Raw genomic sequence first — 124,956 nt, 5'->3', positions numbered from 1 at the left:
ACCCCTTCTCTCACTCACCACCTTGGCCCTTTGCCAACACCAGGCATCATATGGACAGGAACCCAGGATGGAGGACACAGGAAGTGCTGCTTGCATACCATCCTTCACAACCCCTTTAGAGCAAGGAGCACCCCCAACATGAAGGGAAGGTAAGATGTGCAAGTGACTCCGCCCGACCTCTCTCCCTGAAATGGCAATTCTGGGGCTTTGACCCCCGACCCCGAGTTGAACCTATCTGTGTCCCCCGAATCCTCTCCATTGCCCCGAGCAGTGAACATCATGAAGGGTGCTGGCTGCCTGAGCACTCACCTCCAAAATTCCCTTTGGAGGTGAAGGAGCCAGGTTCACGCTTCTGTAGACTTCTTGTAAATGGTGCCATCATGAGGTTATGCCAGCACCCGCTGAATATCGGGCGAGGGAGGACATTCCAGAGAGAATGCTCTCTCGTGACATGCTAATGTATTCAAATGTACTTTTGCAGTCCTGCAGTGTGTCTCACACCATTCTACCAGCAGGGGCCAGTAAGATCAGAACTCGGAGACTCATTGGCGCGAATCGCGCTCTCTAGATCTTGAGTAAGCGCTGTCACTCCCTTAGTGTTGCACCAGTACCTGAGTGCTAAATCTGGAGATGTTGCTTTTAGCTCCTGCAGGCACATTTCTATCAAGATAATCATCAATTAAACCAGAAATGCATGTTCTTTTTCCAAAAATACATTTCATTCATAAAATAGCTTAAAGAACATTCCAAAACATTCCAAAACGGTCATTACAGAAAGCGCAATATTTAAATTTTCCACATAAAAAAAGTAGTATATTCTCATGTTGCACTCTGAGCTGCTTTAATACGATTGTGATACATTTAATGTATACGGGGAATATTACATGTGAGTCACAGCTCAAGGTGGTCTATACAATTTCCAGCCCCTTGGTGGACTAAGGTTGAAAGGTCTTAGACAATGACCGTTCCCCATTGCACCTCTGCAGTGACTGCCCCAAGCTTTAGTGCATCCTCAGCATGGAGTCCTGGACCTTGGAATGTGCCAGTCTGCAACACAAGAGTACAACTCTTTGCTCTGGAAGACCAACATATTTTGGGTAGACCAAAGAGCGTCTTTCACCGAGTTGATGATCCTCCAGCTGTGGCTGATGTTTGTCTCGATGTGCATTCCTGGGAAAAGCTCATAGTGCCAAGTGCTGAATCACAGACTGCTCAACAAAAGCATAGAAACATAGAAGCAGGAGTAGGCCATTCAGCCCTTCGAGCCTGCTCTGCCATTCATCTTGATCATGGCTGATCATCGAATTCAATATGCTGATCCCCCCTTCCTCCCATATCCCTTGATCCCTTTAGACCCAAGAGCTAGATCTAATTTCTTCTTGAAGTCACACAAAGTTTTGACCTCAATTACAAGGTGAGTTATTTGCCACAGAATTTCCAGCATGCTAAACCTACACTTGCAAACAGGCATTTCTTATTTAGCACAGCACCTACCAAGTGCCTGTTTTCATTAGCTAAATTAACCCTCCTTTTACGAACTAAGAGGTCAGTCAAGGTCTATTTTAAAGCCAAAGTGATCACCAATACCTCTCAGTATTGGAATTTCGGAGATTCCTGACTGTAGTTATTAAAAGTCAGATTTAATGCAATTCCTCCCCAACCCAGATTCTTCTTCAGATTGTCCTGAAACTGCCTGAAAGCTGCTTTATAATCATAGCTGTTATGTGAAATAATGTATTCTTATTCCCTTATAAAGCTGCATGTCATTTGTCCAAGTCCAGCGAGGTGCAAATTATAAGTGCTGAAGTTTGATGACCCCGAGCCATTGCTGGATTTTATCAAAGGGGTTCACTGTAGAGTTTCCGATTACAGAACACTCATGAACTTCTGTAACTTCTTCCAGGGTGAAACATAGAAAATAGGTGCAGGACTAGGCCATTCAGCCCTTCGAACCTATACCACCATTCAATTTGATCATGGCTGATCACGTACTTTCAGTATCCCACTCCCACTTTCTCTCCCTTTGATCCCTTTAGCCGCAAGGGCCAAAGGTGGTGGTGGAGCTGCATTATTTTTAAAGATTTCGACATATTTTTAAAATTTCTTGAGATTGCAATTTGGTAATATATTGCATCAGTTGCTAAACAGGGTATTGATAATGCTCACCCCATCTAAAAGTAAAAAATAAATCTTTAACATGCCTAGTTGAACAGTAGAACCTGAAGCCCTTTGCTAAAAGTAACAGGCCTTCTCAAAATGAAATTAATAAATTGGAATGACTTCCAGATTAGGATATTTTACCTAAATTATTTTTGAATGTGACTAAGACTGTTCCCCCCCCCCCCCCACTCCTTTTTCTGTCTGATATGCACTTGTTCCAGTGTCCTATTATCAGCTCCAGTCAAAAGTGTTCGAGTGGAATCCACCAAACATTTCAAAACTGTACAGAAAATGAAACTATTTTTCTCAAATATGTGCGTTGCCCTGATGGATTCTAAAATTTGTTCCTTATGCTCCCAGTTTTAGGAGCAAGGCTATGCAATCACAAAAGCATATTCAGGTCTTGTGCGCACATTTCGTTATACTGAATTAGCAGTGAAACAGGAATATCTAACAGTTGTTTTCATGAACAGTGTATTCACAGGCGAAATAATTCATTGTTGTTAAAGATATTAATTTATCCCATGTCTGTCCTCCGATCCAGAATCGGCATTGTGCAGTGTGGTTTTCTTTCAATCATTCATAGGATGTGGGCATTGCTGACAAAACTGGCATCTATTGCTCATCCCTAACTGCCATTGAAAAGGTAATGGTGAGCTGCCTTCTTGAACTACTGCTGCGCACACAGTGCAGGTACACACAGGGTAGGTACAACAGTGAAGGATTGGGGCAATATAGTTCCAAATCAGGATGATGCGTGGCTGTGTGAGAAACCTGCAGGTGGTAGTGCTCTAATGCTTCTGTTACCTTTGTCCTTGTAGGTGGTTTGGAGGGTGCTGTTGAAAGAGACTCGGCAAGTTGCTACAGTGCATCTTGGATATGGTATGCATTGCTATCACGGTGAGTGGTTGGGGGGAGTGAATATTTAGGGTAGCAGATAGATGTGAATCAAACGGACTGCTTTGGCTTGGATGGTGTCGAGTTTCTTTAGTATTGTTGGAGCTGCACTCATCCGTGCAACTGGGGGTATCCCATCACATTCCTAACTTGTACCTTGCAGATGGTGAAGAGGCTTTGGTATTCTGGAGGTGAGTTATTCGCCACAGAATTTCCAGCTTACTGGTCTTGCAGCCAGAGTATTTATGTGGCTGCTCCAGTTGTTTCTGGTCAATGGTGAGCCCTCCCACACCCCAGAATGTTGATGATGAGGGTCTCATCAACAGTAAAGCTATTGAAAATCATGGGGAGATTGTTGGTGATGGTCTTTGCCTGGCACTTGTGTGGCAAAAATGTCACTTGCCCCTTGTTGGTCCAAGCCTGAAAGTTGTCCAGGTCTTGCTGCCTGTGGCCAAGGACTGCTTCATGAGCTAAGGAGCTGCAAATGGGACTGAATACCACAATCATCAGCAAACATCCCTATTTCTGAACTTCTGAGAGGGGCATAATTTCTGGTGGTTCTTGTCAGGATTGCCAGATCGTGAAGCAGCAAACCATCACAAATCTGGACACCTCAACAGAGTATTGCAGGGCACCTCCAGATAGGTCAAGGCATCTATACCTCTGCTTCAGGAGCCCAATGCTGTTAAATGATATTCCTAGTGGCTCTCAATGAATGCTCAGTTAGCACCTGGGATTTCTCAGAGGCATCATACGCCATGGCCACAGAAGGTATCTGTTAACATGCATTCCAAGCAACTAAGTGACATGTTAGGACTAAAAATTTATAAGCACAACATGGCAGCTCTCTGGATAGCAGGCATTTGCCTGTATAATGCACTGCCAACATTATGCACTGCAAAGAAAATGAAATCTTTTCCTGTTTCTGAACATCTCCAATTTTAAATGAGGAGCTTGCATTGGCTCACAAGTTGGAGAGAAATTTCTTCACGCGTTGGGCTGTGAAGCATTGGAATCCATTATCGCAGAGGGTTATGGATGTTCAGTTGTTGAGTACATTGCAAGACTGAGAGTGATAGTGTACCTTCTAAGGGAATCAAGATATGAAAATAAGGCAAGAAAGGAAATTAAAGATAATCTACAATCTAATTAAAGAGTGGAGCAAGCTTGAGGAGCCATATGATCAACACTTGCTCCTATTGTGTCCACATCCATTGAACTGAGACTGTCCTAAGCTCATCTTGTTTAGAACTCCTACTGGTTCAAATTTATACACGCAAGTTAATGTTATTTGAACTCTCAAGTAAATTACACTCTGTAACGTATTCCTAGATAACCTGTATTATTGATGTAAACTGTGCACACAGTTAGGGATTTTAATATTCAGGGTTCAAAACGTTTTGTTTTGTCTTGGGCACATTCAACTGCACTCCTTTCCTCTTCCTTGATTACTCACTAACGCGTAGGATTGTCCACCTAAGAAACTCCATGTCACCGGTCATGGGTTCTTTGGGTCTTTGGATGGCTGATGAGCCTGATCCTAGAGCCACATCGCCGACCGCAAACCTGGCAGATGTTTCTGGGAGACGGAATTGGTCCTTGGAGTCAAAATCACTGGTATTCCCTTCTCAGGTTCGTATTCCGGACCTCCTCTTGTTTTCGGGTGTTCTCGAAGAATTGTGTCCCTTCAATCAGAGGTTCACCCGGATAGGCTTCTTCGAAGCAAGGTTCTTCCAAACATTGGTGTCTATGTTGCATTTCTTGAGGTAAACCTTCAGTGTGTCTTTGAAGCACTTCCTTTGTCCTCCTCTTGTTCAGGTGCCGTCCTTGAATTGGGCAAAGAAGATTTGCTTTGGCAGTCGGGTCTCTGACATCCAACTCAACTGTGGTACAGTTGGCACCAAGTAACTGTTTAATTTTCGTTCATTTTTCACACTAGAACACTAAGATTTAAAACTAATGTATAAAATCAGACTCTCAGAAGGAAAATAAAGCTAATTCATTAGTCTAAGTTTTAAAAAGTTGCATAAGTTTTAGTTTATTCTTTGCAGTTTACAAAAATACATTGGCCCATAATTTGCAGTGAGATGTGGGAGGACTAGTTCCCCGACTCTACAACGACCATGGAAATTAAATGTGTCACTGTAAAGGGTCTGTACAGCAGTCAGGTCCACCAGACACACCTCCACATTATGTTCTGTCTTTGCCACATCAACTGCTCGCTCCACCACATACTCATTTTGTAACTGGGACAGGCTGCATGTTGAATATACAATTGATCCGCCAGGCTTTGTGGCAAGAATGCCAGAACTGGGGAAGAAAACCAAAGAGAAATGAACGAACAACTCAAAGACAGGACAAACTCTACTGGAAGAAAGACAATTTGGTAAAACCTGAGGATTTCATAGAAAATGCATGGTGAATCAATCATCAAATCGTAATGAAGCAAAGTTTTATATAAGCAGAGTAGATTCTTAAATCTGCACTGCCAAAGATCGGCAGCAAGTGCAAATATGCCCATAATTCCCAAAGCAGCAAGTTGAATGAATGCTCTTGGAGCATTAAAGGTAGCTTAAGAACGAAAACAGGCATTAAAAAAAACAGAAAATGCTGGAAATAATCAGCATGTCAGATAGTTACTGTGGAGGGACGGACAAGACTTTTCAGGTATGGATTCTTACTCAACTGGAAGATACTACAGATGAACAGCATATAACAAGGAACAGAAGTGGGGCTGGAAGGAAAAAGTACAAATACAATCAAAAACGCAGGGAAAAAAACCTGCAAAATACTTAAGTGGTAAAAGGAACCCATTAATTGACAGGATTGATATTGGCACAAAAACGGGCGTTTGAAGCCATGGGTAGAAGGGATTCTGAGTTGGGGAAGCCTGGTACCTGATATTCGAACGATATGACCAACCCAACTAAACTGGCAATGGATGATCTCAATGGTTGACTGGTTGTGGGAGAACAGTGCCAATGGTGTGTCCTCACACTCACTGTGCAAGATCTTCTGCAAGCAGCGTTGATGGTATGACTCCAGTGCCTTGAGGTGCCTCCTCTACGTTGTCCATGTTTCAGCCTCGTGCAGTGAGATAGGGATCAGAATCACATGGTGGACCATGACCTTGGTTTCAGTTTTGATGATGTGAATATTAACGAACATTCTAGCCAATGCCATTAACTAATGTCACTTGATCATCTCACAGGCACTTTCCACTGGGAGTTACTGAATAACAATCAGGAATAGAAACTCTGTGTGATGTTTTTTCCTCTCCCTAGATACAGAATCTACTTGCATTGCTTCTGCTGTTGAGCCAGCAATGACCAGTAAACTCAGTACAGGACACATTGGATCTTGAATGATTTGTCTTGCATTATTTGTGTTGATCCTGTATATCAAACACTCATTTGAATATATAGTTGGTATAGAGTACACAGCTTGCAAAAAGGGACAATGGACTTGTATCAAATACTACATGGAAAATGTCTCTCTCTTCTCTTCTGGGTTTGTAATCAATATAGACAGGGGGAATTGTGTGATCATCACAGCCACGGAGTCCATATTTCATCTGCCCAGGATCTCAGAATTGCAATGGCTAAAATAATAGCATACACCAGAAAATCAGACTATTGAGATACTGGGCAATTAGGTGGTGAAGAGAGTAGGGGGCGCAGAGCAAAATAATAGAAATACTTACACCAATAGCTGGGTTTGTAATAAAGGAAGCCTTTGCCGCTCTTTGAGACGTAGTCGACTAAAGATATTGTTGTCCTCCTCAAGTACCGAATGCCTGTCAGTTGTACAAGGAACATCAACTAACACCTGCAGGTACAATCAAAATCAACAACTTTATTACAGAAAGACCTTTCAGAAAAGTTGTCAGTGACCAAAATTTCCCAAATGTGGAAGGACGTAAATAAACATGTGCATTCCCCCCCCCCCCCAGTCGAATCCTTCACTGTCCAACATATGACCAGGGCATCACTCCAGTCTCTGCAATCAGACACTTTGAGGCGAGTGAAAGTGGCCCACTGGAACTAACTGCCTGATGGCATCAACTTGGCACCTCCCCAAGATTTAGGATTTTTTCACACAGAATTGAGTTCTATCATTTCATTCGGCAGCATACAATTAAAGTTTGCATTTCATGACCTCAAAACATCGCAAAACACTCTGCGAACAAGAAATTATAGCTGACAAATTTATTAGAATTCTTTGAGGTAGATTGGGGCCACAATTATTTACAATATATATTAAGTCTTGGATGAAGGGGAGTGAATGTACTATTGCCCAGTTTGTGGATGACATGAAAATAGGTGAGAAGGCAAGTGGTGAGGATGGCACAAAGAGTCTACAGAGGGATATAAACTGGATGAGTGGGCAAAAAATTTGGCAGATGGAATATAATGCAGGAAAGTGTGAAATAATGCATTTCAGTAGGAAGGCAAATAGAATGTTGGCCTTTATTTCAAAGGGAATGGAGCATAAAAATAGGGAAGTCTTGCTAAAACTATACAAGGCACAAAAGTTACTGTGGACAATTTTGGTCCCTTATCTAAGGAAAGGTATACTGGCATTGGAGGCAATCCAGCGAAGGTTCACTCGGTTGATCCTGGGAATTGAGCAATTTTCTTAGGAAGAGAGGTTGAACCTGTACTCATTGAAGTTTAGAGGAATGAGAGGTGGCCTTATTGAGATGTATAGGATTCTCAGGAAGCTTGACAGGGTAGATGCTGAAAGCTGTTTCCCCTTGTGGGGACCAGAGGGCATAATCTCAGTAGAAGACAGAGATAAGGAGGAATTTCTCTGAGGGCAGTGAATCAGTGGAATTATTTTCCTCAGAGGGCTGCAGAGGTTGGATCATTAAGTATATTCAAGGCTGAAGCAGATTTTTAATCAGTAAGGGAATCAAGGCTTATGGGATAAGGCACGAGGGTGGAGTTAAGGATTATTATATCAAATCAGTCATGAGCTCATTGAATGGCAGAACTTTCTGGGCCAAGTAGCCTATTTCTGCTCCTACATCCTATGGTCAAAGTTATGATCAAACATGGTATGGTCAAACATAGAAAAAGTGGTAGCCAATTTGCACACAGCAAGTTTCTACAAACAGCAATGCAATAATGACCAGATAATCTGCGTGTTCCTTTCCCCAGCTCTTCAAAATAATGCAATGGACATCTTGCGTACACCTGAGAGGGTAGTCGGAGCCTCCATTTGCCCATTTCAACTGACAGCTAGCAGCTCCAACAGCACCCCTCTGCTTCTGTTCTGCAACGGGGTGCCAACCAAGATGATAGAATATACACAGGCAACTATTGACTGATTGTGTTATCAAGCCTAATACCACTTTCCAGCTCTTCGTCCATAGCCTTGTAGTATGGGACTTCAGATGGATATCTAAGTGCTTTTTAAATGTGGACAATGCTTCTGCCTGTACAGCTTTTTCAGGCAGTGGGTTCCAGACCCCCACCATCCTCTGAGTGAAAGATTTTTCAACTCCTCCCTAAACCTTCTCCCAGTTAATTCAAGTCTATGCCCCAGGTTAGTGACCTGTCTGATCAAGGAAACTGGTCCGTGCTATCCACGCTAGATCGCTCAGAATTTTATACATCCGAATTAAATCTCCTTCAGCCTCCTATGTTCCAATGATTATTTACTCCACACTTCTTTCTGGGAGGGTTCCCTGCAATTACTCGGTACCAAATCCCCTATCCTGACTTCTGAAGGACAGTCTTGGTTAGTACTATCGCTGCGTAATGTTTTTATTCGCACGTCAACAGAAATAACATATTAGCAAGTCAATTAGCAAAAAAAAAAAATAGAAGCCCAAACAGTAACAGATTACATGGACCACCCTGGGATCCGCAACCTTGGTTTGAAAACCCATGCTGCGTATTGTGGGAGAACCTGAATATTTTGACACTGGCTGATACTTTCAATCTAACTGCTCCCTTGCATGGTATCCAAATGTTTTATTTTCCTCTCCAGGCATTTTTTTTTTTACTTTGCAATGACACATTCTCTAATTTGTACACTCTCTGCTTCACTGAATAGAAAAAGTTTATTTTCTCCAACACGGTCATTTTTTTCTCCCCTTTTCAAGCTACTCACTGCCAAACCTTCCAGGTGGGAGGGCAGGAATGGCTACACTGTACTCGTGCCCCTAGCATCTGTGGAGGACACTTGTTAACAGGTTAAATAGGTGGAGTGACTTAAATGTGTACTTGTTTTTTTAGTCTGCACTGCTCCCAGTTAAAGATGATAAATCTCACCTTTTGCAGTGCATAGTCAAGGAGGCTGGCAAAACTCACACAAATAAAATAAAATTGAGCCAGAGATATACCTGGAATTAAACCTCTTGGAAGTCAAATAGGCAGCTGTTTAGGGTCGCCACTGCCAAATTTTAAAAAGACAGTCAGAAATTCAGTTAAGAAGCCTTTTAAAACAACTTAATCCTGGATGAGGTGTATTTGTGTACAAAAATCACACTAACATTCGTTGCACAATTTACCCACCCGATCAAAGGTGTTCCTCTCTATCTTTCCCCAGTGTCTGCCATCGAATGACGTGATGCGCAGCCTGTCCTCTGTACGCACATTCTTTGGGACATAACTATGAAGAATTTTACGCAACCTGTTTAGTCGAGATGAGGATATATCATTGACAGCGAGATGTCCTGTCCAAACAGAAAAGAACAAAGGCAACATTTCTCACTCCTCAGCATTACTGAACAATTTGGTGTTGTCTGTTACTAACATTTCCTCCACTTCTTATCTCCCAATGCATTTTTTTTTTAAAAAGCCTTGCCTTTATACAACACCTCTCACTACCTCATGAAGCACCAAAGCATTTTACAATTAGTGAGGTACTATTCGAAACATAGTTAAAAGGTTGGTACATTTTTAATTGTCATTGAGATGAGGAAAGGTAGGGATGTTAAATGGAACACATTCCCAGTATAGTGTTTACATTTACTTTATTAGTGTCACAGTAGGCTTACGTTAACACTGCAATGAAGTTACTGTGAAACTCCCCTAGTCGCCACACGCTGTTGCCTGTTCGGGTACACTGAGGGAGATTTAGCATGGCCAATGCACCTAACCAGCACGTCTTTCGGACAGTGGGAGGAAACCGGAGCACCCGGAGGAAACCCACGCAGACACAGGGAGAACGCGCAGACTCCGCACAGACAGTGACTCAAGCCGGGAATCGAACCAGGGTCCCTGGCGCTGTGAGGCAACAGTGCTAACTACTGTGCCGCCGTCAAACAGGCTTCGCACATTACAGGAATGGTAGAGAAAAGCTGTGTGAACTCTGTCTCCACAACGTGGGTTAACTCCAGCCTCAGAAGAGCAGCTCACTTACAGACATTTCTATTTCTTACAAAACCCATTAATGCCCCTTCTGAGTGAGATTATCAAATTATGAGTAGTTTTGTGAAGCAGTTTTTCACCCACTGAAAGTAGGATAAAATGATCCAAACCTATTTCATGCTAGACCCTTACAATTAACAGAATGGAGATTTTTGATCTGATCAGTCTTGGCTACAATAGACAACGTTCCAACTCCAGCCCAACCTCCTTATACATTTTACCCTCAAAGCGACAGAGCAACCTCTTAATCAGGTCAATGCTGGGCTACAAGGTAATATTTTATAGCTGATCCCACTAAAACCAGCAGCTGTAAATCATAAGACACAATGAAAGTAACTGCAGGTACATTCTATAAATAACTTCTTTCCCAATACAATACAGTCCTTTAGAAAAAGATCTACTTTGAATATTTATTTAGCTAAAGAGAAACCTATTGAATTGAACATTCAAATTGAACCCATTAATTTAAACTTATGTTTGGTGAAAACTGATTTTAACTGCTTCACATTTGGAAGTTAATCTCCAACTTTTAAGCCTTCGAGCTGTCCATAGCAGCATTGCTTGCAGGTCTCTATGAAAGTTGGACAAGATTCAGTTTTTAGAAAGAATTGATTTTTCCTACTTTGGGAAACACACGGACCTCTCTCTCTTTCAGAAATGGTGCACTATTTTGTCATACTGTCATCAGGATTTTGCAATTTTAACATGCAATTAAGTATCCCACTAAAAATAACCCACTCACTTACGACAGCATTCCGTCTGCAGCAGCGCCAGAGACTTTCCACCAGGTGCTGCGCAGAGGTCAAGGACTGTGTGCCCCGGCTGAACATCCAGGATGAGTACTGGGAGGAGTGATGCAGCATCCATCAGATAATATTCCAACAATCTTAAACTGTCTGGTCTGAGATAGGGCAAAAAAATAATGCATCAGAATATATTATGACAAAAGTAGAAGCTCAAAAATTCCCAACATCTGAGACGAGACTTCCATAACTTCAGAAAATATCTATGTCTCGTTTTTGGAGCTAGTGGCTAATTTGAAGCGGAATCACTTTTTCTCCTGTATTTATCTTCCTTCTCTTTCTAGCCGGGTTCAAACACACGGGGATGACGGGCAAATTTTCCCTGGAAACCTCACAAATTGCCCACAGAGGCACAATGACAAAGGCACGAAATTCAAGAAAGGTCGCCCCTTGCATTTTAATCGGAGAAGTGAGCGCAGAATCAGATTAAAATTTCACTCCCAAAATTCAAAAAGGTAGCCTTCGAGGAAGTCTCAAGAGTCCGTGAAAAAAAACATTTTGACCTGTTTTCTAGATATCCCAGTACTGCCCACCATTTCCTAATCCCATTTTTGCTCCTGATTATCAATACTTTAAAAACAATTAAAGCATTTTAAAACATGATAAAATTTGATCTGAGGTTGACAGAGTAATTTACTGACATAAGTTAGTTTTTACTGAAGAAGAGTGACATTTACCAGAACAGGGGTTTTGACATGGAGAAAAGGAAGGTCTGCAACTGCAAAGTCAGACAGGCTACAGAAAATTAGCTTTAATTAACAGAGTAACACAGAAGAATATATTAATGCCATGGTCCCTGGGGTGGACAGAGAGAGGATATGTCCCCTTTTCTTCTTGTTTTGCTCACGTCCAACCCTTGTTGCCCCTTGTGATGCCCTGCCCTTGTATTGTGGCTTGTTGTCTTATCTCTTGGACTTTTAAAAAAATTACTCATGTTAGTCTTTTCTTGTGCGGGGTGGTGGACTATTCATGTCAGGCTTAGGAATTCAGTTACAGGTGCATGTAGATGCAGGATATCCAAACTCTGCTAAGTATCTGATGTGCCACGTGTACTGGATAACTGTGTTGCTCAAGAAGAGGTTTTGCAATATAAAGAGAATGAACGAAATGGAGAGAATGAATTGGATGACATTACACAGGAAGAATCAATACAGAAAAACTGCGTCTGAATTTGTCCAGTAGCTAAACAATGGAAAGTGTGTTTTTTATTTTAAAATATTGTAGAATTAGAGTGATAGTGGTATGTTGCCTCCTAGGTATCATGAGATACAAATGAAAACAAACCCAACCCAATACATGCTTCACGTGGGAACGACTTATCAATTTCCCATTATAATCAACCACCGATAGATGGGCGGCATGGTGCCACAATGGATAGCACTGTTGCCTCACAGCTCCAGAAACTCGGGTTCAATTCCCGGCTTAGGTCACTGTCTGTGTGGAGTTTGCAAGTTCTCCCAGTGTCTGCGTGGTTTTCCTCCGGCTGCTCCGGTTTCCTCCCACAGTCCAAATATGAGAGAATTAGGTGCATTGGCCAAGTTAAATTGACCCATGTGTCGGGGGTGGGGAGGAGATAGCTAGGGTAAATGCATGGGCATAGGAGCTGGGTGGGATTGTTGTCGGTGCAGGCTCAATGCGTCGAATGCTTCCTTTCTGCACTGTAGAGATTCTATGATTGTAAAAAAGTCCTGGTGATTTTCCCCATTTCGCACCCTGTAGCTGGCTTAAACCTGACACCGTCCAATAACAGAGCTGAAATCTGCAATCCACCCAAAAGCAAACTGTGAATGGTCCCGTTCAACGATCAAGCATCAGAGGCGCAGCAGATACACAAGTCAATGAAGTACCTTGCGGGCTCAAACCGTGTGATGTCTCCCCTGGGAAAGGTGAAACACTTGAGGTTTGGGCTGATGGGGACGGAGTGCTTCACCTGCCGGGTGGATGGTGATTCTGGTGCGGGCTCAGGGCCGGGGGACTCCTGCCCGGCTGCCACTGGAGAGGGTGGTGTCCAGTCCGGCCCCGGAGCTGCCTTCTCCCCGCGGCCCTCGTACACAAAGTCTCTGGCCCGCCGCCGCTCCATCTCCCGGATCGTCCTGGCCACGTCGCCGAAGGAGTTGAGCAGAGCCGCGTATTTCTGCTCGCAGAGTAAAGCCAAGCGGATGGAGGGCCAGAGCTCGGCGAACTGCAGGCTGTAGCTCATGTCCATGTTGTGTAAAGCCAGCCGGGTGCTGGGGACCCGGGGCTGCGAGGAAGCCTGGGGAGGAGAAAGCAGGGTTACTGAGGGCGGTCAGCGGGCCCGGCTCCCGTTACCGCGCACATTTCACCCCCTCACTCACCCATTTCTTCTTGTAAATGTTCCGCCGTTCCAGCCTCCGCCATTCTCGCAACCTCTCCGTTAATAGCTTCAACCGGCAACCCGCTGCTCCCAGCGCCGCCATCCCCCGTCCGCTCCCTTCACCGCTCCCACCAGAAACTCAGGCCGCGACACAAAGGTTCCGCCTCCTTTCAGTTTGATTTGATTTATTATTGTCACATGTATTGGGACACAGTGAAAAGTATTGTTTCTTGAGCCAGACGCAACATACTGTTCATAGAGTACATAGGGGAGAAGGAAAGGAGAGGGTGCAGAATGTAGTTTTACAGTCATAACTAGCATGTTAGAGAAAGATCACCTTAATATAAGGTAGGTCTATTCAAAAGTCTGATGGCAGCAGGGAAGAAGCTGTTCTTGAGTCAGTTGTGAAGTGACTTCAGACTTTTGTATCTTTTTCCCAATGGAAGAAGGTAGAAGAGAGTATGTCCGGGGTGCGTGGAGTCCTTGAATATACTGGCTGCCTTTCCAAGCCAACAGGGAGTGTAGATGGAGTCAATGGATGGAAGGCTGGTTTGTGTAACAGACTGGGCTTCATTCATGACCCTTTGTGGTTTCTTGTCCCTCTCTCTCCACACTTGCTGCCTGACCTATTGAATGCTTCCAATATTTTCTGCTTTTCTTTCAGATTTCCAGCACAAGCCTACTTCTTTTGCTTTCGATATAGTTGACTTTATTCCAAATTCTTAGATTAAGGAAATAACTGTAGTTAGAAATGTAAAAAAAGGCCTGAACTGTACAGTCACCATTTCTGAAGAGAGAAATCAGTTCAGGTTCGACATGTGTACTGATGGCACCCAGCTCTGCAGTGCAACTCTTTCCAACCCTCTTTCCATATCGCCTTTGTGCTGCTTCTTCAATCACCAGTTCTGGATGAGCTGAAATTTAATCCAATTAAACATTGCAAAAGAATCATCATAGAATCCTAGTGTGCAAAAAGAGGCCATTTGGCCCATCGAGTCCGCACCGATCACAATCTCACCCAGCCCTAACCCCATTACCCCACTTTTACTTTAAACCTATTTACCCTGCTAACTCCCTGACACTAAGGGGCAATTTTAGCATAGCCAAGCAACCTAATCCGCACATTTTTGGATTGTGGGAGGAAACCGGAGCACCCGGAGGAGACCCACGCAGACACGAGGAGAATGTGCAAAGTCCACACAGATAGTGATCCAAGCCAGAAATCGAACCCAGGTCCCTGGCGCTGAGGCAGCAATACTAACCACTGCCCCAAGAAGGTGGCAGCATCTTCAACCTCACTTCCATTCCATTCCCAGACTAATGCCTCATGTAGAAACAAACTATTCAAAATCAAGGTGAGCTTCGAACACCATATCCTCCATCCTAAAGCCTACCTATTTATACCTCTGTAATTTTACCCATTTCTACCTTGTTGCTGCTGAAACCCTCATCTTCGGGTTTTGTTACCTCCAGACTTGACTACTCCAATGCTCCCCTGGTGTGCCTCTCTGTAAATCTCAGCTCATCTAACTCCCTACTGCCTGTATCCTAACTGGCACCATGCTATTGTCCCTGTGCTTACTGGCCTACATTAGCTCCAGGTTAACCAACACCTCCATTTTAAAATTCAGATCCATATGCTTGTGGCCCTCCACAGTCTGCTTCCCAGCTGTACCACCTTCCTGGTGTAGGTACAGCCGCAGCGCTGTTAGAAAGGGGGTTCCAGGATTTTATCACAGCAACAGTGAAGGAACGGTAATAATAGTTCCAAGTCAGGATGGTGTATTACTTGAAGGGGAACCTCCAGATGGTGGTGTTCCCATGCATCTGCTGATCTTGTCCTCTCGGTTTAAGGTTGTGCATTTGGGATCAAGGCAGTATTTGACCTAGTGTGGCATCAAAGAACCTTAGCAAAATCAAAGTCAGTGGAAATTAAGGGAAAACTCTTCACTGGTTAGAGTAGTTCCTAGCACAAAGGAAGATGGTAGTTGTTGGAGGCCAGTCATAGAGGTATACAGCACATCAAAGGGCTCTTCGGCTGGTGAAAGAAAAACCACCTATTTAATCCCATTATCCAGCATTTGGCCCATAGCTTTGTATGCCTTGGCACCTCAAGTGCACATCTAAATACTTAAATGTTGATGTGGAGATGCCAGCATTGGACTGGGGTGGGCACAGTAAGAAGTCTCACAACACCAGGTTAAAGTCCAACAGGTTTATTTGGTAGCACGAGCTTTCAGAGCACTGCATCAGGTGAGTGGAGTTGGGTTCACAAACAGGGCATGTATAGACAGACTCAATTGCAAGATAATGGTTGGAATATGAGTCTTAACAGGTAATCAAGTCTTTACAGGTACAGGCAATGCGGGTGGAGAGAGGGTTAAGCACAGGTTAGAGGTGTGAATTGTCTCAAGCCAGGACAGTTAGTAAGATTTTGCAAGCCCAGGCAAATCATGGGGGGGTTTACAGGTAGTGTGACATGAACCCAAGATCCCGGTTGAGGCCATTCTCGTGTGCGCGGAACTTGGCTACCAGTTTCTGCTCGGCGATTCTGCATTGTCGTGTCTTAAAGGCCGCCTTGGAGAACGCTTAGCCGAAGATCGGAGGTTGAATGCCCTTGACTGCTGAAGTGTTCCCCGACAGGAAGGGAACATTCCTGCCTGGTGATTGTCGAGCGGTGTCCATTCATCCGACCTGGTGTTGTGAGACTTCTTTCTGTACTTAAATGTTATGAGGTTCTCTGCTTCCATCATCCTTTCAGACAATGAGTTCCAAACTCCCACCACCCTTTGGGTGAAAACGTTTTTCCTGACATCCCCTCTAAACCTCCTGTCCCTCATCTTAAATCTATGCCCCTAGTCATGGGTTCCTCCACCAAGGGGAAAAGTTTCTTCCTGTCTACTCTGTGCCACCTACAACTTTATACTTCTCAATCATGACCCTCCCTAATCTCCTCTGCTCCAAGGAAAACAACCCCAGTCTATCCAATCTCTCTCCATAACTAAAACTCTCCAGCCCAAGCAACATCCTGGGAAATAGTCATCTCAGCCAAAAGGACATTGTTGCAGGAGTCTAAGTGTCCTAGGCCCAACTATCTTCAGCTTCATCAATTACCTTCCCTCCATTGTGAGGTCTGAAGTGGGGATGTTCACTGATGATTGCAGTGTTCAGTAACATTCTCAACTTCTCAGATAGTGAAGCAGTTGGTCTTTGTATACAGCAAGACCTAAACAATGTTCAGGCTTCGATTGATAAATGGCAAGTAACATTCACACCATAGCAGTACAGGTAGGGACCTTCTCCAACAAGAAATTCAAACCATTTTATCTACATTTGTCTTGGAGTGTGATAAAGGCTTGTTACATTGATCTCTTAAATCCATTGTCCCAGAACCAATGACTAATTAGACCTATGAAAAGTGATCTCATTTCGACACCCAACATTCTTGAGGATTTGATGGTACATATGCAGGGCAGCCATTTCTCCTGGCAGGAGTTGAGAACCAGGGCAGTGATGGGCAACCTAGACTCACGAGTGAGCGGCCCTCCTCCATCTTAGTGGGCGCAAGACTAAAATCAGGCTTGCTCACTGACCATGAAGATTTAATACATGCCCAATATTTCTAAAGTTATAGAAAATGCATAATCTTTTATATGTTAATAGAACTATCAGCTTCAAATGGTAAAAAAAAGAAATATTTACCCTTGGACACAGAGGGAGCCCAGGGCTCTCACTCAAATGTTGTGTACAATCAGCATTCACCTCGTTTCACTTGCCCTTGCTTTACATGTCACTTTAGTCATAGTCGTACCAGTGGAAAAAAAACCACATGGACAGAAATCAGAATATGGTCAACAAAATGTCTTGTGTGCCGCACTCTGAACCCAGATGGGCTGCATGTGCCCCTAGGCTGCAGGTTGCCCACTACTGAACTAGGAGTCGCACCTCATAAGTGTTAGCCATTTATGAATGAGTGGGAAGAAATTTCTTCACTCAAAAAAAGTGCATCTTTGGAATTTTTTTTTAAAAACTGTACAGTGCTCTGGACATTCAGTCATTGATCATTTTCGGAGATCAACTGATCTTTGGATAGCAAGGGAAATCATAGGATCTGGGAATAGTGCAGGTAGATGGAGCTGAGATTAAAGATCAGCTATGTTCTTATTGAAGGGTAGAATCATAGAACTATAGAATCCCTACAGTGCAGAAAGAGGCCATTCAGCCCATGGAGTTTGCACCAACTCTCCGACAGAGTATCTTACCCAGACCCACATCCTGCCCCATTCCCTTAACCCCACACATTTACCCCACTAATCCCCCTATACATCTTGGGACACTAAAGGGCAATTTAGCATGGCCAATCCACCCTGCCAGCACATCTTTGGACTGTGGGAGGAAACCAGAGCACCCAGACACAGGGAGAATATGCAAATTCCATACAGACGGTCACTCAAGGCTGGAAGCGAACCAGAGTCCCAGGCACTGTGAGGCAGCAGTGCTAACCACTGTGCTGCCCAGTTGAGTAGATTCAAGGGGTTGAATGGCCTACTCCTGCTCATAATTCTCATGTTCTGGGTAGAAATTATTTCCCACAGAACAAAACAGCAGGAACACTGAATGACAACTGTTGCAGTGTCTGTACCAGGAAAGCACATTGCAGCCCCTCACCATTAAGGACATCTTTTAGCACCCCACCATTAAGGACAACTGATAGTCATTCAACTCCTTATGATTGATCAATTTAACTATTTGCACACCTCGTTTAACAGATTGCCAAACTCAAACCACTTTTACCTCACCTGAAGTTAAAGAAAAGATCTAGGACTGAAGCAGGTAAATGGAGTTGAGATCCAGATCAACCACGTGTTTACTATAGCTGAGGCAGCATTACAAGTGGGGAAGGATACGAAGAAATCAATTTGAACAGAAAAGAGGACACACCTATCATTTCAGTGCAATGGTTCAACTCTAAACCATCAGCCTAAACAAAACTAAGAATGAAATCAGGCAACCACGATTTGGAAGTCAATAAATTTATTTATAACAGCAAGTATAACTAGACAATTTCTGGCTCCAAACTCAATCACAAACACAGTAAACCCTTGACAAAGGCAATGCCTGAACCATCGTGCAATGCACCACAAAGATTCATTTCCCAAAGAGAGTTAGAAATCAGTGAATAACTGAGTTCCCCACAACTGCTATGCCTTCTGGTACAGCGGAGTTCCTCAGGTACTGGATTTCATTTTAATTTACTGAAGATATTTTCAGACACCTGGAACAAAAAAAAAATAGTTTTATATTGGGTGAGAACACAGTGAATGAGAGAGAGAGAGCAGAGTGGAAACAGTTATGCATCAATATCCTACAAGTGAATTGGGCGGCACGGTAGCACAGTGGTTAGCACTGCTGCTTCACAGCTCCAGGGTCCCGAGTTCGATTCCCGACTTGGGTCACTGTCTGTGTGGAGTTTGCACATTCTCCTCGTGTTTGCGTGGGTTTCCTCCGGGTGCTCCGGTTTCCTCCCACAGTCCAAAGATGTGTGGGTTAGGTTGATTGGCCAGGTTTAAATTGCCCCTGAGATGCATAGGTTCGAGGGATTAGCGGGTAAATATGTGGGGGTAGGGCCTGGGTGGGATTGTGGTCGGTGCAGACTCGATGGGCCGAATGACCTCCTTCTGCACTGTAGGGGTTCTATGATTTCTATGAAATTTATAACAAGTGCGTGCGTCAAAAATAAATATGCAGTTACAGCAATTTAGACTAATGGAATGCTGTCCTTATGAGGGGAATTGAACACAAAAGTTAGGATGCAATGCATCAGTTATGCAGGGCATTGGTGAGACCACATCTCAAACGGTGTGCAGTTTTCATCTTATTTAAGGAAGGCTGTAAATACATTGGAGGCAGTTCAGAAGAGATTCCTTGCCTTCATCAACCTGACTAAGGCATTTTATTCTTTAAATGTGAAGCGCTTCAGACTATCCTCCAAAGCATGGTTGCCTGTTAACATTTGTCACCACCTGAGACTCCTGCATGACAATATGACCACGACCGCCTTGCGTAGATCAAAAGTAACACCTTTCACATCCGGACGGGGTTAAACAAGGTTGCATGTTCACTATTTCCTGACCCATCATCGTCCACTTCATCTGAGATTATCTTGGTGTCAGCTTTCAGTATCGTCTGGATTGGAAGCTTTTCAATTTTGGTCACTTCCAGTCAAAAGCAAAATTGACCACCATGTACATCCATGACTTTCAGTTTGCAAGTGACTGCTGCAGTGATGACTCACTCTGTACAGGACATGCAAAGGACACTTGACAACTTCAACACCTTCCAAGAGAGGCTTAGCATATCTTTAAACATTGCCAAGACAAGCGTCATTCACTAACTTTCTCCAAGCCAGATGAACTTCCCCATGCCATCCATGTAGATGGGGGGGGGGTGGCTTTGTTGTATGTGCAGCACTTCCCAAATCTCAGCAGCCATCCCTCCCAAGGGACTAACACCAAGTCAACTGTGCCAGCGCAGCCTTCCTCAACCTGCGCCAGCGTGCCTTTGACAACTGGCACTTTTGGAAGTCAACAAGGATCCTGGTTTATAAGGCCACTCTAAGATCTTTGAGACCTTCCATCAATGGTGCTTGTGTCCTGGGGATCAAATAGGAGGACCACCCTACCAATGCTGGCATCCTCCATGAAGCTGTCTCTACCAGCATCTACCTCCCCTCCGCTCCCCGAAGCTGTCTCTACCAGCATCTACCTCCCCTCCGCTCCCCGAAGCTGTCTCTAGCAGCATCTAACCTCCCCCCCCAACTGAGGACAATGCAGCTCGCTTGGTTGCTACCCCTTCCACAAACATTCAATCCTTCCACCATCGATGAGGGTGCCAGCAGTGTATACCATTGACAAGATGCAGTGCAGAAACTCACCCAGGTCCCTAAGGCAGCATCTTCCAAACCCATCTCCAGTACCGTCGAGAAGGACAAGAGAAGCAGATACCTGGGAACACCACTACCTGGAGGTTTCCTTCCACCTCACTCACCATCCTGACTTGGAAACATATTGCACCGTCCCTTCACTGTTGCTGGATTCAAATACTGGAATTCCCTTCTTAACAGGACTGTGGGGTACCTACAATTCAGGGACTGAAGAAGGCAGCTCACCATCATCTTCTCAAGGGCAACTAGGGATGAGCAATAAATGCTGGTCAAGTCAGTGACGCTCACATCCCATAAAAAATGAAAACAACTCGAGGCCGCCCTAAAGCTCAGAGGCATTAACACCACTGACTGGGAATAGAAAGCTCTGGATTATTCAGCATGGCTCCACCTGGTCCATCAAGGCACAAGCTGCCTTTGAGGCTCAGAATCTTGACAGTCAGACAGAACAGCAGCAGCAGCAAATGAATGAGAGGGAAGCCAATCTGGGGCTGTGAATTCGACTCCCCGCACAACATGGCCCCACTGCAGAAAAACAAATGGATCCAGAGTTGGGTTCCTCAGTCATTTAAAGACTCACCAAGACTGACAGATGTCACCCTCGATTTTGAGGGTCTACCAACGATGCAGTTGATAGGTGGAATGAGTGGGTTGTCTTACAAGGTGGAAGAGATGAGGGTCATTGAATGTTTTTAAAACAGAGGTAAATAGGTAGTTGTTAGGTAAGGGAAAGGATATCAGGAATAGATGGGAACTTAAGAGTTCGCCACACAAGCAAATCAAGGAAAGGATCAAGACTGGGAATATCTGGATTGCTCTTTTACCACAAGCATGATGGTCTGAGGAGACCTCTTTCTGTAACACATCATTTGATAATTCTAGAACTAAAGTAGTTCAAATTTCAATCATAATTATAACTTAAGAACCATCTTACCTTCCAATGATCAATTCCAAATACAAAAATTAATAGCGTTTTCAGCATTATTTAATAAATCCTTGACGTGATAACACATCAAATAAACAACCAGGCATTTATAATAACAATTTCAATTTCTCCAATAGATATGGGAGAAAAATTTCTGTACGAGACATTATGGTGGTACCGTGGGCAGGAACATTAGTATTGCATGCCATGAAGACACTTTACAAAACAAGAGAGAACAACACTCATAAGGAAAATTGGAATCAAAACAATAATATAGATACCTATATATTACACAAGTAGGAACTTACACAGTGGTCCCGGGCATGCAAGAAGTCAAACAGCTCCTCAGTACAGGTTTCTGCGGTTTGCGATCGAGAACTCACTCGCTCTGTACAGGTGTCCAGTATTTCTCGCAGTTTCACACAAGTTTCAAGCTGCTCGCATTGCTCCCTGATGTTTGTTAAGGGATCCTGCACAAGGGCAACAGAATGTTTCAAACAAATCACATTGCTGAAGCTACTAGGTAAATTTATTTTGTGTTTAAATACTAAGCATTTGCTATTTAAATTCTTGCTTTCCAGAAAAAGTATATTTTTAGAACTATCAAATCAGATTTAATTCTCAAGTTCTACTCGACCGGTTTTTGAAATGTTAACCTTTTGTGTTCGTGGGATCTCGGAAATTAAGGACACCAGAGTGGAACTCAGCGGAGGGATAGTAACAGGTTTCAGGCTGACTGGCTCCACATTGGTAAACTTTTAATCCCAGCCTTGCTTCTGTGGGGATTAAATAGCGTAAATGGATGGGGCAACACCAGTCTTAGCTTGAATACTAACCTGCACTGATTATAGCTAATCTTTCTTCACCACAACAAAACTTAATGTTTCCTCAATGCAAAAGCCATTACAGGTCAGCAGCATGTGGCTTCACTGACCACCTGAATGGAGAGACTTTCAATTTGGAGCAAATAATCCAAACAACAAAAAGAGGCAAACAAACAGGGGTCAACAAAATGAGCTTAAAACTAGCAAAGTAAAACCTTCTTGTTAAATCATTAAATCAGATTGCAATGTCAGCAGAAATCTACATTTTCCTCTTGCTCATTGGTAACTATTATATTTGATTCAAAATCTTGTTTGCAGCATTGATTTAGTCCCAGGTTGCTATCTGCTGTTACATTTTTTTTTTGCCGATTTCAGGAAACAGAATGAATAAAAAAGAAACAAGAAATTAAAAATGAAAAAGACAAAATTTGCAAGATAAATTTGTCCTCAACTTTTAAATAGTAAGTAGTCTCACAACACCAGGTTAAAGTCCAACAGGTTTATTTGGTAGCACCAGCTTTTGGAGCGTTGCTCCTTCATCAGGCACTCACCTGGCGAAGGAGCAGTGCTCTGAAAGCTCGTGCTACCAAATAAACCTGTTGGACTTTAACCTGGTGTTGTGAAGCTACTTACTGTGCCTACCCCAGTCCAATGCCAGCAGCTCCACATCATAACTTTTAAACAGTCTCACGTTATATCTACAGAATATAGATTTCAACGGTCTTACATATTTTATTGAAAATTGTTCTTGGAATGTGAACATCACTGGCAAGACCAGCATTTGTTGCCCATTCAACTGCCCTGAGAAGATGGTGGTGAGCCACCTTTTTGAATCACTGCAATCCGCGGTGGCGTAGGTGCACCCAAAATACTGTTAGGGAGCTCCAAAATTTTGACAGTGAAGGAACTGAGATATTTGTCTGTCACCTCCAGTGCCTAGATTGATGGGCAGCACTTGCACAGCAATTTGATACAACAGAGTTGTTTGCTGGGACATTTTAGAGAGCAGCTGAGAGTTAAACACATTGCTGCGGGTCTGAAATCACACAGGCTAGAACAGATAATGATGGCAAATTTTCATCCTGATAAACATTAGTGAACCAGACAGGTTTTTACAATCATAGCTTCATGACTATTATTAATGAGACTCGCATTTTATTCCATATTGATTATTACACTTAAATACCCCAGCTGTCATGGTGGGATATGAACTTGCACCCGTGAACCATGTCCAGGCCTCTTGATCCAGTAACATTACAACTATGTTACCACCTCCCACAAGAGTTGATAATTAGACACTAAAGAGGCACTTGCAGTTTCGTCACTGACGAGATCAATATTTTTATTTGCAGCTTTAACCTTCAACGACACAAGCAGCACAATCAAGGCCAGTCCTTACTATCAACATCTTTGGGTCACCACTGACCAGAAGTGAACCAGCTATACTAGTACCACAGCAGGATCTGGATACTCCGTAATGAGTGGTTCACCACCTGACTCAAAACTCAAGGCTCAGGTTGCGAGTGATAGGTACAGTCCCCTGACAGATGCAACTGCAATAATTTGAAGCTTAACAGCATCCACAACCCATTATATTGGATATAAAGAGAATGTTCCCTCCCGTGGGGAAGAGCATTTAAAAGGAAACAAGAGAAGCACAAGGGAGATGGGAACAGCTGGTCATGAGGGTATATTTAGAAGAAAAGATTGAAGCAACAGCAGAACAAACTGGTTGGGCCAAATGGCCTGCTTGTGTCTCATAACCTGTAATATATCATCAGACTCCATATCCAGCCCTTACATCGCATCTACCTACAGTGTAGCAACACACCAAGATCACCTCAATAACACCCTCTTTCCTGTGACGACTCCTCCATCGCATTTGAACATTCACACGGACAAAAAAGTAGGCTATAGGGGAGGCGATAGCCTAGTGGTATTATCACTAGATTATTAATCCAGAAACTCAGCTAATGTTCTGGACACTCGGGTTCAAATCCCGCCATGGCAGATTGTGGAATTTGAATTCAAAAAAAAAATCTGGAAATAAGAGTACACTGATGACCACAAAACCATTGTCAATTGTCGGAAAAACCCATCTGGTTCATTAAAGTCCTTTAGGGAAGGAAATCTGCCGTCCTTACCTGGTCTGGCCTACATGTGACTCCAGAGCCACAGCAATGTTGACTCTCAACTGCCCTCTGAAATTACCTAGCAAGCCACTCAGTTGAACCAATTACTACAAAGTCTCAACAAAAATGAAACCGGACGGACCACCTGGCATCGACCTCGGCACCAAAAAGACAACACAAAACAAACAGTCCTGTCGACTTTGCAAAGTCCTCCTTACTAACATCTGGGGGCTAGTGCCAAAATTGGAAGAGCTGTCTCACAGACTAGTCAAGCAACAGCCTGACATAGTCGTTCTCATGGAATCATATCTTACAGATAACCCCCCCCAGACACCACCATTACCATCCCTGAATATATCCTGTCCCAGAAGACATAGGGGCAGAATTAGGCCACTCAGCCCATCAAGTCTGTTCTGCCATTGAATCATGGCTGATATTTTTCTCATCCCCATTCTCCTGCCTTTTCCCATAACCCCTGAACCCCTTATTAATCAAGAACCTATCTATCTCCGTCTTAAAGACACTCAATGACCTGGCCACCACAGCCTTCTGCGGCAAAGAGTTCCACAGATTCACCACTTTCTGGCTGAAGAAATTCCTCCTCATCTCTGTTTTAAAGGATCGTCCCTTTAGCCTGAGGTTGTGCCCTCTGGTTCTAGTTTTTCCTACTAATGGAAACATCCTCTCCACGTCCACTCTATCCAGCCCTCGCAGTATCCTGTAAGTTTCAATAAGATGCCGCCGATCCTTCTAAACTCCAACAAGTACAGACCCAGAGTCCTCAACCGTTCTTCATGCGACAAGCTCTTCATTCCAGAGATCATTCTTGTGAACCTCCATTGGAACCTTTCCAAGGCCAGCACATTCTTCTTTAGGTACAGGACCCAAAACTGCTCACAATACTCCAAATGGGGTCTGATCAGATCCTTATACAGCCTCAGAAGTACACCCACGCTCTTGTATTCTAGCCCTCTCAACATGAATGCTAACATTGCATTTGTCTTCCCAACTGCCGAATGAACATGCACGTTAACCTTAAGAGAATCTTGAACAAGGACTCCCAAGACCCTTTGTGCTTCTGATTCCCAAAGCATTTCCTCATTTAGAAATTAGTCTATGTCTCCATTCCTTCTTCCAAAGTGCATAACCGCACACTTTTGCACATTGAATTCCATCTGCCCACTCTCCTAGCCTTTCCAAGTCCTTCTGCAGCCCCCCCTGCCTCCTCAATACTACCTGCCCCTCTACATATCTTTGTATCATCTGCAAACTTAGTAACAGTGCCTTCAGTTCCTTCTTCCAAATCGTTAATGTATATTGTGAAAAGTTGTGGTCCCAGCACTGACCCCTGAGGCACAGCACTAGTCACCGGCTGCCATCCTGAAAAGGACCCCTTTATCCCCACTCTCTGCCTTCTGCCAGTCAGCCAATCCTCTATCCATGCCAGGATCTTACCCTTAACACTACGGGCTTTTAACGTATTTAACAGTCTCCTATGCAGCACCTTGTCAAAAGCCTTCCGGAAATCTAAATAAATCACGTCCACTGGTTCTCCTTTATCCAACTTCCTTGTTACCTCATCAAAGAACTCTAACAGATTTGTCAGACATGACCTCCCCTTGACGAAGCCGTGCTGACTCAGTCCTATTTTATCATGCATTTCCAAGTACTCTGCGATCTCATCTTTAATAATGGACTCTAAAATCTTGCCAATGATCGAAGTCAGGCTAACCGGCCTATAATTTCCCGTCTGCTGCCTCCCTCCCCTCTTAAACAGTAGTGTTACATTAGCTACTTTCCAGTCCCCTGCCTCCAGTGATTCCTGAAAGATCATCACCAATGCCTCCACAATTTCCTCAGCTATCTCTTTTAGAACCCTGGGGTGTAGTCCATCCGGTCCAGGTGATTGATCCACCTTCAGACCTTTCAGTTTCCCCAGAACCTTCTCCTTAGTGATGGCCACTACACTCACCTGTGCCCCCCGACTCTCCTGGAGTTCTGACATCCCACTGGTGTCTTCCACTGTGAAGACTGATGCAAAGTAACTATTCAGTTCCTCTGCCATTGCTTTGTTTCCTATTATTACTTCTCCAGCCTCATTTTTCAGTGGTTCAATGGCTATTTTTGCCTCTCTTACCTTTTATATATTGAAAAAAACTCTCCCTATCTTCTTTTATATTACTAGCTAGCTTATACTCATATTTCATCTTCTCCCCCCTTATTGCTTTTCTAGTCATCCTCTGCTCGCTTTTAAAGACTTCCCAATCCTCTGGCTTCCCACTAATCCTCGCCACTTTGTATGCTTTTTCTTTTGCTTTTATGCTGTCCTTGACTTCCCTCGTCAGCCATGGATGCCTCGTCCTCCCCTTAGCATGTTTCCTCCTCCTTGGGGTGCCGCCCGAATAACCTCCAAAAACTCCTGCCATTGCTGTTCCACTGTCTTCCCTGCTGGGCTCCCTTTCCAATCAACTCTGGCCAGCTCCTCCCTCATGTCTTTGTAGTTACCTTTATTTAATTGTAATACCGTTACATCTGATTCCAGCTTCTCCCTCTCAAACTTCAGGGTAAATTCTATCATATTGTGTTCACTGTTCCCTAAGGGTTCCTTCACCTTAAGTTCCCTAATCAAGTCTGCCTCATTACACATCACCAAATCCAGAATTGCCTGTTCCCTGGTAAGTTCTGTCACAAGCTGCTCCAAAAAACCATCTCTTAGGCATTCCCACCGGCAGGACCAACCCAGCAGAGGTGTCGGCACTGTGGCATACAGTTGGGAAGGAGTTACCCCAGGAGTCCTCAACATCGAATCCGGACCCCATGAAGTTCATCGCTTCAGGCTAAACATGGGCAAGAAACCTTTTACTGGTTACCATATACCATCCTCCTTCAGCTGATGAATCAGTACCTCTCCATGTTGATTAACACTTGGGGGAAGCACTGAGGGTGGCACGGGCGCAAAATGTACTGGGGGGGGGGATTTCAATATCCACCACAAACAGTGGCTCAGCAGCAGCACCACTGATTGGGCTGGTCGGGCCTCAAAGGATATAACTGCGAGACTAGATCTGCAGCAGGTGGTGAAGGAACCAATGGAGAAAAACATACTTGGCCTCATCCTTACCAATCTGCCGGCTGCAGATGCATCTGTCCATGACAGTATCGGTAAGACTGACCACCACAGTCCTTGTGGAGACAAAGACCCGCCTTCACATTGAGAATAACCTCCATCGTGTTGTGTGGCACCATCACAGTGCTAAATGGGACAACTTCGATCTGATCTAGCAATTCAAGATTGGGCATTCATGGGGCACTGTGGGCCATCAACAGCATCTGAATTGTACTCCGGCACAATCTGCAACCTCATGGCCCAGCACATCCCCCACTCAACCATTACCATCAAGCCAGGGGATCAACCGTGGTTCAATGGAGTGTGCAGGAGGGCATGCCAGAAGCAGCACCAGGCATACCTAAAAATGAGGTGTCAACCTGGTGAAGCTACCAAACAGGACTACTTACATGCCAAACAGCATATACAGCAAGTCATAGACAGAGGTAAGCAATCCCACAACAGACGGATCAGATTGGAGCTCTGCAGTCCTGCCATATCCTGTTGTGAATGGTGGTGGACAATTAAACACACTGGAAGAGGAGGCTCCACAACTATCCCCACCCTCAGTGCAAAAGTTAAGGTTGAAGTATTCGCAGCAATCTTCAGCCAGAAGTGCCGTGTGCATGATCCATCACGGCCTCTTCCAGTGGTCCCCAGCATCTCAGATGCCAGTCTTCAGGCAATTCGATTCACTCCATGTGATATCAAGAATGGTTGGAGGCACTGGATACTGCAAAGACAATGGGCCCTGATAACAGTCTGGCAATAGTACTGAAGACTTGTGCTCCAGAACTTGCCGCTCCGTTAGCCAAGCTCTTCCAGTACAGCCACAACACAGGCATCTACCTGACAACATGGACAGTTGTCCTGGTATATCCTGTACACAAAAAGTAGGACAAATCCAACCCGGCCAATTACCGCCAAATATACTCTTGATCATCAGTAACGCGATGGAACGGGTCATCAACAGTGCTATCAAGCAGCACCTGCTCAGCAATAACCTGCTCAGTGATGCCCAGTTTAGGTTTCATTGGGGTCACTCAGCTCCTGGCCTCATTACAGCCTTGGTTCAAACATGGACAAAAGAGCTGAATTCCAGAGGTGAGGCGAGAGCCCTTGACATCAAGGCTGCATTGGACTGTGTGTGGCATCAAGAAGCCCGAGCAAAACTGGAATCAATGGGTATCGGGGGCGAACTCTTCGCTGTTTGGAGTAATACTTGGCATAGGAAGATGGTTGTGAAGGATCAGTCATCTCAGATCCAGGATATCCCTGCAGGAGTCACTCAGGATAGTGTCCTAGGCCCAACAATCTTCAGCTGCTTCATCAATGACCTTTCCTCTGTCATAAGGTCGGAAGTGGGGATGTTCGCCGATGATTGCATAATGTTCAGCACCATTCGCGACTCCTCAGATACCGAAGCAGTCCATGTTCAAATGCAACAAGATCAGAAAAAAATCCAGGCTTGGGCTGACAGGTGGCAAGTAACAATTGCGCCACACAAATGTCAGGCAATGATCATCACCAATAAGAGACACTCTATCCACCACCCCATGATATTCAATGGTGTAACCATCACTGAATCCCTCACTGTCAACATCCTCGGGGTTATCATTGACCAGAAGCTCAACTGGACTGGCCACGTAAACACAGCGGCAACAAGAACAGGTCAGAGGCTAGGAATACTGCAGCAAGTAACTCACCTCCTGACTCCCCAAAGCCTGTCCACAATCTACATGGCGCAAGTCAGGATTCTGATGGCATACTCCCCACTTGCCTGGATGGGTGCAGCTCCAACAACCCTTAAGAAGCTTGACACCATCCAGAACAAAGCAGTCCCACTTGATTGGCGCATCTGCAAACATTCAATCCCTCCACCATCAACACTCAGTAGCAGCAGTGTGTACTGTCTACAAGATGCACTGCAGCAATTCACCAAAGATCCTTAGACAGCACCTTCCAAACCCACGACCACTTCCATCTAGAAGGACATGGGGAGCAAATACATGGAAACACCACTACCTGCAAGTTCCCCTCCAAGCCACTCACCATCTTGACTTGGAAATATATCGCCGTTCCTTCGCAATCACTGGTTCAAAATCCTAGAATTTCCTTCCTAACGGCACTGGGGGTCAACCTATGGCATGTGAGCTACAGCAACTCAAGGCGGCAGCCACCACCTTCTCAAGGGCAACTAGGGATGGGCAATAAATGCTGGCCAGCCAGCGACGCCCATGTCCCAGGAATGAATTTTTTTAATTGTCCCCTCGAGCCTGCTCTGCCATTCAACAAGATCATGGCTGATTTGTTTTGTGCTTTGAGTTCTACATTCCCATGTACCCATGATTTTCTTGTCCATCAAGAATCCATCTACTTCTGCCTTAAAAACATTTGGTGACTCTGCTTCCACTGCCTAAGGCAGAGAATTCCACACTTGGGAAAAAAAATCTTCTCATCTGTCCTGTAAGGACAACCCTGAATTTTAAGATAGTGCCCCCTAGTTATAGATTCACCCATAACAAGATATATTGTTTGCACATCTACCATGTCCATCAGGACCATTCAGAATCATACATACTTCAATCAAGTCACGCCTTACTTTTCTAAATTCCAGTGGAAACAAGCCCAACCTCTCCAATTTATCCTGAGACAACCCACTCATTCCACCTATCCTTCTAGTAAAGCTTTACATCCTTCATTAAACAAGAAAGCCAAAGCTGTACACAGTATTTGAGATGCAGTCTTACCAATGTCATCAGAAGGACAAGAACAGCAATGTTGTGGAAACACTTATCCTCCCATTCTTCAATAAATATTGCTGTTCTTTCATTGTCATTGGGCGATTATCCTGGAATACCCTATTTAACATTGTTTTGAGAATACAAGGGACTGCAGCAAGTGAAGGAAAAATTCCATCAACATTTTCTTGGGGTAATATGGACAGACAATAAATATGACCTTGCCCACATCCCAAGCACAAGTAACAAAAATCGAATGAGAACTTCCAGATATCTAAGATTTACACAGAAGATCTTTGTTCACTTACCACCAATTCTTCTTCCTCCTCTTCTTCATCCTAAGGAGAAACAACTTGATTAGTATTAAATCGGAAGTGACAAATGACAGGTTGATCCATTTAGATAATTTTTCACAAACACAAAAGGAGGTTTTATGGAGGGTCCTGAGAGAGGGGAAATGGGGGAGGGGAGCAGAAGGATAGGTGATGAACAAAATGGAGTCGAGGTACAGAGCCACCATAGCATTATAGAATGATGGAACAGGCTTGAGAAGCCAGTGGTCTCCTCCTGTTTATATGTTCCTGTAAGTCGTTGTAGGTTGGCATGCTTAGGCAAATAGACAAGCAGGGTGCTGCATGATAGCTGAAGCTGCTGAGATGGCAGACAGCAAAGCACTGAACTGGTCAAGTCTGAAGGTGACAAGGACACAGGTGAGGATTTCAGGACAAATAGACTAAAGGAGAGGGAGAAGTGAAGGTCTTTGCAATTACATTTAGATCCAGATTTAATAAGTCATTGAGGACCAACAAACACAGTGACATCAAACAGGAGATGGGATCTGTAGTGAGTTGAGTTTATGACGAGGGGCAGCCAAGATGATGTCTTCAATCTCAGCTGGTGAAAATATGACAGTACAAGACGTAACAAACGGGTTGAGCGGTGAAACTGTAGGTCATCCACATACATAGGCATGCTGATGGGATTGCCAAAGGGCAAAAGGAAATTAAGAAATGGGGTGGCCAAAGATTAATCTATTAATGTATTGGTGGCACCACAGGGAGAGAAGCTCTTGTTACGTGTGATCTGACTGATTCGTTAGGCAAGAGTAAAATCAAGTTAAAAAGTTGCACTGATAATGGATGAAGCATTGAAGAGGATGATTCTGACCATGACGATCCTGGCCACTGTCTCACACTGAAACAGACTGACCACAAACCTCATCCACGCCTTCTGTCACCTCCAGACTCATCTATTCCAATACTCACCTGACTGGCCTCCAATCATCTCCCTGGAACATACTTCAGTTCACTCAGAGCTCTGCTGGCCCTATGCTCACCCATCCTTCCTAAGCCATGAGCACATCCATTCCACAGCCTCCTATTTGAACCACTTCAAGCCCACAGCCTCTCCACATTTTTAACTTCCTGCAGCCTTTAACTTCTTCCCAACAATTTCTCCATTCCTTCAACACAGCCCTTCTGTTAATCTATGCCCCTTCACCCCAGTAAGACCCCACACTGTCAGTCACCTAGGTTCCACACACAGATTTTGCTCCCTCAGTCTTTCATCCTTTATGACACCCCTTAAAATCCACTTCATTTAGACACCCCTTTGGCCCAGTCCATTTTCGTTTCATTATGCTTCTGTGAAATACTTCAGAATATTTATCAAGCAACATAAAAAGTACTAGATAAATATCTTATCATTGCAGCAAGATAGATTAATTTCCACATTTTAAATAGTATATTATTCAAGACATTTTCCTACACAATGGTTAGCACTGCTGCCTCACAGCTCTTTACCCGGGTTCAATTCCGGCCTCGGATGACTGTGCGCGCAAAGTTTGCACGTACTCCCCATGTCTGCGTAGGTTTCTTCCTGGATGCTCTGGTTTCCTCCCACAGTCCAAAGATGTGCAGGTTAGGTGGATTGGCCACGGTAAAATTGCCCCTTAGTGTCCCAAAAAGTGTAGGTTAAATCAATTCGCAGGGTAAATGTGTGGGCAGGGTTAGGTCCTCTGACATAGCATCAGTAGACTCGATGAGCCAAATGGCCTCTTTCTGCACTGTAAGAATTCGGCCTTTTGGCTAAGATCAAGTGTAGTATGGATTGGATGCTGCACTTGGTTGAGGTCATTGGGTTACATTGAAGCTTCATATGTTTCATATGAAGCAATTTTTAAAAGCTGCATCCCGGCCTTTTGGCTAAGATGCAAATGAGCTCAAGTCTTGGAGGAGGTGTTGCTTTGCTCCTCCAATCAACTTGGCTCATGTAGATCAGGCCCAGGACAGGGTGATTTGGTCGCTCGCCCTGTCTTGTCAGCCTGGATCTGAAATGTCTCAACTTGTTGAGACTCTGAATTGGATTTGATTGAATTGGAAAAGTATTTTAAAAATTTTTTAAAAGAATTCTATGATTCTATAAAATTCTCAGAAAAACTCAGTTTTCATTGAAGCATTTACTAGGAAATCGAAGGGAGATCAGGAAGGGGGTGGGGGGGTGGAAATCACATTTTTTAAAAAGTGACCTATAAAGTGCTAAAGTGGAAAGGAGGAGATGGTATGTGGGCATCATCGTCTTTTGTTCCATTTGTTTTTAAACACTTTTAATCTGTAACAAGTTTAGTTTACAGGTCCCAATGGGAATGCTAACGTTTGCTCCACAGACACTGCCACGGGTTCAGCCTTTCGAGCATTTGATTTAAATTTCAAGCATCCAGTGCTTTTTATGTTACGTTAAAAATGTGACATCTGCCTGACTTATAAGATCAATGTCTTCCCACAACCATTTTGGCAAGCAGAGTAATGTTGGGGCACAGATTATAGACGTGGATTAAGTTTCTAGGTTTCTCTGCCTTGCTCACTGCAGGGCACCAAACTGCAATTGAAAGTAAGTCATGATTTAATAATCAAATTACTGGCCCGGGGGGCGGGCATTCCCAGTAGCTGGAGAAAGCGGGTAGATCAATGAAGAAGTTGAACTAAAGACACCACTGCAGGAAACAGGAACTGAAAAGTGCTGCAAATGCAGGTGGGTCAGTATCACTGGGGGAAAATCAGCAGTGGCTGTGCACATTTAGTGTCCTAAATCCGAGGCGAACTAACCCCCCTCCCCCTCTCAGCCCGTGTCTCCTCACAGCTCGCCGGCCGCCTCTTGTCCTTGGGCTCACCCCGAGCGGCCCGGGCTTGTCCTTGGCTTCGCGCCCCGGGCCTCACGCAACTTTCCGAGCCCGGCCTCAAATTACAGATGGCTTCGCCCTACCCTCCCCCAACTCCCCTCTGTGGTCCCACTTCCCCCTCGCCGGGCCTTACCTCCGGTCCCCCGGTTAACATCAGCTCATCCTCCATCCCCATGGCGCCGACCTTGCACTTCAAACCCCGGCAAGGAGAACTGCGCATGCTCGACCGACCAGTAATGACGTCAGCCGCCAAGGACCCGGATGCTCCGCACAAAGGGATAGACTGTATTCAGCAGCCGGAAGTGGTTTGACAATATCTACTTCCGGGGCATGTCTCCATTCATTTCAGTTCCTGCCCACGGAAACAAGCTTTGCTAATAATGTACTTTTTTTTAATGAAAAAAAAGTGATAAATCATATCCGCCGCTGTAGCAGTAAATTATACTTCGGTTCATTATTACTGAGTGTGACATTTAACCAACATCGAGACAGGGTCATCTTTTGCATAAAGGCAAATTACTGCGGATGCTGGGATCTGAAACAAAAACAGAGAATGCTGGAAAATCTCAGCACGTCTGATATCATCTGTGTAGAGATAATGAAACAATCTCCATAAATACTGGACAACAGCTCTGACCCAATTCTTCACACCCTATATCCCATAAGCACTCCATCCCTTTCTCTCAGCTTCTTCCCCTCTGTCACATTTGTACTGATGCTGCCACTTTCCAAAGTGGTTCTTCTAATATGTGCTCCTTCTTCCTCAACCGTGGTTTCCCACTAACAGTTATCGACAGGGCTCTCAACAACGTGCGGTCCATCTCCCGCGCCAGGACCCTAACTCCCTCCCCTCCCAGAACAAGGATAGAGTCCCCCTTGTTCTCACATTTCACAACACCAACCTCTACAAACAAAGCATAATCCTCTGCCATTTTCACCAACTCCAGTGTGATGCCACCACCAAACACATCTTCCCTTCACTCCCTCTGTCAACATTCCACAGAGACTGTTCCCTCTGGGTTAACCTAGTCCACTCCTCTACTATACCCAACACCTCTCCCATCACCCATGGCACCCCTCCCATTCAATCACAGAAGGTGTACCACCTGTCCCTTTACCTCTTCCATACTTACCATCAAGGGTCCAAAACACTCATTCCAGGTTAAGCAGCATTTCACTTGCACCTCTTTCAATTTGGTCTACTGCAATTCGCTGCTCCCAATGTGGTCTCCTCTATATCAGAGAGACCAAACGTAGATTGGGTGATTGCTTTGCTGAGCACCTCCGGATTGTGCGCAATCAGGACCCTGACCTTCCTGTTGCTTGCCATTTTAACACACGATCCTTCTCCCATGCACACACGTCTGTCCTTGGCCTGCTACAATGTTCTAGTGAAGCTCAACGCAAACTGGGGGAACAGCACCTCATCTTCTGGCTAGACACATTATAGTCTTCTGGTCTCAACATCGAATTCAACAACTTCAGATAATTAGCTCTACCCCAACTCGACCCCTTTGTTTTCATTTCATTTCATTTTTAACTGTTCTCTACCTTTTATTTCTTTATTGTCTTTCTTTATTTTTCTTCCCCCCACTCTTCCCCCTTTTCCTTAGCTTTTCTCCCCCTTTGCTTCCCCTTTTTCTCCATCTTATCTCTCTCCCACCCATCACCCCTCCTCCCCCCCCCCACCCCCCATCTTCATCTGTCACAGCTTACCCTCTGATTTCAGCTTCTCTGACGTTCAGCCATTCACAACTTTTATTCTCTCTATGGGCTGACAATAGTAGCTTTTCCCCTTGTTTTTGTGGTTATGACTCACCTTTCATTCCCTCACCCTGCAGTATAAATATCTCCCACTTTCTATGTCTTTTAGCTTTGACAACGGGTCATCTGGACTCGAATCATCAGCTCATTTCTCTCCTTTCAGATGCTGTCAGACCTGCTGAGATTTTGCAGCATTTTCTCTTTTGGCTCCATAGATACTGTCAGACCTGCTGAGTTCCCATAGCATTTCCATCTTTTGCATACAATGTTTATTCGACAAGTATGCCCATACATGATTTCTGTCTTGAACAACTCTTTGGGCTAGAGAATTACAATGATTCACCACCTTCAGTGCAGACTTTCCTCCTCATTTCTGTCTTAAATGACCTGTCCCCTGTTCTGAGAATGTGCCCTCCCGGTTCCCCAGCCTGGGGAAACACCCTATCTACATTTACCCTGTCATGCTCTGTTGGGAATTTTGTAAGATTCAATGAGATTGCCTCCCATTCTTTGTAACTCCAGAGAATACAGAGCCAGTTTCCTCTATCTTGCTTCATAAGACAACCCACCATCCCGGGGATTAGTCTAATGATCGTTTGTTGCACTCCTGTCAAGGCAAGTGCAGCCTTCCTTAATTAAGGAGACCAAAGCTGTATGCAATCTCACCAAGGAGCAATACAATTACAGCAAGACATCTTTACTCCTATACTCAAATCCCCTTGTGGTGAAGGCCAACGTATCACTTACCTTCCTATTCATTTGTCGCACCAAGATGCTAAATTTAAGTGACTCATAATCAAGGATACCCAGGTCTCTTTGGGCATCACCATGTTCCAAATTCTTACCATTTAAGAAATATGCTGCTTTTTTGTTTTTTTCTACCAAATTGGATAACTTGCCTTCATTCACATTATTTTCCATCCGCCATGTCCTTGCCCATTCACTTAGACCCCTTGAAGCCTTCTTGCATTCTCTTTGCATTCCCACCCAGTTTGATGTCATCAGCAAATTTGGAAATATTACAACTGGTCCACATAAACAAATCTTTTATATAGTCTATGAACAGCTGTGGTCCCAGCACTTAACCTTGTGGTACCCCACTAATAACAGTCTGGCATCTTGAGAATGACCCATTCTGTTTTCCATCTGTTGACCAATTCTCAATCCAAAGCAGTATATTACCCCCAATCCCATGTGCTCTAATTTTGTTTACTCCTGTGTAAATTGGAACTAATAGAGATAGATTAACAGTCAAGAATTATATCTTGTCATGTTTGAGTATTTCAATTGATAAAAGTTACACTAATTCATTTGTTCTAGCTAAACTGTATTAGAACATAGAAAGCCACAGCACAAACAGGCCCTTCGGCCCACAAGTTGCGCCGATCACATCCCCACCTCTAGGCCTATCTATAGCCCTCAATCCCATTAAATCCCATGTACTCATCCAGAAGTCTCTTAAAAGACCCCAACGAGTTTGCCTCCACCACCACCGACGTCAGCCGATTCCACTCACCCACCACCCTCTGAGTGAAAAACTTACCCCTGACATCCCCCCTGTACCTACCCCCCAGCACCTTAAACCTGTGTCCTCTCGTAGCAACCATTTCAGCCCTTGGAAATAGCCTCTGAGAGTCCACCCTATCCAGACCCCTCAACATCTTGTAAACCTCTATCAGGTCACCTCTCATCCTTCGTCTCTCCAGGGAGAAGAGACCAAGCTCCCTCAACCTATCCTCATAAGGCATGCCCCCCAATCCAGGCAACATCCTTGTAAATCTCCTCTGCACCCTTTCAATGGCTTCAACATCTTTCCTGTAATGAGGTGACCAGAACTGCGCGCAGTACTCCAAGTGGGGTCTAACCAGGGTCCTATAAAGCTGCAGCATTATCTCCCGACTCCTAAACTCAATCCCTCGATTAATGAAGGCTAGTACGCCATACGCCTTCTTGACCGCATCCTCCACCTGCGAGGCCGATTTAAGAGTCCTATGGACCCGGACCCCAAGGTCCTTCTGATCCTCTACACTGCTAAGAATAAGAACATAAGAACATAAGAAATAGGAGCAGGAGTAGGCCATCTAGCCCTTCGAGCCTGCCCCGCCATTCAATAAGATCATGGCTGATCTGACGTGGATCAGTACCACTTACCCGCCTGATCCCCATAACCCTTAATTCCCTTACCGATCAGGAATCCATCCATCCGCGCTTTAAACATATTCAGCGAGGTAGCCTCCACCACCTCAGTGGGCAGAGAATTCCAGAGATTCACCACCCTCTGGGAGAAGAAGTTCCTCCTCAACTCTGTCTTAAACCGACCCCCCTTTATTTTGAGGCTGTGTCCTCTAGTTTTAACTTCCTTACTAAGTGGAAAGAATCTCTCCGCCTCCACCCTATCCAGCCCCCGCATTATCTTATAAGTCTCCATAAGATCCCCCCTCATCCTTCTAAACTCCAACGAGTACAAACCCAATCTCCTCAGCCTCTCCTCATAATCCAAACCCCTCATCTCCGGTATCAACCTGGTGAACCTTCTCTGCACTCCCTCCAATGCCAATATATCCTTCCTCATATAAGGGGACCAATACTGCACACAGTATTCCAGCTGCGGCCTCACCAATGCCCTGTACAGGTGCATCAAGACATCCCTGCTTTTATATTCTATCCCCTTCGCAATATAGGCCAACATCCCATTTGCCTTCTTGATCACCTGTTGTACCTGCAGACTGGGCTTTTGCGTCTCATGCACAAGGACCCCCAGGTCCCTTTGCACGGTAGCATGTTTTAATTTGTTTCCATTGAGATAGTAATCCCATTTGTTATTATTTCCTCCAAAGTGTATAACCTCGCATTTCTCAACGTTATACTCCATTTGCCATATCCTCGCCCACTCACTCAGCCTGTCCAAATCTCTCTGCAGATCTTCTCCGTCCTCCACACGATTCACTTTTCCACTTATCTTTGTGTCGTCTGCAAACTTCGTTACCCTACACTCCGTCCCCTCCTCCAGATCATCTATATAAATGGTAAATAGTTGCGGCCCGAGTACCGATCCCTGCGGCACGCCACTAGTTACCTTCCTCCAACCGGAAAAACACCCATTTATTCCGACTCTTTGCTTCCTGTCGGATAGCCAGTCCCCAATCCACTTTAACACACTACCCCCAACTCCGTGTGCCCTAATCTTCTTCAGTAGCCTTTTATGGGGCACCTTATCAAACGCCTTTTGGAAATCCAAAAACACCGCATCCACCGGTTCTCCTCCATCAACCGCCCTAGTCACATCTTCATAAAAATCCAACATGTTCGTCAAGCACGACTTTCCCCTCATGAATCCATGCTGCGTCTGATTGATCGAACCATTTCTATCCAGATGCCCTGCTATCTCCTCTTTAATAATGGATTCCAGCATTTTCCCTACTACAGACGTTAAGCTGACCGGCCTATAGTTACCCGCCTTTTGTCTCCTTCCTTTTTTAAACAGCGGCGTAACATTAGCCGTTTTCCAATCAACCGGCACTACCCCAGAATGCAACGAGTTTTGATAAATAATCACTAACGCATCCACTATTACCTCTGACATTTCTTTCAATACCCTGGGATGCATTCCATCCGGACCCGGGGACTTGTCCACCTTCAGTCCCATTAGTCTACCCAGCACTGCCTCTCTGGTTACATTAATTGTATTAAGTATTTCTCCTGCTGCCAACCCTCTATCGTTAATATTTGGCAAACTATTTGTGTCCTCCACCGTGAAGACCGACACAAAAAACTTATTTAAAGACTCAGCCATATCCTCATTTCCCACTATTAACTCCCCCCTCTCGTCCTCCAAGGGTCCAACATTCACTCTAGCCACTCTATTCCTTTTTATATATTTATAAAAACTTTTACTATCATTTTTTATATTAATTGCTAGCCTAGCTTCATAGTCTATCCTTCCTTTCTTTATCGCTTTCTTAGTCTCTCTTTGTTGTTTCTTAAATTTTTCCCAATCACTTGTTTCTCCACTATTTTTGGCCACTCTGTACGCAGCTGTTTTTATTTTAATACTCTCCTTTATTTCCTTCGTTATCCACGGCTGGTTCTCCCTTTTCTTACAATCCTTGTTTTTTGCTGGAATATATTTTTGCTGAGAACTGAAAAGGATCTCCTTAAAAATCCTCCACTGTTCCTCAGCTATCCTACCTGCCAGCCTGCTCTCCCAGTCTACCTTAGCCAATTCATCCCTCATCCTATCATATTTCCCTCTGTTCAAACAGAGGACACTGGTTTGGGACCAAACTTTCTCCTCTTCCATCTGAATCAGAAATTCGACCATATTGTGGTCACTAGACCCAAGAGGGTCCTTCACAATAAGATCCTTAATTCTACCTACCTCGTTACACAATACCAGATCCAAAATAGCTCGTTCCCTCGTCGGTTCCGTAACATGCTGTTCAAGGAAACTATCCCGACAGCATTCTAAGAACTCTTCCTCCATTCCACCCTTACCGACTTGAGTCTGCCAGTCAATGTGCATGTTGAAGTCCCCCATGATTATTGCCGTTCCGTTTTTACACGCATCCCTTATCTGCTTGTTTATAGCCCTCCCCACCTCAACATTATTATTTGGGGGCCTATATACCACACCTACTAGTGTCTTTCTCCCTCTACTATTCCTCATCTCTACCCATAATGGTACCCTTCATTTTATACTGCTGCTCCATCCCATTGGATCTGCCAAAATGGATCACTACACACTTATCCGGGTTGAAGTCCATCTGCCACTTCTCCGCCCAGTCTTGCATTCTATCTATGTCTCGCTGCAACTTCTGACATCCCTCCAAACTATCCACAACACCACCTACCTTGGTGTCGTCAGCAAACTTACCAACCCATCCCTCCACTTCCTCATCCAGGTCATTTATGAAAATGACAAACAGCAAGGGTCCCAGAACAGATCCCTGGGGCACTCCACTGGTCACTGACCTCCATGCAGAGAAAGACCCCTCCACAGCCACTCTCTGCCTTCTGCAGGCAAGCCAGTTCTGGATCCACAAGGCAACAGCCCCTTGGATCCCATGCCCTCTCACTTTCTCAAGAAGTCTTGCATGGGGGACCTTATCGAACGCTTTGCTGAAGTCCATATAGACCACATCCACCGCTCTTCCTTCGTCAATGTGCTTGGTCACATTTTCAAAGAACTCAACCAGGCTCGTAAGGCACGACCTGCCCCTGACAAAGCCGTGCTGACTACTTTTGATCATACTAAACTTCTCTAGATGATCATAAATCCTGTCTCTCAGGATCCTCTCCATCAACTTACCAACCACTGAGGTTAGACTCACCGGTCGGTAATTTCCCGGGCTGTCCCTGTTCCCTTTCTTGAATATAGGGACCACATCTGCAATCCTCCAATCCTCCGGAACCTCTCCCGTCTCCATCGACGATGCAAAGATCATCGCCAAAGGCTCCGCAATCTCCTCCCTCGCCTCCCACAGTAACCTGGGGTACATCCCATCCGGTCCCGGCGACTTACCAACCTTGATGCCATTCAATAGTTCCAACACATCCTCTTTCTTTATGTCCACATGCTCGATCCTTTCTGTCCTCCGCAATCCAGCAGTACAACCACCCAGATCCCTTTCCACCGTGAATACCGAGGTAAAGTATTCATTAAGCACCTCCGCCATTTCTAACGGTTCCGCACAAACTTTTCCCCCTTCACCTTTTAAGGGTCCTATGCCTTCACATCTCATCCTTTTACTCTTGACATATTTGTAGAAAGCCTTGGGATTCTCCTTAATCTTACCCGCCAAGGTCTTCTCATGACCCCTTCTCGCTCTCCTAATTTCCTTCTTAAGCTCCTTCCTACATCGCGTATACTCCTCTAAATCCTTAACACCTCCTAGCTCTCTGAACCTTCTGTACGCCTCTCTTTTCTTATTTACCAGGTTCATCACAACCTTCGTGCACCACGGTTCCCGTACCCTACCAACACCCCCCTGTCTCATCGGAACGTTGTCATGCAGAGCTCCAGACAAACATTCCTTGAAAATCCTCCACTTTCCTTCGGTACTTTTCCCCAAGAATGCCTCCTTCCAATTTACCCGTCTAATTTCCTCCCTGATGACACTGTATTTCCCTTTACTCCAGAGAAACACTTTCCTAGCCTGCCTGACCCTATCTCTTTCCAATGCTATCGTGAAGGAGATAGAATTATGATCGCTATCCCCAAGATGCTCACCCACCGAGAGATCCTCCACCTGTCCAGGTTCATTAGCCAGCACCAGATCAAGAACAGCCTCTCCTCTAGTAGGCTTATCCACATACTGTGTCAGGAAACTCTCCTGGACACACCTAACAAACTCCTCTCCATCCAAACCCCTAGCCCTAGGGATATTCCAATCTATGTTTGGGAAATTAAAATCTCCCATCACGACAACTCTGTTATTCCTACATCTCTCCAGGATCTGTTTCCCCATCTGCTCCTCAACATCTCTGTTACTATTGGGCGGCCTATAGAAAACACCCAGCAAAGTTACCGACCCCTTCCTGTTCCTAACCTCCACCCACAGAGATTCCGTAGTCAGTCCCTCCACGGCGTCCACCTTCTCTACAGCCGTGACACTATCCCTGATCAACAGTGCCACTCCCCCCCCTCTCTTGCCTCCCTCCCTGTCCTTCCTGAAACATCTAAAACCCGGCACCTGAAGCACCCAGTCCTGTCCCTGAGACATCCAAGTCTCCGTAATGGCCACCACATCACAATTCGAAGCAGCAATCCACGCTCCAAGCTCATCCACTTTATTCACTACACTCCTGGCATTAAAATAGACACATCTCAGACCTTCAGCCTGAGCACTTCCCTTCTCCCTCACTCGTCTAACCTCCCTCTTAGAAAATGGAGAACTACAGACCTATTAATTTGACATCAGTAGGAGGGAAGATGTTAGAATCTATTTTAAAAGATGAGATGATTAAGCAGAGTCAACATGGATTTACGAAAGGGAAGTCATATTTAAGGTAACAACTGGAGTTTTTTAAGGATGTTACTTGCAGCATAGATAAAAGGGAAGCTTTATCTCATTTCCCCTCCCATCCAAATAGTCAAGTTACATTTGCTACTTTCCAGTCTGCAGGAACCTTCCCAGGATCAATAAAATTTTGAAAGGTAATCAATAATGCATCATTATCTTTATAGCCACCTCCTTCAAAATTCTGGGATGAAGCTCATCAGGTCCAGAAGATTTATCGACCTTCAATCCAATTAATCTTTCAAGTACTACCTTTTTATTAATACAATTTCTTTCAGTTCCTCATTTTCACAAGCCGCTTGGTTTACTAATATTTCTGAGGGATTCCTCCGTGAAGGCACACATAAAGTAAGTTTAATTTCTCCACCATGTCCTTTTAACCAGTCTCCATCTGTATTGGACCCACATTTGTCGTTGTTGAGCTTTTCACATACCTAAAGAATCTTTCCTTTCTCGCCAGCTTGAATTCATATTCTCTTTTCCCTTTCTTCATCTGTCCCTTGGTCTTCCTATGCTGAACTCTAAATTGTTCCCACTCCTCTGGCTTACCAAATTTTCTGGCAACCTTATTAGCCCTGAAGTCAGTGAGGTGAGGGAAAAGGGCAGAGATCAGAAACAGATCCAGTAAGGTTGAGAGAAAGGAGCAGCGAGAAAGTTCCAAACAAAACAAAAAGCAAGGAGCAGATTTGAATTGAAATGGGATTCAGAAGGCAGCTGAAGGTTGGTGACGCCTTGCTGCAGGCTAGAAAGGCACAGTTAACCTGTTGGAGCACTGCTGTTCTGCTTTGCATAGCCAAGGATAATGTTTGGATGTTGAAGCTTGATTGTACTCAGAGCTCCAGAGGAAAGGAGTCTCAGAAGGTGAGATTGAAACCCTGGAGTTGGATCCATGTAGAAGCCGTCTGAATGGATCAACAGCAAGCAAGAATTACAAAGCGAGTTCTTTGAATGTGGAGATTAGAAACCCTCATGAAAAAGACAGAGATTCAGTGAGAGCAATTGGTTCACAGTGTGACAAGCATCTGGTTGGATTGTTGAGAAATTCATAGAATCTGTTTTGGTAACATCTAACATTTACTTTGAAGTGTGATGTGTCTGACCACAGTTCACCAGTTTGTTCAAATGTGCTAAAAATTAATCTATTAGAGTTTCGGATAGATATGGTAAATTGTTTTATATTCTCAAATTTGTATGTGTCTGTAAAGGTATGACTGGGCTGAAAAATATGACCTCACTTGAAAAAATCTTTGCAGAATGTGGTGGAGGTTCCATCAGTAAGTATATTTAAGGCAGAGATCAATAGATTTCTAGATATTAAAGATATCAAGGAATATGGGGATTGTGGAGGAAAATGGTGTTGAGGTAGATCAGCCATGATCTAATTGAATGGCAGAGCAGGCCCAAGGGACTGAATGGCCTACTTCTGTTTCTATTTTGTATGCTCCTATATTTAATATATACTGAATATTTGAATAATTTTCTTGTCCTTGTATCTTTCCAATGTTTTTGTCTAAAGTTTATTTTTCTTGTTTAATAAATGTTTTATTCTTTTTCTGAAAAGTTCATCAGCAGACCCTTGTGAATTTGTTTAGTAGCTTACCTTCATGGTTTCCAAAAAAAGTTAGGATCTATCAAGTCAGGTTTCACTCTGGAATTTGACTTGTCCTGTAGTATCAGCTGGGATCGTAACAAATCTTTAACTTCTATTCACAGAATCATAGAATTTACAGTACGGAGACAGGCCCTTCAGCCCAAACTGGTCCATGCCGACCAAAATGCCCATCTAAGCTAACCCCATTTACTTGCATTTGGCCCATATCCCTCTAAACCTTTCCTTTCCATATATCTGTTCAAATGCCTTTTAAATGTTGTAAATGTCCCTGCCTCAACAACTTCCTCCGGCAGCTCATTCCACATATACACCACCCTGAGAGTGAAAAAAGTTGCTCCTCGGGTTCCCATTAATTCTTTCCCCTCTTAACTTAAACCTATGCCCTCAATTCCCTAACCCTGGGAAAAAGACTGAGTGTATTCACCCTATCCACCTCTATAAGATCACCCCTCGGTCTCCTTTGCTACAAAGAAAAAAGTCCTAGCCTGTCCAATCTCTCCCTATAATTCAGTCCCTTAAGTCTTGGCAACATCCTTGTAAATCTCTTCTGCACTCCCTCCAGTTTAATAACATCTTTCCTAAAGCACGGCAACCAAAACTGGACACAATACTCCAGGTGCGGCCTCACCAATGTCCTGTACAACTGCAACATAACTTCCCAACTTCTATACTCAATGCCCTGACTGGTGAAGGCCAGCATGCCAAAAGCCTTCTTCACTGCCCTATCTGCCTGCGACTCCACTTTTCGAGAACCGTGCACCTGAACTCCAACGTCCATCTGTTCCATGATACTCCCTAAGGTCCTACCATTCACCCAAGTCCTACCTTGATTTGACTTTCCAAAATGCAAAACATCACATTTATCTGTATTGAACCCCATTTGCCATTTCTCGGCCCACTTCCTCAGCTGATCAAGATCCTGCTGTAATTTTTGATAACCTTCCTCACTGTCTACAGTACTACCTATTCTAGTGCCATCTGCAAACTTACTGATCATGCCTTGTACATTCTCATCCAAATTATTGATATGGATAACAGCAATTAGCCCAACACTGACCCCTGAGGCACACCAGTAGTCCCAAGCCTCCAGTCCAACAAGCATCCTTCCACCATTACCCTCTGCTTCTTACCATCAAGCCAATTGTATATCCAATTTGCCTGCTCTCCCTAGATTCCATGTGATCAAATCTTTCAGAGCAGCCTACCATATGGAACTTTATCAAAGGCCTTACTGAAGTACATATAGACTATGTCTACTGCCCTGCCCTCATCAAACTTCCTGGTCACTTCATCAAAAAACTCTTAAATTTGTAAGGCATGATCTCCCATGCACAAAGCCGTGCTGACTACACCTAATCAAACGCTGTCTTTCCAAATGCTTACATATATTATCCCTCAGAATCCTTTCTAGTAACTTACCCACCAAGATGTCAGGCTTACTGGTCTATAATTCCCAGGTTTTTCTTTGCAGCCCTTCTTAAATAAGGGCACAACATTACTTACCCTCCAGTCTTCTGGTACCTCACCATGGCTAATGATGCTGCAAATACCTCAGCTAGGGCTGCCGCAATTTCTTCTCTAGCCTCACGCAGTATTCTTGGATTTACCTGGTCAGGGCCAGGAGATTTATCCACCTTCATACATTTTAATATGTCCATCACCTCCTCTACTATAATGCAAACTGTCCCCAATATATCGCCACTAACTTTCCCAGGTTGCCAAGTCTTCATGTCTATTTCCACGGTAAACACAGGAAAAATATTCATCGAGAATCTCGACCATCTCCAACGGTTCCACACATGTCCACTTTGGTCCTTGAGGGGTCCTATTCTCTCTCTAGTTATTCTTTTTCCTTTAATATATTTAAAGAATCCCTTTGGATTCACCTTAATCCTCTTAACCAAAGCGACCTCATACCCCCTTTTTGCCCTCCTAATTTCCTTCTCGAGTATACTCCTGTAATCCCTGTGCATGTCAGGGACTCCCTTGTTTCCAGCTGCTTGTACTGGAGCTATGCCTCCTTTCTCCTGGCCAAAACCTCAATATGTTTTGTCATCCAGTGTTCCCTACTCCTGCCAGCCTTGCCCTTCACCCTAACAGGAACATATAGACCCTGAATTCTAGCTATTTCACTTTTAAAGGCCTCCCACTTCCAGAGATCCCTTTGCCGTCAAACAGCCATTCCAGCCAACACTTGCAAGCTCCTGTCTAATTCCATCAAAATTCACCTTGCCCCAGTTTAGAACTTGCACATGTGGACCAATTTTGTCCCTTTCCATAACTATTTTAAAATTAATAGAACTATGGTCACTGGTCCCCCACCATCACCTCAGTCACTTGCCCTGCCCTATTTCCCAAGAGTAGGTCAAGTATTGCCCTTTCCCAAGTAGGACCCTCCATATACTGCCTGAGGAAACTTTCCTGAACACTTAACCCATTCCACCCCACCTAAGCACTATGGCAGGCCCAGTCTATGTTAGGAAAATTAAAATCCCCAATGAAAGCCCTATTACTCTTGCAAGTCTCCCCAATCTCCCTGCATATTTGTTCTTCTAATTTCCGATGACTATTTGGGGGCCTATAGTACAACCCCAATGAAGTCACCATCCCCTTCTTATTTCTTAGTTCCACCCACAAAGTCTTGCTGGATGATCCCTTGGTTATTTCATCTCTGACTACTGCCCTGATGCTCCCCTTAATCAAAAATGCAACTCCACCTCCTCTCTTTCCTCAAACTCTGTCCCACCTAAAGCACCTGTACCCTGGAACATTAAGCTGCCAGTCCTTTCCCTCCCTTAGCTATGTTTCAGTCATGGCTAGAATATCCCAGTCCCACATACCTATCTATGCCCCGAGTTCATCAGTCGTATCTGTCAGCCCTCTTGCATTGAAATAGATGCAATTTAATCCAACAGGTTTTCACTGCTTCCTGCCATGCTCCTGCCCATCATGTCTATTCAGCTTGCCGTTGCTGAGTACTGCATCTCCTTTCAGCCCCTCATTAGCTTCCCTGCTGCTGAGGATCCCACCTCCCCACCAATCTAGTTTAAACCCTTCCTTGTAGCACTAGCAAATCTTCCCCAAGGGGAGACTAGGACGCGGGGGCAGGGGAGACTAGGACGCGGGGGCACAGCCTTAGAATAAAAGGGAGTCACTTTAGAACAGAGATGAGGAGAAATTTCTTCAGCCAGAGAGTGGTGGGTCTGTGGAATTCATTGCCACAGAGGGCTGTGGAGGCCGAGACGTTGAGCGTCTTCAAGACAGAAATTGATAAATTCTTGATTTCTCGAGGAATTAAGGGCTATGGGGAGAGAGCGGGTAAATGGAGTTGAAATCAACCATGATTGAATGGTGGAGTGGACTCGATGGGCCGAATGGCCTTACTTCCGCTCCTATGTCTTATGGTCTTATGGTCTTATGATATTGATCCCCCTCCTGTTCAGATGTACTTCTTAAACAGGTCACCTCTGTCCCAGAAAATATCCCAATGATCGAAGATTCTGAATCCCTGTCCCCTGCACAAATTCTTTAGCCATGAATTCATCTACCATATTCTCCTGTTCTTACCCTCAGTAGCATGTGACACTGGAAGTAATCTGGAGACTACCACCCTCGAGGCCCTGTTTCTTAACCTTTTTCCTAGCTCTCTATAGTCACTCAAGACCTGATCCCTATTTCTATTTACGTCATTTGTGCCAATGTGCACAACGACTTCTGGCTGCTCACCCTCCCCCTTGACAATGGTCTGCAGCCACTCCGAGATATCCTTGACCCTGGCACCCAGGAGACAACACACCATCCTGGTCTCGTTTGTGGCCACAGAATTTCCTGTCTGTCCCCTTAACTATTGAGTCTCCTGTCACTACAGTCCTGTTTACCCTTACCGCTGTGCCCCAGAGCCAGTCGTAGTACCACAGATCTGGCTACTGCTGCCTCCACCTAAATGGTCCCCCCACCCACCCACCAACAGTATCCAAAATGGTATACTTGTTTACAAGGGGAATGGCATTCCTGCACTCTCTGCCTGCTCCCGTTGCCTTTCCTGGTGGCCACACAGCTACTCTCTGCCTGCACTTTAGGTGTGACAAAGAACATAAGAAATAGGAGCAGGAGTAGGCCATCCAGCCCCTTGAGCCTGCCCCGCCATTCAATAAGATCATGGCTGATCTGATAGTGCTTTAGTTCCACTTACCCGCCCGCTCCCCATAACCCTTAATTTACTTATTGATCAGAAATCTATCTACCTGTGACTTAAACATATTTAACGAGGTAGCCTCCACTGCTTCAATGGGCAGAGAATTCCAGAGATTCACTACCCTCTGAGGGAAGAAGTTCCTCCTCAACTCTGTTCTAAACTGACCCCCCCCCTTATTTTGAAGCTGTGTCCTCTAGTTCTTGTTACTTTTTAAGTGGAAAGAATCTCTCTGCCTCTACCCTGTCCAGCCCCTTCATTATCTTATATGTCTCTATAAGATCTCCCCTCAGCCTTCTAAACTCCAACGAGTACAGGCCCAATCTACTCAATCTCTCTTCATAAGCTAACCCCCTCATCTCCGGTATCAACCTGGTGAACCTTCTCTGCACTCCCTCCAAGGCCAATACATCCTTCCGCAAATAAGGGGATCAAAATTGCACACAGTACTCCAGTTGCGGCCTCAACAGTACCTTGTACAATTGCAGCAAGACCTCCCTGCTTTTATACTCCATCCCCTTCGCGATAAAAGCCAACATTCCATTTGCCTTCTTGATCACCTGCTGCACCTGCAGACTGAGTTTTTGTGATTCATGCACAAGGACCCCCAGGTCCCTCTGCACAGTAGCATGTTGTAATTTTTCACCATTTAAATAATAGTCCATTTTACTATTATTCCTTCCGAAGTGGATAACCTCACACTTGTCAATGTTATACTCCATCTGCCTGATCCTCGCCCACTCACTTAGCCTATCCAAATCTCTCTGCAGACTTTCCGCATCCTCCACGCAATTTGCTTTCCCACTCATCTTTGTGTCATCCACAAACTTTGTTACCCTACACTCGGTCCCCTCCTCCAGATCATCTATGTAAATGGTAAACAGTTGAGGTCCCAGCACCGATCCCTGCGGCACACCACTAGTCACCAACTGCCAACCAGAAAAGCACCCATTTATCCCAACTCTCTGCTTCCTGTTAGATAGCCAATCCTCAATCCACTAAACCTCACTAAAACTCTTATCTATTAAGTGCTCAGCAACCTGGATGATCCTGAGTGCATCCAGCTCCAGCTCCCTAACTCAGTCTCCCAAGAGCTGCAGCCGGATGCACTTCTGACAGGTGTAGTCATCAGGGACAACAAAATTCTCCCTGAGCTCCCACATCCTGCAGGAGGAGCATAGCTGATTCACCTTTCTCCAACATATTGCTCCACATACCCAACTTGTACAGGCTCCAGGAATTCATCGTCCACAGCATGTGATAATTAGCTTTACCTAGTCCATATGTAAATTGAAGTTTCCCATTATTACTGTATTATTCATGTTACATCGTTTTAATTTCTTGATTTATACAGTGCCCACTGTTACCAGTTAGTGGCAAGCATGTAGGTGCAGCAGGCGATACGGGGCTGTTTAGGACTGAAATAAGGAGTAATCTCTTCACCGTGAGTGGAGAGAGAAATTTCTTCACCCAGTGAGTGGAGAGCCTGTGGAATTCACTACCACAGAAAGCAGTGGCCAAAATATTGTATGTTTTCAAGGAATTAGAATTAGCTCTTGGAGCTAAAGGGATCAAATGATATGGGGGTAAAGTGGGAACATGCTATTGAGTTGGATGATCAGCCATGATCACAATAGATGGTGGAGCAGGTTCGAAGGAACAAACCTTACTCCTGCACCTATTTTTCTATGTTCTATGTTTCTATCAACTTGATTGTCCAGAAACACACAAAACATGGGTTTTAGAGGGAAGGAATACTTTATAAAAACAGTTGAGATAGTAGAAACATTTACAGACAAGTTTAAGATGTAAAAAAAGTCATCTATCATCCATCATCTTTCTCTTATATACTTGAATGTGGCTTCCAATCCGACCATCTGGCACATGAGTATGAAAAAATGTTGCAGTTTTCACATAGTTCCTGGTCTTCAGAAACGGCTCGATTTCCTTTGAGAGACAAAATCTCCAGTTCAGAAGATACATAAACAACAGCAGATTTTAATCTATTTAAATTTACTGTAAACAAACTGATTAGCTTAACTTAAGACTTACAAACAAATAAATCTATATAAGGTTAGTGCTCTTATAATACATTTCCTCAATATCCTTGTATCTATGCTCCCCTATTTTAGTTCAAAGCACAGGATAGAATAGGCTGTGCCACAAGTATTTTCTCAGTCATTTTTACTGCTACTCAGCCAGTGATCTGTTTCAATCTGGTTTGACAATAGTCAAATTATATCAAGGTGCAATTTAAATAGCAAAGGAGGGAGAGAGAAACTTGCAATTCTTAAATTAAAACAGCTGAACGATGCTACGTTTGGGGCTGTGATCTTCCACAGTCTGTTGCCGTGTGAAAGAGGGACTGAGACTTCATATTGTCAAGATTCAGTTACTTCTAACCATTTCCCATTCCTGAACTCAAAAGCACCAAAAACAAGGCTCTTTAAAGGCGTCTGATGGGTGGATTCTATAATAGCCCAACACACACAACATTCAAATTGTAACATTACAGCTAACATCACCTTAATTAAGAAGTGCTGCCTGTGAGCAAAACATAAACAAATAATGTAATCAAACAAAATAATTCTGTATCTAGGTCAGGGGTGGGGGCCGCAAAGTGACGAGTAATCATTGGTCAGTTCGCCAATATGTTTTATTTGTTCATGGGATGAGTGTCACTGTTAAGGCCAATATTTATTGCCCATCCCTAACTGCCCTCAAGGTGGTGGTAATGAACCACCTTCTTGAAATGCTGCAGTCCATAAGCATTAGCCTGGACAATGTGGAATCTGTATGGGTGGAGCTGCGGAACACCAAAGGACAAAAGATGCGAGTGGGAGTTGTGTACAGACCACCAAACAGTAGTAATGAGGTTGGGGATGGTATCAAGCAGGAAATTAGAGATGCATGCAGTAGGTAAGGGTACAGCAGTTATCATGGATGACTTCAATCTGCATATCGATTGGGCTCACCACACCAGTAGCAGAGTGATGGAGGGGGATTTTTTGGAACGTATAAGGGATGGCTTTCCTCGACCAATATGTTGAGGAACCAACTAGAGAGCAGACCGTTCTAGACTGGGTATTATGTAATGAGGGGGGATTAATTAGCAACTTTGCGATGCAAGATCCTTTGGGGAAGTGTGACCATAATATGGTATTTCTTTTGATACCAACCAAATAAACTAACTCAAATTAACTTGGGGACAAAGTAAAAGGGGCAGCTCCCCAAAAGGAAGGGGGAACAGCCCAAACCAAAAACAAAGTCGAAAGGAAACTTAAAACATTAAATCAAAAGGTGATCATCAGGGTCGATAATACACCCCAGCCCCTGCGGTGCCCAGCGGAAGGCGTCAACTGCGCCCATGGACACCGCATGCTCCATCGCCAGGGACACCTGGCCGCGAATGTAGCTGCGGTAGAGGAACAGAGAGTCAGGATGGACGACCCCGATTGCCCGCTGTCTGGACCTATTGATGGCGCGTCTCGCCAGGCCCAGGAGCAGGTTCACGAGGAGGTCGCCATCCCGACCCACCCCTCTCCGCACCAGGTGCCAGTAGATCAGGAGCGTGGGATTGAAGTACAAACAAAACGTCAGTAAAAGGTTTTTCAGGAAAACAAAAAGGGTGTGCAATCTAAAACATAGAACATAGACATGGTCCACGGACTCCACAAGACCACAGAAGGGGCAAGCTTGGGAGCCCATGAACCGGAAAAACCTACAGTTGTACGGCACTGCTGCATGCAGCACCCTCCACCCCAGGTCCCCAAGATAATTGGGGGGAGATCCCTCCGTAGAGGGACCTCCGCCGCCTCGCGGCAACAAGGCCTGCCAAGGTGTATCCGGGCGACAGGCGAGGACATGGTAGTGGAAGGTGTGCAAGCAGCAGCCCGTACAGGAAACGCCTCCGTGTGGTGGAAAAGGGCACGGAGGACATTTCCGTGAGGCGGCACATACTGTGGGGCACATGACCCGGGGGGGGGGGCACAGTCTAGGCTTTGGGCCAATGTGAAATTCCGCCTGAGTAGGGGAACGCTCGGGCGGGATCCCACCGCACGCCTGCGCCGCCTCGAGACCGCATGTGCACTCGGGGGCCGAGCACGACCGTCCTTAGGCCTTGGATGGCTTTGGCCGCGCGGCAGACGGCCACCCCCACGCGCTCAGCCAGCACGTGGGGGCTCATCCAGCCCGCTCCTCTGCCATCCAGCACGTCCCCGATCCTGGTCACCCCGGCGTCCATGACCCTCCTCTCCACCAGCCACCTGAAGTTATACGGCTGGAGGAGCGGATTCCTGAGCAGCGGCTCTTGCACAAGAGCCACTACTCCTGACGAGGGAGAACTGCGTCGCGAGACGACCACGTTCCAGACCGTGAGAAGGTCCTGGTAAAAGACGGGCAATGCCTGCAAGGAGGTCGGAATACGCCCCAGATTGATATGCAGGAGCTGCACGTCGTAATTCAGGCCGTGCAACTGGCAGAAGAAATGCGTCGCCAGGGCACACCATCATGGAGGAGGCTCGACGTAAAGGTATCTCTGCAGGGTCTGGAGGCGGAAAGTCGCTACCTGTGTACGGAGACACAGGAGGCCTTGACCGCCCTCCTCAAGCGGGAGATGCAGAACCTCGGCAGAGACCCAGTGCAGTCGGTTGTCCCAGAAGAACCGCACGAGGGTTTTCTGTATATTGGTGACAAAGCCAGGGGGAGGGGTCAATATGACCAGTCGTACCAGAACATGGAGGTGAGCAGCTGGTTTATGACGAGAACTCGCGCCCTGTAGGACAGCATTTGGACCAGTCCTGTCCAGCGACTCAGGCGGGTGGAGACTTTGGCCTCCAGCTCCCACCAGTTCGCCGGCCAGGATCCCTCAGCTGGGCAGGGATGGACCCCCAAGTAGAGGAGGTTGGTCCTGCTCCAGGTGAAATGCCTGAGGCTCTCCAGAAGGGCGTCCGTCTCCCATGGACCAAACAGGAGTCCAGAGCACTTGGCCCAGTTGATCCTGGCAGAGGACGCAACCGCTGGCATTCTCGCATCCTCTGCAGGTCAGCCGGGTCCGTGAACATGAGGAGCACGTCATCGGCGTAAGCCAACAGGACCACCCCTACGTCTGGGCCGCGCAGAGCCAAACCCGACAACCTCCTCCGCAAGAGGCGCAGGAATGGCTCCACGCATATAGAATACAGTTGGCCGGACAAGGGGCAACCCTACCGTACTCCTTTCCCAAAGCGAAGGGGCGCCGTCAGGGACCCGTTAACCTTAATTAGACACCATAATATGGTAGAATTTTTCATTGAGATGGAGAGTGACACAATTAAGTCTGAGACTAGGGTCCTGAACTTGAGGAAAGCTAACTTTGATGTTATAAGACGTGCATTGGCTAGGATAAGTTAGCAAAGGATACTCAAGGTGTTGACAATGGATAGGCAATGGCAAACATTTAAAGAACATATGGATGAACTTCAACAACTGTACATCCCTGTCTGGTGTAAGAGTAAAATGGCTAACAAGGGAAATCAGGGATAGTGTTAAAGCCAAAGAGGAAGCATATAAATCGGCCCGACAAAGCAGCAAACCTGAGGACTGGGAGAAATTTAAAACAGTAAGAGTTTTAACAACACCAGGTTAAAGTCCAACAGGTTTATTTGGTAGCAAATACCATTAGCTTTCGGAGCGCTGTTCCTTCGTCAGATGGAGTGGAAATTCCACTCCATCTGACGAAGGAGCAGCGCTCCGAAAGCTAATGGTATTTGCTACCAAATAAACCTGTTGGACTTTAACCTGGTGTTGTTAAAACTCTTACTGTGTTCACTCCAGTCCAACGCCGGCATCTCCACATCAGAAATTTAAAATCCAGCAGAGGAGGACAAAGGGTTTAATTCGGAAGGGGAAAATAAAATACAAGAGTAGGCTTGCAGAAAATACAAAAACAGACTGCAAAAGCTTCTATGTGAAGAGAAAAGGACTGGTGAAGACAAATGTAGGTCCCTTACAGTAAGAATTAGGTGAATTCATAATGGGCAACAAAGATGGCAGACCAGCTAAACAAATACTTTGGACCGGTCTGCTCTGAGGAGGACACAAATAGTCTTCCAGAAATACTAGGGGATAGAGGGTCTAGCATGAAGAAGGAAATCCTTATTAGTCAGGAAATTGTATTGGGGAAATTGCTGGGATTAAAACCAGATAGTCCCCATGCCTGATGCCAGAGTACTCGAGGAAGTGGCCCTAGAAACAGTGGATGCATTGGTGATCATTTTCCAGCATTCTATAGACTCTGGAAGAGTTCCAGTGGATTGGAAGGTAGCTAATGTAAACCCACATTTTAAAAAAGGAGGGAGAGAAAATGGGGAATTATAGACTAGTTAGCCTGACATCAGTGGTGGGGAAAATGCTGGACTCAATTATTAAGGATGTAATAACTGAGCATTTGGAAAGCAGTGACAGGATTGGTCCAAGTAAGCATGGATTCACTAAAGGGAAATCATGCTTGACAAATCTTCTGGAATTTCTTGAGGTTGTGACCAGTAGAGTGGACAAGGATGAACCAGTCATCTGGACTTTCAAAAGGCTTTTGACAAGGTCCCACACAAGAGATTAGTGAGCAAAGTTAAAGCTCATGGTATTGGGGGTAATGTATTTGACATGGATAGAGAACTGGTTGACAGACAGGAAGCAGAGAATGGGAATAAACGGGTCCTTTTCAGAGTGGCAGGCAGTGACTAGTGGGGTACCACAGGGTTCAGTGCTGGGACCATAGCTATTCACAATATCCTTTAACGATTTGGACAAAGGAATTGAATACAATATCTACAAATTTGCAGATGACACTAAGCTAGCTGGCAGTGTGTGCTGTGAGGAGGATGCTTAGAGGCTGCAGGGTGACTTGGACAGGCTGGCTGAGTGGACAAATACTTGGCAAATGCAATATAATGTGGATAAATGTGAGGTTAACCACTTTGGTGGCAAAAACAGGAAGGAAGATTATTATCTGAATGGTGGCAGTTGAAGGGGAAGTGCAACATGACTTGGGTGTCATGGGGAACAGTTGCTGAAGATTGCATTGCAGGTACAGCAGGCGGAGAGTAAAGCTAATGGCACGCTGGCCTTTGAGTATAGGAGTAAGGATGTCTTGCTGCAGTTATACAGGGCCTTGGTGAGGCCACACCTCGAGTATTGTTTGCAGTTTTGGTCTTCTAGTCCGAGGACAGACATTCTTGCTATTGAGGGAGTCCAGCAAAGATTCACCAGACCAATTCCTGGAATGGAAGGACTGACACATGAAGAGAAACTGGATCGACTGGACTTGTACTCACTGGAATTTAGAAGAACGAGAGGGGGTCTCATAGAAACATATAAAATCCTGATGGGACAGGCTATATGCGGGAAGAATGTTGGGGAAGTGCAGAACTAGGGGACACAGTCTAAAGAATAAGGGATAAGCCATTCAGGACTGAGATGAGGAAGAACTTTTTCACTCAGTTGTGAACCTGTGGAATTCTCTACCACAGAAAGCTGTTAGGACCAGTTCGTTAGATCTGTTGAAGAGGGAGCTGGATGTGGCCCTTGTGGCTAAAGAGATCATGGGGAGAAAGTGTGAGTGGGATACTGAAAGTGCATGATCAGCCATGATCATATTGAATGGTGATGCAGGCTCGAAGGGCCGAATGGTCTACTCCTGCACCTATTTTCTATGTTTCTATAAGGTGTAGATACACCCATGGTGCTGTCAGAGGTCTGCATCTGCTGCTTTTGTCATTCCAGAAGGTAGAGGGTCACAGATTTGGAAGGTAGTGCTGAAGAAGACTTAGCAAATTGCTGTAATGCATATTGTATATATCGGCATGATGTCGCAAGGGAAAATCATGTTTAACCAACTTGCTGGAATTTGTTGAAGAGGTAACTGATAGGGTGATGAAGGCGATGCTAATGATGTGGTGCATGCAACTTCCAAAAGGCATCCGATACAGTGCCGCACAACAGACTTCTGAGTAAAGTGAGAGCTCGTGGAGCAAAGGGGCCGATAGCAACATGGATACTGAATTTACTGATCAACTAGAAACAGAGCGTAGTGGTCAATGGGTGTTTTTCTGCTGCAAGATGGTTTGTAATGGAGTTCTGGAGGGGTCAATATTGGGACCCTTACTTTTCCTGATATATATTAATGACTTACTTGGTATGCAGTGTACAATCTCGAAGTTTGTGAATGATACAAAACTATAAACTGTGAGGATAATGTAGAAATTCAAATGGACACAGACAAGTTGATGGAATGGTGGACAGGTGGCAGATGAAGTTCATTGCAGAGAAATGTGAAGTGATTCATTTTGGCAGGAAGAACATGGAGACATACATAAAATAAAGGGTACAACTCTAAAAGGGAATGCAGGAGCAGAGGGACCTGGGTGTATACATGCATAAATTATTGAAGGTGGCAGGACAGGTCGAGAGAGCCATTAATAAAACATACAGTATCCTAGGCTTTACTGTTGTTGTTAGCTTATCTTCACTCCTGTAGTTTTTTTACCCTTTGGGGAATAGTGGGGGAAGTGGTGGAAGGATTTCAGAGCTGATTATCAGCCCGTTGAACTGCATTCAACTCTCTTTCCAAGGCCAACAATTCCTGACACTTGCTCAAATCAGCCCAAGCTTGAACAATGTCTAGGTTTTGCTGCATGCAGGCACACATTGCTTCATTAGTCGAAGAATTGTGAATGGAACTAAATATGGCAATCAGCAAACATTTCACTTCTGACATGATGACTGAGGGAATGTTGTTAATGTAGCAGCTGAAGATGGTTGAGCCTACATCAAGCGCCCTTAGGAACTCCCATACCATTTTAACGGCTGAATAATTGACCTCCAACAATGTAATCAATGGATTCTGGGAGGTTGGCTAAAAAGTCTGGTTTTGTGAATGTGTCCATGCTGCTTGGTAATCTGGGGCATTTGTGGAAGCGTTCTGTTTCATCAGACGATGGTTTTCACCATTGTGGTCAACTCCACGTTAAGTATCACCTGGTGTGGCTCAAGAGCCTCTGTGCCACATCTATCTTTGGGATGACTCTCCTGATTTTGTCAACAGGCCCAGACGCTAGTGAGGAAGACTTTGCAGTCATGACTGGGTAGTGTATGCTTTTGTCTTGTTTGGTGTGAAGGTTATGTCAGGCGGTCTGGTTGTTTTTATTCTTCCAGTTTGATACAACTAACTGGCTTGCTACCCCATTTCTGAGGGCAATTAAGAGTCAATGACATTGCTGTGGGTCCAGAATCACAAGTAGGCCAGACTGGGTAAGTACAGTAGATTTCCTTCCCTAAAGGACAGCAGTAAAACCAGATGTTCAATAATCCACCAGTTTCATGGCCACCATAATGGATATTAGCTTTTAACCCATCATTTATTTAATTAGTGCAATTTAAAATCTCCAGCTAGATCATTTGTCCAGGCCTGCAGATTTTTAGCCAAGTTTAACACCCACTGTGATATCAGACCTGTTTTTCATAACGGAACCAATAAAAATATATACATACATACCTGCTCCATTACATTATAAAATACTAGGTGAGTAGGAAGGGAGGCTTGACCAGAAAATCTTATGTTCAGCCACTTAAGTGGCTCCTCGAAAAACACGTCAGCTTCATCAACATAGCTATTATTTCCAGTCAGATCTGGAGGACATTCCAGAAAGTGCATTTTTATTGGGCAATGAACATGGCTGTGGAGAAATGAGAAATAATTAAGTGATACAGGCAATCTTCACGCACCACACATTTTCTGAGAATAAGTATTATTATTTTCTCTTCATCTGCCTTTTATTTATCTCCCCAAATCATGTGACTTTGCCAGATGCAAGAACAGGCTGGAGACCTACTCATTTCTCTGCCAATACCCCGATAAGCAGCTTAAACATTCTCTCTGTACCCAGAAACGATAAGGTAATAAAATAGTTCTCATTTGGGCTTTGTTCATCAAGATTACAAAAATTCAGGCGAGACCAGATATTTATGAATGGGAGGCTTGCATTTTCTCTTTGAAATGTATTGGCCTTTCTTTGATAATGTTATTTTGGTTGGATGTTGTTGCATTGGCAGGAAATTGAACTAACCTGGCAGTTACGTCCAGGTAAGGATTCAAGAGAGAAATATCTTTTTACCTTACTCAAGACCTCAAACATGCTCCCCACCAACCCAGCACCAAGTTTCTGACCCATCTCCCCCCAGGCTTCTGATCTCCCACTCCCTCTAACAGAGTCAGCAGTTTACCTGATCGGAAGTTGGGAATAAATACATCAGTTGTTCACATGACTGGAATATGATTTTTATAATTACCAGATTACATTATTGCCGACTTTACAATTATTCTAAAATTAGATGGGAACTGGATTGTATGCAACATAATAGAACTTGCTAAAGAAAGAGGAAGAATATCAAAGTTATGATCCAATCTACAAAAGTCTCTACCAAATGAATAATGACGCTGTATTTTTTAACAAGGACTACAGCCACATGGTGACTATTTGAAGCTGTATTGTTTTAGCACAGCTTCATCGCATTTACCTTTTGTACTTGTGACAGGAGAGCAATGAGAAACACCACATTCCAGTCCATCTGTCTCGAAAGAACTTCATCACAAATCAAAACATTTGCTCACAGATTATCTTGGTATTTATGGCCAAGTGTCAGAGAACTTGCTGAAAAATGGGTCAGAGCCTCAAACTCTGAACTTACTTGTACCAGCACCCAATATTGCAACATTTTTGTTTTACACAAATGCAAGGGTTTCAAAAAACCCCATGCAAGCTACAGTTCCTCACTTCCTACGTTAGCTGTTTTTGCAAAACATTTAACATGCCTGTAAAATGGTGTTGAATGACAAGGCATCAGGAAGAGCAAAGAGGGCTCTTCTCTTTCTGGGTGTGTGTCCTTACAGAGCAGTTGAATGTGCTGCATTACATCCAATGTTCCACGCTGGTGAATTAATCCAGTATATAGAATTAGACACACATTAGAAAGCACCAGAAAACAAACTGCCGGTTTCTTCCATGTTTTCAAATTAGCCAATGAGTAGCCTATTTAGAAAAGAGAATGAAACCAGGAGTGAATACAAATGTAAAATGTTACTAAAGCCTGTAACATTTTCTGTACATAAAATAGGAATAAATAATTTCAACTATTTATTCCAGTTAAGTACATACTTTTATACAGAGTATGCATTTTAAAAGGTTTACATTCAAACTTGATCACAAATTACAAAATTTAAAAGCATTTCAACAACCCCTAGTTACAAAGTTATAATACAAAATAATATAGAACAACACTACTATATTCATAATGTTACAACAAGGCACAGTTAGGAAAAATATCTCCAATCAGATTGCCTCTGGAAATAAACAGGTTTAAGTCAAAGAGATATATATTTTGAAACATTATACAAGGAAAAGCATTTCTCTTTTAAGAACCTTAAAAATGCTCATTAATTCTGTTTTTCAAAGACAAATATTGCATGTGGAAAATGTCTTAATTTTAAGATATTTTCTTTTAAATCCTAAACAGTATCAGTTACATGAGTCTTGAGATAGAATTATGAAGTGATACTTACCACAAAACACCATGCAAAGAGGCAATACTGGATAAATAAATCTGAATTCCTTGTGGCTCAAGAAACTGTAATAAAGAATATTTATATATTTTAAAGCACAGGTATTCCACAGGTAATATTTGAAAGCATGCATGTGCATAAGCCTGGTAATGCTGCATGTCAGTGCATCAGGATGCTACGCCATCCAAAACTGTCAATTTCTCTACAATATCCAGATTCAATCAGGCAGTGAGCAAAGGAAAAGAGGTAATCAACTCAAGCACTCATGCAGCACACAGGGTCTGCAGCAGAAAACAACTTGTGCACCTACCATCATGGAATGGTTATTCACGACAGTGGGTTACCCATTATAACTAAGTTTTAGTATGTCAGTTCAGTCACACAGTGCCTAATATATGGTTCTAGCACAACTCAAGTCATGATGTCCAATTGGGCTTTTGTTAATACTGAGTACACATACTATCTAAATCATTACATTTTCATCTTTTTCTATTTTCAACAATGATTTCTGACTGCAAGACATCTCATGGGGGTAATGCTGAAGGAAGGGAAGGATCTGTAGAAAGTATTTGCCTTAACCCCTCAATTGTACCCACATTTCTCCTAACTCTAAATTTCAGCACTCTCCCAAAACAACAAATTAATCTACATTGTAAATGGAGCAAGTATTAAGAGAACAGCAGCTAATTATCTGAAAAAGAGAGAAAGATACAAAGGTTATGGGACGACAGCAAAGGGAGTAAGATGAGTCATGAAGTGCTCTGGCAAAACCTGGGAATCACTTTTGGTGGGACTTTCCACGCAACCCACCATGTGTTTCTCAGCAGCAGAGGCAGCCTGCCATTGGCTGGTGGTGGGATCTTCTGGTTTCAAGTTGTCAACGGGGTTTCCCATTGAATGCACCCTTCACTGCTGGGAGGCCGGAGAGGGGGTGTGCCGTCAATGGGATCAGGAGATTCCTCCCCCCTCCCCCTCCCTCTCCAGTGTAGACAGCCAGAAAACTCTGGCTCCGATTAGGCTAGTGAACTTGTCTTCAGACCCTTCAGTGCTGCAAGCACCTATGATTCAGTGCAGCTATACCCTATAACATTCTCAGATCAGAAAAAAACATTTAAATTAGGAGTAAAGGGAAAACCTAAACTGTCGAGAAGAGATTTGCATCTTGTTGGTTTGCAGCACCACACTAAATGGTATATTTTTAACAAGATAATAGTTTTTTTTGCGAGTGCCTTTTTGAGATATTTTGCAGCTATAAAATGATTAAGCCAGATAAAGAATCTATCTGAAAATAAAATCTCATTAAAATGCATTAAGGCCCAGTCACTTTTAATATCTTAATATGAAAGCAGATTACTGCAAACGCTGGCCTCTGAAACAAAAACAGAAAATGCTGAAAAATCTCAGCAGTTCATAGAATCCCTACAGTGCAGAAGGAGGCCATTCGGCCCATCAAGCCTGCACCGACAACAATCCCACCCAGGTCCTATCCCTGTAATTTCCTGTTTCTTCCACATATTTACACTACTAATCCACCTGACACTAAGGGGCAATTTAGCATGGCCAATTAACCTAACCCGCACATCTTTGGACTGTGGGAGGAAACCAGAGCACCCAGAGGAAACCCATGCAGACACAGGGAGAATGTGCAAACTCCACACAGACTTCAAGCTGGGAATCGAACCCGGGTCCCTGGTGCTGTGAGGCAGCAGTGCTAACTACTGTGCTACCGTGCCCCTTCGGTCTGACAGCATCTGTGGAGAGAAGCAAACGTTTTGAGTCTGGATGACTCTGTTAGAGCTAACGAGAACTGGGAATAGGATAAGATTTATACTGTTGTGGGAAGGGGAGGGTGGGGTGGCAGTGGAGCAGTAGGGACTGGATAGAGGGCCAGAGATAGGTGAAAGCTAGGGAGAGATTGACAAAAATGTCACGGACCAGAAGACAACAAATCCTCCGTTGGCGGCGGCGGCGAAGAGTGAATTACAAGGTTGAATCTTAACTCAAGACTTCCATGTCCATAAATTTCAGGGTTAAAATAGTTATTAATCAATGATTAAGATTCTGGTCCTCTCTTCAATGCAAGAAAGCCATTATCCTCAACACAGGAAACTTCAAACTGAGTGGTACACACCTATACACCACGAGGGTCCATATCACCGCTATTAGCAAAACTCTGTATTTCTTAGGCACCAACAAGCATCCATGAATGAAGAAGGGGAAATGAGTTCCCATGATAACTGGAAATCCCTGAGTGAAGTACCAGTGCCACGGGTGTGAGCCATAGAATGATCCCATGTTCTGAATCACGTTAAATCTGAGGAAATTCCATTGAACCATAACCCACTGAAAGCGTAAAAAAAAAGCAAAGATAGGCAGGAACAAAATGTAAATTTGCAACATATTGTTAATGGGGTTGCAAATGGGACGAAACAATAGCATGAATATTATCAACAGGGAGAAAGGCAGGCTTGGGTAGCTCTGCCCCAGCATAAATTTCTTAAAGTACGATATGATGCAAGTTTTTGAATCCAAAATGATTATTTTATTATAAATTCAAGAAAAAGAAACGAGTACTACAGATTCACCTTTTTAAACATATGCAAATTAATGGTTAACATTTCTAAATTAATGAATGAAAAAAATGGACAGTAAATCCTTTCCCAATCATCCTTATGCATTAGCAGCCAAATTGAAAGCACTATTGGCAGAGGTACAGAAGCAGGTACTCTTTGTTTTGTTGAAGCACAAGTTAGAAGAATTAATTTTTTTTTAAATAATGCAAAAATAATTAAATCTACAGTGCTGAAAACTACAGGCACCAGGATCTGTTAAAGTAAGATGCCTCAGTGCATTACAAATTGCTCCAAAGTAAGCCAGGCTAGTGGATTTATTGCATGCTGGCCACACTATAACAGTAGTTTTCAAAAGGTCAAAAATATGAAAAAGCATCCTACCTCACCATAAAATATTCGGTCAATCGTTAGAGATATCCCAAGTGTTAAGCATCTGTAAAATAAATGGAACCCTTCACCTAAAAATAATTGGCACACAATCACAAGGCCTCAGGAGTAGGATACACATTTCCACTCTGATGTCCTCCACTCGCCTGGTTCATGCTCTCAGCTGTGACACCAGGAAGGAACGCGTCACAAAAATGAGAAGTACTGTAAACAACTGCTGAGAACTGTGCAAAAGAACATTGTTGGATATTGAACATTGATAGCAGTTGCTCACCAACACAATGGCACAAGATGGAAACAGTCTTCCTTCTGCATCTGCACCCACCCCAAAATAAAATAGGAAAAGTCCAGAACCATGATTCCATACGCTAACATTTGTTCATCCACAAATTGAAAACAATTTTCTTTCCAAGCTAAGCTGCTTCTGGACTCCTTTACAAGAGGAATATAGTCGTAAACTGCACTGAAGATTTTCCCTGTTTTCTGAATGAAAATTTCAGAGAAGGTTACCACAAGCTCTGTAAAAATTAATCCTACATGAATCAAGATAGCTTAATAAAAGCAAATTATTGCAGATGTTTAGAGTACTGTGCTCAGTTCTGGTCACCTCATTACAGGAAGGATGTGGAAAAGATTGAAAGGGTGCAGAGGAGATTTACAAGGATGTTGCCTGGATTGAGTGGCATGCCTTATGAGGATAGGCTGAGGGAGCTCGGTCTTTTCTCCTTGGAGAGACATAGGATGAGAGGAGACCTAATAGAGGTATACAAGATGTTGAGAGGCATAGATCGGGTGGACTCTGAGGCTTTTTCCCAGGATGGAAATGGCTGCTACGAGAGGACACAGGTTTAAGGTGCTGGGGGGTAGGTACAGGGGAAATGTTAGGGGGAAGTTTTTCACACAGAGGGTGGTGGGCGAGTGGAATCGGCTGCCGTCAGTGGTGGTGGAGGCAAACTCAATCGGGTCTTTTAAGAGACTCCTGGATGAGTACATAGGACTTAATAGGATGGAGGGTTATAGGTAGGTCTAAAAGGTAGGGATATGTTCGGCACAACTTGTGGGGCCGAAGGGCCTGACTTGTGCTGTAGTTTGTCTATGTTTCTATGCTGGAATCTGAAATCAAGATAGCTTCTTAGGTGGAGTCAAATGCATAATTGGCCCAGATTCTTTCAAAATGTACTTGAGGCAATGGGTGCTGTAATCCTAAGCCAAAGTGTGTACTCAATCATTTTCATCAAGTCCAAAATGAAATTCTTGCCCATATCAGGGTTATCTGGAAGTCAAGTCTCAAGGTGTTCAGCCAAGAGTTATAGATCCCAAGATGAACATGATTGAGGAATTGCTTGCTGTTCTTGTTAATGCCACACCCCCGCCTCAACTGCCTCCAATTCACCTACTTCCCAAGAGCAGACAGCATAGTCATCTTGCATTTCTGGGTTACACCCCATTAACTTCAGGCAGGTGGTCAGTCGTACTGAACCACCAACATGGGATGGGTCCAAATAGTAATGTTTTGAGAGTTGGTCCCCGAATCATAGGAGGAATTGTACTGCTTAATTAATCTTTATCAAGTCGCTCCGTCACTTAAAATTTTACAACAAATAGCTTCGTGTTTTGATATTTGTCTCTTATTCCAGTACAAACTCTGACCCTGACGTGAAATGCAGATATAAAATATCTGCATTGAATTTAGTTGCTGATTGAGAATAATATTCAACAACAAAAAATATAAAATTGACTTGTCAAACTAGTGTGTGTCTGGATTAATATGGGGGAAACTCCTCCCCTCTCTTCAACATACCCAACTGGTAGACATTTGTACAAGAGTAAATCCAGTTTCTTCAGTTCCTGCCAGTAATGAAAAAATAGCAGTGGCAGCCAAAGGATGACAGCAGTGGGGCGCACAACAACTGCAAAAGCAGTCAGAGCCAGATATTTCGAACTGCAAATAGAAAAAATATATAAACAGACAAGCAGATCTGGTAACAACTGCCCTTAAATGTTATCACAAAAATAACAGCACTGCTGCAAACTTAACCCATTTTTTGCCATCTTCCCTATTAAAGTGATGATACATGTCAGGTTCTCATAGGTCTGCTCTACCCTTCACATTATTTCCACTTTCACATTATCTTCCCATCTTTAACCATTTCCCACGTTTTCCCTTCTATTTTAGAAACAGCAGGCTGGCAGAAATAATAGCCTACATTAATGTATCTTTCGCTCTCTCCTTCTTTTCCACTTTTCTCCCATCATTCCACAGAGAGAGATTTGAGCACAGATGTCTGCATTCTACAAAGAAAAATCTACTCGAATAGCCAGTCTCCAGCCAATTCGATTCACTCCACGTGATATCAAGAAACGGTTGGAGGCACTGGATACTGCGATGGCAATGGGCCCTGATAACATTCCGGCGATAGTACTGAAAGACTTGTGCTCCAGATCTTGCCGCTCCCCTAGCCAAGCTCTTCCAGTATAGTTACAACACTGGCATCTACTCGACACTGTGGAAAATTGCCCAGGTATGTCCTAGGGAATAACTTTGATGCGGTGTTAACGTAAACATACTTGTGACACTAATAATAAACTAAACTGTACACAGAAAAGCTTAGGAAGTGAATCCACCTCCTATTTTCCCCATGGACAACGTCAGGAAACACAGCTTTAAATAATCTATATTTGTATTTGTGGGTATTAGAAATAAGGCATAGCTTTAAGTGAGTTTACTTTTGTGGTTCTGTATTTGGAAGATTTAATGACTCCAGTTTCGTTCAGGTGCCAGTATGCTAATGAGAGGTTACGATCTGAAAGCAGACAGGGCTTAAAGGAAAACTTTATTGCTAGGCAAACAGGGCCACCTGAGCTGAAATGAGAAGCTGGACAGGACCAAAGAGCTGAAAAAACAGATTTTTCAAAAGAACCATAGGACCACAGAATCCCTACAGTATAGAAATAGGCCATTTGGTCCATCGCGTTTGCATCAACTCTCCGAAAGAGCATCTTACACAGGTCCGCCCTATCCCTGTAGCCCGGTGCACTGACCACGGCCAATCCACCTAACTTGCACATTTTTGGACTGTGGGAGGAAACCTGAGCACCTGGGGGTAACCCACACAGACACTAGAACATGCAAACTGCACACAGTCAGTCACCCCAGGCCAGAATCGAACCCAGGTCTCTGGCTGCAATGAGGCAGCAGTGCTAACCACTGTGCCATAAAAGAGTAGAAACCAGGGAGTGGAACAAAAAGTATGTCTCAGGGAGGTGTTTAAGTTAAAGGAACAAAAAATAGGCAGTTGAACAAGGTCCTGTTGGGAGAGTTAAATTAAAAAGTGAAGCAAGTACACTGAGTTACAGAGACAGCTGCAAGAACCAGATTTAAGGTGATATGCTAGACATTAGATGTAATCAAAAGTTTGGTGACATCTTAATACAGTCTGTAAGCAACAGTGTTCTGTTGGCAAGGCTGCGTACCTGAAAGAATGTGTGGAAGCTTGAAGGCACGTGGTAATCCAAGTCAGAGGAATACTGAAAAGAGAGAGAGAAATCCTGGAAGTGGATCCATACCGAAGGCACCCAAGAGAAAGCATTGTTTGGGGGAAGATTCCAAGTGTGTTTTTCAAGAGTGAAGTATGGAAACACTCAGGAGGAAATCAGAATTCCAATGAGACTGGTTGGCTCACAGTATGACAAACATCTGGGGGGAATTTGATGAGGAATCCACAGACATTGTATAGATCGTATCTGTCACTTGGTTTTAAAGTGTGGTGTGTCTGACCACATTTTGCCCATTGATTTACATGGACTGTATGCTTTTTGAGAACATCCAAGTTCAAGATAAATAGTAATTTGTGTTATCCTTATAAATCTCTGTATGCCTATAATAATATAGCTTGGATGAAGGAGTAGTGTATTATAATCAATCTTTTCATGTTTAATAACTGTGGGCAGCACGGTGGTTAGCGCTGCTGCCTCACAAAGCCAGGGACCCAGGTTCGACTCCCAGCTTGGGCGACTGTCTGTGCTGAGTCTGCACGTTCTCCGTGTCTGGGTGGGCTTTCTCCCAGGTGCTCAGGTTTCCTCCCACAGTCCAAAAGATATGCTGGTTAGGTGCATTGGCCATACTAAATTGTCCCTCAGTGTACCCAGACAGGCGCTGGAGTGTGGCAACTCAGGGATTTTTTGCAGTAACTGCATTGTAGTGTTAATGAAAGCCTACTTGTGACACTAATAAATAAACTTTATTCTTTTGTTTAAAGTTAATTAGCAATCCCTCAACTCTATTCTTATTGTCTCTAAACAAAAAAATTAAAGTTACGATCTATTAAGCCAGGGTTCTGCTCTGGAACCTGGCTGCCCACCAGTATTATCTGTTGGAATCGTAACAACAAACACTGTTGAGCAGTTTGCTGTAAGAGATCAGACTACTCTGCTTGGTAAGTTAGGAGCACAAAGCTTGCATCTTGTCACATTAACATCCTGTTCTATATTATACAATAGCACTTTTAAAATGTTGAAAATACACAAACATTTTCCTGACCTATTTCCAGTCTTTGTACCCTGAAAAGGGTAGTAATAAATTATAAAGCTGGTTAGAACAGCTTCCATACTATTCGTAATTGTCCGAGTGCTGCAGTACCAGGTGAACCAGGAACACACTTGGGAAAAGTACTGAAAGAGAATTAAAAAGATGCATTTTAGAATAACAGCCTTGTAAGTTTAAATTGTATGCATACTTAAGTTTACATAAAATAATTTTCCAAATACACAAAGTATATATATTTTTAAACAGTTAACAGCAACAAACACTCACATCTTAGTAAAGCTATTAAATTCCCCTTTACTGTCATTAGACATTGTCAACTGTGCATCTGACACCCACAAACTTTTACCTACACAGTTGTGAAATTTACAAAATGATAAATGGAAGGATTGCTTTGATCACAGCATGGACTACAGAATCCAAGATTTTTGTGTCAATGCATTTTATCCACCTTTAGATTGCACGGTCCATTTCAACAGATAAAATTTATGGCAGTATTAATTCTAAGGTAGAGAGCTTTCTAGATCTCCAAATTCCAATCTCCTTGCACAAAAAAATTAAGTTTGATTTCTCTAAACTGCAGCCTACAAGGGTTGCTTAGGGAATAGTCAAATTAGAGTGCGCCAACAGTTGTGGACCTGGACTTGAAGATCAAGTTTTGAAACACTGTAGACTTTGATTTGATTTATTATTGGCACATGTATTAGTATACAGTGAAAAGTATTGTTTCTTGTGCACTATACAGACAAAACATACTGTTCGCAGAGAAGGAAAGGAGACAGTGCAGAATGTAATGTTACAGTTATAACTAGAATGTAGAGAAAGAACAACTTAATGCAAGGTAGGTCCATTCAAATGTCTGATGGCAACAGGGAAGAAGCTGTTCTTGAGTTGATTGTAGAAGATATTGCTAACAAAATAAATATTTTCTTTATGCACTGGATTTATTTTTATGCTAAAAAAGTACGTGCTCCTTTTACCTAATTTCTTAAATTTCCTTCTCAATATCATATGCATTCTCAGATATGATTTAGCTTGATAATGGCTTCTTTAATGGGCATAGCACATAAGCTTCAATCACAGAAAAATGCACCAGTTCACTTTTTTGCAATAATCTGTCACATTATAAAGTGTATCGGTATGCCAAATACTACTGATATTGTCTCATGCCTTCATGCCTTGTTGCATAAAATCTTTCCCATGTACATCAACCATTTTTGAGTCTCACCTCGAGGTTGAGGAAGACTTGAGGTAGAGTCAAACACCTTGAAAAAATTTCTATCCCAAAATGAAAAGAAAATAAATATGAAAAACTAGAACAAGATATCTGCTTACCACCCATTTTGCAATTTCTGCACTCTCCTGTTTTTTCATCATAGAGTATAGTTTTACATCCGCCAGTGCTGCTAGGAGAGACTGGACGAGTCGAGGAACCCAGATCTGCAAAAGCAATTATGGCAGGCTCACTGACAGCAATAAAGTTGGAGCACAGACTGCAGATGTAAATCATTGTCCAGAGACAGCCATTCTTGCCACAGCAAAATAATCATTGTCCTTGCCCTTTTATACAGTTACTGCTAACAGGTGTGAAACTTGCATTAAAAAAACGAATAGGTACCTGTGTGATCAGAACATTTCCACCTTGCGCAACACAATGAAAATTGAGGGTCAGACTATAATTCATTACATAAAAGTTCTAATTCTTAATAAGCCAAAGCAGACAATTAAACGTTCATCTAAAAGGACTGAAATAAGAGAATACATTACGGCCAGATTAGACCTGGATGCAGGTCAGTTCATTTACATGCAAAAGAACAAACGTGTACTGTTATTTTTCAAAAAGATTAGCCAATCACTTTTCTAGCATTTCAATAACAAAGTTAAATCCCATTTTTGAAGAGACAAGGCTGATTACTATCAAGTAACTTTTTTTTAAAACCTTACCAGAAGTTGAACTGTATCCTTCTTGAATATTTGCAACAATTTATAAAAGCTTGCAAAAAACAAAGGATAGGTGTAGCCTCGAAGCCTTTCTTTCCATTCCCAGGTTAAATAACCATAAGTGTGCGTGTTAAGGTTATAATATTTATTTTAAAAAGTGAACAAAACCACTCTTTTTAAGCATCATGATCAATTAACCTTGGAGTATCACGTGAACAGCAAAATGTGAGCTCTGTTTGGGCATGACCCAATTTCTGATTCATACTTAAGAGAATGCCGAGCAACATTCTGATACAATATGTAATAAATAGGCCACCATCCTGCCCCATAGCTGGTCTCTCCAATTCACAACTGCTCAATCTGTCATCCACAGCAGCAAACCCAAAATTAAGTCATTTAAGTCTTATGTTCAACTTGCCAAGGCTCTGCTTCTCTTTCCGAGTGGATTATCAAAAGTTTGATGTTGAACAAATCATTGGTCAAAAACAACACAGGCTTTCTTCCATTGATGGGGATGCCCCACAACAGCAGAGAATAATCAGCTTAGTGTAAAGAATTTTCTATCCTATTCATACCATTTAAAGCTAAATAGCAAAGTTAACAGATTGCAAAGGTGAAAAGTAGAAATGGTTAGAGTATAAATCACAAATTTTCATGGATTGCCGCCAACTCAAGAGACCTTTTCTTTTAAAAAAGTTTAAAATCTGAAAGTCTACAGGTGACAGGCCCAACTCAATCATGCCCCAGTTTAACTTTAAACATGACGAGGTGACACTAACACTTCATTTACAGTATTCTGGTAGATAAATGTAACTGTTCTGAAATCTTTCCACACTGTATACAAATTGCATTTAGCTTTAGCAATCCCAGTCAACAAATTAGATACACAGCACCAGGTCAACTTTGCAATCTAGTTGCAGAGGTTTTCATAGCTTGCATCTGCAATTAAAAGGAAACCTTCATTTACATTTGCATTGTATCACCTTCTAACACCTAGGAGAGATCATTTTCCTTTTCCTAATCAGATTCTACTATTTTCTCACCAAAGGCAAATAGGCACAAGACTTGCTATTAGACATCTGAACATAGCAAACCCTAAGAAAGGTCAACTTTTCCTTCATTCCATGGATTGATTTGAACTTCAAGCAGAGGCCAGCTCCAAGCATCTAAACCATAACTCCATAAGCTTTATTTTGTGTGGGATAGAGAAGAACATAAAAGGAAATTTTTTAAAAGTGTTACTTAATAAGTAATTTCTGGGAGTCAACAGCTTTCTGAAGTCAAGGTTATTTTAGAACAAATAATATTATATTAGATCAGGGCATGTAAATGCTTCATGTACCCCAATTCCAATCAACTTAACTATCTTATTGTCATGAATCGGCAAATGTAGCGGGTTAAGCTGGATCTGTGATGTCCAAAAGATTCACACATCTCCTGATCTAAAAGATAATACTTTTAGAAGGTGCATGTACAAATTGAAAACCCAAAGGATATTTGAAGACCATGTTGTGAGCGACTTCAAGTGACTGCCAATACTCATCAGGAACGAAGCTCGTTTGGACCAGAAAGCAGTTCACCATCCTCAAAGCTACACTGAACATAATTAAGTAGGTGTTTGGACCCAATAATCCTAAATTTAACAGAAAAATTACAATTACAAAAACAGCAAAATATTTTAGTGGCTCGTGCTACCTGCTGTGTTTCCGAGGAAGACAGTGTCACATCAAATACATTTCATTAAGTAAATGTTACAGCTTTGCAAAATGAACCATAATTCTATAAGAAAAGAAATTCAAAAAAACCTGAGCGCAATTCAATTGTTTTAAAGGAAAATTGTACTTTAGCACTAAATATTAGCACGTTTACTGTCAGTCATAAACAATTATCTTGCTCTGTGAGATGTTGTGTTGTGAGCGCTATTCAGGAGAGAGCTTTCGTTTTCTGGGTGCTTAGTGAAAGACCTATTTTCTCATATGCTTTGGCAAAAGAGTCACAATGACCTGAAGCTCAGTTTCTCAGTGAGCACACACACACATGCATCATCTATACTGAAGATGTGGCCGGGAACATGTCATTGATGAAGACAAACATCTCGCCAAGGCCATCCCCACACCCCCACTTCTTGCCTTCAAACAACCGCACAACCTCAAACAGACCATTGTCCGCAGCAAACTACCCAGCCTTCAGGAGAACAGTGACCACGACACCACAGGTAATCAAGTCTTAAAGGTACAGACAACGTCATTGTCTGTACATTGGTACCTTTACATTGTCTGTACCTTTAAGACTTGATTACCTGTAAAGACTCGCATTCCAACCACTATTTTGTAAATTGAGTTTGTGTCTTTATATGCCCTATTTGTGAACAGAACTCCCACTTACCTGACGAAGGAGCAGCGCTCCGAAAGCTAGTGGCTTTTGCTACCAAATAAACCTGTTGGACTTTAACCTGGTGTTGTGAGACTTCTTACTGTGTTTTCTTTGGAACAGAGGAGACTGAGGATTAGATTGCACACAAAATTTAGTATCTGGATAAAGTGAATAGAAACAACCTATTTTCATTAGCAAAAAGGTCAATAAATGAGGCGGCACGATGGCTGGGCCGGCATGGTGGTACAGTGGTTAGCACTGCTGCCCTCTTTTTAGGTCAAACCAAATAAACAAACTCAGATTAAGTCAGGACAAAGTAAAAGGGGCAGCTCCCCAAAAAGAGGGGGAACAGCCCGAACAGAAATCAAAGTACAAAGGATCACAGCTCCAGGGACCCGGGTTCAATTTCCAGCTTGAGTCACTGTGTGGAGTTTGCACATTCTCCCCATGTTTGCGTGTGTCTCCTCCGGGTGCTCCGGTTTCCTCCCACAGTCTGAAAGATGTGCTGGTTAGGTGCATTGACCCGAACAGACGCCGAAGTGTGGCGACCAGGGAATTTCACAGTAACTTCATTGCATTTGATAATAAATAAACAAATTTTATAAACAGGGGCCATAGGTCTGAAGTAATTGATTTTACACCCAGAGGCTGATGGAAGTCTGCAACTTATTGCCTGAAAGAGTGATAGAGACAGAAATCTGTATCGTATTTTAAAAATGCTTCTAAAATGCAGTGCCAACTACCCAGAGAAAGATACATCACTGTACAAAATATTTATTCGTACACGGTAACAGAACAAGCGAAGAGGGCACTCAGACCGCACACCTCCACTATCCTGGCTAACTCAACATTACAATTGTGCAGTTCTTCTTTGAAGCTTTTCACTGCCTAGTTGATGCTCTGTAATTAAAGCTGAAAAAAAATGCCCCCCCCCCCCCCACACACCAACCAAGAGCTTCCACCTCACTAACGAGGCTTCAGGACAACCCACGTCCAACAACCTGCTTTGAAAACTCTGCTCACATTTTGATAGCTATGATAAATTCCACCACAGCAGCTAAGACCATCAACAACATTCTAAACAAGTCAGTTACCCTCTCCCAATGTTAACAGATCCTTTAAAAAATTCCAGTATCTGGACCCTCACTTTCAGCAAAAAACAAATCAGTTCTTCCTTCGACCATACTCTTCCTGTTTACCAAATTTCATTGAAATCTGTTCATTAGTTTTTGAAACATATTTGTTTAAAAACAGACATATCAACAAGGGTGAAAACATTACGTCTGCCCATCTTCAGTAGCAGAGGTAACTAATGTCCTAATAATTCAAATCCTGAAATGTATTGATAGGATAGCATAAAAGCCAAATACTGTGGATTCTAGAAATCTGAAATAAAAACAGAACATGCTGGAAATACTCAGCAGGCATGGGCAGCATCTGTGGAGAGAGATACAGAATTAACATTTCAGGTTGTGACCTTTCACCATAAGAGGTTTAAGATATGACAGATATTAAGTAAAGACAAGGCAGGGAAAGGAGGAAGAAGGGAAGAACAAAAGGGAAGTTCTGTGACCGGCAGGAGAGATTAAATGACAAAAAGAGATGATGGTGCATGCCAAATGGTGGTAATGGCACAATTAACAAAAGATGGGTCCAGAGAAGTTGTAAATTGGAAAGCAGAATCATCAACAACATTTGAAAAACTGCCAGTAAATATTATTGAACTAAATGTTGAGGCTGTAAACTGCCAAACTGAAAGATGATGTGCTGTTCCTCACGCACACGTTGAACTTCAATGCAACAGTGTAGGACGGCCAACAACAAAGGGCAGAATGGGAACATGGTGAAGAATTAAATTGTCAAGCACCCAGAAGTTCAGGGTTGCACTTATGGACTGAACAGAGGTGTTAAGTAGTCACCCAATCACACAGGGACTGTATTGTAAGTAATGAAATCAGTATACTGAATGGAAAACAGTACAAGTAAACCGCTGTTTTACTTGGAAGGAGTTTTTGGGGCCTTGTACAGTGGGAAGGGACCAGGTATTGAACCTCCTGTGCTTGATTTGGGAGGTGGTGGTGGTGTTCTGGACAATTGAGAAGTACACCAAGTTGTCACAGAGGGGATAGTCCCTCAGGAGTCTGGAAGGAGGAGGAAAATGAAAGGCATATTAAATCAGGCATCATATATGTAGAAAAAGAAACGTTAACGATTTCGGTCAGTAGCTTGCCATCAGGTCAGATGAGATTAGCTTGGATTGCTGTAGAAATTAACTCACGCAGGTAAGATGAGTTAAATTATGTGAACTGCTTGCGGTGACCTCTAGGATCCTGCGGTGCATTCCGAAAACTTCACCCCAGCTAATATTATTGATTGAGAAACATTTGCCGTCCAGAGAGCGCATTCAGGTTAAAGAGTACCATGTCTTCAAACCATAACATTACACTGGGAACTGTATGCAGTGTTGTTCATAGACACATAGATTCTTGCACATGGATTGGCAAGTGTCCCCGCACAAGACTCTGTCGGGTTTTTACAAACACAAGACATTTAACAGAGCACTGACGGAAGGCGGTGGGAGGGGATAAAGTAAGTAAGTTACCTGTACCCAGATCCGTGCTGCAGCGTTCTTTGCTGTACAGCGTGGATTTTCTCTTCCTGAGTCTGACAGTTTCTGAGGCGGTGGAATGCCTGCCCCTAAACAGACTGCCTCTGAGTCTCTCCATTCTCAGCTCAGTGCTGGCGGGGAGAGCTCAGAGCTCCATTCACCGAGTCACTTCCCTCTCCCGTGACGTTATCACGCTGCGCGCGGACAGTCTGTATCACCAGCCGGCTCCCATTCACCAAATCAACGAACGAGCCGCCAGCCGTGCGCACGCGCGGGGGGGCTCTGGGCATGAGGCCGGCCGCGCACGCGCAGGCTGGAGAGAACCACGACAGATGCCGGCTGTGCGGACGCGTGAGCTGGGGGGGTCCACGACAGATACCGGCCGTACGCACGCGCAGGGGCGGGGAGGTCTTGGGCCTGAGATCGGCCGCGCACGCGCAGGCTGGAGAGGACCACGACAGATACGGGGCCATGCGCACGCGCGGGGAGACTGCGCCAGAGGCCGGCCGTGCGCACGCGCGACGGGGGGGGGGTGCCTGGACGGAGCCGCTCAAGTGATGCTCCTTCCCCCTTTTCAGGTTGACGACGGCTCTCCCATCCTATTCTCCCCTCAAACTCACGCTCCACATAACAATCCCCATTCCCGCCCGTTGATCATTGCAAACGTCCAGGTTTCTGTTTTAAAGTTCCTTTGCGCCCTCCCCCCACCACCACCAAATTTGTCCACGTATCCGCCTCGAAAAACCACACAACAAACGGCTCTGGGTTTCGCGTCGGGGCGCATGCGCGGCCTGGCAGGGAGGGGGGCGTGGTCATGTTTCAATTGATTGGCTCTGGTGGAATGTCAATCAGGGGAGCGGTAAGGGGGGTGTGGGAGAAGAAGGCTGACATCCAAGTTGGTGTGAGAGTGCAGCGCTGGAGCAAGGCAGGCTGAGTCCTGCAGGATAGCCCAGCCCAGGACATCAACCATAGGGTAAGCACTCTGCATTTCACCCCAGGCACTTCAGCCTAGTGCAGATTAAGCAACAAATGTAAAGTTATTCCATTCCTAATGTAAAGTAAAAAGTTTGGGGGAAAATGCAAGAACAGCCATACGGATTCAAAGTTGAACTTCTTGTCTTAACTGAAAAGCAATCCATGTCTTTTTTTTTGGCATTACAGCTGTGTCTCTGAGACTCTAGAGCGACATCTGGAATGTTTTGTTTATTACGGAGTTTCGAAAAAATCTGTTTCAGGGGAAAATGTGTTCTTCAGCAAAGGAATCGTAGTTCTGTTAAACTCTCCACAGCTCACTGACGCCTACAACAGCCTCAGAAAATGGATTGTCCTCACACAGCTCCCGTTGGCCATCGTATTTTTACCTCCCCCTCACCCCATACACACGTTTACAAACATCCCACTCCCACCCACCCCACCAAGGTCATTTTTCCAGATCCATTTAATGCCGATAGTCCTCCAGAATTTAAAATTGTTGCCCAAAAAGCTAGCTGAGCAACTCCCGTCTGTCTGTTGGCGAAAGTTGAAAGTGCTGGAAATGCACGATCGTGCAGAGTCTGCAAACAAGCAGAGGTTATAACCCCTTGGTCAGATTTCAAAACTGGAAGATAAGCAATGTGGAACAAAAGAGGGCGGGGAATGGGGGGGCTGGGTTAGAGAAATAGTAAAACGCAAGAAGAGGGAATGCTAATTACTGTCACAAAGAAGCAATTAATGCGTGTAATAAACAGCGAGCTGTCTCTCCACCCCCCCCCCCCCCCCCCCACTTAAAAACAGAAAATGCTGGAAAACGCTCAGCACCATCAGGCAGTATCTGGAAAGAGAAATAGAATTAACGTTTCAGGTCCATGGCCTTTCACCAGAACTTTCTGATAAGCGAGTGAAATGTAGTACTATATAGGAGTTTCTGCTGCGGAGCTCAATACATAATTAAAAACTGAAAATGCTGGATAAACTCAGCGGATCTGGCAGCATCTGATTTGATTCATTGTTGTCACAAGGATTGGGATACAGTGAAAAGTATTGCTTCTTGCGTGCTATACAGACAAAGCATACCGTTCATAGATCGGAGAGAAGGAGAGGATGCAGAATTTCGTGTTATAGTCGTAACACCAATGTGTTGGGATGTGAACGTTTCAGATCTAATGAAGTAAGTTGGAAATGTACAGTGCTATGTAGTTGGAAAGGGAGGAGGAGGTGGGGCTTTTACATAATAAATAAGATGCACCACTCAGAGCCAACAAAGCATGGATGAGAGCTTCAGTAATCCTGGTGGTAAAGTGGGGACAGAGGCAAAAGAAGAACAAAGAACAAAGAACAGTACAGCACAGGAAACAGGCCCTTCGGCCCTCCAAGCCTGTGCCGCTCCTTGGTCCAACTAGACCAATCGTTTGTATCCCTCCATTCCCAGGCTGCTCATGTGACTATCCAGGTAAGTCTTAAACGATGTCAGCGTGCCTGCCTCCACCACCCTACTTGGCAGCGCATTCCAGGCCCTCACCACCCTCTGTGTAAAAAACGTCCCTCTGATGTCTGAGTTATACTTCGCCCCTCTCAGCTTGAGCCCGTGACCCCTCGTGATCGTCACCTCCGACCTGGGAAAAAGCTTCCCACTGTTCACCCTATCTATACCCTTCATAATCTTGTATACCTCTATTAGATCTCCCCTCATTCTCCGTCTTTCCAAGGAGAACAACCCCAGTCTATCCAATCTCTCCTCATAGCTAAGACCCTCCATACCAGGCAACATCCTGGTAAACCTTCTCTGCACTCTCTCCAATGCCTCCACGTCCTTCTGGTAGTGCGGCGACCAGAACTGGACGCAGTACTCCAAATGTGGCCTAACCAACGTTCTATACAACTGCAACATCAGACCCCAACTTTTATACTCTATACCCCGTCCTATAAAGGCAAGCATGCCATATGCCTTATTCACTACCTTCTCCACCTGTGACGTCACCTTCAAGGATCTGTGGACTTGCACACCCAGGTCCCTCTGCGTATCTACACCCTTTATGGTTCTGCCATTTATCGTATTGCTCCCCACTACATTAGTTCTACCAAAATGCATCACTTCGCATTTATCTGGATTGAACTCCATCTGCCATTTCTTTGCCCAAATTTCCAGCCTATCTATATCCTTCTGTAGCCTCTGACAATGTTCCTCACTATCTGCAAGTCCAGCCATTTTCGTGTCATCCGCAAACTTACTGATCACCCCAGTTACACCACCTTCCAGATCGTTTATATAAATCACAAACAGCAGAGGTCCCAATACAGAGCCCTGCGGAACACCACTAGTCACAGGCATCCAGCCGGAAAAAGACCCTTCCACTACCACCCTCTGTCTTCTGTGACCAAGCCAGTCCTCCACCCATCTAGCCACCTCCCCCTTTATCCCATGAGATCCAACCTTTTGCACCAACCTACCATGAGGGACTTTGTCAAACGCTTTACTAAAGTCCATATAGACGACATCCACGGCCCTTCCCTCATCAACCATTCTAGTCACTTCTTCAAAAAAGACTAGGCACTGGTGTTATGGAGATGAAATCAGATAATCTCCTTCGATCAGGGTGAATAAGGACCCCAGAGTTTCTAAGATGGAGTTGGGGCTAGGGTGCTTGCATTTCTGGCAGGATCAATCAATTTTGAAAAATCTAAATAATGTTGCCAAGTGTTAGTGTATAGACTAGGATGAGATACTAGAATAGAAATGGCTATATGAAGCAGAAGGAAAAGCTATTGCAGAAGATCTGATGACTAAACTGGGTCAGGCAGGATCATGTTTACATTGAATTACATGGAATATTTAGCACAGACAGGCCATTCAGCCCACTGAGAGCATTCTGGCATTTATACTCCATTCCAACCTCCTATCCTTTGTCATCTAACTCTTAGACCTACTTCCTCCCTCTCCCTCAGAGGCTTACCAGCTTCTTCTAAAATATTTGCTTCGATGACTCCGTGGTAGCAAGTTCCACGTTTTCACCACTCGAGGTGAAGATATCTCTTCTGAATTTGCTATTTGATTTCTTGGTGACAATTTAATATTGAGGGCCTCTTGTTTTACATTTCTCCACAAGTGAAAACACTTTCTCTTTGTCAACTCTTTATCAACACCTTTCATAATTTTAAAGACCTCTATTAGTTTCTTCAGAATTTATTCTAGAAGGCACATATCTTTTGCAAATATATATTTTGCCTTTTGTCGATCACAGATTGTGTCAAAGATAACCATTTTGGTTTAACTTTCTTTTGGCACTTACCTTGCATGTCTTCTCTAATTTGGTGCAGGGTTTCTTCCTCCTTGGTTGTGTGATGCCATCTGCACCAATTGCCATGGCTACTGAAGGAGAACCTACAACGTTTGCCAAACTTCTGCACCTTATGTTCCTGTCTACCTTCTGGGGAATGCAGATATGGGTGACATTTATATCAGGTAAGTTCCTTTCTTTTACTGTAAAAAGCTTTAAGTATTGTCCTTTGTAGCACATTCCAGACTAAAAAAACAACTATTAACAGGTCCAAACATGTCATAATGAATGTACACATATGTACCAGAACATTGGAGGTTGTCCAACACTAGGACTGTTCCTATTTGGTTCTACTGTGTCCTTTCCTGCATCTCAGAATCCCCTTGTTAACCATTAGTGAGTGTCTTATGCTCTAGAATCAGCACCTTTCCCCACCCCCCTCCCCTTCTCCAGTTTATAACACTAGTATGATTTTCATTTTGTGATTGTGTGCAGCTCTTTTAAGACTTGTTCCCTTACCAGCTTTTCCTGCCCTCAGTAGTGTACTGCAGGCCAAACAGTCAGTATTTTTTTCCCTGTGTTTGTAGCCATTTTAAAATCGGCAAGTAATACCCATTTAAAATGTCCCAGAGCTCCCTGCATTGCAGGTATGTCTGAACATTGGACCAGTTAAGTCATTATTTTCCATTATTATAAACTTGAGGGGATTTTGGGCATGCTTGGTCATGGATCATGGGTTGGAATGAGGAATGAAGGGCTACAGAAAAAACTTACCAGATCTATCTTGTATTGTATTTTGAAGTTCCGCAGAACAATTGCTTTGTAGCGATTATTTGTTGCACAGATTGTCCCTTTTCCTCTTCAAATGTTTATCTGCTGTTGAATTTCTGAATGCTGACTTGTACAGGCATGCTACGTGAAAACTACTGTGCTTTAAACTTCAGTCTGATGTTTAAGTCTTGATGTAGGCATTTACGTTCATAATTACCCTCACACCCAGTTTAATATTAGCATCAGAGAATCTATAATGCTGCACCAAATATATATTTTGTAATTACGTTATTGCTTTGATTTGATTTATTGTCACATGTTTTGATAGACAGTATTTTTTCTTACGCACTATACAGACAAAGCATACTGTTCATAGAGAAGGAAAGGAGAGTGTGCTGAATGTAGTGTTACAGTCATAGCTAGACTGTAGAGAAAGATCAGCTTGATATAAGTTAGATCCATTCAAAAGTCTGATGGCAGCAGGGAGGAAGCTGTTCTTGAGTTGGTTAGTACATGTCCTCAGACTTTTGTATCTTTTCCCGACGGAAGAAGGTGGAAGAGAGAATGTCTGGGGTGCGTGGGGTCCTTAATTATACTGGCTGCTTTCCCAAGGCAGCGGGCTGCAGTAAAGCTGCCTGAATGGTCATTCATAATTGCTGTTTTCAGCACTGCAAATATACTTGGGGTGAGTCAAGGGATTTTATGCAGAACTGTATATTGTGTAAATACAATAGTCAACAAGATAACCAATGTTGATAGCCTAAGACTGATTTTGTGTATGTATTTTATCCCTTATTTGAAGTTTCCTTTTTGCTGTTGAAGCTATGGTTAATATTGCATTGCTTTCATCAACAACCATTTATTCAGAAGTCCTTAGTGTCACTTTGTTTGTTCAACAGGTCTGATCATGGGCAGTAACCTCACAAGACACACATTTGGCTTCATTCAGAGCAGGCTCTTCCCATATTACTTTCACCTTGGATCGGCCTGTGCTTTCTTTAACTTAACCATCTTTGCAATGTATCATCCCAGTGAGCTGTTAAATGAAGAAGAGACATTTCAGGTATTATACATAGAGCTTATGATCACATAACAGAGAGTTTGGAATGGATGGGAGCATGTTGGGTTTAATGGTCATCATATTGGATGGGATGTAGCCCTTTCATTCAAAGCTATTGTTTCCTTTTTTCCGGGTCTACCTAGACTATGCACAAACTCTCATCAACTTGTTCATAGGTCCTGCTGCTTTGAGCAGCAATGCAGCTCATAATTTTATCCTTCTGTTGTCTTTGTGAGGTCCCTCATGCAGCAATTTGGCTAAGATGTACTCTCTAATGGGCCTCTATCTAAACCCACTATGATGCGAGTGCCGTACATTGATGCTGTCATCATACAAAGAAACTCAGGAGTCATTGAGAACTGCTAGAGCCTCGAGGGGATGTTCAGTACTGTTCAAATATACTGCCAGAATCCTACGAATATCCACTGAATTGTTTTTCTAGGTATACAGTGGAAGGCATTCAAAGCACTGTCTTATGTTCTACTGTTGTAGTTCCTTGGGAGGACCAGTAGAGAGAGACTCTACAGTATATATTTACAAAGAAAAGTACAGCATAGGAACTGGTCCTTCGGCCTGCCAAGCCTATGCCAATCATGGTGCCCTAACTAAACTACAAAAAAACCTTTGCCCTTGTTGTGGGAAAAATCCACTAGTAGTCAGACTTCAAGATTCAGAAAATACGATTTATTAAATGGAGCTCCATGGAGACAAAGTACTTGGTCTGTAGTAAACCTTCTCTCAATTGTATACCGGGAGCGGTTCAAATTTATACCCTTTACACAATGGGTTAGACCAGTGATTCGAAGATTATCACATTTACAAGTATTTAGCATTTCATGAATGGGTACATTTCCCCATATTTACAAGAATACAAACAGGTATAGACATTTAACATTTTATGAATGGGTCTATCAATGGCTAGTTTCGTCTTGTGCGGGTGCTAATCGGTTCCCTCGCATTCATATTTCCCGCCTTCCTTTAACATTAATCTAAACTCTTTGTTTTGGGGTTTCCTTATCTTAAAAGATGTCTTGACCCTTGGCTTTGGCTTCCTGAGGTGTTTGTTTGCTATGAGTCACTGTCTGTGATTTGGAAATGGCTTGTCTGTTAGGTTTTTCTGAACAGCAGGAGCCTGTGTCTGCTCTTTTGGCTTTCCCAGTTAACCCTTTATGTGCCAGGCAGCCATTTTAGAGTGTGCTTTCTTGTATTGCCATTTTAGAGTGTGCCCCCCTTGTATTTTCCCCCTTACAGTCCCTCCTTTTGGTCGGATTATAGCTTGGACAATCCTCAGACCAACAATCATACATTCACATATACAGGTTCTCTTTCTTCTCTCCTTCTTTGCTTCTTTTGATGTCTTTATTTCTTCCAGTATCTTCATTTCTTCTGACGTCTTCGGGGATCTTCATTAGGGGTTCTTCTTCGATGTACACACTGGCTCCTGGCACAATTCTTGTCAACATTATTTTAAAACAGGCTTTAAGGCATCCCACAGTCAGACAACAGACAAGTATAATGACAATGAGTATGATCAACCCATGTAACAGGTACGATTCCCAGGATTCTCCCACCAGCCATGCCAGCCAACTACCTCCTCTTGTGGGTCCCTGTCTAAAGTTATCGAGTTGCGTCCTGATGTCATTGATGACTTGTGTAATATTGTAAGACTCATCTGTGACATGGGTTATGCATTTGTTGCCTATGATTACACATACTCCCCCTTGTTGTGCTAACTGGTAGTCCACTGCGTATCGTGTCTGCTGCGCATACAATCTTAACTCAGCCATTTCTTGGTTGACAGCTTCCAATGCTTTTGAAGTGCTGTTTCCCAGGATTGTTAGCCCACAAACAATATGGTTTCTATTCTTAGCTCCAATTACCCCGGCTGACCCTCCTAGAGATAAAGCTCCGAGGAACCCATACCCCAGTGAGGATCCCAGTGTACTCGGGGTTTCCCAGTCAGTGCAGAATTCCCTGCTAATAGCCCGGGTCACTATTCTCCTCCGAATGTACCCCTTCTGAGGGCATGGAACAGTCAGTGGCCCGATTGTTAGTTTGCTCATACTGCCAATTGTTCAGTTTATTTGGCTTCCCGTTTGATCCCACCACCTGGTAAGTATCAAAGGGGTATGTCCATTTGGCTGAGCTTACGTGAGTTCCATTACATTGCCCGCAAATAAGCTGTCTTCCCGCGGTTATATTTAAACATTTTCGTTCGTCACAAATACAAATAATCTGTCCCTTGTTGATCCGATAATGTTGACGGACACACTGTGTCTGTACACAAGAATCATTCTTAGGGACTAAGGCATAGGCACATCCCCATCCCTGCCCCGTGAAACAAAGCGGATAGCTTGCAGTGTCTAGGCAAGCTTTTCCTCCCTCCTTTTGGGACCCCTCGCATGTAGGATTTGTGGGGTTTACAAGTCCCACACATCTCCCCTGTAAACCTCTTTTATATTTGCCAATTTGTCCCTTACAGGGTGTCTCTGATGTATCTACAGTATATAAGTCTTGAGGGGTCCACCCAGGGGTGGCTACAAATAGGGCTTCTACAGATTGTGTTAATGGGTAACATACAGTTCGATTCCCATGTAAATGTATGTGGGCTTTGTAAAACAAGTTATCTTCTAGCCCAGTCAGATTTACGGTTACCACAACACAAAATAATACAGTTACATATGCGATTACATACATATTCGCAACAGTTATAAAACTTAACACTACAATTCAATTTTTTACAGTTATTTCATTTATTAACCCGCGCACGCCGGCTCTTGCTTGCAGTCTTTGCCTGTGTCGAGGAAAACAGTTCTGTTAGTTCAATTTAGCTACTTATCTCCTTTGTATAATTTCAGCTGTGTCCAGTGCTTCCAGACACCTTTCCCTCTTATGTCTATACAGGCACAGGTGTCCCCACTAATTATAATTTCATGTGGCCCATTCCACTTTGGTGCAAACCCTGGTTTGTCAGGTAGTGTTTTCACTAGGATGCGACTTCCCACTGTTGGGACGTCAGGGAGCATTTCCAGCTCTCTCTCTGCGTCTTTTATTTCCTGATTGTCTTTTACCAATTTGCGCATCCCTTTTAGCTGGGTGCTCAGGTCCAGAACGTATCTTTTGATTTTATCTTTTAGTGGACCGACATCGGTCCCACCTGTTATGATGCTTTCTGGTAATTGCATCACCCGTCCTGTCATTAGTTCATAAGGGGTTAATCTGGTTGTCCGGTTTGTGGTAGCTCTTAATTTCTTTAAACTAGTGGGCAATACCTCTGTCCACCTTCTCCCTGATGTTCATATGTCTTTAGCTAGTGCATTATACATTTTAACTATATATCCCCCTTCCATAGCAAGCTTAGTGTGAATTAAATAACACTTTGTACTGGCCTTTTTTGGCTGCAGTTGGACATCCATTCATTTGTATGTAATCTTATCAAAAGACATCGCTTTCCCCATTAAAATCACATGCCATTCAGTTCCGATCTTTATATGAGTACTCTTACATTATCTCTAATTTGATCATTTGTTTGCGTGCAAGCGCTGCACCACAGTACTTCACAAAATAATTATGTCTTTATCAATACCCAATATAGTATATGAATATATCATACAAAGTTGGTTAAGGCTTTTCAGGATTTGATGTTATTCTTGTGTCTATATGGCAGTGCTATACTGTATAATAAAAATAATCAAGCGGCAGTTGTATCATACCACTTTACACATCGTAACCGTGATATCCAAACCCTTTTAATTCAAGCCGTTTCTATTTTTAAACTGAGCTCCAGATCGAAACCCCCGCACTCTAGGAAAAGTAACAGGCGCCGAATCAAAATCAAAGCAGGCACAATACATACCAGTTATTTGATTAGGAACATTTTGGTTTCTTAACTGGCTAGATTTTAAGCTTTGCAGTGCTTTTATATTTGGCAAACCTTGAACCTTGATGGCTCATGAAATTCCGACGGCAGTACATAATTTTAACTAGTTCAGAATACTAAACTATCTGACGTTCGCAAATCGCGATATTCTGCGACTAATACTGTATTTCACTGACTTGATATACTTTAAACTGATTCATAGACCTCAGTCTTTTGTTCCTGCTTTACTACCTTTCCACAAAATAACTTATTTTCTTCTCTTAACTCCTCAACTAACTCTTATAATTTCTACTTCAAGACAAAGGAAAGAGCACATGCTTCCTTCCAAGGTTTAAATCCTTTCTTAACATTAAAACATTAAAGCAAACAACAAAGCATCCACGCAACCACTTTGTTTAAACACACACACACACATGGAAGCTTCCAAAAGTCATTCCACGGCACATCCTTTTTCATTCAAACTTTTCATTTCAGACTGGGATGAGTGTAAAACATTCAAAGAGAATACAGAACATTGATTAAGACAATCGCTTTTATTCTTCTTTCTTCCAAACTGTAATTGACTCAAAACAGAAGTAAATTCAAGAAATCTTATCACTTTAATCTTTAACAGTTTTAACACTCTCCCAGCCCCCTGAGGCTAAACCAAGGTGCAATACACTGCACCCACTGCCTGCAGCAAACATTCCACAGGAACAAAGAGCTCCCTGCTCTCAATCTAATTACAACAACAACCACCTACATTCGACAAGCTACCAGATCTCACAAACACACTGAAATACAAAAACTAAGATCTCTCCTATCCATCTGCAGGTATGCCACTAGCCCATTCTACCAATTCATCGTAATCTTGGGACATAATCACTCCCATTTTTAGGATGACCTGGTGAGAACTAGAGAGTCCATCCTTAAAAGCCTGGATGAACGCTCGATCTCCTCGCCCTGGATTCCCATGTCCTGAGCACTCTTGGTATATTCGGAACAATCGTTCCCCATACTCAGAGGCTCCTTCTCCTTTTAGCTGCTTTGTGGTGGTAATTCTGCTCCAGTTAGTGGGAGCATTCCCTAAGACCCTCTGAATTTCTTCTTTAAACTGTAAGAAGGGTGCCTGTTGGGCATCTATTTCTGCTGTTAGGGGGATTACATGTGTCCACCGTCCCCCACTATAATCCTGCGCTATAGGGGAAGCGGGTCCACCTACTACCTGTCTCCATTTATCCGCTGGACAGGCTGCCCTGACCAGTTGGTGTATATCTCTTAGGTGTAATTGATGTCCTACCCAGATTGTGTCTAATTCCTCCCAGAATGTGGTGTTCGCGCTTCTGGTTTGTAATTTGCCCAGGGAAGCCATTATCTGCTGTCTTTCCCCTGGGGTAAAGGGTTTATAATTTGCCTTGCGTCGCGCTGCGGTCCCCCCTCTAGTTATGGGCGCTAAGTTATGTTCCAGCTGTTCCCACTCTCCTGAGGGTGCCGTTGGCCCTTGCTGGGTGGACTCATAAGAAGGTAGAGGATCAGTTTCTCCTCCCCCTTGCCTTTCTAAAACCTGATTTCGTTTTTCCAATTCCCTCACTTGGGATTCTAGTTCTCTAATTCTTTCTTTGTCCTCTCTCCATTTCCTTGTAGAGGCAATTGTTTGTTCAATTAGACCTGCTAACTGATGTGTTAATATTATTCCTATTTTCTTTGTTCTATCTCTTTTCACTTTATCTATCCATTTCTTCTGCTGTTCTAAGGTTTGAGAAGTATTCCAGCCATCCTTTTGCATTCTCTTTATTAACTCCTTCCTGTCTGTCATGTAGATTTCAATCAGGGAACCTGCAGGTCCCCTTTTAACTTCACTATCTGCCATTTCGCAGATTTCACTAACCCCGGCCACGATTATTCTTTAGTAAAGTGTGCTAACTACCGTAGGGACTTCACTACCCCCGGCCACTATTACTACTCTTAGCAAAGTGTGTTAACTACCGTAGGGACTTCACTACCCCCGGCCACTATTGCTATTCTCACACCGTGTTTTACTGCCGTTACAGGGTTTTAAGTTATACTCACGGCTTCCACGATTACCACTTCGGCAATGTGCTCCTCCACCGGATTTCGGTTTCGGTCAGAGTTGATCAAACTCCTGTTCCGCCCCGCTTTTCACCACATTGACAGTACAGTTTCCAACTTTTCAAACTTTCATGCAATCAGCTGGCACCTCTGCGTCTGTTCGCCACTACAGAGGGTGATGTTAAACCGACTTCTGCCCTTTTGTGCTTCACAATCCTTTAGTGCCCTTGGTGTCTCTCACTCACTTCAATTCCTGACCTTCACGTGGCAGATTTCTGCTCTTAATAGCCAGTCTAAGGCAGAGCTTTTGAGACAGGCACTACCTTGTCCTTTTTGTCGATCAGCACAAATCACAGTTATTTATTCCTATCAGCAGTTAGTACTTATCACTTTAACAAATACTATCACAAATACACAGTACAAATATTTCCCCCTTGTAAACCGTATTTTCTGATCCAGTCCGACTGTCACAGATTCCGTGATCTCTACCCCGGTTGCGACCGTGGCCAATCGGTCTCACCAGTAATAGGATCCTAGCCGACTACGCCATTTGTTGTGGGAAAAATCCACTAGTAGTCAGACTTCGAGATTCAGAAAATACGATTTATTAAATGGAGCTCCATGGAGACAAAGTACTTGGTCTGTAGTAAACCTTCTCTCAATTGTATACCGGGAGCGGTTCAAATTTATACCCTTTACACATTGGGTTAGACCGGTGATTCGAAGATTATCACATTTACAAGTATTTAGCATTTCATGAATGGGTACATTTCCCCATATTTACAAGAATACAAACAGGTATAGACATTTAACATTTTATGAATGGGTCTATCAATGGCTAGTTTCGTCTTGTGCGGGTGCTAATCGGTTCCCTCGCATTCATATTTCCCGCCTTCCTTTAACATTAATCTAAACTCTTTGTTTTGGGGTTTCCTTATCTTAAAAGATGTCTTGACCCTTGGCTTTGGCTTCCTGAGGTGTTTGTTTGCTATGAGTCACTGTCTGTGATTTGGAAATGGCTTGTCTGTTAGGTTTTTCTGAACAGCAGGAGCCTGTGTCTGCTCTTTTGGCTTTCCCAGTTAACCCTTTATGTGCCAGGCAGCCATTTTAGAGTGTGCTTTCTTGTATTGCCATTTTAGAGTGTGCCCCCCTTGTATTTTCCCCCTTACAGCCCTTACTCAGTCCGTATCCCTCTTCCCTCCCTATTCGTGTATCCATCCAGATGCCTCTTAAATGTTGCTAATGTGCCTGCTTCCACCACCACCTCTGGCAGTGCATTCCAGGCACCCACCACGCTACGTGAAAAATTTCCCCTGCACTTCTCCCTTAAACTTTCTCCCTCTCGCCTTGAACACGTGCCCCCTTGTAATTGACATTTGCACCCTGGGAAAAAGCCTCTGATTATCCAACCTGTCAATGCCCCTCATAATTTTGTAGACCTCTATCAGGTCTCCCCTCAGCCTCCGTCTTTCGAGTGAAGACAATCCTAGTTTATTCAACCTTTCCTTACGGTCAACACCCTCGAGACCATCCTGGTGAACCTTACCTGCCTGTTTTTTAAAAATGAGTTAAGAGGTTGGTCATTATGCAGAATGCACTAACCAGAGTTGAAGAATATGGTGTTAGGTTGAAGTCTGGTCCTTTATATCAATGATTGTAACATGCACTCAAACACCCAAGTACACTCAGCAGCATTCTCTGCCTATCTTAAATAGGCATTAAAATATCAAAACAATGATAGTTTATTAAATATGCTGTTTCTATTGGTGCCTTGTTTGGTTACTGGGGCTCTAAGTGAGATGTGTTTTCATAGTCTTATCCTAACTCCTGATGATTAGTGGAAATTTGCCTTAAACTTGATCATTAAATTAGTAGTTTAGAAGAAATATTGCCTTAAGTTTAACTGATGTGTGAGATGTAGTCAGCAATGATGGTTCAAAATGGTTACATCCAATTTATTTTTCTTTCAGATTATCATTCTCTTCATCTGTGTGGCTGTTGCGGGGCTCAACGCCCAATGGTTTGGTAAGATAACTTCTGAAATCATGGCTGATATGCACCTAATTGAACAGAGCTGTGGGCTGGGGAAGGATATTGGATTGTCAACCAACAGAGAGGCTTATAACCGGCTGAAGGAGAGTAACCCAAAGTACAAGAGGTTTTCACAACAACTAACCCTGTATCACAGCACCTCCTCTTTGTGTAACCTGTGTTGCATCATCTGTAATGGGATAAGTTTGTACTTCATGGCAGCCAAGTTATCCACATTATAAAGCTGCTGTGAGTAAGATTTTTAAAGATTCAGTGTCAAATGGTGGAGTCTATTTACGAGTCACAGGAACTTGAAATGTAAACCACTTTGCTGTGTTGATTGTGATGGTGGACAATAATCCAACATGATCTGTCCAATAATTACATATTTTGTTAACAGCTAGTGTCATCGCTTGAAAAATTTTAAACAGAACAAAAAAAATCAGTGAGAAACAGAAAATTTAAAAATCGAAGATGACAATGCTGCTGGAGTTATATCAACTGAGGTTGATCTGGGGCAGCAGATTTCAGTCCAGCTTGTAGCCGCATTTGGTGTCCCAGGCAATGAAGGATGTATGTCAGTGGGCTACCAAGCGTTTTCACACCCACACCCCCAAATTGATGAAATTTCCCAGTTTTGGGAGTACAACAAAGAATTGTGCATATCATAACCTTGTAAATGAACTGTACATGCTGATGATCAATGAGAATCTGTTGTTGGCTGTGCTCATAATTAGCCCAAATTGATATAATGCAATTGGAAAAATATATATACCTTTCCAAGGAACATATTGGCCTGGGAAAGTATTTTGTTCTATCTGGTTAGCCTAAAGTTCAAAAATGCTATATACTACTCCATCAACCATTTCATAGGTCTTACCAATTTGTTGACATTACATACCTCTCTAAGTTGTCTGCCTCTCTTATTCACCATCCTTTGGATAATCAACTTCTTTAGATTTTCTCTCTATATAATTGTAAGATGTAGATCGAATATATTGTATCAACAACAATAAATGTTTTTCTGAAGTCAAACTCTGTTGTAAGAATGTTATGTAGGCTTTGGAAATATCCATTGTCGCACTTCTCTATAATTTGCTTTTCTTTTGCTCCTTGCATATAATTTTGATTAAATCCAGCAAGTTCCATAAATATGGGATATTGTTTAGTAGTTATGCATGAACTGTCATGTGGGGCTAAAATTGGCTTGATGCTCAACCATGAATGAAGTTATTCATACTAAAAGAAATTCTCTGCACTGGAGAGGTACAACTCAGAGATCCCATTCACCCTGCAGGAGAATGATAGCATCAGAACAACAGAAAATGCCAGCTGAGTTTGCAGACTGTGCTGAAATGAATCACAATGAACATGGCATATCCTAAAACCCCAGAGTGGACTTAAACTTTATATACTTACAAGTAACCAGTTACAGTTTATGTGGGCAGATGAGGTCGAAGTGACTTTTTTTTAAGTTCACTGTAATAGTACATTTGTTTCTGCTAACTTTTCCCCCAAAAAAGTCAACTGAAAGGAAATAACAAGCAAGAACTCATGGAAATTCAGGCTCACAAGTGCACCCACACATGATTTGTGCTATGTACAGAAATAATGCAGGTTATGCTATACCAATAGATACACAGCTCTTCAGGTAAGGAGGTCTAAGTTCATTACCTCTACCTCAGAATCCCTACAGTGCAGAAGGAGGCCATTCAGCCCATCAAGTCTGCACCAACAACAATCCCCCCCTGGCCCTATCCCTGTAACCCCACATATTTCCCCTGCTAATCCCTCTAACCTACGCATTTTAGGACACTCGGGGGCAATTTAGCACAGCCAATCAACCTAACCACATCTTTGGACTGTGGGAGGAAACCCACACAGGGAGAATGTGCAAACTCCACAGAGACAGTGACCCAAGCCAGGAATCAAACCCAGGTCCCTGGAGCTGTGAGGCAGCAGTGCCACCATGCCGCCTTAACTCTGCAACTATTATCTACAACTCTATTTCTCCAAAGTTGGCATTTTATGCATCATTGATTTCCTTCACCCCACCATTGGCAACTGTGACTTCAGCTCCGAGAGGCTAAGCTCTTCACTATACCTCTTTGATCATGCTTTTGTCATATATAGCTCATGGTTTAAGAGTCAAATTTTGTCTGGTGATATTCTTCTGAAACACCTTTTAGGTTATTTTACTGCATTACAGCTGCTGCTTAAATGCAGGTAGCTGTTGTGATGTCAGAACAACATTGCAAGTAAGTGTAATCAAGAATGCTATAATTGAGCTCAATAGAAGAGAGTCTCCAATCAGAGGTCCCAACAGAAACAGTTTTATTACAATTCATTTCTGCTGAAAATCTAGGGGGGAAGCACTTTTTGCACATGCTCAGTTCAATCTCAGTATCAGAGTGTCAGCTTGCAGCATGAAAACAAGTTGGCTTGATACAGACTAACAAAGTTAAAGTTACCCAGTTTTAGGTCTGCGCAGTCCTTAATCAATTGCAAGTTCGTGTATCTAGTCCATCCTTCGTTTAGCAACTGTTCCTTCTCTAAAATATGCTTCTGATGGTTCAGCAAATAATGAAGATATATAATCAGGAAATTTCAGTAGATGAGATTCTCAACTTCCAAAATGAAGAACTGATTGTAATAGAAGTTTGTCACTTCTGGCAAAAATCAATGTAAAAAAAATTCTTAGAGACTTAATGATGACCCTGGAATTAAGAATCCCATTAAATACCAACTGAGCAACCTGCACTGCGTAAAAACGTCCTGTACAAACCTTTACACACTTGATCCTAAGGAGGGCTTTAACCTTTCAATGTCTACCTAGCTCGATTAATGGGACTCTCAGCAAGAATTTAAAATCAGTGATGCTCAAACTCTGTGTAGTTTAAGCCTGTTGCAGCATTGCTCTGACGGTTTTAAAGATCCAAGCTCTTGCCACTGAATAGAAAAGTGTCAGGAGCAGTTGTGCATGTGCTAGTGGCTGCATTGGGGGCTGAGAGCATGCACGACTGCTCCTGATACCTTTCCAATTGGCAGCAGAAGTTACAGTACATTGCAATTCAGCTGCAGTCAGTGCAATTTGTAATTTATTTTAATACAAATTAAAACATCGGTCAGAAATTTATAGTTTATGGAACCAGGTCATCACCCTAAAATGTAAACTGATTCTCCCCCCACATAAGCTGCATGACCTGCTGAGTGTTTACAGAATTTTCTATTTCATTGTGGAAGTCCAGCCTCTGCAGGTTTTTATTTTTAATTAAACAATTGCTTGGTACTTCAACAACTGAGAGGTAACTCTAAGCGATAGTGTACGTGAAGCCTGCAGAAAGAGAAAGTAAACAAAATAAATCTGTTATACAATTTGAGTTGTCAATTTAATTATTTTGATGTGGGTAAGACTGACAAGTTTGTATACTAACTACAATACTGTCCAACACTGTTAAAGATCCCAAGGCACTCCTTAAAAATGAATGGGCAGTTTTGCCAGCTGTCCTGGCCAATATTATTTAATCAACATTATAATCAGATTAACTGGTCACACATTATTTATGGGATTTCAACATGGATAAAATAGCTGCTACATTCCAAATAAAGTTCAGATGGGAAATACTTCAAGACGTTTCTGAGATGTGATCAGGCTCTTTATTCCCCCCATTTCTATGTAGAGTTTTCGAATGTCACTTATAAATATGGGACTTTTTTTGTGATTTTTTTGCTTGGTATTCCAAATGTTCCTATTTACGGCTGTTGTTCATATACCAATATGAATTTACAATTTGCTGAACAAAAGCGGTTCTGAAGAATTCATTTTCGACTCGAAACATTAACTCTGTTTTTCACTCCACTGATGCTGCCAGACCTGCTGAGTATATTTGGCACTTTGTTTTTATTTCAATTTGCTTGAAGTTTCTTTCCCGAAAGAAAGTCTCGAAAGAACGATGAGCCTCGAACCAGAATTAGGATTCTTGGATTGCCAGCCTTCACGACACATCTAGACATAAAAAAGATTCAATGAGGTATGAATTGATATCAGACAGCAGCCACTTTTATGCAATAAAAGGAACAACAATCCAAATATAGAAAGTCTTAACTTATTTAGAAACATAACATACAACAGATAGCCAAATCGCTGTCACTGCAGGCTGAAGCAAAACAATTTGCTGTCACTATACATTGATATGCAAGTCTAACTCATTCTGCTAAGTTTTTAGTCTCAACCCAGGTGATCCATAGGCCAGGCAACACCCTATTAGGGGCTGGTGAATGAAGAAATGACAAGAGTATGGAGCTGATACTGTCCAGACTCACTTCACTCAGAACCCTCAGCCTGAAAGGATTTTACGTTTATAAATCAACAGGTCTTAAGCGAATAAAAGACTACTGCTCTAACTGGCTACACTATCTAGCCCCTCCAATGATGTTGTAATATCGAATATCAAAGAATAACTTTGGCGCAGTGGGTAGTGTTCTGAGCCAGAAGCTCCAGGTTCAAGTCCCATCCCAGCTCTTAATAGCCAAACAGGTAGGCCATCAACCTGCAAATCCTTCCAAGACATGCCAATAGCAAGTAGTAAGAGGGGGAGAAATTCCTGGTCAGCCATGTGATAGAAAGAATGTTGGTGCCTCTACCATCATTATCCAGAGTATAACATGCATGTAAAAGTGCATGTTGCAACATCAACTTGAACTCACACGCAAAGAAGTTATCAAATCATTTTAAGAATAGTCAACTGAATCACTTCTCAGCCTTTTGGCTAAGATTAAACCAGAGATCAAGCCTGTTCTTCTTGGCTTGGATCTAGTGTGTCTCCTTTGTGGGGGACCATGAATTGGATTCAATTTGAATTAGAATTGGCTTTTTGAGCAAGCAAGGAGATGGATTAAGGGCTTGCCCTGTACAGTGCACATTGGCTTTTTAACTCCAAGAATGGAATAAAATCTTTAAATTTTAAAAAATGACTTCAATAAGGCCATTTTATATGGAAATATGGTACTTCTATGCTTAGCGAAGACAAAGGGACAGCAGCAACTGAAAGTAGCAACATGGACTGGATCTTTCCAGCCATTCACACCTGCAGTATCTTCTGGCCCCGCCGACAGCGCACCGCCACCGCGGGTTTCACAGTGGCAAGCAGTGCATTCAACGGGAAACCCCATTGACAACAGTGGGACCAGCAGATTCCGCCGCCGGCCAATGGCGAGTCGCCTCCCACCAGCACAAAACACTCTGCGGGTTGGGTGGTAAATCCCACACAAAGTTAGAAGGATGTCGAGTCTATTCACCTGTCGTGACTCAGCACCTGCCGCAGGGTGCACATGGGGTCCACTCGGTACAGGTCCTCCCTTTGCTCATCTTCAAAGTACAGCTGTGGACATTGATCAATAAAGAGCAGCTTTTCAATTGTTTTCATATTCCCCAGAAACATTTCAGTTAGTTTGTCCTTTCATTGATTATTACAGCAGAGAACAGTTAAGCATTAGAAGATTACAGATTCTACAACAGAAACACTAATATTCCTTTCTCCATTTTCATAGAATCCTTACAGTACGGAAGGAGGCCATTCGAGTCTGTACTGACCCACCCAGGCCCTATTCCCATAATCCTAATTTGCCTGCTAATCTCCTGACACTACGGTTTAGCATAGCCAATCAATCTAACCTGCACATCTTTGGACTGTTGGAGAAACCCATGCAGACACGGGAAGAATGTGCAAACTCCACAAATGGCTATATTCATAAATTTGTGGACATCTTTGTTACTGTAACAACTTGAATCAGGCAATTGTGGTTGGCCTGTTAGAAAATGAACTCCGCACTGGAGGCTGGAATTGAACCCGGGCCCCTGGCGCTGTGAGGCAGCAGCGCTAACCACTGTGCCACCTCAAACTGTTATGGTTATTATGGTTAACAGACCACCCACACATGAACAGTATTCTCTCCTTCACAAACCTGCAACTGTATTTTGCATCTGTCTTCGCTATAGAGGACACAGGCATAATATCCCAGAAATAGCTGTAAATCAGGAAACAGAAGGGAGGGAAGAACTCAGGAAAATTACAATCACCAGGGAAGGGATATTGAACAAATTGTTGGATCTGCAGGCCGACAAATACCCTGGTCCAGATGGAATTCACCCCAAGGTCTTGAAAGAAGTATGTCATTAGAACCTGATGCATTGGTTTTAATTTTCCTAAATTCCCGAGATTTGGGGAAGGTTACATTAGATTGGAAGATAGCAAACATAATTCCTTCATTCAAAAAGGGAGGGAGACAGAGAGCAAGAAACTAGAAGCATTGAATCCCATAGTGCCCATTGAGCCTGCACCGACAACAATCCCACCCAGGTGCTATCCCCGTAACCCCACATATTTACCCTGCTAATTCCTCTGGTGCTAAGGGCAATTTAGCATGGCCAATCCACCTAACTCGCACATCTTTGGAGTGGTCAGTTAACTATAGGGCAGTTAACCTAACATTTGTCATAGGGAAAATTTTAGAAACCATTATTAAAGACTAGAGAGGGGGCATGTAATTGGTACAGCAATGTTTCCTGGCACCAAAGAGTATTCATTAGAAACTCCATTTAAAATGCTCACTGTTGGAGAATAACAGTTGTCATGCAAGTGTACTATATTCATAAAATGGCTATATTCATAAATTTGTGGACATCTCCGTTACTGTAACAACTTGAATCAGGCAATTGTGGTTGGCCTGTTAGAAAATGAACTCCCGGATTAAGGGCCAAATTGATGGGTCAATCAGGGAGCCTTTTGCTTTGTATTTAACCAGGAGTGTCAGTTCCTCTGGGACCCCTAGCGTAGACTGCTAACTGAAAGCACTCTATGCTGTTATCTGACTTGTAAATAAAGGGATTTCGGTGGAGGGATTTCTCCGAGGACTTATTACAGTTACCTTCAAGCTGAATCTTCCTTTCCTGTTCCTTTTAAACAATCATCTGCTTCAAATAAAGATACTATGGAAAGTGCTGGGAGCTCTGTCAGACTGGAATGTGTGATTAAGGTTTCTGGTGAAGCAGACCACAATTCAACAAAGACAGAATGCTTTCAGCTCTAACTCAGCATGTGAAGGAAATAAAATGTTGATTTATTTTCTAGTTTGGGTTATTTTACAAAGGACATTACAGTGAGAGAAAACTAATTTTATGAGAGAAGTTGCTAACATCTGTGGTGATTTTTATTCACCCAAATTAGAGACAGTCTCCACCACTTTCTCCCTCTTCAATCAGGACCAACATTCTTAAGCACAATTCAAGTCATACTGTACCTCCAAATTATTTGGCTTATATTTTTTTTCTGTATCCCAAGGGGGGAAATTCTCACCAAACATCACAGTTAAATGATCAATAAACCTGAAAAGAAAACACACCCAAAGTTAATTCTCGAGAAGGCCAAATTCTTTGCCTTCCCTGACACACTAAGAACATTAAAGTCATAATTCAGTTTAAGGAGACGAGGTGCCATCAGCCAGAACATTGGTCTTTTCATCCTGGAACCTTGGTTCACCATCCTCTGTTACCAAACTGTTTTACACCAATTTCCTCATGTAAAGACATGAAGAAAGGAAGATTGCAAATTGCCAGTATATTCAGTATTTCCAGAAAGCAGGGGCAGAGACCCTAACGTTTACACAATGTATTCAGTTAACTAAGGTGGGAAGTATTTTAGATGTGGTTGTCCATTCAAAGTTTCTCATCAGTGTATAGCTCTCTTCCAACATAGCAATCAAAATATCAGTTCATATCAAAAGGACGTTTGACTGTAAGCTGAAAAAAAATTGTCCTTGCCTTGCTGAGATCACTGGGGAGGCTATTTTGAGACACAGGATAACCTATCTTCAAAACAACATTGATATTACTTGCCTAAAACTGAAGGATATTTTTATTTTAATATTTACCGGGTGTCTTCGTGAAAGACTGAGATGAAATCCATTTGTTCATACTCAGGATACAGAAACAGTACAGGCCAATTTAGATTGCCATTCTCATCCAAGTGCACCACAATGCCATTCTCAGAGTTTATGCCATCGAACAGTGTTCTGAATACTTTGTCGTCCTCCTTATCATCACCATCATCATCTGAATTTTGACTGGACAACTCCGGAGGCTGAAATAACTTGATCTTCCTCTCCTACAAGAGACAAACAAATGAAACCAAAGCAATGCCTCAGAATATGGAAAATGCATGGAAAAATGTACGTTTGCATCACCTAGCAGAACAATCCAATCCCTTATCCTGAAAAGATAGGACATTCACCGATCCTCTGGAGCGGGCATCACGCGACGGTCACACAGGGACAGGCCCATTGGTAGTGTCGAATAAATATTTTTAGAGATCATGAGAAATTATTTTAACATTATTCCATCATTGCTTACTCCCGGAGTTAATAAATGTTCTTTCTGCAAGCCAGTTACTATATACTAGGAACATAAGAGCAGGAGTAGGCCATTCAGGCTCTCAAGCCTGCTCCACACTGTAATCCCACTCTGTGTCTCTGTGCTTTTATTGGCTCTGACTGATTCCTGCACTAGTAGATTCCTCCACTGAGGTGGTGGAGGCTACCTCGCTGAATATGTTTAAAGCGCGGATGGATGGATTCCTGATCGGTAAGGGAATTAAGGGTTATGGGGATCAGGCGGGTAAGTGGTACTGATCCACGTCAGATCAGCCATGATCTTATTGAATGGCGGGGCAGGCTCGAGGGGCTAGATGGCCTACTCCTGCTCCTATTTCTTATGTTCTTATGTTCTTATGTTCTTAGTATCAATCCAAGCCACGTTTCTAAAAATATATCCATTTCCAGTCTGGTCAGGAGAAATATGTATCTGCCATGTATACTTGTGTAAAAACTGAATTTTCGAGACCACTTTTTTAGGCCAAAGGTTGATATTTACATGAGTAATATTTTTGAGGGATTGACATGCATGCTTGATTTGAGCCCAAATAAGATTGTCGCAATGGAATAAAGCAAAAGCATGGAATAATTCATATTAATTCTCCAGCATTTACTTATAATATGAGAAACTGTATACACTTCATCCAACACAATATAAATATATTATAATGAATTAACTGCAACACTTTGTGGCAAAATCCCTCGAGTCCAAATAGCCTGGTTGCGTAACATCCTTCTATGGATCTTCCTCGTCTTCCTCAGTTCCAGTAACTTCAGCATCATCATTCCACAAGTAATTATCCTTTGCACCAGCGGGCGCATTTGTCTATGACCCATTGGCACAATGTTGCTCGTGAGGATGCTCACACAGTTCCACCCTCCACATCTTTCAGATACTGTGCTCCAGAGGATTACTTATACACATATCCAAGGGCTGAATATCACTCACAAGACTGTCGGCAATAACTGTCACGTTGCTATTAGTTGATGTCACGTCATGGGCTACATCAACATCAAGGTGGAAATTGAACATGCCCCAGACAAGCACGCCATTTTTCTCTGTCTAGTCCTCCTGGTCTTAAGTTCCACACTCTTTGATCAATTTCTTGCAATTGCCTTCATCCATTCAGCCTTTCACTTGAATATGAATGACAACACCTTTCTGATCTCTTTGGGGAGAGTTTTGAGCTTGACTATCACCGTCAGTGCATAGCTCCCTTCCAACATAGCAATCAGAATGGGTGGCACAGTGGTTAGCACTGCTGCCCCACAGCGCCAGGGACCCAGGTTCGATTCCCGGCTTGAGTCACTGTGCGGAGTCTGCCCTTTCTCCCTGCGTGGGTTTCCTCCGGGTGCTCCAGTTTCCTCCCACAGCTCGAAAGATGTGCTGGTTAGATGCATTGGCCATGCTAGATTCTCCCTCAGTGTACACGAACAGGCGCCGGAGTGTGGCGACTATGGTATTTTCACAGTAACTTCATAGCAGTGTTAATGTAAGCCTATTTGTGACACTAAAAATAAACTTTAAAAAATATATCAGTTCACATTAAAAGAACATTTGACTATAAGCTGAAAGAAATTGTCCTTGCCTTGCTTAGATCACTGGGGAGGCTATTTAGAGACATAGGATAGCCTAACTTCAAAAGGACATTGATATTACTTCCCAATAACTGAAGGCTATCTTTATTTTAATATTTACCAGGTGGCTTTGTGAAAGGCAGAGACAAAATCCATTTGTTATACTCAAGATACAGAAACACTACAGGCCAATTTAGGTTGCCATTCTCAGAGTTTATGCCATCAGTGTTCTTAATACTCTGATCACCATCAGTTTTAATCTTGTGCCATCCACCATATAAAATTAAACCACTGAGATTTGTGTTTTACCATGGCCAGTCGTCTCTACAAGGATGCTTCTTCTTCACTAATCTTTGTAATGAATTAATGTTTGTTGGCACACTGAAGTTTCTCAGTATTTGATCCATTTTTCCAATGCAGGCCAACCTATACGCATTTTTCTCTCAGAAACAAGATTGTGAGATTTGATCCTGTTATCGTCATGCAGAGGTGGCAGAAGCCGTGAAATTTTTGTTTTTTGACAAAGTACCAAACTCTCTTGCTGCTGCACAATTATTAGTCTTGTCAGCGAAGGCTGCAACTTTCATTTTAAATTGAGCTACGCACTTGGCACCCTTTCCCAAAGGCATCATGATAGGTCATGTGCTACATGTTAGTCTTGTTGATTGGCTGGGAGACTGCCGCTAGAATTGGCAGAGGGAAAATCTAGAAGTTCCTGTGTACCTTCAAGTTAATGAACCATAGTAATTTCCAGAAGGTAGATAATCAGAAACTAGGACGGTTTTTAATGAGGTATGTGAAAAGTTCATTTTTTTAGGCCTAAGGTCATGTGGTCCTCTTTTACAAGAGGCTGATTTTCTCATGAATATAAACAGTAATTTGAATGGCACGGCCATTTTCTCCAATATTTCACATTTCCTTACCTTAATAGCCTTCATTAAAGCATCTGCTTGCACCCGTTCTTTCTTCTCCTTTAGCTTTGCTTTCCTTACATTTCGCTCTTCAACTCGCTACAGAAAAAAATCACAATTCAGTATGAAACTTAGGTGGCATAATCAGTCAGAACAATGACCTTTCACCTGTGACCTGGGTTCAACATCTGTTCAAAATGATGGCCTTAAAGCAGTGGTGTGTGCAACCTGCGGCCTATATGTGGCTCATCAGGGATCTGAGTGTGGCCCACAGATATTTAATCGTCTGTTGCCACGTGCAGAGTTGCCACATTCTTCTGGTTTCCATCTGCATAGTTTTTTTCCCCTACCGATATGACTGGTGAAAAAGCAAACTTTATTTATTAGTCACAAGTAGGCTTACATTAACACTGCAATGAAGTTACTGTGAAAATCCCTTGGTCGCCACACTCCGGCGCCTGTTCAGGTACACTGAGCGAGAATTTAGCATGGCCAATTCACCTAACCTGCACATCTTTGGGGTGTGGGAGGAAACCGGAGCACCCGGAGGGAACCCACACAGACACAGGGAGAACATGCAAACCCTACACAGACACTGACCCAAACCGGGAATCGAACACAGGTCCCTGGCGCTGTGAGGCAGCCGTGCTAACCACCGTGCCACCGATACACATGTAAAACAAGCGTATCTGAAGTGAGGTGCAGGTTGATTGCACATAACATTGATTGTGAGGAGAGGACACGGGAAAAACTCAACTGCGGAGTTTTTGCAGCAACTGCTCTCACTGTTTGAGATTCCAGCATCTGCAGTATCCTGCTTATTAACTGAGAGAGCTTTGCGCTTCCTCTGCGTCCAAACAATTGTAAGTATTTATTTTGTTTTTACTACTTGAAGTTGATGACAGTTCTATTAATATATGAATGATTAAACATTTTCTATAACAACTTGTTTCGAAATATTCGGTGTGTATTAAAATGTATTCAATCTTATTCAAGGGTCATAGTTAGCCAAAAGGCCGATTTCAATCCTGAGGCCCACTGAGGTGAAGGAGGGCCGCTCATGAGGCCCACTCACTAGCCTAGGTTGCTCATCATTGCCTTAAAGGCAGCATTCTCTGCTTGCTGTGAAGGCTTTAAACAAAAAGGGTTTGGACAGGCTCAACCTGTTCCTGGAGAACACAAGATGGCAGCATAAATCAATCTCTATAAAATAATGAGGGGCACAGATTAGATAGATAGTCAACATCTTTTCCCAAAGGGAGGGGAGTCCAAAACTAGAGTGTTAACGTGGGAGGGGAGAGATACAAGAGTCCAGAAGGGCAATTTTTTCACGCAGAGGGTGGTGAGTGTTTGGAACAAGCTGCCAGAGGTAGTAGTAGAGGCGAGTACAATTTTGTCTTTTAAAAAGCATTTAGACAGTTACATGGATAAGATGGGTATAGAGGGATATGGGCCAAACGTGGGCAACTGGGACTAGCTTAGTGGTTAAAAAAAGGGCAGCATGGACAAGTTGGGCCAAAGGGCCTGTTTCCATGCTGTAAATCTCTATGACTCTAAGATCACTATGCAATCCCATGTGCTTAACTTATCAGCTGCCACTCTCCACATCAGCAAAGCTCTTCTCTGATGAACCACTCTGACCATTTCTGCAATGTACACACTTGACTACATCTTCTGTAACACACACGCACACGTGCATGCGCACGCACCTACAGTCAAGAACTTAACCTGCAGTCATTAACCATACCTTCTGTTTATCAGCGTTGGCTCTCAATTCAATGAGTTGTTTCTCTTTGGGTTCAAACTGAAGGCCCTCGTCACACCATGCTATTGCCTTGCTGTAATTTTTCAGCTCAATATGGCAAAGGACACCTGTCAAAAGACACAATCAAAACTTAAGACTTCAGCCACTAAACATCAGGGGAGAATCCATTTCCCAAAACGTTATTCATTAAGCAAGAAGTCATAGTGAGATGTCAGTTTGACAACGCGTCATCCCTCTTTCAGAATATTGTATTCATTTTAATTATCAAACATAGACTCTGTTAAATGATCACCAGAGTAAGAACTCTGGGGAAAGCATCAATTCTTAGAAATGTTCAATGTATTTTTCTTGCAAGAAACAGCAACAAAAATCGGTGAAAGGTAGGAAGGGAAAGTACATCATCACCTCAGCATACCGATGGTTGGTAACAAACATTGATTTTATGCAGTGTTGTGGTGTTTCAATGTCGCATCTTTGACTATTGCCTTCAGTTTAGAACAAAAAAACTAATATAGTGGAACACAACATTGTTTTAAATTAATAATTGTCCATATATATGGCATGAATAACTGGAGTTGCAATATATCATCATGGGGTTTGAGTTCACTCACATGGTTCCCTGCGTATGGAGTTCCTCATGCTACCTGTGCTGTTGCTGGAATGAAAAGTGAAATAAACTGTGCCTCCAAACTTGCCTTGTAGTTTTCCTAAAGGTTAAACGGGAGAAGGGAGGAAAAGAACGGATGCTCTCATTGCTCCTACTCGAGTTACACAACTCAGGGAACAACCAGGGAACAGACCACCCTTCCCTTAGAAGGGGGAGGGAAGGCAAACCAAAATATAACTGTTTCTTCAGTCTTACCTCTAATTACTGCTTTCAAATGGCTTGGTTTCAGCTTCCGAGCTGCTATCACATCATTTAGTGCAGATCGATAATTACCTTAAACACAGAATATCAAGAGAATCAGAGAGACAAATTTACTTTTTGTTCATATTTCCAGCTCCCCACCAAACAAGCAATAGCTGGGTGAACAAAGAACAAAGAAAATTACAGCACAGGAACAGGCCCTTCGGCCCTCCAAGCCTGCACCAACCATGTTACCCAACTGAACTAAAACCCCCCAGGGGACCATATCCCTCTATTCCCATCCTATTCATGTATTTGTCCAGAATCCCCTTAAAACTCACTATCGTATCTGCTTCCACTACCTCCCCCGGCAGCGAGTTCCAGGCACCCACCACCCTTTGTGTAAAAAACCTGCCTCGTACATCTCCTTTAAACCTTGCCCCTTAAACTTATGCCCCCTAGTAATTTACTCTTCCACACTGGGAAAAAGCTTCTGACTATGCCTCTCATAATCTTGTAGACTTCTATCAGGTCGCCCCTCAACCTCTGTTGTTCCAGTGAGAACAAAACAAGTTTCTCCAACCTCTCCTCATAGCTAATGCCCTCCACACCAGGCAACATCCTGGTAAATCTTTTCTGTACCCTCTTCAAAGCCTCCACATCCTTCTGGTAGTGTGGTGACCAGAATTGAACATTATATTCCAAGTGCGGCCTAACTAAGGTTCTATGAAGCTGCAACATGACTTGCCAATTTTTAAAGTCAATACCCCAGCCGATGAAGGCAAGCATGCCATATACCTTCTTGACTACCTTCTCCACCTGCATTGCCACTTTCAGTGACCTGTGTACCTGTACACCCAGATCCCTCTGCCTATCAATACTCTTAAGGGTTCTGCCATTTACTGTACTTACTGCATGTGGAAGAAGACATTACTTTATTACTGACACTTTTTTTTCTCTTTGATCATGTTCATTTATGGCCAGGAACTAATTGTTGAAAGTTGACCTCATTCTACGGTAACACTTTGAATGTTGTGTCCCACTTCAGAACACACCCAGCTGCACAATGTGAAATTTCTATTGAACACACTAGTGATTCTTTCAGTCCCCAAGCAAGATTACTTGGAATTCAGACAGTCCAAAACTCAATTCACTTAAGATGTCTACACCTAAGAGACTCAAAATTTTTATTCCATTACCTGACCTTGATTCAATTCTAAATCCTCAGATCTGATTTTTGGAACAATCACGTCACCAGCCCAACCCAATTCTACGACGTTAGAATGGCAAGTGCTAACTAGCCATACCTAAGTAAAATTGTGCTGCAGCTCTGTTCGTATGGAGTATGGCATTCAGCTCAGAGTCACTGCATTTTCTCTTCAGCCCCTCTGTGTAGGAGATGACGGCTTTCTTATAATTCTTTTCCTTGAAGTATTGATTCCCTTCATTCTTGTATGTTTTTGCAAGCTCTGGAAAAGATCATTTAAAAGAAAAAAAGTCTAGCACGATCTATAAATATTAGAAATTGCCAGCCAGCCTAATTTTTAAAAATATTTGATTTACCATTTAATCTCATGTGGAGATCTAAAATGTTTCAAAAGGTGTTCATCAGTAAATTAGAAGCTTGCAGCATTATTCTGGGAGAGGTGGCAATAGGATTCTGCTCAATGAATTTCCCATAAACAGTTGCCCCTTAGTGTCCCGGAATGCGTAGGTAAGAGGGATTAGCGGGATAAATATGTGGGTTTATGGGGATAAGGCCTAGGTGGAATTGTTGTCAGTGCAGACTCGATGGGCCGAATGACCTCCTTCTGCACTGTAGAGTTTCTACGTTTCTATGATTTCAGTATTTCCAAACTGATTACATCAATGAGTAAAGGTCACTCAATAGTTTAATTAGAAATTCTTTCACAGGAATACTCTTTTTCTTTGTAATCGTGTGGAAATATATCTAGGGTCAGGCTAAAAGACTGCAGTTTAGAAAATTCACCACCTTACTAGCTATCAGTTTTATACATGATAACATTGAATGCCAATCACAGAAAATTTAATTCCTCCGACCTCTCAGGCAGTCAGTTGTTTGCAAAGTGAAAATTTGCAAATTGCAACGAGTTTAACATTTTTGCTTGAAGTGGACGCCAGTACCTTCTGGAGATTGGTCCTCGTCATACAATATTGTTTGGATGCAAGCAAGTTCTGGCTGCTCCAAAGGATCAAGTTCTTCCGGTGCCTTTTTCATAAACATTGGAATCTTGTCAAACTCCTGCATAGGGTGAAAAAAAATAAACATACATTCAGCAGAGGCTGGTGAGACCTCGTAGAGCTTGACATAATCCAGCCAGATCTGGTGGTACAAGGCTTAACACAGCGTATTCCAGATACTATCAAGGCTACATCCCTTAGGAGTTGAGACAACAGAGATGGGAAATAATAAAGGTTTATTGGAAATAGGGGCATTAAAGATGGAGGTGAAGGAATAGTTGAACGGATCAAAGGCTACAGAAGTATCATGGTGAATGGAGGCCAATGGCTAGCAGTGTGGTCGTAAGTCAAAAGAAAACATCACAAGCTCCTACGCAAGAGTAGATAAAGCTCTCGGCCTCAAATAATACAATTTAGACGTTTCTCATACTCTCCTAAGGCAGCACAAGATTGAAAGCTCGACAATGAAGCTAATGACACATTTCAGCTTTGAAATTTCAAGCAATCATCTAAACTCAATTACAGTCCAGCACTTTAAGTTAGCAGAATTCCTATTCCTGGAACAGAAAATGGTGGGGTTAAGTTGTTCATCATATGATTGCATATACCAGGTTGAATCTCTGGTGAAGGATTGAGTGAGAGACACTGTGGGAGGGGTGGTGCTGCCATTTAACTGAAAGATTAAGCTCAGATGCTGTCTACTGGTCAAGCAAACATGAAGCATCCAAAACATTATGAAGAAATGTTGTTCTTCACCCATTTACCAAAAAACCTGCCCTGTTGCTTGTGAGATGTTGCTGCCCCCAAATAGCTGCTGCTTTTGTCGACATAATTATGGTCAGTGTACTCCCAAAGTAACTCATTATGCATTTCAAATAAAGTATGAAGGTTTTTATGCAAATGACTGCATTAATCCAGTGCACCAAAAATTGTAAGTTTACCCAACTAACCATAATTTGACCTGAGATGCTCAGTATATACACAAGACACAAACTGACAAACTCACACCATTGGTCTGAAATCTAACTGGATGGGAATACCACACAGGAGTGTTCCGTTACTGCAAATTTCCACCTCAGTACACACGTTAACCTTACATGTGTATTTCAAGTATCACCTTAGCCCAATTGGTAGCAACCGTACCTTTTAGCTCATTAATGGTGGCCTCAGGTGTCAATTAAAGACTTGAGTGCATTATCTTAATGGACATTTCAGCGAATGAGATGTTAAATGAAGGCCCATTGTCTGAGATGGATGTAAAAGTCAAGAGTGTGATGGAATACTCTCTACTTGTCTGGATGAGTGCAGCTCCAACAACACACAAGAAGCTCGACACCATCAGGACAAATCAGCCTGCTTGACTGCAACCCTTTCCACAAACATTCAATCCCTCCACCATCAATGAACAGTGACAGTCATGTGTATCATCTACAAGACCTACTGCAGGATCTCACCAACGTTCCCTAGGCAGCACTTTCCAACCCATCACCACTACCAACTAAGGATGAGCAACACCCACATTCCATAAAATGAATTTTTTTTAAAAATCACATTATTTTGATGCAGAGGGCTACAGAGATAGGGGTTATTCCCTGTGTCCTGGCTGATATTTACCCTTTAATCAATATCACAAACACAGATTAGAAGCAGTTCAGACAAGGTTCACTCAACTGATTTCTGGGGCGAAGGGGTTATCCTATGTGGAAAGGTTGAGCAGGATGGGTCTATTGGAGTTTAGCTGCATGAGCAATTATTTTATTGAAATGTATAAGAGACAGAGCGACTTGACACATTGCATGTTGAGAGGAACAACAAGTTATTTTTGAAGTGCAATCATCGAAGGGCTGATTCTGCTCCTAACTTCTATGTTCCTATCTGCTGCTACACCGACTGCAGGGCAAATGCTAATCCACATTAACACTGATAAGAGACAGAAGCTGGTTATATCTGCAGCACCATATCTGGGGCGGCACAGTGATTAGCACTGCTGCCTCACAGCGCCAGGGACCCAGGTCACTGTCTGTGGGTTTCCTCCAGATGTTCCGGTTTCCTCCCAGTCCAAAGATGTGCGGGTTAGGTTGATAGGCTATGCTAAATTGACCCTAGTGTCAGAGGGATTGGCAGGGTAAATATGTGGGGTTACGGGAATAGAGTGTGGGTGGGACTGTGGTCAGCACAGACTCGATGGGTGGAGTGGCCTTCTGTATTGTAGAGATTCTATGAACACTCTGAGCCCACAGTAGGTGGCAACACTGTATCATAAAGAAGCTTCAGTCACTGGGGCTGCCTGTTCCAGCGAGACCCAAATCACTGATTGTTACACATCCTACGAGCAACGGATATGAAAAAATAGTTAAAAAGTAATTTCTGTCTGACCCTGAGGTAACAAATCTTGGCTCGGTCATTGTGAGAAAACTCTAAATGTTACTTATACTAGCCATCATTCACTTGGTTGTACAATGAGTGTTTGTTAATCCTCTTGTGTCAATATTCCTGGGCAATTTATTTAACCCTGCCTTGTCTCCATCGTTCGCTTATTTCCCCACGTAGCGAACCGAGGGAGTCAGCATTTTCAAAGTAGTTTCCCCACTCCAGCTTTTGAGCAGCTCTCCACAGATCCCACCTCCTCCCAGTTATCCTCGTTGAAGCCTTCTTTATACTTCTTCCCCTTGAACTGGTCTATGAACGCATCCATGCCATCGTCTTCCCCCGGGGCTGGACGAGAGGCCATGGTGCCCAAAGAGACAGCGTCCAGAATGATGCACTGCACACCACTCGCAACATTCAGCAACACATGCTTCCTTCCGGCTGCAGCACTGCAAATCATTCCCCCGGCCGCAAAATATCAAACTGTTCCGCTCAGCTATAACAGAGAGAGTTGTAATGTCACTGTCTGTTTACGGTGCCGAAATCTGCAGCATTAATGTCTTGGAAAATCATGAATCAAAAAAAGGCGAGAGGTCCGACTTCTTTCTGTGTCCAGTGCGTGTAAAGTAGTACAGCAATCTCCCAACTACTTAAAGAACATTGTATTCGAGTAAAAATGTAAATAGTTCATGAACTAATTGCAGAGTGAAATTTTAAATGATTAGTCAATGGCTAGGTAAAATATAAAAGCGATTATTCGGAGGCATACGTGGTTTGGGTATGCACATTGTAGCTCAGTGGTCGGCAAGCACTCCGGATATACTCTCTTCCACCTTCAGTCGGGAAAAAGATCAAAAAGAGACACATACCAACAGACTCAAGAACAGCTTCTTCCCTGCTCATCATCAGACTTTTGAATGGTCCTATCATGTATTAAGCTGATCTTTCCCTTCACCTACCTGTGACTGCAATACTGTATCTGCACCCTATTCTTTCCTTCTCCCCTATGTACCCTATGAACAGTATGTTTTGCCATTGTATCCCAATACATGTGATAATAATAAATCAAATCAAAAAAGGGTACCTTGGATGAGTTGCTTGAAGGTTCCAAGCACAAGTGGAACTTTATATAGAATCTACTGCACAATAACATAGAAACTGCTCCAAAACATACTTTATACTTATATGTTATATACAGCAAGTCAAGATCAAGGAGATTTTTAGCTCAAGTGAGAGGGCAGGGAGATAATAGAACCAAGGTACAGAGCTGAAAGGAAGAGCAGAAACATTCTGAGGGGATGGCAAGGCAGGAATGGAGGGGAAGGGGAGAGAAGACGTTATTACCCAGCCGAACAACACTTTAAAACTATATCTTTTTCAATAAAATGAACTGAGTGGTAAAGAGACTTACTTCCATTTCTGACAGCTGGGTTTAAATTCAGATGATGTCCAGCAAGTCTTTTTTTTCAGGCAAGTGAGTTTGAGAAATCCCAACTAATCTTCTACTAGGTAAAGGCCACAGCATAAAATCAGTCATAGGTGGTGAACCCACTTAAGAAACAGCAGCAGATTGACACCTTGTGGGAAATGGAAATATCACACAGATGCAGTAGAGGCAGTTTATAAAGATAGTGTTAGAACACATTGTAACTTAATCTACTTTTGATCCATGCTACACCTGACCTAGAAATGCTGATACTGGGTAACAGTGGGAAATACATCTCTTATAAATGCTGAAACAATCTTCCAGATAGGGTAGCAGAAGCCAACATTTTAAACTCAATTATCTCATGCAGGAATGTCCAATCTTTGGGAGAAATGTATATGATCGATTTACGGATGACAAGTGCACTGTATAAGGTTAACTCCTTTTGAGACAGGAACAACAGCAATCATTGGTTGGCTAATTAGTCAAATTCTGCTTCTACTATATGACACTGGTAATTTTTGCCAGAGCTTTGAGATCATATTCTATGATTGTAAATTTTTGATGGAAACTCTAAACAGTGGTTTAAAGTAAAGTTTATTTATTAGTCACAAGTAGGCTTACATTCACACTGCAATGAAGTTACTGTGAAAATCCCCGAGTCGCCACACTCCGGTGCCTGTTTGGGTACACTGAAGGAGAATTTAGCATGGCCAATGCACCTAACCTGCACACCTTTGGACTGTGGGGGGAAACCGGAGCACCCGGAGGAAACCCACGCAGACTCAGGGAGAATATGCAAACTCCACACAGTGACCTAAGCCGGAAATTGAACCCGGGTCCCTGGTGCTGTGAGGCAGCAGTGCTAACCATTTTTTAAAAAATCATGAGTAAGCATTACATCTGACTCCTGTTTGGACATCGGAAGGTGCTGGCATTGCCAATCAGGTCAGTCGCATCTATATTGGGAAAAGGCGAAATAATATTAAACAGCTGAAATCCTTCAACAGAACTGGAAACTAAAAGCTGAGCAAATAGTTTAAGGGAGTTGGGTAAAAAGGAATGCACATAGCAACGTCCTGGAAATTGATCTTCAATTGCTGCAGACTCGAGGCAAATCCTGGAGGGCTGGCCTCACTAAAACTCAACTTCCACACTGACAGCTCAGTGACTAGCACAGTTTGCTGTGCAGTTACAGGGACCCAAGTCGGATTCCCGGTTTGGGTCAATGTCTGTGTGGAGTTTGCACATTCTCCTCGTGTCTGCGTGGATTTTCTCTGGCTGCTCCGGTTTCCTCCCACAATACAGGGCGGTGGAAATTTAGGGTATTGTATATATGCCATCTTAAGGGAGATCCAATTAAGGGGCAATTTATTGTCACCAATCAGCCCAACACTGAGCTCTGAATCTGCTGCCTTGCTATTTGCTTTTTAAAAATCCTTTTACAGAATCTGACATTGCTGGCTCAGCCAGCATTTGTTGCCCATCCCAATTTGCCCTTGAGGTGATGGTGGTGGTGATGAATTGTCTTCTTGAACCATTGCAGTCCATGTTGAGTAGGTACACCCACAATACTGTTACGGAGTTCCAAGATTTTGACCCAGCGATGGTGAAGGGATGGTAATATAGTTCTAATTCAGAATGGTATATGGTGTGGAGAGGAACTCACAGGTGATGATCATAGAAATCATAGAAACCCTACAGTACAGAAAGAGGCCATTCGGCCCATCGAGTCTGCACCGACCACAATCCCAGCTAGGCCCTACCCCCATATCCCTACATATTTTACCCACTAATCCCTCTAACCTCCACATCTCAGGACATGAAGGGGCAATTTTTTAGCATGGCCAATCAACCTAACCCGCACATCTTTGGACTGTGGGAGGAAACTGGAGCACCCGGAGAAAACCCACGCAGACACGAGGAGAATGTGCAAACTCCACACAGACAGTGACCCAAGCCGGGAATCGAACTCAGGTCCCTGGAGCTGTGAAGCAGCAGTGCTAACCACTGTGCTACCATGCCGCCCACATTTCTCCTTTTTAACACACTATTTTAACACACTCATTGAGTGCCATATTCGAGTCTTTACGTCGCTCGTCGACGTTTTTGTCTACCTCTAGTGGAACCACAGTCAAGGGCCCACTGATCTTAATTGAGGAACGTGAGCTGAGGTCTCAGCTAAAGATTGTAAAGCTCTTTATCTATAAGTCATCCCGGATCTAAATTTGCCTAATGGACCAAGTTGTCGGTACCCATTGCACGAAACTCCACAATACAGGGCGGCGGAAATTTAGGGTATTGTATATATGCCAGATTAAGGGAGATCCAATTAAGGGGCAATTTGTCACCAATCAGCCTAAAATACACGTTTTTGGGATGTGGGAGGAAACCGGAGTACCCGGAGAAAACCCACGCAAACACGGGGAGAATGTGCAAACTCCCACAGACATTGACCCAAACCGGGAATCCGACTTAGGTCCCTGTAACTGCACAGCAAACAGTGCTAGTCACTGAGCTGACGTGTTGCCCATCAATCGGTCCAACACGGTGGACTGAAGCACCTGTGGATGTAAAAGGTGACTTTAATGAACATAGATATACAAACAACAAGCAAAACATACAGTGATGGAGTTTTCCATATCAGTTCATATGGTCTCCTGGCGGGCTGTGAGCCCTTCGGTCTAACAAGTGCCAAGCTGGTTTTGCGGTATTAGTAATCTCTCACCTGTCGTTGAAGATCCCCAATAACTCCAACGTCAGTGACAAGGTGAGTCTTGAAATTTGTTGGGCGAATGATTGGAATCTTTTAATTCCCAGGAACGTCATGAGGCTGTTGTTCTTCTCTAGCCACTTGCCCCTGGCGCCGACAACAAACCCAAAGAAACGGGGTCCAGGCATCCAGTCAACTTTTCAATTTCAGGTCCGAGATGTTGGTATTTTTGGCACTTTTCCTCCCACGCCTTTTCCAGACTGCCGCAATTGTCTTCAAAACGTACTGTCACATCCACCACTGCAACACATTGATCCTTCTCCCTCTTAAAGACGATGTCTGGCTTCCAGAAGGTACCATTTTTGGTAATAAGTCATGGTTCGAGGTAAGATGTCCAGCCGTATTTTCCAACATAATTGCGCAGCTGTTCCAAGATCTTATTGTGGTATTTGATCCTGCAGTTCTTGACAAATGGCAGAAGCCAGAAATATGACCAAGAGTCTCTGTACCTGCTTCACATCTTCGGCAGGTTTTTGTGGCAAAGGGCTGCCCTCTTGACAGGATCACCCTCGTGGGAGACAGATTGCATCTTAATGACAAGTTATTAATGAAACAATGTGATTTAAGCTGGTATGCAGCCTTCATCCAACTGTTTGATATTTTGTCATGATTGTAATAGTGTACACCAATGCCTTGACAAGTTAGCCGTCTCCATTTGTCAAATTCCCAATCTCCCCACCCCGCATATTTGTTTGGTGGTTTCCTGGAATCTGCCCCCTCCGCACCAAACATTGGTATTGCGGCCCTGATCATATCCATTGACTCCATCTCATCCTAGTTGCTCTCTTCTGGAGTTGGCATGAAGTCCTCAATTTCCCTCAATGCCTTGAGAGATCTCAGTTCTTCGATGTTTTCGCCAATGCTCTGCTCACAGAACTGGAAGCGCGAATGACTCGGTCATTGGAGGCAGATAACGATTCCCATTTTCGAATTACAGCAGATGGGATTTGGATTTCAAGCTTGGGAATTCCCAGCCCTCCATTACAATTACGTGAATAGAGGATGCCATCGATTGTGTGGGGTGGAAGATGCAGGAATTGTTTGACAGCATTGCGGATGAGCTGGTCTAGTTTAATAAGCATATTCTGAGATGCCTCGGATAGGAACAAGTGGAAATATAGTCTCGGGATGACATGCACTGTCAGTATCTCCACGCGTTGTTTTGGCCGGAGAGCTGCTGCCTGTAAGCTGGAAATCCAGGTCTTCAGTTTCTCCTCCCATGCCCCTTCTTCTACGCCTGCCCAAGGATCTATCCAGGCTCCCAGGTATTTCTCTGTCTCTCCTGGGGGGATGTATGTAATCTCCTCCTTCCGAATCTGCCAGTTCTTACATTGATTGAACAGGAAGGTCTTCCTCTTACATACAAAGTGGAAGCCTTTAGTCTTGGTGGTGTTAACAAGCCTGTCGAATCGCAAAAAGACTGTGGAATCTTAAGGTTTCGGGCCATCCCGACGTATGAATCGCTAAGGAGGGCGATGTCATCCGCAAATGCAAGAGCTGAGCAGTTTATTCTTGCTCCGTCTAGCGTCATGCTGACACCAGATCTAGCCTCTTCGAGACTACAAATCAATGATGTTGCCATGCGTCCACTGTCCTTGCCCTTCTCAGTGGTAGCGGGTATGGAAGGAGCTGTCGAAAGAGCCTTGGTAAGTTGCTGCAGTGCATCTTGTAAATGTTACCTAGAGCTGCACATTGGTAATGGTGGGAGTGAATGTTTAAGGTGATGGAGGGGGTGCCACACAAGCTGGTTGCTTTGTCCTGGATGGTGTTGAGCTTCTTGAATGTTGTTGGAGCTGCACTCATCACAGGAAAGGTGAGGTTATTCCATCACACTCTTGACTGTGCCTTGTAGATGGAGTCAGAAGGCAAGTCAGTTGCCCAGAATTCACAGCCACTGACCTGCTCTTATAGCACAGTAAGAAGTCTCATAACACCAGATTAAAGTCCAACAGGTTTATTTGGTAGCGCAGAGGGTTAAGCACAGGTTAAAGAGATGTGTATTGTCTCCAGCCAGGACAGTTAGTGAGATTTTGCAAGTCCAGGCAAGTTGTGGGTGTTACAGATAGTGTGACATGAACCCAAAATCCCAGTTGAGGCCATCCTCATGTGTGCGGAACTTGGCTATCAGTTTCTTAAAAGACCCTATTGAGTTTGCCTCCACCACCACTGACGGCAGCCGATTCCACTCGCCCACCACCCTCTGTGAAAAACTTCCCCCTAACATTTCCCCTGTACCTACCTCCCAGCACCTTAAACCTGTGTCCTCTCGTAGCAGCCATTTCCACCCTGGGAAAAAGCCTCTGAGAGTCCACCCGATCTATGCCTCTCAACATCTTATATACCTCTATTAAGCACAGGTCAGCAGTCACGGGCATTCAGCCTCTGATCTTCGTTGTGTGTCGTGAAGGCCACCTTGGAGAACGCTTACCCGAAGATCAGAGGCTGAATGCCCGTGACTGCTGACCTGTGCTTAATAGAGGTATATAAGATGTTGAGAGGCATAGATCGGGTGGACTCTCAGAGGCTTTTTCCCAGGGTGGAAATGGCTGCTACGAGAGGACACAGGTTTAAGGTGCTGGGAGGTAGGTACAGGGGAAATGTTAGGGGGAAGTTTTTCACAGAGGGTGGTGGGCGAGTGGAATCGGCTGCCGTCAGTGGTGGTGGAGGCAAACTCAATAGGGTCTTTTAAGAGACTCCTGGATGAGTACATGGGACTTAATAGGATGGAAGGTTATAGGTAGGCCTAAAAGGTAGGGATATGTTCGGCACAACTTGTGGGGCCGAAGGGCCTGTTTTGTGCTGTAGTATTCTATGTTTCTATGTTAACCCTCTCTCCACTCACATTGTCTGTACCTTTAAGACTTGGTTACCTGTAAAGACGCGCATTCCAACCATTATCTTGTAAATTGAGTTTGTGTCTATATATGCCCTGTTTGTGAACACAACTCCTCACTCACCTGAAGAAGGAGCGATACTCCAAAAGCTTGTGCTACCAAATAAACCTGTTGGGCTTTAACCTGGTATTGTGAGACTTCTTACTGTACTCACCCCAGTCCAACGTCGGCATCTCCACATCATGCTCTTATAGCCACAGTATTTGGCAGGTCCAGTTTAGTTTCTGAATGATAAACCCCAGGAAGTTAATAGTAGGGGATTCAACAATAGTAATGCCATTTAATGTCAAGAGACAATGGCTAGATTCCCTTTTGTTGCAGATGGCTATTATCTGGCTCTTGTGTGACACACATTACTTACCACTTATCAGTCTAAGTTTGAACATTGTCCAGATCTTATTGCATATGGACATGGACTGCTTCAGTTTCTTAGGAGTTACAAATGGTGCTGAATTTTGTGCAGTCATCAGCGAATGTCCCCACTTATGACTGTATGATGGAGGAATGGTCACTAATGAAGATTTTTGAGCATAGGACACTACCCTGAGGAACTCCTACAGCGATATCCTAGGACTGAGATGATTGACTTCCAACAACTCCAACCTTTGTGTTACGTATGACTCCAACCAGTGGAGTTTTCCCCAAATTCCATTGACTTCAGTTTTGCTAGAGCTCCACAGTCGGTCAAATGTTGTCTTGACGTCAAGGACAGTCACTCCCATCTCACCTCTTGAGTTCAGCTCTTTTGTCCATGTTTGGATGAAGGCTCTGAGGTCAAGAGCTGAGTGACGGAACTCAAACTCTGTTCGTAAGCAGGTTATCGCTGTGTAAATGCCATTTGATAGCATTGTCAACAATATCTTCCATCTCTTTGCTGACAATTGAGAGTAGACTGATGGGTCAGTAATTGGTAGATTGCATTAGGAACATTGGTCAGCATTGTTAACTTCCCTCCACAAATTCTGTATATGGTCATTGATTTGAGTTTCCGTTCCAGCCACCATCACAGATGAGCCAAACTGTTTCCTACCTTGCCACCCTAATGAACAAGTAAAACAAAAGTCCCACCACTTATTCATCCATGGGGAGGCAGTGGCATAGTGGTAATGTCACTGGACTATTAATCAAAAGATCCAGGATAATGTTAGCGGAGGTCTTGTGGCATAGTGGATAGCATCTCCACCTCTGAACCAGAAGCTCCCAATCCAAGTCCCACCCCAGGACTTGATGGTCAAGGAAGATGTGTCTGTAAAGCGGCCATATAGGTTGAGTGTATCAACCTGGAAATCCTTCCAAACACACCAATGGCTGGTGGTGAGAGCGGGAGAGACTCCTGATCAGCCACACTTGATGTGGAGTGGCGCTCCCTCAGACTATACCCCCCCTGGCGACAGACGAGTGTCCTGTTCCAGGAATTACTCAAACTATCAAATGGACAAAAGTCTGCCTTAGTGCACCACTAGGTGCGAGAATTGAGAATGGAAGAACCCAATGGTAATGTCACTGGCCCAGTATTCCAGAGGGTCAGGCTAATGCTCTGGGAAACGTGGATTAAATCCCATCACGTGGCATCTAGTGGAATTTAAATTCAATTAATAAAAATCTGGAATGTAACATGATAGTGATCATGAAATAATTATCAATCATCATAAAAACCCATCTGGTTCACTCATGTTCTTTAATTTGCTGTCTTTGCCAGGTTTGGCCTACATCTGAATCCAAATCAATAGCAATGTAGTTGACTCTTAACTGCCGTCTGAAAAGGCCTAGCAAGCCACTCTAGCAAATAAAGATGGGCAATAATGCATCCACATCCCATGAATAAATAGTCCTGTCATAGTTGACCTATATTGACTCCCACTCGTCTAACACCTTGTGGCCAGAGGGCCAACTACAACAGCGATTACAGCAACAAATACAATAATAATGACAATATTAGCTGTAAGAGCAATTGTGACAATGAGAGTCAAGCATGCTGGGAACTTTGGTCAAGTTATAATTAAACACGGATGCTGGTTAGAAGGCTGCAGTGAGTCGTGACCTGACATTTCCTGGGTTGACCAAATAAGGATATTTGCTTGGGTTATGCGAGACACGTCGGAGCCATTGTTACCATATATGCTGAGGCCATGTAACATACATGCAGCTTGGTATCAGCATTTGGGAGTCGTTTGCGAATAACTCCATTGTGATTGGCTTGCGGTTACATCATTGGCTAACTGCCAGAGAACTTGCTGGAAGATTGGGATAAAAGTGGTGTTTTAGCCCTTTGTCTTCAGCAATAACTCGAGACCCTCCATCGTAAGTGTGCCCTGAAGGAACATCTTCAGAAAAGACAAAGATCCACGTGGAGGAATCTACACTGGAAGCAGCCTGGCCAACTTGCTCAAGAAATTGGGTAGTAATTGTTTCAGTTAACAGTTAAAGAATTAGAGTTTCAGTTAACAGGTAATGTTAAAGTTAAAGAGTTAATGTTCAGTGAAAGATAAAGTGTTGCAACTGTTGTAAATTTTGAGTTTTGGTACCTAAAGTGTTAATTAAATGAAAGTTTGTTTAAGTGAATTTGAGTCAAATCCTGTCCTTTGGTTTGTTATGCTAAACTTAAGTACCTGGAAAGAGATTTAAGTTTAAAGCCGGTTAACAATCTCCATTTAAATCATGTCATACCCTTGCCTCTATCTCTTCCCTAAACCATCCACCTCTAAGAACAAAAACATTCCGAGTGGCTCCTTCTTTCCTCATGACCCTATTTTGTCCAATTACCTCTCTGTATATGCAGTACACGAAATACAACTTGTCAGTCGCTCACAAGTAGATGTAAATATTTTCAGGTCATTCCTCTCATTGACTTTCTATACGATTAGGGCACCTTTCATGTTTCCAACCCCATAAAATTTTTCAATTGTGTCAAAGGATTTCATAAAGAAAAATTGCTCTGCTTATTAACTTTACAGATGCTGACTGAACAGCCTGTTTCAAGTATTTCCTAATTTTGTTCCCGATCTCCAGAATTTGTAATCTTTTTTCTTTGTACTTGCACTTTCCCAGTGAAATCTGTATTCTTTGGAGTTGTTGACACACCATCATCACCTTCCTTATGTCTTTTGTTTCTGTCTTCCCCCCTCCCCCTCTCTATTTCATGAGCTTCTCCAATTTTTAAAACTGCTTTCCGCACACCCGCCCCCCCACCTTTTTTTTCCATTTCTTTCCATCCCTCTGCTTGAGCACCAACACAATTCCCGTGGGGAGAGAATGGAGCCAACATTTCGAGTCTCGATGATCCGTCAGAGCTCTGACGAAGGATCATTTAGACTCGAAACGTTGGCTCTATTCCCTCCCCACAAATGCTATCAGACTTGCTGAGATTTTCCAGCATTTTCTGTTTTTGTTTCAGATTCCAGCATCTGCAGTATTTTGCATTCAATACTATTCCCATTCCTGCCTGCCCTCGCTTCCAGACCGGACCCTGCATGTGACAAATTCTCTTCTTCTGTTCTCTGCCCAAAGGCAGATCAATCTACAGCTCCACCGTGGATAAGGCAAGAAGGCAGGTCATAAACACACCCCAGCTAGGACAGAAACCTGCGATACTTTCTCCCCTTGTTAATTTTAGTGCCATCTAGTAGATCAGCTGTTTTTATCCAGTTGGTTTTCTTCAAGCTGTTGTCTCTCCCAAAATGTTGTGGACAAGCCTGAGGTAGAGAAACCAGACAAAACAACTTTCTTCAAAAATTCTCCCCGTTTTACTCAAAAGATTACATTCTCTAAATTCAGACATCACATGACTTGTGTCACTCCCCATCCACTGGACACAGTGGAAGTTAACACATTAACATAGCTGTGAACTTAACAGTCAACCAGCAGAACAAAAACAATGCACTTAGAATTAAGCTGTGTTTGTGGAATTGTGATCGCTTCAACCACACAGCAATCACAATCCAACAAACCTTCAAGGTCAATACATGATATTTTACAAATTACTAACACACAGCAACATGTTCAGTACAAGGTATTCTTGGTATCGTTTGTAGTTTTTCTGTTGACAGATGAATGGCTTTGGTCTGTTACTGATAGAACACCAAGTTAAAGTCTAACAGGTTTATTTGTTATCACGAGCTTTCAGAGCACTGCTCCTTCATCAGGTGAGGCTGCTCTGAAGTGAGTCAGGTGAGGAGCGGCGCTCCGAAAGCTCGTGATACCAAATAAACCTGTTGGACTTTAACCTGGTGTTGTGAGACATCTTACGGTGCCCACCCCCGTCCAACGCCGGCATCTCCACATCACCTCTGTTACTGATCATATTGTCCACAACCCTGTATCCTTAATTTCAACTGCTACACAGTACTTTCCAAGACATTAATTACATCTCTCACTCTTAGTGAATCATATAAAAACATCTCAAACATCTCTTTGATATACCATAGTTTAACAATCCCAACAATTCCCTGACAATTGTGAAATTATGTAACTACATCAGTGTGCACATGATTTTTTAAAAATATGTTCTTCCAAAAGATCCTGATTTCAAGGGTCCACAAGCCACATTAAGGCATGTTCACCAGCCTAGGTCATCCTAGAATAAATGGCACGTACTAAGCAATCTTCACATTTCTCAGAAAGTCCAAGACATCTTCTTGTGTGAGAAATACTGTCTTTCCATTATTTTGGCAGCTGACTTCAAAGATAGGTGGATTTTCCAAAACCCTCTTCCCTGCAATGACAATGTATGGGTAACCCAGGCGACTGGCATCTTTCAATCTCTTGCCTATAGTCAGGTGACTGCGGTCATCCAGCACCACCTCTCCGTGAAGCTGAGGGAGAGCATCTATTAAAGTATCATATAGCGTCTCTGAGAGACCCGCGATCAGTTCCTCCTTACTGCCTTTCTTAGGTGAAATGATGCAAACCTGGTAAGGTGCCAGGAGGCCTGGCCAGCGAATGGCATCATCAGTCGACAAAACCTCGATGGATGCGGCTAGTATTCGTGTGACACCAAGGCCAAAACAGCCCATCTCAGCCACAACAGGCTTGTTCTCAGTGTTGGAGTACGAGGCACCTAAAATAGACGAATACTTGGTCCCAAGGTAAAAGGTATGTCCCACCTCAATGCCCTTACTTTCTCTCAGCTTGCCGTGACACTGTGGACAGTTTGTTTCAGCGTCCGTCATTGCTTCGACATTGGCTGCAAAATGGCAGTCAGGACACACTAAAAGGCGATCCTCCCCAATCTCTGCTGGCAGCTGGAACTCGTGAGACATCTTACCGCCAATACTCCCCGTGTCGGCCTGCACCTTGACAAACTGCAGTCCCAACCGCTCAAAGATGCGACAATAAGCATCAGAAACAAGGTTATAGGTCTCCATAGCAGCACTTTCCGAGACATCAAATGTGTACATGTCCTTCATGTAGAACTCCCGCCCGCGGAGCAAACCAAAACGTGGCTTTGGCTCATCTCGGAACTTCCTTGTCACTTGATACAGCATCAATGGTAGTTGTTTGTATGAGAGGTTACCCTGCGTGGCAACAAGCTCTGTCACCACTTCCTCGTGTGTTGGACTTAAACAGTACTCCATATTATGCCTGTCCTTCAGTCTGAACAGTTCCTTCCCCAGGAGGTCCCAGCGTTCACTGATCTTCCACAGACTTGCTGAAGTGAGACTGGGCATATTCATCTTCTGACCCCCGATGGATTGCATTTCCTCATCAATCACACGGACAAGTTTCTCCATGGCTCGGACTGTGTACGGTAGATAGTGAAAACAGCCTGTATTAGCTGGTTGAATGAGACCAGCCTGAAGCATCAATCTCTGGCTCTTGCAGCTCAGCTCACTGGACCGACCAGCCCCAGGCACTCTGTCCTCGCGGAGATTCATAGGCTGAAAGAAGCGAGAGACCAATAGACGCTTGGACCTACCATGGTGGCAATGGGATCTGCGTAATTGTAAGAAGTCACAGAACAGTCTGTTGAACAATGGTCTTGAACATGAATGGATTGCCATCTCCATTATGAGGCCGAGGAAAAAGCAGCTCTGGAAAGGAAAACAAACAGTTTAATTCGTTCTGGAAAAAAAAACAGGACATTTTCAAAATCCACAGAACACTAATAAGGAAGGAAAGCAAAGTATCCTTAATATTTACTAATTAATGAGGTAGGTGCACCACAGATCACATCCTTGAACTTATTAAGATGAGGAACCTTTTCCACGTGCTATCCAGGGCCACGATTAAGCATCTCACTTTCAATGAAGCAGTCCTCAGAGTGCCATCAAGGGCACAATTACTCCCCTCCCGACACCCTCCCCTTGCCTAAACCCCACCCCAACTCCCTCCTCTCCTTCCTTTCTCTTTCTTTTCCTTCCTTTTCTCCCGCACCACCTCCTCCCCCTCCACACTCTTCCCCCCCTTTTTCAACGCCCGCACTCCTCCTCCTCCTCCTTCCTTCCTTCTCATTCTCCCCTCACACACCTCTCTCGCTCCCTCCTGCAGTGTGTGTACTGCGCATGTTGCAGCGGCGGTGACGGCTCGGCGCTGGGCTCAGAAAGTGCGGACTCGCTTCTCCAGCTCACAACTGTGCTCAACTTTCACAATCCCCTTTACTCTGCAAGAAGAATGAAAAATACTTCACCCCCTTTCCACAGCATGTTTCACTATCAATTATTCTCAAAAACAAAGCAGCTATTTTGTGTTTTTTTCCCCCCTTACAGAAACACTGATTTAAAACCAGAAACTGCTGCAACTACTCAGCACCAAGGGAGAGAAAAAGATCCAACTCTTCAAGTCACTGACTTTCCATCAGAACTGGGTTTGATTTCTGCTGAGTGAAGCTGGTACGGTGCCAGCAGATCACACATTTCCACTCGATTCAGCACCAAACTGAGTGAAATATTTCCAAAAACATATTTCGAAAAGTTCCGGTGCAACATTTGCAAAGTGATTTTTTTTGTTAGAAGTCATCAAATTCTGAGTGGTGTTTCAAAGGGAGGCAAACCCTCAATTCTTACCCAATGCACACGTCGAGGATTTTCTTTTGGAAAACAGCCTGTAGCTTGAAGGAAAGCCAGGGAAACGTAATTTCCTTTTTAAGGGAAATATGCAAAAGAAGTTTAGACCTTATGGCAGAGTTTTGTTTTCTCAAAGGTTTAATCGAAGCGTAGTGTAATGCGTGTGAATAATTGACCCATTAAAGCATAACAGATTCTGAATTAGATGTAGTACAATTGTATGGAAGTACCTTGGAGTGCAACTTGATCTATGTACACAACTTCAATACCTTTGCACCATTTGTAATGAACATTTTGAAATGTCTGTAATGTATCTTGGACTGTATTAAAGCATCTCAGAGTGTAACATGATGTATGTGGAGAACCTGAATATTATTGCACTGAGTGTGATGGCCATTTTGAAATTTTTATAGTGTTTTTATGAATAAATAAATTGCCCGTTAATGTCCCAATATGTGTAGGTTAGGGGGATTAGTGGGGTAAATGCTTGGAGTTCGGCGGGGGGGGGGGGGGGGGGGGGGGGGGGTGGGCCTGGGTAAGATGCTCTGTCGGAGAGTGAGTGCAGACTTCATGGTCTGAATAGTCCCCTTCTGCACTGTAGGGATTCTATGATAAGTTTAATGATGCGAGATTCATCCAGCGCCTATTCTGGGACCAAATAGTGAGCATCAGGCTAGAAAATGGACAATCAGATATGTTTTAAATGAAGTGAGGAGGAAAAGGGTGTGTACCATCATCAACATTATTCAATCTGTACATAGAGCAAATATGCAAATAATTAGATGTGCTTGGAGGCAAGAGCATAACGAACTTGTGGTATGCTGGCAACATTGGCAGAATCAGAAGAGAAACTACAAAATATCACAGATCAAATAAAATCTAAAAGTTTAGAATGTGGATTGACTATGAACACAAAAAAGACAAAAACCATGGGAGTTAGAAGGAATACATTGGAAGAAACCAGAGTGAAGGTTGAAGTGGATGGTGTCACACGAAAAAGTGGAAAAGTTACTTTTATTTATTAGTGTCACAAGTAGGCTTACATTAACACTGCAATGAAGTTACTGTGAAAATCCCCTAGCCATGCTCCAATACCTGTTCAGGTACACCGAGCGAGAATTTAGCATAGTCAATCCACCTAACCAGCACATCTTTCGGACTTGTAGGAGGAAACTGGAGTACCTGGAGAAAACCCATGCAGACATCGGGAGAATGTGCAAACTCCACAGTTAGTCACCCAAGCCAGAAATTGAACATAGGTCCCTGGCGCTGTGAAGCAGCAGTGCTAAACACTGTCCCACCCCTTGTCTATTTAGAACAAATGATAACAAATGATGGTAGATGTGCTGGGAAAGTTGAAATGATAGAGATAGCCAGAAGTAATTTTGTGAAGTTTATAACATGGTAGAATTTAGCATTCAGTTTGAGAGTGAAAAACGTGGGTCAGAAACAACCGTGCTAAACTTAAATAAGAATAATTACAAAGGAATTATGGCAGCATTGGCTGGAATGGACTGGGAAAAGAGTTTAGCAGAAAGGAGATTTGATCAGCAGATGTTTATAAAATTGTTCATGACTCACAACAAAGATATATCTCAGTGAGGAAGAAGAATGATTCTAGAAAGTGGATATATCAACCATGGTTAACCAAGGAAGTTAAGGATAGTATTGAACTGAAAAAAACATATAATGTGGCAAAAATTAGTGGTAAGCCAGAATGGGAACATTTTAAAACCAACAAAAGATGACCAAGAAATAATAAAGCAGGAAAAGATTAACAATGGGAGTAAACGAGCAAGTAATATACAATTGGACAGTAAGAACTTATTTTAAAATATAAAAAGGAAGAGAGAAACCAAAGTGAACATAGGCACCCTAGCAAATGAAACTGGGAATATAATAATAGGGAACCAGGAAATGGCAGAGGAGTTAAATAAATATTTAACGTCAGTCTTCATGGTAGAAGACACTCCAAAAATACTAAAAATCAAGGTGCAAAAGGTTGCGGATGGGGGATGCGGATGGAGAATAAATATGATAATTATCACCAGAGAAAAAGTACTAGGAAAACGAATGGGACTAAAGGTGTTAAGTCCCATGGACCTGATGGGTTGTATCCTAGGATATTAAAGGAAGCAGCTACAGAGACAGTGGATATACTGGTAATAATCTTCCAATAATCATTAAATTCTGGAAAAGTCGCAGAGGAATGGAAAATTGCAAAAACCAAGAAAAAAAACCCCAAGAAACTATAGACCAGTTAGTTTAACATCTATCATTGGGAAAATGTTATAGTCCATAATAAAGCACGTGATAGCAGAGCATTTAAAAATACACAATGTTATCAAGCAGAGACAACATGGCTTCATGAAGAGAAATCATGTCTGTCAAATTTATTAGAATTCTTTTGAGGTGGTGGAGAGGAGAGATACAGGGAAACCAGTATATGGAATATACTTGGATTTCCAAAGAAAATTGATACTGCACAAAAGGCTACTTAATAAGAGCCCATGATGTTCTGAGTCGTATATTAGCAAGGATAGAGGACTGGCTAACTAACAGAATGTGGAGATGCTGGCGTTGGACTAACTAACAGAAGACAGAGAGCTGGAGTAACAGGTTTTTTCAGGATGGCAACCTGTAACTAGTCCACAGGGATCAGTGCTGGGGCCATAATTATGTACAATATATATTAATGACTTGGATGAGGGAAGTGAATGTACTATTGCCAAATTTGTGGATGACACAAAAATAGGTGGGAAGGCAAATAGTGAGGATGACTCACAGAATGTAGAGGGATATAGTCAGAGGTTAAGTGAGTGGGCAAAAATTTGGCAGATGGAATATAATGTAGGAGAATGTGAAGTTATGCACTTTGGTAGGAATAATAAAGGAACTGAATTTTATTTAAAAGCGAATGCTGCAGTACAGAGGGATTTGGGGTTCCTCATGCATACATCACCAAAGGCTAGCATGCAAGTTCAGCAGGTAATTGGGAAGGTAAATAGAATGTGAGCCTTTATTTCAAAGGGAATGGAAAATAATAATAGGGAAGTCTTGCTGAAACTTTACAAAGCACTAGTTAGACCACATCTGGAATACTGTGAACAGTTTTGGTTCCCTTATCTATTGAAAGATATACTGGCATTGGAGGCAGTTCGGAGAAGGTCCACTGTGTTGATCCCAGGTATGAAGAGAGGTTGAGTAGTTTGGGCCTGTACTCATTTGAGTTTAGAAGAATGAGAGGTGGCCTTATAGAGACATTTAGAATTTTCGGGGGCTTGGCAGGGTAGATGCTGAGAGGTTGTTTCCCCTTGTGGAAATGTCTAGGACCAGAGGACATAATCTCAGAGTAAGGGGTCGCCATTCAACACAGAGATGAGGAGGAATTTCTTCTCTCAGAGGATAGTGAATCTGGGGAATTCTATACAATAGAAGACTGTAGTGGCTGGGTTATTGAGTATGTTTAAGGCTGAGATAGTCAGATTTTTAATCAGTAAGGGAATCAAGGATTATGGGGATAAAGCAGTTGAGGATTATCACATCAGATCAGTTATGATCTCATTGAATGATGGAGAAGACTCAATGGGCTGAATGATCCACTTTTGCTCCTACGTATTTTGGTCTCATGATCTCATGAAGTTGAAGGATGTTAAAAATAATAGAACTGAGGCTTGTAAAAAGAAAAGTACTCGTAAGATGCTACATTCTAATCACTTTCTCGTGTGCCTCAGAAATGTGGACAGTAAGTGAAGATCTGTGAAAGAAAATAGAGATCTTATAAATATGGAAGCAAGACACATGGTCTAATAAGACAAATAAAGAGGTACTTGAAATTACAAGAGCAAAAAGAACTCTGAAAAGTGACATCGAGAAAATGTCAGTATTTTGGCCATTTGATCAGAGCTGAAAAGCCACAAAGATCTCTCTTAGAGGGTAAAGTGGAGAGCAGCAGAAAGAGTAGTCGGACTCGGTGTGGTTGAATGATGGGCATCACAGAGCAGTTACAGTTGAGCAGCAGTGGATGTGTAAGGATGGCACAAGACATTCCATGACAGCAGATTTCCTGGCATGTGTAGCAGCTACAAACAGCACCAGCAGAAAATCTATCTGGAAGTTTAATCCAAATATTGACCACAATTTGTGCGAAGAGGGATATCCTGATATTTGTGTTAAAAGTGTCCTCCTTTAGTTCGAGCCTGTGTTTCCTAGATCTACATTCAGAGTTTAATTAGGGATGTTGGTAGTGAGACTATTTCAATGGTACTTACCTCGTCTTACCTTACCTGTCACTGCCAGATTATTCAACTTTTTCCAGCAATGATCTGCAGTTTAGAGGCAGCAAACAGCGTCTCCACCATCTCTCTTCAAATAGACACTTAAAATGTTGTGTTCTTTTCTGCCACTGCCTTTCTCCATTTTTTTTTTCCATTTGAATATATGCTTTGAAAGCACCACAATATTTCACGAGGCACTTATTACAGGCAACATAGACTGTCTGCTCAGTCTTTCTACTTCTTTAATACTTACCTGCCACCCCGGCCAGCCTGCTGCTGCAAGTCTTCAGCCTTTTTCAGACCGTTGTAAAGGTTCCAGTAGACAAATGCCAACCCGCCGCCCCTCCCCCCCATTCTAATTTTGTGCCCCATTGTAATTTTACAGAGAAGCTGTGCCAAGCACATTGAAA

The 124,956-nt window shown here is 43.2% G+C and overlaps 6 protein-coding genes across 11 annotated transcripts; 1 reads left to right on the top strand and 5 right to left on the bottom strand.

The window, feature by feature from the left end:
- Nucleotides 1-5,066: 5,066 nt before the first annotated feature.
- Nucleotides 5,067-13,736, bottom strand: nsun4 (NOP2/Sun RNA methyltransferase 4). Its single transcript, XM_078218726.1, has 6 exons — nt 13,579-13,736; nt 13,090-13,496; nt 11,186-11,340; nt 9,582-9,742; nt 6,761-6,885; nt 5,067-5,367 (listed from the first exon to the last, which is right to left on the bottom strand). Exons 1-6 carry the CDS (start codon nt 13,678-13,680, stop codon nt 5,091-5,093), a joined length of 1,227 nt encoding a protein of 408 aa, XP_078074852.1. The 5' UTR covers nt 13,681-13,736; the 3' UTR covers nt 5,067-5,090.
- A 4,858-nt stretch (nt 13,737-18,594) lies between these two features.
- On the bottom strand, nt 18,595-33,674 carry uqcrh (ubiquinol-cytochrome c reductase hinge protein). Its single transcript, XM_078218725.1, has 4 exons — nt 33,560-33,674; nt 30,557-30,586; nt 21,754-21,915; nt 18,595-18,852 (listed from the first exon to the last, which is right to left on the bottom strand). Exons 1-4 carry the CDS (start codon nt 33,644-33,646, stop codon nt 18,820-18,822), a joined length of 312 nt encoding a protein of 103 aa, XP_078074851.1. The 5' UTR covers nt 33,647-33,674; the 3' UTR covers nt 18,595-18,819.
- Nucleotides 33,675-49,756: 16,082 nt separating this feature from the next.
- Nucleotides 49,757-74,809, bottom strand: pigb (phosphatidylinositol glycan anchor biosynthesis, class B). 3 transcript variants are annotated; one of them, XM_078218719.1, is made up of 13 exons: nt 74,029-74,794; nt 70,551-70,686; nt 69,057-69,174; nt 68,448-68,552; nt 67,110-67,240; nt 66,044-66,097; nt 64,371-64,511; nt 62,564-62,615; nt 61,741-61,952; nt 59,610-59,674; nt 58,863-59,079; nt 57,546-57,726; nt 49,757-49,960 (listed from the first exon to the last, which is right to left on the bottom strand). In XM_078218719.1, the coding sequence occupies exons 1-13, from the start codon at nt 74,150-74,152 to the stop codon at nt 49,832-49,834; spliced, it is 1,665 nt and encodes a 554-aa protein (XP_078074845.1). In that variant the 5' UTR covers nt 74,153-74,794; the 3' UTR covers nt 49,757-49,831. The 3 variants fall into 3 exon arrangements, with proteins under 3 accessions (XP_078074845.1, XP_078074846.1, XP_078074847.1); XM_078218720.1 differs by lacking the exon at nt 66,044-66,097 and having other exon boundaries at nt 74,029-74,809; XM_078218721.1 differs by lacking the exon at nt 66,044-66,097 and having other exon boundaries at nt 74,035-74,242.
- On the top strand, nt 74,801-89,113 carry LOC144497446 (transmembrane protein 205). The gene is made up of 4 exons (XM_078218723.1): nt 74,801-75,007; nt 78,328-78,472; nt 79,958-80,121; nt 88,018-89,113. The coding sequence occupies exons 2-4, from the start codon at nt 78,352-78,354 to the stop codon at nt 88,318-88,320; spliced, it is 588 nt and encodes a 195-aa protein (XP_078074849.1). The 5' UTR covers nt 74,801-75,007; nt 78,328-78,351; the 3' UTR covers nt 88,321-89,113.
- A 1,278-nt stretch (nt 89,114-90,391) lies between these two features.
- Nucleotides 90,392-106,629, bottom strand: ttc4 (tetratricopeptide repeat domain 4). The gene is made up of 10 exons (XM_078218722.1): nt 106,432-106,629; nt 103,752-103,869; nt 102,914-103,075; nt 101,622-101,699; nt 100,742-100,866; nt 99,007-99,093; nt 96,008-96,240; nt 95,378-95,462; nt 93,377-93,459; nt 90,392-92,084 (listed from the first exon to the last, which is right to left on the bottom strand). Exons 1-10 carry the CDS (start codon nt 106,537-106,539, stop codon nt 91,985-91,987), a joined length of 1,179 nt encoding a protein of 392 aa, XP_078074848.1. The 5' UTR covers nt 106,540-106,629; the 3' UTR covers nt 90,392-91,984.
- A 10,365-nt stretch (nt 106,630-116,994) lies between these two features.
- Nucleotides 116,995-119,751, bottom strand: pars2 (prolyl-tRNA synthetase 2, mitochondrial). 4 transcript variants are annotated; one of them, XR_013498579.1, is made up of 3 exons: nt 119,734-119,751; nt 117,523-119,297; nt 116,995-117,358 (listed from the first exon to the last, which is right to left on the bottom strand). XR_013498579.1 is itself a non-coding variant. In XM_078219424.1 (2 exons), the coding sequence occupies exon 2, from the start codon at nt 119,271-119,273 to the stop codon at nt 117,861-117,863; it is 1,413 nt and encodes a 470-aa protein (XP_078075550.1). In that variant the 5' UTR covers nt 119,274-119,297; nt 119,734-119,751; the 3' UTR covers nt 116,995-117,860. The 4 variants fall into 4 exon arrangements, 2 of the variants coding, with proteins under 2 accessions (XP_078075550.1, XP_078075551.1); XR_013498580.1 differs by having other exon boundaries at nt 119,407-119,736; XM_078219424.1 differs by having other exon boundaries at nt 116,995-119,297.
- Nucleotides 119,752-124,956: the final 5,205 nt, after the last annotated feature.

Source organism: Mustelus asterias, chromosome 8 (genome assembly GCF_964213995.1).
Source record: "Mustelus asterias chromosome 8, sMusAst1.hap1.1, whole genome shotgun sequence".
NCBI classification, from domain to species: Eukaryota; Metazoa; Chordata; class Chondrichthyes; order Carcharhiniformes; family Triakidae; genus Mustelus; species Mustelus asterias.
This window is presented reverse-complemented; position numbering and strand designations above follow the sequence as displayed.

What these genes read in the sequence shown, in the direction of transcription:
- pars2 (XM_078219424.1), bottom strand. Translation starts at nt 119,273, where the DNA reads ATGGAGATGGCAATCCATTCATGTTCAAGACCATTGTTCAACAGACTG.
- pigb (XM_078218719.1), bottom strand. Translation starts at nt 74,152, where the DNA reads ATGGAGAGACTCAGAGGCAGTCTGTTTAGGGGCAGGCATTCCACCGCC. An exon ending in GCTCACAACATGGTCTTCAA is followed by an intron (nt 69,175 to 70,550) that starts ATATCCTTTGGG and finishes TAACACGCACAC; the next exon opens with TTATGGTTATTTAACCTGGG. An exon ending in GCTTCCACACATTCTTTCAG is followed by an intron (nt 64,512 to 66,043) that starts GTACGCAGCCTT and finishes TTCTATTTGCAG; the next exon opens with TTCGAAATATCTGGCTCTGA.
- uqcrh (XM_078218725.1), bottom strand. Translation starts at nt 33,646, where the DNA reads ATGCGCAGTTCTCCTTGCCGGGGTTTGAAGTGCAAGGTCGGCGCCATG. An exon ending in TGTTAACCGGGGGACCGGAG is followed by an intron (nt 30,587 to 33,559) that starts GTAAGGCCCGGC and finishes GTTTCTCCTTAG; the next exon opens with GATGAAGAAGAGGAGGAAGA. An exon ending in AGGAGGAAGAAGAATTGGTG is followed by an intron (nt 21,916 to 30,556) that starts GTAAGTGAACAA and finishes GCCCTTGTGCAG; the next exon opens with GATCCCTTAACAAACATCAG.
- nsun4 (XM_078218726.1), bottom strand. Translation starts at nt 13,680, where the DNA reads ATGGCGGCGCTGGGAGCAGCGGGTTGCCGGTTGAAGCTATTAACGGAG. An exon ending in ACATTTACAAGAAGAAATGG is followed by an intron (nt 13,497 to 13,578) that starts GTGAGTGAGGGG and finishes TCTCCTCCCCAG; the next exon opens with GCTTCCTCGCAGCCCCGGGT. An exon ending in AGAGGAACACCTTTGATCGG is followed by an intron (nt 6,886 to 9,581) that starts GTGGGTAAATTG and finishes TTGTACCTGCAG; the next exon opens with GTGTTAGTTGATGTTCCTTG.
- LOC144497446 (XM_078218723.1), top strand. Translation starts at nt 78,352, where the DNA reads ATGCCATCTGCACCAATTGCCATGGCTACTGAAGGAGAACCTACAACG. An exon ending in ATGGGTGACATTTATATCAG is followed by an intron (nt 78,473 to 79,957) that starts GTAAGTTCCTTT and finishes TTTGTTCAACAG; the next exon opens with GTCTGATCATGGGCAGTAAC. An exon ending in ATGAAGAAGAGACATTTCAG is followed by an intron (nt 80,122 to 88,017) that starts GTATTATACATA and finishes TTTTTCTTTCAG; the next exon opens with ATTATCATTCTCTTCATCTG.
- ttc4 (XM_078218722.1), bottom strand. Translation starts at nt 106,539, where the DNA reads ATGGCCTCTCGTCCAGCCCCGGGGGAAGACGATGGCATGGATGCGTTC. An exon ending in ACGAGGATAACTGGGAGGAG is followed by an intron (nt 103,870 to 106,431) that starts GTGGGATCTGTG and finishes CACCCTATGCAG; the next exon opens with GAGTTTGACAAGATTCCAAT. An exon ending in CGAGGACCAATCTCCAGAAG is followed by an intron (nt 103,076 to 103,751) that starts GTACTGGCGTCC and finishes GATCTTTTCCAG; the next exon opens with AGCTTGCAAAAACATACAAG.